At 47.0% G+C, this 138789-nt stretch overlaps 12 protein-coding genes and 2 long non-coding RNA genes across 42 annotated transcripts; 7 read left to right on the forward strand and 7 right to left on the reverse strand.

Annotated features, from left to right (window-relative positions):
- The first annotated feature begins 1695 nt into the window (after nucleotides 1–1695).
- Nucleotides 1696–2556, forward strand: LOC120672128 (mavicyanin-like). Its single transcript, XM_039952430.1, has one exon. The coding sequence runs from the start codon at nucleotides 1873–1875 to the stop codon at nucleotides 2395–2397; it is 525 nt and encodes a 174-aa protein (XP_039808364.1). The 5' UTR covers nucleotides 1696–1872; the 3' UTR covers nucleotides 2398–2556.
- A 217-nt stretch (nucleotides 2557–2773) lies between these two features.
- LOC120672120 (pollen-specific protein C13-like) lies at nucleotides 2774–3617 on the forward strand. Its single transcript, XM_039952420.1, has one exon. The coding sequence runs from the start codon at nucleotides 2891–2893 to the stop codon at nucleotides 3407–3409; it is 519 nt and encodes a 172-aa protein (XP_039808354.1). The 5' UTR covers nucleotides 2774–2890; the 3' UTR covers nucleotides 3410–3617.
- On the reverse strand, nucleotides 3580–8679 carry LOC120672081 (dynamin-related protein 1E-like). Of its 2 annotated transcripts, XM_039952385.1 has the most exons (16): nucleotides 8493–8679; nucleotides 8223–8415; nucleotides 7991–8054; nucleotides 7795–7888; nucleotides 7325–7426; nucleotides 6964–7014; nucleotides 6803–6864; nucleotides 6356–6446; nucleotides 6182–6246; nucleotides 5828–6022; nucleotides 5618–5737; nucleotides 5460–5530; nucleotides 4806–5031; nucleotides 4508–4558; nucleotides 3994–4392; nucleotides 3580–3883 (listed from the first exon to the last, which is right to left on the reverse strand). In XM_039952385.1, the coding sequence occupies exons 4-16, from the start codon at nucleotides 7838–7840 to the stop codon at nucleotides 3749–3751; spliced, it is 1614 nt and encodes a 537-aa protein (XP_039808319.1). In that variant the 5' UTR covers nucleotides 7841–7888; nucleotides 7991–8054; nucleotides 8223–8415; nucleotides 8493–8679; the 3' UTR covers nucleotides 3580–3748. The 2 variants fall into 2 exon arrangements, with proteins under 2 accessions (XP_039808319.1, XP_039808312.1); XM_039952378.1 differs by having other exon boundaries at nucleotides 7781–7888; nucleotides 8223–8679.
- Nucleotides 8680–8831: 152 nt separating this feature from the next.
- On the reverse strand, nucleotides 8832–14916 carry LOC120672098 (NEDD8-conjugating enzyme Ubc12-like). 3 transcript variants are annotated; one of them, XM_039952402.1, is made up of 8 exons: nucleotides 14698–14832; nucleotides 14340–14347; nucleotides 14178–14264; nucleotides 12897–13009; nucleotides 10425–10533; nucleotides 10052–10130; nucleotides 9829–9945; nucleotides 8832–9268 (listed from the first exon to the last, which is right to left on the reverse strand). In XM_039952402.1, exons 4-8 carry the CDS (start codon nucleotides 13003–13005, stop codon nucleotides 9131–9133), a joined length of 552 nt encoding a protein of 183 aa, XP_039808336.1. In that variant the 5' UTR covers nucleotides 13006–13009; nucleotides 14178–14264; nucleotides 14340–14347; nucleotides 14698–14832; the 3' UTR covers nucleotides 8832–9130. The 3 variants fall into 3 exon arrangements, with proteins under 3 accessions (XP_039808336.1, XP_039808343.1, XP_039808329.1); XM_039952409.1 differs by lacking the exon at nucleotides 14340–14347 and having other exon boundaries at nucleotides 14698–14841; XM_039952395.1 differs by lacking the exons at nucleotides 14178–14264; nucleotides 14340–14347 and having other exon boundaries at nucleotides 14698–14916.
- A 10825-nt stretch (nucleotides 14917–25741) lies between these two features.
- Nucleotides 25742–45218, forward strand: LOC120695204 (RNA pseudouridine synthase 4, mitochondrial-like). The gene is made up of 6 exons (XM_039978502.1): nucleotides 25742–25840; nucleotides 26267–26409; nucleotides 37900–38033; nucleotides 43790–43836; nucleotides 43960–44478; nucleotides 44559–45218. The coding sequence occupies exons 1-5, from the start codon at nucleotides 25742–25744 to the stop codon at nucleotides 44320–44322; spliced, it is 786 nt and encodes a 261-aa protein (XP_039834436.1). The 3' UTR covers nucleotides 44323–44478; nucleotides 44559–45218.
- Nucleotides 45219–45362: 144 nt separating this feature from the next.
- On the reverse strand, nucleotides 45363–50705 carry LOC120672138 (pre-mRNA-splicing factor 38-like). Its single transcript, XM_039952438.1, has 6 exons — nucleotides 50243–50705; nucleotides 49976–50097; nucleotides 49780–49870; nucleotides 49499–49628; nucleotides 49334–49419; nucleotides 45363–46010 (listed from the first exon to the last, which is right to left on the reverse strand). Exons 1-6 carry the CDS (start codon nucleotides 50530–50532, stop codon nucleotides 45548–45550), a joined length of 1182 nt encoding a protein of 393 aa, XP_039808372.1. The 5' UTR covers nucleotides 50533–50705; the 3' UTR covers nucleotides 45363–45547.
- Nucleotides 50706–58136: 7431 nt separating this feature from the next.
- On the reverse strand, nucleotides 58137–61333 carry LOC120672148. 2 transcript variants are annotated; one of them, XR_005673973.1, is made up of 3 exons: nucleotides 61197–61333; nucleotides 59180–60106; nucleotides 58137–58412 (listed from the first exon to the last, which is right to left on the reverse strand). It is a non-coding gene; the product is annotated as an uncharacterized LOC120672148 (long non-coding RNA). The 2 variants fall into 2 exon arrangements; XR_005673971.1 differs by having other exon boundaries at nucleotides 58137–60106.
- An 844-nt stretch (nucleotides 61334–62177) lies between these two features.
- On the forward strand, nucleotides 62178–63662 carry LOC120672160 (CAX-interacting protein 4-like). Its single transcript, XM_039952456.1, has one exon. It carries the CDS (start codon nucleotides 62297–62299, stop codon nucleotides 63416–63418), a length of 1122 nt encoding a protein of 373 aa, XP_039808390.1. The 5' UTR covers nucleotides 62178–62296; the 3' UTR covers nucleotides 63419–63662.
- A 6675-nt stretch (nucleotides 63663–70337) lies between these two features.
- Nucleotides 70338–74581, reverse strand: LOC120672168 (DNA repair protein RAD51 homolog 4-like). Of its 2 annotated transcripts, XM_039952462.1 has the most exons (9): nucleotides 74382–74573; nucleotides 73770–73894; nucleotides 73530–73611; nucleotides 73306–73441; nucleotides 73009–73139; nucleotides 72845–72935; nucleotides 72344–72414; nucleotides 70972–71115; nucleotides 70338–70605 (listed from the first exon to the last, which is right to left on the reverse strand). In XM_039952462.1, the coding sequence occupies exons 1-9, from the start codon at nucleotides 74466–74468 to the stop codon at nucleotides 70534–70536; spliced, it is 939 nt and encodes a 312-aa protein (XP_039808396.1). In that variant the 5' UTR covers nucleotides 74469–74573; the 3' UTR covers nucleotides 70338–70533. The 2 variants fall into 2 exon arrangements, with proteins under 2 accessions (XP_039808396.1, XP_039808406.1); XM_039952472.1 differs by lacking the exon at nucleotides 73306–73441 and having other exon boundaries at nucleotides 73009–73125; nucleotides 74382–74581.
- Nucleotides 74582–74654: 73 nt separating this feature from the next.
- On the forward strand, nucleotides 74655–79666 carry LOC120672175 (PRKR-interacting protein 1-like). 2 transcript variants are annotated; one of them, XM_039952475.1, is made up of 3 exons: nucleotides 74655–74851; nucleotides 75597–75885; nucleotides 78952–79666. In XM_039952475.1, exons 2-3 carry the CDS (start codon nucleotides 75631–75633, stop codon nucleotides 79225–79227), a joined length of 531 nt encoding a protein of 176 aa, XP_039808409.1. In that variant the 5' UTR covers nucleotides 74655–74851; nucleotides 75597–75630; the 3' UTR covers nucleotides 79228–79666. The 2 variants fall into 2 exon arrangements, with proteins under 2 accessions (XP_039808409.1, XP_039808419.1); XM_039952485.1 differs by having other exon boundaries at nucleotides 74669–74856.
- A 9536-nt stretch (nucleotides 79667–89202) lies between these two features.
- Nucleotides 89203–92046, reverse strand: LOC120672188. Of its 4 annotated transcripts, XR_005674003.1 has the most exons (4): nucleotides 91794–92046; nucleotides 91474–91705; nucleotides 90244–90314; nucleotides 89203–89964 (listed from the first exon to the last, which is right to left on the reverse strand). XR_005674003.1 is itself a non-coding variant. In XM_039952504.1 (3 exons), exons 1-3 carry the CDS (start codon nucleotides 92025–92027, stop codon nucleotides 89792–89794), a joined length of 795 nt encoding a protein of 264 aa, XP_039808438.1. In that variant the 5' UTR covers nucleotides 92028–92042; the 3' UTR covers nucleotides 89203–89791. The 4 variants fall into 4 exon arrangements, 2 of the variants coding, with proteins under 2 accessions (XP_039808438.1, XP_039808429.1); XR_005674005.1 differs by having other exon boundaries at nucleotides 90244–90317; nucleotides 91474–92046; XM_039952504.1 differs by having other exon boundaries at nucleotides 89203–89961; nucleotides 91474–92042.
- A 19421-nt stretch (nucleotides 92047–111467) lies between these two features.
- LOC120672206 (vegetative cell wall protein gp1-like) lies at nucleotides 111468–115116 on the reverse strand. Of its 19 annotated transcripts, none has more exons than XR_005674036.1 (7): nucleotides 114769–115109; nucleotides 114040–114075; nucleotides 113888–113949; nucleotides 113612–113785; nucleotides 113436–113522; nucleotides 111864–113321; nucleotides 111468–111718 (listed from the first exon to the last, which is right to left on the reverse strand). XR_005674036.1 is itself a non-coding variant. In XM_039952530.1 (4 exons), exons 1-4 carry the CDS (start codon nucleotides 114122–114124, stop codon nucleotides 113253–113255), a joined length of 417 nt encoding a protein of 138 aa, XP_039808464.1. In that variant the 5' UTR covers nucleotides 114125–115116; the 3' UTR covers nucleotides 112702–113252. The 19 variants fall into 19 exon arrangements, 4 of the variants coding, with proteins under 4 accessions (XP_039808464.1, XP_039808480.1, XP_039808457.1 ...); XR_005674026.1 differs by having other exon boundaries at nucleotides 114463–115109; XR_005674040.1 differs by lacking the exon at nucleotides 113888–113949.
- Nucleotides 115117–124689: 9573 nt separating this feature from the next.
- On the forward strand, nucleotides 124690–127447 carry LOC120672275. The gene is made up of 5 exons (XM_039952598.1): nucleotides 124690–125062; nucleotides 125137–125381; nucleotides 125465–126317; nucleotides 127177–127294; nucleotides 127379–127447. Exons 1-5 carry the CDS (start codon nucleotides 124726–124728, stop codon nucleotides 127398–127400), a joined length of 1575 nt encoding a protein of 524 aa, XP_039808532.1. The 5' UTR covers nucleotides 124690–124725; the 3' UTR covers nucleotides 127401–127447.
- Nucleotides 127448–130786: 3339 nt separating this feature from the next.
- Nucleotides 130787–133938, forward strand: LOC120672282. Of its 2 annotated transcripts, XR_005674046.1 has the most exons (3): nucleotides 130792–131045; nucleotides 131177–131322; nucleotides 133521–133938. It is a non-coding gene; the product is annotated as an uncharacterized LOC120672282 (long non-coding RNA). The 2 variants fall into 2 exon arrangements; XR_005674045.1 differs by having other exon boundaries at nucleotides 130787–131045; nucleotides 131177–133938.
- The last annotated feature ends 4851 nt before the right edge of the window (nucleotides 133939–138789 follow it).

Consider the following 138789-nt stretch of genomic DNA (forward strand, 5'->3'; position numbering starts at 1 on the left):
AGAGAGATCATTCATGAAGTTGTTATACTTTTGTAGATTCTCAAGTTCTTCTGGTGAGTAACGAGAATTAGGGCATGAAAACGCCTCATGTTCTCCTGAGACGGGAGTGGGAGACGGGGGAGTCTGAATATTGGGAGAAGGTTGACTGATGTGGCATAGAATCATCTGACTGATGTGAACTCGCAAGGTGTCTATCCAGTTGACTAGGCAGCACTACTACAAAATCTGATTAACCGAGGCGCTTTAAAATGGGCTCGGAGGCGGGCACGCTTTTTAACCGTCTTTCAAACGGTATTAATAGTTGTCTAAGGCACCGGTTAAAATACCCGGTGTTCTAGACGGACCCGAAGGGTCTCGGTTTCAAGGAACCGGTTGGAAAACCAGTTCCTAAGGCCCTTTCCAACCGGTTCTCATAGCCTTTTTTTCTAGTAGTGCATATAACTTTTTCTCTTCTCTGCTCATAATGATTCTGTTAGTAAATTTGCTGATGTGGCATAATATTTAATGTTTATAAAACTTCTAGTAAAACTTCCACTGAGACTAACGTAATTAATCTAACATTACTTGCTCTTAAAAATGTTTTTGGTAGTAGTGGCCGCGCGCCATTAAGGCCTGCGGCTGGCTCCCGATCCAGCTTCGTTTCTGGGAGGTTGGGCGGCGGGTAGAGCAAGATCAGCGATGATGTTTTTATGCAGCGCGAGAACTGGAGTAAGGAGAGAAAATTTAAAACCACTCAAAATAAAAGTAAAAGGGGGAAACAGAGGACAACGGGATGGAAGAAAAAAGTGAGACCACGTTTCTGGAAGAGGTTGACCGAAAAAATATTTGCTGCATTCAGACGTGACATATAGCTGCGTGCAGAAAAGTTTCACTAGTTTTCAGGCTTGAATGCCAATGCAAAAAAATTGTATGCAAGTCAACAGCAATCAGCAGATAGCGCAGGGCCATAGAGGCTTTCAGAGACTTTTCATCCATGCAAAATGTGGCGATGGAAGAAATTGACGACGGCCACAATGCAAAATGTTCCAGGTCCCCGACAGCGACACGCGCGCGCGCCGCCGCCGCAGGCTGGCCAGGTCGCCAGGTCGGTGTACCGAACGCGTGAATTTGATTAGGCTGCATATACGTGCACTCCCCCCGAGCACGAAACGAAGAAGACGTGATCGTTATTACAAGATCAGAGAAGAGAACGAACTTTTGCACTAGCAATAATAAGAGCAAAAGTATCTGATCACTGTAATATATTCAGATCAGTTATTCAGTATGGATAGGAGCTCTTATTATTATCACTGAATAATAAGAGCTCCTATCCATACTGAATAATAACTGATCTGAATATATGACACATTCAACAGGATTAGCTAGCAGAGAGCCGCCGCCGCCAGATTGGAATGCTTCTTCTTCATGTTCACTTGTTGGCTTGTTGCACAACGAACGAACGCAACAACTTCTGTTGACGGGTGTGCATGTAGTGGTACGGTGGTCAGACAATGCGTGGAAAGGTCAGCCAGGCCAACAAACCCAACACGCAGCCGACCGGCCGCAGCAGATACGCCGTTGAAATGACAACGCGGTCGATCACGCGAACTGGTCATAGCTTTTACCAGTACGTAGCAGCGAATCCGATCCAACGGAAAGTAAGCTCTGACGTCGTCTCCAGGTACATCTATCTGCCACCTACCGCGCGCCCTCATCGGTCACATAGACGCTATATATGTATGCCCCAATCTCTCGGATCAATCCATCCATTCATAAAGTTTCTAGCTAGCTTAGCTGCAGCACGCTAGCTTGCTCTTCCAAGAAGCTCGGCGATCTCCTCTGCTTACCACCCCTTCCAGCAGCTAATAGCTACCCTGACTGGCTACTTGTGCCATGGCAACAAGATTTATCGCCGTTGCGGCCGTGATGGCAGCGGCCCTCGTCGGCATGGCGTCGGCGGCGGTCTACAACGTCGGCGAGCCGGCCGGGTCCTGGGACCTGCGGACCAACTACGGCGACTGGACCGCCTCCAAGCGGTTCCACCCGGGCGACCAGATCGTCTTCAGGTACTCCCCGCAGGCGCACGACGTGGTGGAGGTGAGCAAAGCGGACTACGACTCCTGCTCCACCGCCAGGCCCATCGCCACCCACACCTCCGGCAACGACGCCATCGCCCTGACCTCCACCGGCACGCGCTACTTCATCTGCGGCTTCACCGGCCACTGCGACGGGGGCATGAAGCTCCAGGTCGAGGTGGTGCCCGGCGCCACCACCTCCGTCGCCCCGGCTGGCGCTCCGGGTGCCAACGCTCCGGTCTCGCCCCAGACCCCATCCACGCCCGATTCCGCCGCTACCAAGGCCACCGCCACCGGCTTCGCTCTCGCCGGGGTCTTGCTCGCTGCCGGCCTCATGGCCTAATTAAGTAGTTGCTACTTACTGTTGCGTGTTGTATTTGTAAATGCGCATGAATTTGCTTATTAATTATCATTGATTGTTGTATTCTTTTGGAGAGATGTCGTACGATGCATGTATGTACGCGTATAAAGATATGAGACACTACCGGCATATACATAGTTATATACTCTGACTAGTAATTGGAGTTGGGTGTGTTTATCTTTATTGGTACTATTAATTAATATAGGATGCAGATTATATGCATAAGAATGAATGGATGGTCAGTATTGGTCTAAATCACGACATGTAACGAGGGGCGGACGACGGCCTCTGCCATAGCTAGTTGTTGCATGGCCATTCGTATCTACGATTGCTCTCCATCGATCGTTCGCCCGGGCCTTGCGAGTACGACTTGAACCATGCACATATATAGCACTGCTACATACACCTCGCATCGCATCTCGCCGGCGACGACCAGTGTAATAACGGTCTTACTACAGCTAGCAGCCAGCAGCTGATGATGGCGCGGTGGTCGGCGGCGGCGTTGTTCGCCGCAGCGGTGGTGACGGCGGCGGCCAGCAGCTGCGTCCTCGTCGCGGCGGTGCGGGACGACGACTTCTTCGTGGAGGGCTCGGTGTACTGCGACACCTGCCGGGCCGGGTTCGAGACGAACGCGACGACGCCGATCGGCGGCGCCAAGGTGCGGCTGGAGTGCCGGCACTACAAGAGCGCGAGCGGCGCGGTGGAGCGGTCGGCGGAGGGCTCCACGAACGCGACGGGGCAGTACCGCATCGAGCTGGTGGACAACCGCGGCGCCGAGGAGGTGTGCGTGGTGGCGCTGGTGAGCAGCCCCATGCCCGGGTGCGGCGAGAAGGAGGTGGGCCGCGACCGCGCCCCCGTCGCGCTGCTCACCGACGCCGGGCTCGCCACCACCGTGCGCCGCGCCAACCCGCTGGGATTCCTCAAGGAGCAGCCGCTCCCCAACTGCGGCGAGATACTCGCGAGCTACGCGCTCCGATCCGCGCCCAGCTACTGAGTACTGACGGCGCGCGGCATGTTTGTTCCTGGCATGCATCCTGCTGCATGCGCCTCGATCTTGCTTGCATTTCATTCCGATCCCACATGTTTAGATTACGAATAATTAATCTCCATCAGCTAGCACTAGCAGTGTAGGTTGTTACCATCTCTGAATCATATACCATTTCGAAAAAAATCTCTGAATATATATACTTCGTGTAATTAAAGCATGTCCAGTATCTGTTCATTATCTCTGAATCATACAAATAAATATGACATATACACTACGTAGCGCTGCCAAAAGGCCCAAAACTGGTGTGTCCGTCCGCGCGCGCGATCCCAATCCTTCTCATCACTTCTATCTGTTGCTGCTCCATGCCACAGAATCGATCTCATCCCTCGCAGATTTGTACAGCTCCAGCCTCTTCCAGCACTGCTGCCGGCGCTCCATCATCGCCGGGTCCTCGTCCAGCAGATGCGCAAACTCCCCGGCCTGCTCCAGACCATATCAAACCGATAAAAACCGAGTGAATTCCGTTATCAATTTATCATATAATATAGGAGTACTCGAGAAAAAAAACAGTACATATGGCAATCGCCTACCTCTTTCTTCCCGATTTGCACATAGAAATGGTTCAGCAGAGATCTCTTGGCCTCGCGCACTTGGCAGTGGACAGCTGCCTTGGGGATCGTCTTCAAGAGTTCGTCTCCAACCATCCGTATGTACTGGGACACGTTGGAGGCAATGTTCCTGTAGTGCCCGTCACCGTAGCGGTCCAGAGGCACCCGCGAGTCCGCTGAAGGCTTAGCTCCCGCCTTACTACTAGCATCCGCACCAGGTAGATCCTGAGGACGGTTCCTGAAGAATTCCACAGTCGGGTATGTAGCCTCCATTTCCACCAGACGAAGTGCTGTTCTGCGCCCATCCTCCCGAAATCGTTCCAGGGCTTCATTAGCAGCAGTGGCGATCGCTGTTTGAAGAGTGGGGAATCTTCTCAGTTGCTGCAATCCCCAAAGCACGCATATCATGTCAATCTTTTCTTTTATTTCAAGGATTGAATGTTTACCATATAGCTAAGATGCAAAAGCACTGAGAATAATGGAAAAGGGAAGCCACCTCTGTCTCTCCTATGGATTTCCTGACCAATTCTTTTAGAACAACGTGGACCTGGAACATAGATTTTGTCAGATATATCTTACTAAGAATCAGAAGCTAAGGTGTTTTACCAAACAAGGAATGCAAGCATTTGGACCATGTCAATGCACAATACAACTAATAGAGCGGAAAGATTAATGCATATGCCGAGTCACTAATTGAAGGCCCCAAGTCAGTGTACATCATCTGTTGATCATTTAATGGAAGATTAACTCAACAAATAGAAAGACTAGATACAAAAGCCATGGAGAGAATTTACCGCATCAACTGTCGCTTCAGCTGGTCCCCTGAAATATGTAAGGCCAGTTCCAATAAGCCGACGGTATCCTTGTTCAGGGGCGATAAGATGGGGCTGATAGCCATCTGCTTCCGAGACCACCTTCTTCACGTTTTCCACAGATAGATAGCGATCAAAGGGAAGCTTCTTAAAAGCAGCAGGGAGCTTATGATCAAACACACCGTAAATTCTATCGCCGCCTGACCTCCTGCAGTTAGGCATGAAAGAGTTTACAGAACAGAATAAACCTAAGAACATAATGTAATTGCATGAGTCCATAAACCAATACAAATGAACTGTTAACCCAAACTAGAAATATTTCATATCCCACGCATTGTAGCAACACTTAAAAATAAACTGAATTCTTAAGGACCTATTTTTCAAAATGTTCACCATACAAGATAGTGAGTGGAATCCTAAAGCACCATAAGAAAAAAATGGAACAGATATAAGGAGTGAAAAAATTAGTCCATAAACCAAACATGCAGGTGCAATAGTATGAGAAGATAATAGATGGTTTATCATGTCATGTGTTACTGGACATTTGACAAGTGAATAACACGCTTCATTGAGTTAATCATCCATGTTATGTACTAAGAGAAACAAGATAAGATATGAAAGAAAGATGACACCAACCCTCCATCAAGATGTTCCTTGAAGACGCGGTCAAAAGCACGGCACAGGTCCAATATTGTGTAGAGTTGTGCCTGGGATTTATGGAAAAGTTACCATAAGATAAGAGAAAATACAGCCATGATTACATTGATTATAGAAATATGATATAAATGACTGACCCCTGGATCAGTAGCCACAGCTCTCCCAATGGTGTCCAGCTCTGATTCAAGTTCATCTATAGTTTTATTGATTACCCCTGTGATACTAGGAATGCGTGCTTTGATGACAGATTCAAGATGCTGAAATGTTGAGATAAAAAAACTTCGTAAGTTTGTAGGCAGCTTTGTTTGGATATAAGTCCAAGAAATGAGATTTAAAGCTTCAGGTACCTCAGAAAGAAGCTTTGCAAGGTATTCAGAACCCATCCGACTTGCTAAATGTGCATAATCAGGACTGCTTTCAAAATATTCCCTTTCTTTTTCCCTTGCAGCAATCATGTCAACCTTCCTGTTAATATCTGCTTGAGAGCGGTTGACAATTCCAACCCAAGGATTCTGCAGCCGATAGGCCCTTCCCTCGAGAACCTTAAAGGGAAAAAGCAAACACGTTCAAGTTAGGATGAGCAATGAATCGGTAACCTTACAGATGTCAGAAAGGTGTGATATAAACAAGACAAAGAAGCAAGTTGCTCTTTTGAAGTTGACGACATTCAAGTTGGAGATGATAGGCAAAATTAATCTTACATCGAGAGCATTTGTTCCTTTGTCCATCAGGTCCAGCTTTGTCAACACACCAAAAGTCCTTTCACCTAATCATGTACAAAATTTATATTCATTGTATAGAGAAAATAAAATATGAAAGTTTGCAGTACTAGTATAGATGTCAAAATGTTTCCTATGTGCACTAGATATTAGCACCTGTTGGATCAACTTCTTTTGCGAGCTTAATTGCGTCAGAAGTCGCAATATCCTGGTTTGCTGGAGATATAGCCAGAATGATACAGTTGGGCTGCAAAACGTGTATGAATATCTTATTATCACCTACATAATGACCACCAAAGTGAAAAGTAAAAGAATACCCCCCCCCCCCCCCCCCAGCCAGGAATTTTGTTCTATCAACAGCAGATTGGCCATACATATGGAATCAGTGATAGAGATAATGTGTCTAATAGTAACAGTTACTTTACTCGGATCCTTATGTTACTTATTATCAAGTATGATGAAACATGGATGCCCATGTCCGATATGGAAAAGCTACGTGTACTGATCAAATTATTACAAAAACCAGATTAAGTAATACAAGAACAAAGGGCTCGTTGTGAAGACATTATAATTAAAATGGATATTATTTCGTTAATTAGTTACCTTATCAACATATGAGCGAACCATATTCTCTATATCTTGAACAATACTGTCAGGCTGTCCTTCTGTGTATTAGCAAATCAACAAGTTACCAGAGGTGAATGGTAACACTGGAACAAAAAGAAAAGCCTTCTTTTTCACTTTTTGTAGAAGAATAGTATTACCTACAGCAACCTTTGTCAACCCGGGAAGATCAACCAATGTTAAGTTCACAACTGCAGAGAAAAGGCGTAAAACTATTATTAACCTAAAACGTAACGGAAACAGCAGTCAGAAGTTCAGACTTCAACAACTGTACAAACCGATACAATAGGGATGAGTTATGACAAGCTATAGCAGGCTATAAATTCAGACAATGATAATTATTTTTAAGTGATTGATATGTGGTTTGAAGCATTGTAATCTGGAAACATGTTCATACAACCATTCAATTCAACTTACAAGGCTGAAAAGTATTTCCCATGAGAAATACAACATGATACAAATTGAAGATTGAAGAAAGAGGTCAAAAGCAAATAGATTTACCCTTGGGCGAGTAGATGCTGAGGTGAATAGGGACAGGGGATATTTGTTTAGTTTTCCCAGTCAGTCTATCCGTCTCATCAGAAATTTCTTGTCGAACACGGGCTGCACCACAGTACAGAGAGATATTATTGTTAGTGCATTAGGAAATTCCAGTTGGCATCACAAGAAATACATTATGCACAATCAGTGTACGTCAGGAACTTGACCATGTCATATGTGTTAGTTGAATCTCGACTTTCAAAAAAAGAATGAGGAATGCAGGGGCCTCCGGACCTGAACTTTATAAGTTGCACACTAAACTATACGTATGCTGATGATGCTATGTTAATTTTATCAAGTTGCCATGTATCCAAAACTGGGAAGGTTCATAGAGATGTCTGATGTGATTGTTTTGATCATAGTGGGTAGGGGAAACCGGGGGGGGGGGGGGGGTGGAGATTAGGCTGAGAATCCCACCAAAGTCTGTAAACCTTGTCTTTGGCATATGTAAGAACTCTGCGTATTCCTGGGATCCATCGTCTGTCTGGTGCAGCTGCAGTACTAGTGGCCTCCGAGTGACAATTCCTGTTATATATTATACAGAGAAATTTATTCCGCAAGGTACTCAGAACAAATTAATCTATGCATTAAGAATAGTTGGGCTAAATTAAAATAGCTGGAACTGACCCGATCCACGGGGAAGGAAATCGGTGCCAACAATGCTCTCAAGTACAGAGGACTTGCCCGAACTCTGTTGCCCAGATAAAACAATTATTACTGGTGAATCAGCAAGTACTTGGGTAGTACCGAAGTAAACCGAGACATGCAAGGATGATAAGTAAAACGCGAAGAAATTAATACTTTAGCATGCACGCTGTGCTCAAAGGAAATGATCGGGGAAATGGGGGAAGAGCAGCACCTGGCCTCCGACGACGGCGATGGTTGGGAGCGACTCCCAGAGGGTGGGCAGGTCGCCTCCTCCTCCGTGGTCTCCGAGGGCGGTGCAGGCGCGCTGGATGCGGTTCATCAGCCCGATCAGGCCCTCCATGGAAGCCATGATCTTCTTCTTGTTCCTCTTTGATTTGCCTCTTTGTTTTGCTTCTGAAACTCACCTGCTTTCCAATATGGATGGTATTGTTCCGCTGCTTTTTCGTGGGCGAGAGGAGGACAGGAGCCAAGGACGACTCACTGAGAGAAGGCTCGAAGAAGAAGAGTCGCCCTGGAAGAAAGAGAACCTCCCCGCGAAGGAAGCGAAGCCAAGGACGACGCCGACCTCCTCCAAGGATGATGACGCGGTGGCGCTTTGAATTCCACGGGGCATGGTCGCACGGACGGAGGCTGGTGGGCGACTTTTTGTTTGCTGGCCCACATGCTTTCTTTCTTTCTTCTTGCCCACCTTCACACAGCAGCAGCCTCCTAGTCCTTGGGTTCGAGTTCGAGCTCCCCGAGCAGCTTTACTTGAGGAAGGTGGGATTTGCCAACAAATACCACTTTAACTTGTTTTGTTCGTCCAAAAAAGAAAACAAAGTTCTTTATGAATTCACTTCCCATTCCCATTTAGGATTTATCAAGTTACACAGTTGGCATACATATCCTTGTCATCTGTACCACCACCCCATCATCAAACTTAATTTACGGGTTTTAAACACATCACAAAGGACGGGCAAACATGCACATCACACCACGGGCGATTTGAATTTTGCTCCCAGAAACAGTTTCCGCGCACTGAAAACCACACAAATCCAGCAAACTCGGGCGTGCTGGTTGGGATACAGGGGCCCAGTCGCGCAGGGCGGCACTAGAAATCGTTTCGCACCCAGCGCCAAGTCAAGCACATCTTGGGAAATAGTTTTGGCCTACGTAGCCTCCAGCCATCGCCCTTTTAACATTTGCCTCAAACATCTTTGGGTTGTCACGGAGGACAACTGCAGCTTCGTGGTTCAATGGATCCTCGTCGTTTGGTTGCTGCACATAACAATGTAAACATTAGATGACCCGCAAAAAAAAGGAGGTTAAACATTGATAAAGTTGTTTTTTTTTTCTTGAGATGGTTTTCCAATGTAACCATGGTATTTCCAAGATGCCATCCTTGAAAACATGGTTCAGAATCAAAACTTACTATTTTAGCTGTCACGAGTACAAGCTCCATCGTTGACAAAACAAGACTGATCAATGACAATAAAACATGGGATGCACTCTAATGACTAAATAGCAAAATATTTGTTACAATAGCTACAAGCAAATGTCTGTTTACCTCCCCTTTCATGAGAACAGTTAAGGACTAAACTCAGTTGTACTAAAACTGCAGTACATACTGAAGCAAATGTCCATTTTGAAGATAACATCCTTGCGACCACACTAGTTGTACTTCCTTAAAAACAGCAACTCTCACACCACAGTCCATGAAACATAGTAACATAGTGACAACAGTGCATGCACAATTGCGAACACTACTTTTCATCTTCATATTTTTTAAATCTAAAACATATTATTTGAATAAATGATGAATCAAGATAGCTGAATACCGTGAAAAGAAGATTCAGGCCATAAATAACAGTGTTGATGTTAAGAACAGGCTTCCAATCTTCACGCAGAATGTTCAGACATACATTGCCTTCCAAATCAATATTTGGATGGTACACCTGAATGTATGTTATAACAACAAAGAGATTAATCAGTTAATATGGTATGGTGTTCAGTGGATCATGAGAAAGGAACCATATGGATGTCCAGGATACTGTCTTATACCTTGGTCTTGCACTTGACCTTTGGAGGTTCATGAGGATAAGATGGGGACACTTGAAAGGTGAAAATGAAAGTGCCTCCCCTAGAAAAGATAGTGAAAATACAGTTAAAATGGGAAAGGTTCAGAAAATTGACTGCTGGCAGCAAAGATACTACCCAACAACTATAATGTGGAAATGATGTTCATAAAATGATTAAAAAAATGAACTCCTTAACTTAGGGAGCAATCAACATAATAGTGACTTTTAAACTATTTTGGGTAGACTGAATTGACAGACTCTCCTCTAGAGCAATAACATAAATAAAATTCCGATTGGAATAGGTTCTCTTAACTTGGTTATGCAGCAGAGCAGCTACCCTGAAGAGTGTCACTTACATATAATATCCTTCATCAGGTCGGATGATGATCTCAAAATTCATTAGATCATCCTTGCCATTAGGAAAAGAAATTGATGTAGTCTTCGGTAAGTTGAGCTCACTAATATCTGCAACGTTCAGACAGACTAACCACATAAGTAAGTCATCAAGGAACATTCAATTGGGACAATCAGAAAACCCTGAAATTAGTCAGCTACATAAAATAAGTTGATAACTAGCACCTCGTTTAAGAATTCATGCATCACATGCACACACATTTTAAATTAGGATCATGGCTTATGTAATTAGAGTTCAGAAAATAATCAGATAATGAGAGGGATGGTGCACAAAGAATTCTACAAATAGACAGTGACATCAATTCCCATAATGAGTGGAAATAACCACAGTATAACTAATTGCTTCTGGTAAATTCAAAATTCAAGCATACTCTGTTTTGGCACCACTCAATTAATCAAACAATGGTATGCAGAGCATATTATCATATTAACATGAATGGAACCCATTTCACAGAACAGTTTTAGTAAGATTAAATGATATTTATCAGGAGGATGAGAGAGCACAGTACAGTCTCAAATGAAAAAAGAAATACAACACCACCTCTTACAATGCAATTGTATTTCCATAGTCGCAAGTGGAACTGAGATGCAACATACAGCTCTCTCATTTGCATGCGAATCAACCCATGAACAAAATTGCTACCCATGTGACACAATGCACTGGTAACCAAAAATGTACTACTTACCAAATGCAATTCACGGAAAACAGTTCAACCAATGGAAAAGATGCAACACGTTCAAACATGGAAACACAAAATGCAAACAAATGACAAATGCAACGGAAAGCCAATGCATGACACTCAGAATTGTATAAGATTAGAGCTTGGCCCTTAGATTATCTAAGACAAATTTTAAGGCCCTTTACCACCCGACACTTGCACAACAAAACATCTAAAATTAAAAGGCAACGTATCAGGTGCAAACCAACCTCTTCGTGCAAACTTGCAAACTTCTAATCTGGGCCATAGGATCAACATCCAAGGAGGAGCACAGGGGGAGTGGGAGGGAGGATTTGCAAAAGTGTGATTACGGGCGGGTGGTTAAGTGTAAAATTACCCAATCCCCCATGCCCCTTGGATGTTGATCATGTGGCCCATATTAGAAGTTTGCACGGTTGCACAAAGAGGTTGGGAAGCACCTGATACGTTGCCAAATTAAAAAGGAATGTATGAAACAAATAAAACTTGCCCTAGAAAATATCTGAAAATGGAAAAGATGAAACAAACTAAGTCTTCACCATCGGCAATGGCTCCTTAAGCACTCGCTGCTGGGGGTCACTGATGCACCATCTTGGGCTGTGGCTGCTCCAGCTGCCTGAATTGCACCCACACAGATCCAAAGGCAAGGAGCGCAGAGAGCCATCAATCGCTGACTGTTGTTCTTGAGTAGGCACGTTCCGTCGTTAAATTAACAAAAAATCACTAGATTAAGGGTATGCTTGCAGCAGGCAGCAGCTAATCAAGGTGACACTTTACTGGCGAGTATAAGATGTGGAACTTCTGGCAGAAGCATAGTGACATAGGTACAGAGGTGAGTTGGTGGTAGGACGGCACGCCTCAGTGCAGGTCTCGCCAGATTGTTCAGCATCATCTCACAGTTGATGTCGAGGAAAGCACGTGGCAGTGGAGATGAAAAGGCACTAAGGTCTGGGACCAAGTTAAGTATATGGAAGAAGAGAGCATGGGAGGTGGAAGAACTGGAGGAGTCAATAGGAGAGGATCCAAGATAAATTTATAAACGTCTAAAAGGTGTATGCACTATACTCAGTGGCGGAGCAACAAGACATCATATGGTATAACATGGGAGCACAAGTACTCCTAGAAACTGTCTTGCAATTTAGCATGGGACCATATCAAAAAAAGGACTACGCACAAAAATGCATCATTGAATCTTTCATCTTTCAATAATCAATAAAATAAATCAGTGTACTCCTTGGGCAATCTCGGAAAATATAAGGACGCATGTCAGACAGTAGTACTAACAACTAGCAGTAACTGGAGCTAACACAACCTTTGCCATCTAGTGCTAGCTCATCAGTGGAATCTGGAAAGCAAGCATGCAAGTTTGCGTACTAACAATATTGCACGTGCTTGATTAACAAGCATTTTGGGGCCCCTGCCCCCTTGATTTCAACCCATGCTCCACCAATGACTATAGTCAAATCATATTAATGCAAGATGAAAGAATTTGTAATGTCTACCCCTTCTAGTAAGAAATAATTCATTACATGCTATCTTGTTTTATGTGGGGCCTTAAATATTGGAACAAGCAGCGGCAAACAGTTCACAATATTATGAAACAGAGTAACTTTTCAGTTAGTTTGGGTTATATAAAATAAATGATGTGTTTGAGAAAAAAAAAGAGAGAGAGACACGAGATTGATAGAAGAAAGAGTCGCCTATAACTCAACAAACCTTTATGGAGGCGGAGCTCCCCAGCAGACTGCTTCTTAACAGGGGCCTTTCCAGCAGCACTTGCCGCCTCTTCTTTCTTTTGACCCTTTATTTTGAAAAGATTAATCATCTTACTGTACAGAAAAACGAAAGAACCACAGTAAGAGATCAGAGAGCAGTATGTAGAACTTCAAGATTTTCCAGTCAGTGGAGAAAATGTATCCTAGGACAAATCAATTCCACAAGTGTATCTCTATTATTTAGTTTATTTCGTGTTATATCGACTAAATATGTTGCACACCACCTGTGAACTGTGAACCATAATCGAAACATGGGGAACAAAAACAAAGATGACTGTGAACTGTGAACTGCAAGAGGTGTTGTGTAGCAGAAACAATTCACTGCTCAGGTTAACATGATAGCAAGAGAGATCAAAAATTTAGATATAATTATTTACATAATAGTGCCATGTAATTATTCACAGATTAGTGAAGCTCAGCTAGCAACTATTATTACCCAAAGGTATCAAGGTGGCCCGACCGACTGTGGCACCTGCGGAGAACCTGGGCACCTAGGTCTACGCATTTTCCAAGGTGTTTTCCCCCCTTTTGGACACAGCAAGCAATATGGTTCATGGTTGGTTTAGTAGTGAACCGTAACGGGCAAGTAAGGCAGGGGATCAAATGCACAAGAAAGAATAGGAGGAATTACATGGACTGGAACAAAAGCCTCTACTAAGCAAACATAGCAGTTTAACTGTAACGGTATTATGCAGTACACTACACAGTTACATACCAAACAGGAAAGCTAGCATGTTAAGTAAATGCAAGGATGATAAAGTGTTGAGACAAGTTGACAACTGGTTCTTTTGTAAACTTTCTACATTGGTCCAAATTTTATCCAAGATGCCGCTTTCACCAAATTCATGTTCCTATATGCAATCATGTGTAAACGGCTTAAATGTAGCTCGGCAACATTTGTCCATAAGGAGGGTAGGTTAACCATGACATTTTTTTAGCTAAGGTACTGCTTAGGGATCCCTTGAATGTGTAGCAAACTTGCAGAGAAGCAATAAGTTAAATATAGCATAAAAAATACTAAAAAAATAAGCCATCCATATGTATCTAGAACTGTCCTGAAGGTAACTGGAATATAACTACATTAACTGAGAGTCTGACATGTGTAACACATGAAAAAGTTTGATGAATAAATTAGTTGCAGTAGCATAGAACAAACTACCAGTAAATGGACCTTGTTTAGCTGAACTTAGTAGTGCAGATACGACAAAATATGACTGCTCACCTAACAGAACTACATGCCCAAACTCGCAAGCTTGCTAAGAAAAAGAAGCACTGGTCTTGGTTTGCAAATACTTGTTGATCCTGAGGCCTAAAATAAACATGAAACATGAACTCAATATCACCTAAAACCTAAGCATCCGGCCAATTTCGCGTGAACATTCACCTGACCACCTGGGTGAGGTGACGTGAGCATCCAGGCAGGATAGATCAATCCATGGCAATCAGTAGGGGCGGATTCAGTATAAGACATGGGTGTACACAAATTTTGCAAAAACAAAGAACCGAAATTTAGCAGGTAAATGCATGGTCAGATCTGAATAGAAATAGCATACATCACGGTTCTGGGCAGGGGCGGACCCAGCATAGGACATGGGTGTACACATGTACACCCGATTGTTTTTGCAAACGAATCGAAGTTAGTAAGTATTGTAACTGGATTCAGATCCGAATACAAATAGTTTTGTTAGGGTTTGGGGTGCTCCGTCTCGCACATCAGAAGGAAAGAGAAGGGGCGGGCATACCTGGTGGATGCTCGTCGCCGGCAAAGGGTGGGGCGAAGACGTGACAAATGTCGACGCTGCTCGCCCAATCGTCGCCGCCGGGCAAGCAAGAGCAAGAGAGGAGAGAGTCCGAGACCAAGAGAAGGGAAAGGTTAACAGAGGGACGAGAGGAACCTGAGGCCCTCAGCGGGAGGGCTGTCGAGCCGAGCTCGAGCGAGCCTTACAATCTCAAGCTGGAGCATCCCGAGCCGAGGTCTGAGCCTGAGATTCTGAGATGTTCTTAACTTTTTTTTTTTTTGCGACTGAGATGTTCTTAACTTAGGCGTAACTTTTTTAACACCACCGCAGAACGACTCCACTGCAGCATCATTCATAATAGACGATGAGAAGCAGGTAAGGCAGTCTCAGTTGGAGTTTTATGGGCACAATTATCTAGACCAGTCTCATTTGAAATTTTATGAGCACGGTTAACTAGACTGGAAAGTAGGTAACTGTGTCAGATGGGTTTCATAGTGATAAAACTCTCGTCATATTCCATGAAACTTCATCATTCTCGCTCCTTGTCATGTCAGCAAAATTAATGACATTTAATATTATGAAACTCTTCATAAAACTCCCATTGAAACTAGCCTAAAAGACGGATCTAATTCGATGAACGAATTGGAAAGAGAAGCATATCTTGACACGTATGTCTTGACATTTAGCTTTACTATTGTGCCTATTTTAGCTTCGGCAAAAGCTATACTATATTCGAATATTTTGGAGAGCTCTCGCACCCAAATTTTTGTTTCTCCTCCTTTTTGCCTTCTTCTCCATCTCTGATGACCTCTCCGGCGAGATTTAGAGTTGTGGGTTGGGGGTTGGGGTTTTTGTGAGCATCTCCATTGCCGACTTTAGAGGAAGGTTGGGGTGGTAGGCCGGCATGGCGGAGGTGGCGGGCGCGGCGCGGTGAGGCCGGTGGCGACGACGGCCGGGCCGGGGCGGGGGCGATGATAGCCATGGCAACGGTGGCGGCGGCGGGGGGAGGGGTAGGCGGAGGAGCCACGAGCACGGGAGGATCTTGCCGGAGCCCAGCGAGCGGCCACCCCTTGGGGGCGGATCGTCCGCTATTTAAAACTCCAACAACTCGAAGAAGACAATGTCTCTAACTAAACTGGAAATGGTGGGTCGGACCGTCCGCACCCCCTGGGCCGACTGTCCGCCCTTCACTATTTGCGCGTCACCAGAGACTCCAAGTTTCTGAGTAAAACCAAAGTTAGGGGGCGGATTGTCCACTCCACAGGGCCGGACCGTCCGCCCTAGAGATTTCAACGCAAATAGAGAAACGCAAGTTTCTGTCCAAATTTTTTCAAGGAGGGGCAGACCATCTGCCTCCCTAGGGCAGGACTGTCCTCCCCTGGCAGTCAGCTCAAATTTTGAAATAAAACTTTGCCATTTTTCAAACGGTATTAACCCTCATGCATGCAACACTGAAATTTGAGCAAAATGGCATTGGAGAACGGTCAAGCAAAGATATAACGACCCCTCTTGATAGTACTACTATTTATCCTGTTAATCCAGTCATATTTCATCCTCTAATCAGCTCATGATGACCGGCAAAATAAAAAGAGCCCTATCTTTATACCTTTGCCTTGAGCAAATCCAACCATATCATCTTCAATTCTTTTCATGGCATCAACTCATGCACACATTTTTATGGACCACCCTATATTCATTTTTCTCTCAAGAAATCGTTAGTCCATAAATATTGTCATTAATTGCCAAAACTCGAATTATGGGCCGCTTTCAATGATTTTCTTGGACACCCAAATAGGTTGGTTTCACCCCTTACATTGATTGTTGATTAAGTGAGCCACCACCTTGTTATCTTTCTTCTTAAGGAGGTAGGGTGCGCTTTTCTTCTTGTCAACTTTCAAGTAAGGCTTAGTGTTGGAGTTGATTTTTTTTTCTTATTTTCTTCCCCTTTCATTTTGTTCTTGCACTCATAGGACTTGTGACCTTTTTTATGGCATAAGTAGCAAGTCATGGTTGCTGCTTTCTCAAGCTTTTTCACCATCTTAGGACAGTTATCTTGAGAAGGTTGTCTCTTGCACTCAGGACAAATAGATTTTTCTTTTAGCCTTCTCAAGTCCTTTGAAAGTCTTGTTATTTCTTGCTGCTCTTCTTTTTCTTGGGCAATGGGATCATCATAAGTTTCTTCAACAGTATTCTCTACACAAACCCATTGCAAGTGGGTGAGCTTGATTCATCAATTAAATCAATAAAAAAAGTTGCGACATCTTTTTTAGTTTCAAAGATTGATTTTGATGCCTTTTTAGAGATAGTTTTAGTTTGTTCAAGAATCTCAATTTTCTTGATTAGCTCACCATTTTGATCAATGGTCATATCAAACTTTTCGGCTAATTCTATATAATTGGATGATGAGTTAGTTAAGTTTCTTGTTTTTGGAAAGAAGTTTTGTTATAGCTCCCTCTTGAGTGCCAACAAGATCCACAAGTTCATGAAGAGAAGAGTAAGAGTCATCATCATTTACATCACTATCACTCATACCTTTGTCCATAAAGCAAATGTTCGATGAGCTTGATGATGGCAAGAAGGTTTGTGGCTTGTGGTGGATTTCTTCATCGCTTGAGCTTGTCATATCAAATCCACCCTTTGCAATGCTTGTCAAAGACTTCTTGCTTGCCTTTCTTTCCTTCTTCTTTTGTTTGCGTCTTGCTTTCATAAGAGGAAATTATTTAATGCAGTGTCTCTTTTCGCCACAACCAAGATATTCTTTTTTCTTGTTTTTCTTTCTTTGGTTGTAGCTCACCAATTGTTCAATGCTTGTAGGGACACCCTTTGAGTTGAGATTCTTAAGTAGCTTGTCGACTCCTTTGACAAGTTCCTTGATTTCTTCAATATCATATGAGGATCTACAAATCCTCCTCCTCCTCCTCCTCTTCATCATCACTATTTTTTTATCAAGAATTATTCCAGCTTGTAGAGAAAGCAAATCATTCAGTACAGACTCGATGACACGCTGGGGAGACCAGCTTAACCAACACAAACAGAGAGGGCAAAACCTCCAACAGTCCTCAACGAACCCAACAAAAAGAACGACTAGACAACTAAAATAAGAAGACTTCCGACACATTGGTAGCCTATCTTGATTTCAGGAATTCCTTCATTCAGTTCTCCATGATCATACGCAACTTGTCAAGGTGATCCCTATCCTCCGAGCGAAGAAGCACTCCCCATTTCTGTATTTTATAACAGATCAAATACAAGACATCACCAGGATGCTTCGAAAATTCCTTTTCCATTCTCATCTTGTGACGAGAAAGCCAAAGCGACCAGCGGATTATTGTGAAAGAAAACAATTTTGGATCATAGTCAGTACACCCCACCGGCACCCAGTCCCCACAGGCTAGTCGGGGCCGTGTCCCACCCAAGGGCCTCTTTAAAGCAAGACCAAACGAACCTCGCAATGATACATTGGAAAAAGATATGGTCTATAGTTTCAGGTTTATTGCACAAAGGGCACAACTCATTGCCCTTCCATTTCAGTTTTTTTAGGACCATCCCAGTTTGCAGCCTGTTGTGCAGAGCCTACCAAATAAACACTCTCAACCTCATTGGCATCTTGCTCTTCCAAATCTTTTGAGCTCGTTTGTCAATCACACACATTGACCGGGTTGTATACATCCCTTTTTTCCAATTTACACACCACTCGCCCAGGATGGTCAATTAAGCGCACCATGTCCAGTTTATGCAACAGTCTGCTCCACTCCTGAACCTCGGCCACCCCAAAAGTCCACCTGAAAACCACATTCCACTCCTCCTAATCCCAACACTCACTACTTTCATCATCACTTGTGCTTGAAGCTTCACTTGAGTTTGATTCTTGCTTTTGAACTTTCTTGCTTGATTTAAAATGTTCTTGTTTATCTTGTTTTTTCTTCTGCTTTTCTTCTTTGCTTGATGTGTCAACATCTTGACTTGACGGAGAAGGTCCTTTACAAATCTACGTGTTAGCAGCTCAATTTTCACTCTCATTGAGCTGAGAGGATGACACTCAAGTTGGGGAAGTTTTTTGGGTTTTTCTTCATTCACACTCACAATGCCATACCATCCAACGGGAGGGGTGGCCACACATATATACAGCCAGCCAAGGGGCTGCTAACTGCCTAGTCTAAGATGCTCCTATTGTCCTAGAAAAGTAGATGCTAACTGCTGCTGTCCTACTAACTGCAGCTGTCCTAGCAAACTGAAAAACAGTCCAAGATGCTGTCCTCTAGGGGCAGCACAAACCCACTGCATGCTGCAGCAAAAAAGGAGATGCTGCAGCCCACAAAGACCAAGAGTGCAAGACTTATTCTCTTCATTCTCCCCCTAAGCCTTGTGCGTCGTCTTGCGGGAAAGTTGGACCATCCCGGTCCTGGAGCAAAGCTCAAGGAACTTGATCCTCCCAAGGGGCTTGGTGAGCAGATCCGCAAGCTGATCCTTGGTGTTGATGTAGCTCGCCTTGATGCTTCCTTCCTCCAAGCAGCCTCGGATGAAGTGATACCTCACCCGGATGTGCTTGCTCCGTTTGTGGAAAACGGGGTTCTTCGCCAAGGCCAGAGCGGACTTGCTGTCCACCCTGAGCTCCACTGCTCCAGTGTCTCTGCCGAGTAGATCACCAAGCAGTTGAGTGAGCCAGAGCACCTGAGTCGACACGGTAAAGGCCGCTATGTACTCGGCTTCGCAGCTGGACAAGGCCACCACCTGCTGCTGGACCGACTGCCAGCTAACGAGGCACTTGCCGAGGAAGAAGAGGATCCCACTCGTGCTCTCGCTGGTGTCGATGTCGCCGGCGTGGTCGCTGTCACTGTACCCGACGAAGTGTGCCGCTCCAGGGCACCTCGGGTAGTGGAGACCTTGGTCGAGAGTCCCCGCAACATAGCGGATGATCCTCTTCACGGCCTGCTGGTGCTCCGTCGTCGGTCGCTGCATGAACCGACTAACGTAACCGACGGAGAACGCCAAGTCCGGCCGTGTGTGGGTGAGGTAGCGGAGGCTCCTCACAAGGCGCCAGTACTGAGTAGCGTCCACCTCCTCTGCCGTGCTGTCACAGCTCAGCTTCAGCCTCTCCTCCATCGGAGTGAGAGCTGGGTTGCAGTCGGTGAGCCCAGCGAGCTCGACGATGCGCTTGGCGTAGGCGGTCTGTCGAAGTGTGATCCCAGAGTCATCCTGGTGCACCTCGATCCTCAGGTAGAAGGAGAGAGGCCCCAGGTCGCTCATCTGGAAGGTGGCCTTCATCTCCACCTTGAACGCCACCACCTCCGCATCCTTGGTGCCGGTGATCACCAAGTCGTCGACGTAGACACCCACCAGCAGGGCATTTTCGCCATTGCCCCGCCAGTAGATGGCCGCCTCGTGCAGGCTTTGCTAGAAGCCCATCCCCTTGAGCGTGGAGTCCAGCTTGGCATTCCACGCCCTCGGGGCCTGCCGCAAGCCATAGAGGGCCTTGCGCAGGCGTAGCACCTTGCCCTCCTTACCGGGGATCGCAAACCCCGGCGGCTGGTGCACGTAGACCTCCTCCCTCAAGTCGCCGTTGAGAAATGCCGACTTGACGTCCATGTGATGGACGCGCCAGCCCTCCTGGGCAGCCAGCGCAAGGAGAAGTCGTACGGACTCCATCCGTGCCACGGGAGCGAAGGCATCGTCGAAGTCGACCCCCTCCTGCTGCACGAAACCTCGTGCCACCAGGCGAGCCTTGTGCTTGATGACGGTGCCGGCTTCGTCCCTCTTCAGCTTGAACACCCACTTAAGGGTGATCGCGCGGTGACCACGAGGGAGGTCAGCAAGCTCCCAAGTGCGGTTCTTCTCAACCGCGTCCATCTCCGACTGCATCGCGGCACGCCATGCCGCGTGTCCCTCGGCCTCTGCGAAAGACCGAGGCTCGCCGTCGTCGCACGTGAGGTGCAACTGCGCCTCGAGGTCGTGAGGCACCAGTCCCGACACCGGCTGATCACCGAGAAGGTCCTCCATCGTACGGTACCGCAACGGCTCGCCATCGTGGTATGCGTCGACGTGCTCCTTGCCGTGAGAGAGTGGAGTAGCGAACTCCACCGGACTGTGCTCAGCACGAGCAGGTGTCGAAGTAGACGTGCCCGGAGGAGTGGCTATCGGTGCTGGAGGGCGCGGCGTCGCCGGCTGTGGTGGTGCAGCCGAGAAACTCGGCGCAACCGGAGTCGTAGCTGAAGGGCGTGGTGCCGCCGGTGTGGTGGGCGCCGGAGTCGGTTGAGGCTCGGGGACCGGGGTAGGCAAGCTCAGCGAAGAAGAGTTGCCTACTCCCCCAGCTCCCTCGAAGTGGACGTACTCAACGGTGAAGTCGTCGTACGTCGGAGCCGAGCCGTCGTCCACCGCCTTGTCCCACGCCCATCCTCGCCCTTCGTCGAACACAACGTTGCGCGCCGTGCGCACACGCTGTGTCTCCGGATCGAGAATGCGGTAGGCTTTCGAACCCTCCGCGTAGCCGATGAACACTCCCGGAGTGCTCATGTCGTCGAGCTTGCCGATGTGGCCAAGCTCCTTGGCGAACGCAAGGCAGCCGAAGACCCGCAGGTGGGAGACCGCCGGCTTACGCCCATGCCAAGCCTCATACGGTGTCATGCCGTCGAGTGCCTTGGTGGGCGAGCGGTTGAGGATGTAGACGGCCGTCACCACCGCCGCTCCCCAGAAGACAGCCGGCATCCCCCTCTACTTAAGGAGGGCCCAGGCCATCCCCACAACCGTCTTGTTTCGCCGCTCGACGACGCCATTCTGCTGCGGGCTGTACGGCGCTGAGTAGTGGCGCTGGATGCCCTCATCCGCGCAGTACGCCGGGAACTCGGCCGCCGTGAACTCGCCGCCGTTGTCGGTGCGCAGCACGCGCAACTTGCGGCCGCTCTCCGCCTCCGCAGCAGCCTGAGCACGCCTGATGGCGTCCGCAGCCTCTCCCTTGCTGCCGAGGATCATCACCCACATGAAGCGGGAGAGGTCGTCGACGAGCAGCAGGAAGTAGCACCGTCCTCCTGGTGTGACCGGTGTCACCGGGCCACACAAGTCACCGTGTACGAGCTCGAGCCGCTCCTTGGCTCAGAAGCTCGCCTATTGGCGGAAGGAGAGCCGCTTCTACTTCGTCAGCACGCAGACGTCGCAGAGCTGCTCCACGTGGTCGAGGCATGGGAGGCCTGGCACCATCTCCTTGGTGCCGAGCCGCTTCAGGGCCTCAAAGTGGAGGTGCCCAAAGCGCTCGTGCCACTGCCATGCCTCGTCGTCCCTGTGAGCTGCAAGACAAAGAGGCTGGGCCACCCCGACGTGGAGGATGTAGAGGTGGTTCTTCCCTCGAACCACCCTAGCGAGAAGCCGGCCACAGTAGTCCCAGATACGGAGGACCCCGCTGTCGATCACCACGCAGGAGCTGCTCTCATCGAGCTGCCCAAGGCTGATGATGGAGTTCCGCAGCGCCGGGATGTAGTAGACTCCGGTGAGCATCCGGTGCTCTCCGGACTTGGCGGTGAAGATCACGGAGCCCACGTCCTTGATCTCCATGGCGGAGGAGTCCCCGAACCTGACGGAGCCACCTACGTCGACGTCTAGGTCGGAGAAGAACTCCTGCCGCCCGGTCATGTGGTGCGTGGCGCCAGAGTCGAGGTACCAGCCATCGACCCTGTCGTCGTCGGAGCCGTTGCCGAGGAGGACTCGGGCACGCAGCTCGTCGAGGTGGAGTAGAGCAGTGGCAGGCGGTGCCGCCAGATGCGGCTCCATGTCCCCGTGCAGTAGGAACAGAGCCGGCTCGTCATCCGGCTGGGCCTCCGTGACGTGGGCTTGGCCACCACGCCTCCGCTGCGGGCAGTCCCTGGCCCAGTGGCCGAGCCTGCCACAGTTGTGGCAGGCGTCGTCTCGTGCTGCCTTGGGCCTATCGGAGCCGCCGCCCTGAGCATCTCCACGGGTGCCACCCTCGGGGCGCCCTCGTGCACCGGCTTGGGCACCTCCGCGCCCCTTTCACGGCTTGCCGCGCTTGCGGCCACCAGTCGAGGAAGAGGGCTCCCTCCTCCTGTCACCGCGCCAGGCCTCCCACTGCTCCTGAGTAAGATGGAGCTTCCCACCGATTGAGATGCCTCCCGAGGGAGGTTGTGGCTCGTCGCTGTCGACGAACTTGAGGCGACCTATCACCTCCTCGATCATCATGGTGGAGAGGTCCAGCAGAGACTCGATCGAGCGAGCGGTCTGCCTGTACCTCTCGGGGATGCAGCGGAAGAGCTTCTCGACGGCTCTCTCCTCGTCGTAGGTGTCGTCGCCGAACTGCACCACCTTCTGCAACAGAGTGTTGAGACGGAGGGCGAAGTCATCAACATCCTCACCTGGCTTGAAGGCCAGGTTCTCCCACTCCTTGCGAAGTGCCTAGAGAGTGGTCTTGCGGGCGCGGTCACTGCCGATACGTGCCGCAGCGATGGAGTCCCAGGCCTCCTTGGCAGTTCGCTTCTTGGAAAGCGTGAACTGCATCTCGGGCGGGGCTGCTGCGATGAGAGCATCCAGCGCCCGTCGATCCTCATCGTAGTCAACGTCGCCGTACCGAACTGCCTCTCACATATGCCGCACCTGGAGCTTCACCTCCATGACTGCGGCCCACTCGACATAGTTGGTCTTGGTGAGGGTGGGCCACCCACCACCGGGACCAACGTCCCTGACCACCGCCTGGAGGCCGTGGTAGCCGGGGGCGCCGCCGCGCACACCCCAGCTAGGAGCGCCGCCCTCCAGGCCGCCGCCGGGCGCGCGGGCCCCTAGACCATCTCCGGGCGCGCCGCCCTCCAGGCCGCCGCCGCCGGGGTGGGCTGCTGCCCACCGCGCGGTCCGCTCCCACGCTCTCTCACTCTCCAACTCCTCAAGGTCCCCGTCGGCGGTGGTGTCGCCGGCGATGGAGCCGCTGAGGCTGCCGCGCAAGGTCTCAACCTCGACCTCCGCCGCACGCGCTGCATCCTCCGCCGCCTCTGCTTCCACCTCCGCCCTGGCCGACGCCAGCTTCGCTGCAGCCAGCCTGGCCGCCCTCGCCGCTGCTGCAGCGGCTTGTGCCGTCGCTCGCCTGCGCTCCTCTGCCGCGGCGAGCTCGGCATCTCGCTGACGTCGTGCGCTCGAGGCGACCGAGCGCTGAGACGGTGCGTCCAACATGGCGCGCCTCCAAGGGGCTGCTGCGTGGAGAAGACGTAGCCTCTACTGCTCGTCTGCTCGGGTGAGGAAGGTGGAAGAGGGGCTGCTGCAGGTGCTGCTGCGCTACTGCTGCTTGGAGGGAGAAAAAGAGGAGATATCCAGTCTACAGGAAAGTATGGCTCTGATACCAGATGTTAGCAGCTCAATTTTCACTCTCATTGAGCTGAGAGGATGACACTCAAATTGGGGAAGTTTTCTGGGTTTTTCTTCATTCACACTCACAATGCCATGCCATCCAACGGGAGGGGTGGCCACACATATATACAGCCTGCCAAGGGGCTGCTAACTGCCTAGTCTAAGATGCTCCTGCTGTCCTAGAAAAGTAGATGCTAACTGCTGCTGTCCTACTAAGTGCAGCTGTCCTAGCAAACTGAAAAACAGTCCAAGATGCTGTCCTCTAGGGGCAGCACAAACCCACTGCGTGTTGCAGCAAAAAAGGAGATGCTGCAGCCCCACAAAGACCAAGAGTACAAGACTTATTCCCTTCAGGATTTCCCCCCTGAAGCAGCGGTCGCGCCCTGCCTGGAGCTTTACCGGCCTCAACAACTGCAGCAGGACCCACCGCGGAGAGGGGAGCGACCTGACCCAGGAAGCCTTGGAGGTCCTGGTGCGGGCGGTGACGGGGGAAGTCTTCATCTCGGAGCACCTGATCCTTCCCCAGGTCGTCGTCCCCCTCTGCAAGGACTCACGCCTGAGGACGGCGGTGCTGGCTACCCTGCCGACTCTCGACGACGGCGGGCTGGCCGCACGCCAGACTGGAGGCGACCCGAACCGCGGGCTCCGGATCCCTGGTGCGTCCGGGGATCAAGGTATTCCGAGCGCCGTGGAGTCCGGCCCCACTCCGAAGGGTAAGCAGGCCGTGGCTAGCAGCGCTGCCACAAGCGGTTCCAGCCAGGTCCGGAGCACTTCCGGCGCGTCGTCAGAGGACCGCTGGGGGCGCGGGCCAGGGTAGCTCCCGGGCCTCCGGCCCTCGCGGGACCTCCGGGGCAACCGCGCCACCACCATCACCGCCGAGAGATAGCTCCCTCCGGCAGCAGCAGCAGCGGCAGCCACAAGAGCAGCCGCAGGAGCAGCAGCAGTAGCAACAACAGCAGGAACAGTCCCGGGTTGTGCCACCGTCACAGCCACGGGAGCAGCGGCAGCAACAGAAGCAGTCGTCGAGCGTCCGTGGTCGCTGGATACCCGACGCTTCTGGGTTAGTGTTATTATGTTTACTCCCCTTATTCTAGATGCTCCGCTTTTTGGCTGAAGGCTTCTTCTCTTTGTTGCCAGGGCTCCACGCCCAAGCAGTTCTTCCGCCGCCGCTGGTCCGTCAGCGGGGGTCCAGGTGCCAGTGGCCTCGGCGACGACGGTGGGTGCGACAGCGGGTGCGGGGAGTCCGGGTGCGACGGCTTCCGCGAGCCCGGTGGCGTCCGCCACGGCGGCGGCGGGTGCACCAGTGACAGGCGCAGCCGCACCCGAAGCGGTGGTAGCAGATGCGTCAGTGTTGGGCGCAGCCACCCCCGATGTGGTGGCGGCGGATGCGCCAATGCTGGGCGCAGCCGTACCTGACGCAACAGCGGCGGATGCGCCTGTGCTGGGCGCGGCCACACCCGACGCAACAGCGGCGGATGCGCCTGTGCTGGGCGCGGCCGCACCCGACGCAATGGCGGCGGATGCACCAGTGCTGGACGCGGTCGCACCCGACGCAGCGGCGGCAGATACGCCAGTGCTGGGCGCGGCCGCACCCGACGCAGAGGCCCTCGAGACCCCAGCTACGGCGATAGTTGCACCGGCACCGGATTTGGCGGCAGCGAGCGCGACAGCGACCAGTGCTGCAGCGGCGAGCACAACGGCTACCGAGGCCCCGATGCCTGTGCCGGAAGCTCCCACCTCCAGCTCCTGCAGGCAGCTCCTGCAGGGTCCCCCGGAGGAGGAAACAGTTCCCCTTCCCCAGGTGCTGGCCCAGGTCCGGGAGTCGATAATGGAGGCAACCTCTTCCGTCGAGGCAACCTTCCGGCGGGAGTGGGCTGCCCTGGAGAGCGAACGCCAGTGCCTCTCCGACTGGCACACCCGCCTGGAGGCGCACACGAAGGCTGAAGCCTCCCATGCTTTGGAAGCTCGGTCCAAACTCAAGGCCGACCAAGAGGCCTACCGAGCCAACCTTCGGAAGGTGTTTGACCGGGAGTTCGCAGTATCGAGCCGGGAAAAAACCCTGGCGCAGCGGGAGGAGGCTTTTGCCCTGGAGGTTGTCAGCTTCGCGGCTCAGCGGTCCGATCTTGAGACTCGCCTCGCGGCCCAGCAGTCCGAGCTTGAGACTCGTAGCCAGGGTCTCGAGGGCCGGAAGCAGGAGCTCGACAATCTCTCTACGACTCTGCAGTGATGGCGTGAGCAGCCGCAGGATAGGGCCTGCAAGCTGGCTGTTGCCAGGGCGGGGCTGGAGGAGGACCGGAAGTCCCTCGATAAGCGGGAGTCCCACGCCTCCAACATGGAGAAGCAGTTTGGGCGCCAGCGCGACTCCCTCAAGAAGCAGAAGGAGTGGGCGGAGAAGAGGAAGACCGAGCTCGAGGAGAGGTCCCGCGAGGTGGAGGCGTCCAAGGCGGCTCTGGATACCCGGGTGCAGGAGGCGGTCCGGAAGCTCCAAGAGGACTAGCGCGTGGGGGCCCAGCGAATCACTGACTGGGTGACCGAAGCGAGCTTAGCACTGGTGCCACTTGGGATGAGCCCAATCCAAGTGGCGGAGCCGCCAGGTTTGATTGCTGACGCCCTTCCAGTGTTAAACTCTGCTTCGAATAGGCTCCGGCATCTGGAGCCGGTCCTTGCTGGCCAGCTTGAAGCTGAGGGCCGCGAGCTAATCCGGATGGTGGCGGAACACATCCTGACCTGCCTTCGGAGTCACGACCTGGCCATCTCGCTTGCGCCCGTGGTCGATGGTCCCGTGACGCAGACAGAGGCCGCCGCCCGGGAAGCCGTGCGTGACATCGTCGATTTCGTCGCCGCCTACTTCAAGCGGGAGCCTGCAGACCCTTGAGCTGGGCATTGTACCTTTGTTTTTTCTTTTGTGTTATGTAACAAACATTGCGTTATGTACCAGTTGAAATTTTAATAAAGGAAAAAATTTCAACTTAGCTGTTTGTCAGTTGCTGTGGTTGCGGTATGCAGCACCCCGGCGCCCTGGCCCCCTGGCAGATAGGTTTAGTTGTAAGGACCTATCTGCCATTGGAGCCACTGAAGACACTCCGGACCCCCGTGTGAGGTTGGGCAAGCGTTCTTAGGCGTGTAGGTGTAGCATAGGTTGCAAGCTGAGCGAGCGTCTTATTCCCTGTGTAGCAGATAGAACTACAGAGAGGAGAAACAAATTCGCTTATATGGTAGTAATGATACTGCAACTTAGCTGTTTGATGCATGCAGGATCGATCGTTAGTGTCTGGCTCAAAGCAAACGCCTCGGCCCCCTGGGAGATAGACTTAGTTGTTTTGAGTCTGTCTTCCACCAAGACTGGACCTCGATCTGCATGAAACCTTTAAAGCGGATGCCGGGACCCCCTGGTAGGCAAGCTCAATGATTTGAGGCTGGCTACCACCAGTCAGGGCTTAACCTGTGTACCACTTCAAAGTTACAGCTTAGTAGCAGACCCGCGAGACCTATTTTGGACTGGTCCCCAGGCTAGTACGAGGTCCGGAGCTCTAGATGCACAGGTCCAGGTAATTCAGTGCTTGTTACAGAGTGGTGGAGTGTATAGGCTTAGGGTGCGGGACCAGGCTAAGGCGCTACACAGGGCTCCGGACCACTCCAGGAAACAACAGGACTTTTCCGGACCTAGCTCCAAAGCTCCAGACCCTTCCTAGCAGTGGGTGAGGTCATTCTGTCGCACTCGATCCTTTGAGATATGGAGCTGGACCTGCCGTGTAGGACTTAGGAAGCCAACTCTTGAGCTTTGGGTACTAGAGCCCCCTAATTACCCGACCCTAGGTACTAGAGCACTTGTTACAGGGCGGTGGAGTGTGTAGGCTTTGGGTACGGAACCGGCTAAGCGGCTACACAGCGCTCCGGACCACCCCAGAAAACAAGCACCCCCTCTCCAGAGCAGGTCTCTAGGGGTCCGGACCCCTCTCCAGCAGCAAGAGGGTCCGGATCTGTACGGCAGTCCAGCAACTCAATACAGATCTTAGTTGTGGCGACAAGAGTGGAAGTCCGCGCGGGGGTTAGAAAAGTAAAATCTCGAAAATCAGAATGCGAAATTAAATTTTGACACAAAGACAGAACTTGGAGAAAATCTTTCCTTTGCAACTTGATATACATGGCTTGCGCGATGGATGCCAGAGGCCGGGTTTACGAGGGCGGACCTCTACCGCTCTGGGCCGCGCGTTAATGCTAGCCGTCGGTGCGATGGATGCCAGAGGTCGGGTTTGCGGGGGCGGACCCCCAACCGCTCTGGGCCACACGCTAATTCTATCTTATTACAAAGAAAAAATCCATTTCCCTGCTCTGCCTAAGTGTAAAACTTACGCAGATGCTCTATATTCCATGGGTTGGGCAGCGGCACCCCATCTTCTGTGGCAAGGCGAACGCACCCGGGCCGGCACACCTCTGTAACCTTGAAGGACCCCTCCCAGCTGGGGGAGAGCTTGTGGAGTCCTGCTCGATTCAGGATCCGCCTCAAGACGAGGTCGCCAGTCCGGAGCACCCTACTGTGCACGAACCGTTGATGATAGCGCCTGAGCGCCTGGTTGTAGCGTGCATTTTGGATTGCTGCTCGCCACCTTCGTTCATCGACGAAGTCCACATCGTCACGCCGTTGCTGCTCCTGCATGGATTCGTCAAAAGCCTGGACCCACGGTGAGCCCAGGTGAATTTCTAGGGAAAGGCATGCTTCAGCCCCGTAGACCAGGAAGAATGGAGTCTCCCCGGTGGCTCGGCTGGGTGTGGCCCGGTTGCCCCATAGTACGCACGGAAGCTCATCAACCCATTTGGCACCATGCTTCTTCAAGAAGTTGTAGGTGCGGGTCTTGAGTCCCCTGAGGATCTCTGCATTCGCTCTCTCAACCTGTCCATTGCTGCGGGGATGTGCCACGGACGCAAAGCACAGCTGGATGCCGATGTCCTCGCAGTACTCTTGGAAGAGTCTGCTCTTGAATTGGGTCCCGTTGTCCGCAATGATGCGGTTTGGGACACCAAATCTGCACACAATGGACTTGAGGAATGCGACTGCTGACCTTTTGGTGATGTTCACCATAGGGGTAACCTCCAGCCACTTTGTGAACTTATTGATGGCGACGTAGAGGAACCGGTACCCGCGCGACGGCCCGGGGGAATGGCCCTAGTATATCCACGCCCCACATGGCGAATGACAATGAGGGCGAAATCATTTGTAGATCTTGAGCCAGAGTGTGTATTTGCTTTGCATGGAACTGGCATGCTTTGCAGGATTTTACCAGCTCAGCCGCATCCTGGAGTGCTGTCGGCCAGTAGAAGCCATGCCGAATGGCCTTACCAACAAGCATGCGAGATGAGGAATGACTTCCGCACTCGCCTCCATGGATCTCCGCGAGCAATTCGCGGCCGTCTTCCTGGGAAATGCACCGCATGAGGATACCATTGGCGCCACGGCGGTAGAGATCCCCTTCTACCACCGCGTAGCGTTTAGCCAATCGTACTATGCGCTCTGCGGACACATCGTCATCAGGAAGGATATTATCTTTCAGGTAGTCTCGGATCTCGGAGATCCATGCATCGGGAGCTCCCTGAGCAAGTGGGAGTGGCTCTATGAGGTCTCCAGGATCCTCGACAGAGCTCACAACCCAGGGCGGGCACCACAGGTGGAATGCCACCGGGACCGCTAGCTTCAAGGTGCTAGCTTGATCCCCTTCACCCAGCTCGGCAGGCTGGGCGGTAGGTCTCAGCAATCGTCTTTCGAAGACGCCCTCGGGCACGGATGCCCAGGTAGATGCTCTCGTGGAGAGATCATCTGCTGCTGAGTTGAGTTCGCGGGGAACATGATGTAGCTCCAAGGCATCGAAGTCCTTCTCGAGCTTCCTCACATGGATGAGGTATGCCGCGAGTTGGGGATTGTTGCAGCTGCAATCCCCTCAGACCTGCTTGATGATTAGCTGAGAGTCCCCCTTCACCAGAAGCTGCCGGATCCCCAGAGTTAGGGCTTGTGTCAGGCCAAAAATCAGAGCTTCGTATTCCGCCATGTTGTTGGTGGCCTCGAACTCAAGGTGCACCATGTACTTCAGCTGATCTCCGTTTGGGTCGATGAGGACCACACCAGCTCCAGCCCACTTCTTGCGGACGGACCCGTCGAAGAAGAGTGTCCAGTGGGGCTCGGTGAAGACTGGTGTCCTGATCTCCGGCTCCGGGGGTCCGGCGTTGAAGTCCGGACCCCCAGAATTGCTTGGGGAAGGAGTCCATTCCGCTATGAAGTCAGTCAGGATTTGGCTCTTGACTGCATGGCGAGGCTGGAAGTCCAGCTGGAACTCAGCCAGCTCTGCAGCCCACTTGGCGATGTTGCCCGTGGTGTTGGAGTTGTGCAGGATCGCTCTTAGCGGGTAAGAGGTCACTACGACAACTCGGTGTGCCTGAAAGTAGTGGCGCAGCTTCTTGGACGCAATAAGTATCGCATAGATAAGCTTATGCGTCTCAAGATACCTGGCCATCGCCTCGTGGAGGACTTCGCTGATGTAGTAGACTGGCTTTTGGATGGTCCGAACCCTTGTGACCGGGTCTGGCTCGCCTTTATCCAGTCAGGTCCTTGGGCCCCCAGCGATTCTGGGTTCCCACTGGGACGAGGCTCCTCCGGACCCCTTTGTCCGGGGTTCGGACCTTCAGACAGAGGTGAGGCTGATGGGCGCCCGTGTCTGGGGTCCGGCTCACCATCCTTTCGGCGACCAGCACCATGCTGACCGCTTCTGCAGACGCAGCAAGATACAGAAACAACATCTCACCAGGCTCTGGAGCCACCAATACTAGCAGTGAGGTGAGATGCTGCTTCAGCTCCTGGAAGGCTTGCTCAGCCTCTTCGGTCCAAGAGAATGGACCGGACCTCCTCAATAGCTTGAAGAAGGGGAGGGCCCTCTCAGCCAGCCTCGATATGAAGCGTCTAAGAGCGGCGAGAGATCCAGTAAGCTTCTGGACATCCTTGATGTGGCTAGGAGGCCTCATCGCCTCGATCGCCTTGATCTTGGCTGGGTTTACCTCGATGCCTCGATGTGAGACCAGGAAACCCAGCAGCTTCCCTGCCGAGACGCCGAAGATGCACTTCTCGGGATTCAGCTTCATGCGCGTGGCGCGCAACCGGTCGAAGACGAGGGGCAGGTCCTCAACTAGTGTTGACCCTACCTTAGTCTTGATGACAATGTCATCAACATACACCTCAACAATATCTCTAATTAGATTACAGAAGGTTTTGTTCATAGCTCGTACAAACATGGGTAAGGCATTCCGTAGACTATATGGCATAACAATATAGCAATAAAGACCATCTACTGTTACAAAAGCAGTATGCTTCCTATCCTCTCTAGACATCTGAATCTGGTGGAAACCAGAGTATGCATCTAGGAAAGACAAAAGGTCGCACCCAGAGGTGGAGTCCACGATCTGATCGATACGTGGAAGAGGATAGGGGTCTCTAGGACATGCCTTGTTGAGGCTGGTGTAGTCGATGCACATCCGAAGCTTCCCGTTGGCCTTTGGGACAACGACCGGGTTGGCCAACCACTCAGGATGGTGGACCTCCTCGATGAAGCCAGCGTGTAGGAGCTTGCGGACCTCTTCACGGATGAAGTTCTGCCGCTCCACGGACTGCTTCCGAGGCTTCTGGCGCACCGGCGTGGCGTCGGGGTAGATCCTCAGATTGTGCTCGATCACTTCCCTGGGGATCCCGGGCATCTGTGACGGTTCCCAGGCGAACACGTCCACATTTGCCCGGAGGAAAGTGATGAGCGCGTCTTCCTATTTCTCCCCCAGGTTTCCCGCGATGCGGGTGGTCCTGGTGGAGTCCACTCCGATCTGCACCGTCTTCACGGGAACATCGTCCGGATCAGACGGCTGAACCCTAGGTGCCTTTGCAAACGCCCTGGGTTGCGAGGTGGATGGGTCCTCCTCGGTATGTGCAGCCTCTGCCGCCAGAGCATGCAGTCTCTCAACTGCAGCGACGGCAGCGGTGCGGTCACCCCGTACGGTGAGGACACCGGCAGGGGAAGGCATCTTCAGGACCAAGTACCCGTAATGGGCAATGGCCATGAAGCGGTAGAGAGCCGGCCGGCCAATGATGGCGTTGAACGGGAGGTTCACTGCCGCAACATCGAACTGAACGCTCTCTGTGCGGAAGTTCTCCTCGGTCCCAAACGTGACCGGCAGTGTGATGCTCCCCAGAGGGAACACCGGATGTGGGCCCACTCCGGAGAATGGGCGAGAGGGAGTCAGCTTGGACTCCGGGATCTGCAGCTACTTGAATGCTGCATAGCTGATGACATTGAGGCTGGCCCCTCCGTCGATCAGCACGTGATAGAGCCTGACGTTGGATATGACAGGGGCGGTGACTAAAGGTAGTACACCGGCCCCAGCTATATTCTCCGGGCAGTCGGATGGCCCGAAAGAGATGGTGGTGTTCATCCACCTCTGGTGCGGCGCCGCCTTCGGGACCCCCGGCTTCGCCGAAAGGACTTCTCGGCGAAGGGTCTTCACATCTCGCCGGGAGACAAGCTCCCAGCTCCCGCTGTACATTACGTACAGCTTCTTGCGGCGGTCATCATTGTCGGAGTCGGAGTTGTCGTCGTGGTACACGCCCTTTAGCTCTCGAGCGGGGGATTGGTACCCCAGCTCCTTCTCCCCAGCAGCAGCCCCGCTGTCGGAGGCCTTCTCCTTGCTAGGCCGCTGGCGAGGAGGGGGTGAGCCATCCTTGGAGGACTGTTCACGCCGCCCACTGACCCGCTTCGCGAGCTTATGGATCTGGCGACAGTCAGCGGCGCTGTGGCGAGCGGTGGGATGCACTGGGCACGATCCTCCACTTCCACCTTGCGGGCGAGGGCGTTTGCCATGCTCATTCTGGCTCCCAGCCGCTGCAGCAGCAGCTGGCGCCGCTACTGGCACCGCTGCTGCAACGACTGGTCCGCCAGGATGTGGCTCCCCGCGGCTCCGGTTCTTGTTCTTCTTCTTGCCACCGCCCTGAGGGGTAGCACCGGAGCCACCAGCTTTGGCGTCTCCGTCTTGGGGGGCTGAGTGCCATGCGCGGCCCTCAGCAGCCCTGGCACACTTGTCTGCCAGGGAAAAAAGCATGGTAACGCTTTCCACCTCGTGCGTCGCCAGCTTCTCGAGCATCTTCTCATCACATACCCCCTGTTGGAAAGCAGTGATAATAACTGCATCGGAGATATGAGGAATGGTACCCCGTACCTTGGTGAAGCGCGAGATGAATGCCCGGAGCGTCTCTCCGTGTTTCTGCCTCACAGCGTGGAGGTGGGCCTCCACACCATGCTGCTGGTATACACTGGCGAAGTTCGCAGTGAACCTCGCACAGAGCTCCTCCCAGGACTGGATCACCCTAGGAGTAAGGTTTATGAACCAAGTCTGGGCTGGCCCGGTCAAGGCTACATGAAAGTAGCTCGCCATAACGGCGTCGTTACCACCAACTGATGTGATGGCAGTAACATACACCTGCAGGAATTCCGACGGGTTAGTGGTACCATCGTACTTCTCTGGCAGGTGCGGGCGGAACTTGGACGGCCAGGCCACCGCGTGGAGGTGCTCTGCCAACACAGCACAATCCACCCCAGCCACCGAGGTGCCCGACTGTATCCGGGCGTTCACCGGAGGCTTGGGTGCCACCACGTCCAAGTCAGCATTGAGGTTGCGGCCCTCAATGTTGAGACGGCGCTCTTGCGCCCTCTCCACAGAGATGCGGGCATCCTCACCCGCGCGCCTGCGGTTGAGCTCCTCCCGCAGGTCTTCTGTTCGTTCACCCCTCACTGTGGGGGAGCGCACGGATGCCGACGCACCGCCTTGGCGCCGGTGGTAGGGCACCACCGCATTGCCAGGCGGGAGTCGTTGCCCAGTTTTTGCAGAACTGGGGGAGGCCTGAGCCAGATGTAGGAGACTGTCAACGTCGTCCCACCACTGCCTCAGGGCGTCTGGCGAGGCTGCAGCAGCCAGGGGTTGCGGAGCAACTCCCTAGCTGCCGCCAGCACTCCGCTGCTCGCAGCTTGTGAGGGGGGCCCTTGACGGGCGCCATGACTCTTGCCGACGAGCAGCGCGCGCCGCCGCCGACGGTGGCTGCTCCGCAGGCACGGTCGCCGCCGGAGCAGGAACGCGAGAGGCGTGTGGCGTGGAGGACACCACACCCTCCGTCATCTCCACGTCGTCCACCCGAACCATGGAGACGAGCAAGAGATGAACTGAGCCCCAGCTAGCCCCTACCTGGCGCGCCAAATGTCGTGGTGTGGCAAACCACAGCCGGGTGGCGGAATGCACCCGCCTAAGCCAGAGGGTGAGTACTCAGGGTTTAGCTAGCGACTACTTCGATCTTCCTCAAGAACACGATGAATACAGCAGGTTTAGATTGGTTCGGGCCGCCGGAGCGTAATACCCTACGTCCACTGTGTGTTGTATTGCTTAAGACTGAAGTGTTGGAGCTGAGTCCAGCGTGCGTCCGTGTGTGTTCTCTGGAGAGCTTGTGGTGTACAGTGAGCGCTTCCCCTTTATATCTCAAGGGATGTTGTATAAAATAACATACTGTTCATATATTATGGCATCGCAGGCGAAGGAGATCTCTCTCCTGAATTTTCTTGCCTGCTCCTGGAATCCCCCGTTCAGCATGTCCAGGCGCTGTCCTGTCGGAACGGCGTCAGACGTAGCTAGCGGCGTCGCCTGCCATGTAGCTGAACGGGGCGTGTAGCTTGCGGCGTAGGCGGCATGATGGAAAAGTGTCGTGCCGTCGTATCCAATTAATGTGGCAGACGGGCTCTGCGCGGGTGCGGCGCAAGCGGCTGCACTGTGTTCCTTGGTAATACGCGGTCCACAGTGAGGCCTGACAAAGGCTGCCCCGCGTGCCGCGGTGGCAGAGCACGCCTCAACCATCCGCATTGAATGCGGTGGGTGGGCGAGTCTTCCAGTGGAAGACTCACGCCCGCGCCCTCGGAACACGTGGTGCCTCCGGACCCCCCCCCGGGTGGTATGTTAGCTCTACACGCGTGGGAGGTCTGGACGGTCGTGAGAAGGTCCCGGGCCCCTATGGGGGTTCCGGGATCTCGGTGGCTGGCACGGAGCTTCCCTTCCTTGGGGACACGTGGCGTCTCCGGACCCGTCTCTGAGCGGGGAGCGGGTCCGGGGCCGTTGGCCCGGTGAGGTAAGTGCCTGTCCTGTGGGCCCCGGTTGCTCCGCCCTTTACCGCGTAGTTACGGATGACTACGCGGGTCCTGCCTTGCTGCAGTAAAAGTGGGTATCCCTGCTACAGGGTACCGACAAAGTGGATCTGGACACATAAGCGTCAGGCTGACGGCACACTGGAGCGCTACAAGGCTCGCTGGGTTCTCCGGGGGTTCACCCAGAGGCCTGGTGTGGACTATGATGAGACCTTCAGTCCAGTGGTTTAGTCTGCTACTGTGCGCACGGTCCTCTCACTTGCGCTCTCTCGCTCTTGGCCTGTGCACCAGCTGGATGTGAAGAATGCCTTTCTTCACGGCACTCTGTCAGAGACAGTCTACTACTCTCAGCCAGTGGAATTTCTGGACTCCAGTCGTCCGGACATGGTTTGCCGGCTCAACAAGTCTCTCTATGGTCTGAAGCAGGCTCCGCGGGCTTGGTATTCTCGTTCGCCATGTTCTTGCTGACATTGGGGTTCACCGAGGCCAAGTCTGACACGTCTCTCTTCATCTACCACCGTGGGGATGAGACTGCCTATCTGCTGCTCTATGTCGATGACATCGTGCTTACAGCCTCCAGTCAGCAGTTGTTTTAGAGTGTCATCTCCTCTCTGCAGTAGGAGTTTGCTATGAAGGATCTTGGTCAGCTCCACCACTTCTTGGGCGTCACTGTTGAACCTCGCCCGTCTGGTCTTCTCCTTCACCAGCGGCAGTACGCACTTGATATTGTGGAGTGGGCTGGGATGACTGATTGCAAGCCCTGCTCCACTCCTGTCGACACTCAGGCGAAGCTGTCTGCTAATCTGGGTGATCCGTTGGCTGATCATACTGCCTACCGAAGTCTGGCCGGCGCTTTGCATATCTCACCTTCACCAGGCCGGACCTCACCTACGCTGTTCAGCAGGTCTGTCTCCATATGCATGATCCTCGGGAGTCACACCTTGCTGCGTTGAAGCGTCTCCTCCGCTACGTCCGTGGCACTGTGGACCTCGGTCTGGTTCTTCACCGCTCGGCCTCTGCTGAGCTGGTTGTCTACACCGACGCTGATTGGGCTGGCTGTCCGGACACTCGCCGCTCCACTTCCAGCTACGCCGTCTTCCTGGGCGGCAACCTGGTCTCCTGGTCATCCAAACAGCAGCCGGTTGTCTCCCACTCCAGTGCCGAGGCGGAGTACCGTGCTATCGCTAACGGCGTGGCGGAGGCGTCCTGGCTACGTCAGCTCTTGGTGGAGCTCCACAGCCCACTCGCCAAGAGCACGCTCGTCTACTGCGACAATGTCAGCGCCGTGTATCTCTCCACCAACCCCGTCCAGCATCAACAGACGAAGCATGTGGAGATCGACCTACACTTCGTGCGCGACAGTGTCGCCATCGGCGATGTTCGGGTACTCCATGTCCCGACTACCTCCCAGTTTGCCGACATCTTCACCAAGGGACTACCCTCCTCGATCTTCTCGGAGTTTCTCTCTAGCCTCAACGTAGCCGGTGGCTAGTTGTGGCTGCGGGGGGGGGGGGGCGTATTTGCCCTTTGTACTCTCTTCTTGTCCAGTCTTGAATACCGATGCGCCGATAGTTCAGACTGCGGGGGGTGTTGGTGTATATGTGAGCCTATGTATAGAGGCTCATCTAGAGGCCCATGTATAGGATCTATATATCCCACCCTTCTAGAATTTGGAGGAATACATCTATTATTTTCCCTCCTACACTACACACACAAACCAAGGTTAAAAACTTACATTCGTCCGGGTGACTAGAAAAGAAAGAACCTCAAAACAACCTACTACTCAGAGGGCCTAGGGCTGTCAAGACAAAAGCCCTTTAGCCCGAGCCATCACCCATAACATTGCCTCCTCTTTGGCAATCAGTAAGGTCCCAGCCATGCTAGTGCAACTCCATCGAAGACACAACGGTTCCTATGATTCCATAGGGTCCAAGAGCCAAGGATGACAAGGGAGATACTTTTGCCTCTGGCCACCTACCCGACCACTAGGCCTACTCCACCAATCGTCAAAATTCCAAGGTGACAGCGTTTGGATATGTAAACACTAGAGGAGATTGAACCAAAACTCTCACGAGCACACAATTGCTGAGAAGGTGATCAGTTGTCTCCTCTTCTGAGCACAATGAGGACTTTCTTCCTGCCAGTGAATATTGCAGTATTCTTCCTCTACTTTGCACAAATGGCGATATCCACTTGTACTTTATCTCTGGCAGTCAGCCAGCCACTGGCTTGTTTCTTTTAGATAATGGAAAAGGAGTTCCAGCCTTTTGCATCGTCCGATGCATACGGCGCCAATTCAATATCACAATATTCATTTTATATGTAAAGAGAGATAACAAAAGTGAGGAGAAATATCATTTCAATTTTTTGTGGATACATATATAAAACACATTTGTTCTATGTACAGGTTAGTGAACTACGCTAAGTTAAGCATGCATGTGGGTAACTGCATTAATGATTTGTATTAGGTGGGATATCAGTGAGTTTTGATCACTTTGTTGGTCGCTATTCTATTTTGTTCAGTCTCAAAAACTTCTCTTTCTTTTCCTACACCTTTCGGACCTCTGATCCATCTCAGAATTCTTCTTCCTTTTCCATATGGTTTGTTCACCAATTATATTGCTTGCCACTTCCTGTTGGCTGGTGTTCCCACTGGTAGTATTTAATGGTGGTGCTTTGCACTTTCACAGGTTGTATTAGAAGATGGTAAGTCGGAGCGTCTGACTGTTTGTGCTGGTTCAAATACTATCTCTGTTCAAGATGCTTTAACAGAGTACCGAGTGATTGAATCTTGCCCGCAAGGTATGCAAGAATCTAAAAATTGCCTGTTGGAGAGCAAATGATGTTCTTCTTTACTGGGGAAATAAATAGCTGCTGGCCTGGAATAAGTAGCATGAGATACTTGGCCACTAATGCTGCTGATAAGATAGTAAATATCTGTCAAATGATATGTGAACAAAAACGAATTCAGTTAGAGAAATATCCGAGCATAGGCAGCAAGGTAAAACTGTAATGTAATTAAGACGTATTTGTCTGATCTGGTACTATTGATTTATCATTGATGTTCCAACTTCATATTTCTTAGTGCTTTAACCTTAGATTGTCCTGGATGATGATAGTCACTGCAAGCTTAGCAAACAAATCAGATATTCAGCAATATGTTGCTATGGAAACATGATGCATTATTTTACTGAAAATTGTTGTCCTTTTTGTGACGAGTTTGTGAAATTATCAGTAAGGAGCAAAATGTGATGCAGTGAGACTGCTTTAGAGTTTTGTGGCCTTCACTTACAGATAACTATTATTGTGATTCAATAATATTGAAAGTGTAGGAGAGAATAATGGCTTGTATTCCTCCAAACCCTAGAATGGTGGGATATATAGATCATATACATGGGCCTCTATACATGGGCTCACATATACACTAACACCCCCCCTGCAGTCTGAACTACCGGCGCAGTGGTGTTCAAGACTAGACAACAAGAAAGCCAACACCCCCCGCAGTCTGAACTACCGGCGCAGCGGTGTTCAAGACTGGACAAGAAGAGAGTACAAATAGAGTACAAAGGGCAAATACCCCCCCCCCCCCCCCCGCAGCCACAACTAGCCACCTGCTACGTTGAGGCTGGAGCGAAACTCCGAGAAGGTGGAGGAGGGCAGTCCCTTGGTGAAGATGTCAGCAAACTGGGAGGTAGTCGGGACATGGAGTACCCGAACATCGCCGATGGCGACTCTGCCGCGCACGAAGTGTTGGTCGATCTCCACATGCTTCGTCCGCTGATGCTGGACGGGGTTGGTGGAGAGATACACGGCGTTGACGTTGTCACAGTAGAAGAGCGTGCTTTTGGCGAGCGGGCTGTGGAGCTCCGCCAAGAGCTGTCATAGCCAGGACGCCTTCGCCACGCCGTTAGCGACAGTCTGGTACTCCGCCTCAGCACTGGAGCGGGAGAGAACCGGCTGCCGCTTGGACGACCAGCAGACCAGGTTGCCGCCTAGGAAGACGGCGTAGCCGGAAGTGGAGCGACGAGTGTCCGGGCAGCCAGTCCAGTCAGCGTCGGTGTAGACCACCAGCTCAGCAGAGGACGAGCGGTGAAGCACCAGGCTGAGGTCCACAGTGCCACGGATGTAGCGGAGGAGACACTTCAGCATAGCAAGGTGTGACTCCCGGGGATCATGCATATGGAGACAGACCTGCTGAACAGCGTAGGTGAGGTCCGGCCTGGTGAAGGTGAGGTACTGCAAAGCGACAACCAGACTCCGGTAGGCAGTAGGATCAGCCACTGGATCACCCAGATCAGCAGACAGTTTCGCCTGAGTGTCGACAGGAGTGGAGCAGGGCTTGCAATCAGTCATCCCAGCCCGCTCCAGAATATTGAGTGCGTACTGCCACTGGTGAAGGAGAAGACCAAATGAGCGAGGCTCAACAGTGACGCCCAAGAAGTGGTGGAGCTGACCCAGATCCATCATAGCAAACTCCTGCTGCAAAGAGGAGATGACACTCTGAAGCAACTGCTGACTGGAGGCTGTGAGCACAATATCATCAACATAGAGCAGCAGATATGCAGTCTCAGCCCCACGGCGGTAGATGAAGAGAGACGTGTTAGACTTTGCCTCGGTGAACCCCAATGTCAGCAAGAACGTGGCGAACCGAGAGTACCAAGCCGAGGAGCCTGCTTCAGACCATAGAGGGACTTGTTGAGCCGGCAAACCATATCCGGACGACTCGAGTCCACAAATCCAGCAGGCTGAGAGTAGTAGACAGTCTCTGACAGAGTGCCGTGAAGAAAGGCATTCTTCACGTCCAGCTGGTGCACAGGCCAGGAGCGAGAGTGCGCAAGCGAGAGGACCGTGCGCACCGGAGCGGGCTTCACCACTAGATTGAAGGTCTCATCATAGTCCACACCAGGCCGCTGAGTGAAACCCCGAAGAACCCAACGAGCCTTGTAGCGCTCCAGTGTGCCGTTAGCCCGACGCTTATGCGTCCAGATCCACTTGCCGGTGACCACATTGCAACCAGATGGACGCGGTACGAGGTCCCACGTCTGGTTGGCAAGGAGAACCGCGTACTCCTCTTCCATCGCGCGACGCCAGTGAGGATCCGCCAGGGCGTCGCGGACATAGGAGGGTACCGGAGAGACTCGCGGCTCGCCCTCGGTGGCGGAGAGTGTCGCGGCCTGAGACGCCATCCGCCGAGTCACCATGGGATGGATATGTCGAGGATCCCGATGGATGACTGGCGGGTGGTACACCTCCGGCTCGACTCGAGAGCGATTCGGCGGAGGTGGCGGCGGCGACGGCTCTGGTGTAGACGTCGGAGGAGCCTCCGGAGCCAGAGTCGGTGCCGGTGCCGGTGCTGGCGCCGAATGACGCCAGTACACCTGCACCAGCTCAGCGTACCACGGCGGCGTCGGTGTTGGCGCCGAACGACGCCGGTACACCTGCACCGGCTGAGCGTACCGCGCAGGTCCAGGAGAAGGTACCGGGGCCGCGCGTGGCGCAGCAGGAGACACCGGGGCTGCGCGTGGCGCAGTAGGAGACACCGGGTCCGCGCGCGGCACGATCGAAGGTCCTGGGGCCGCGCGTGGCGCGACTGCGGGCACTGGGGCCCTGCTCGGCGCAGCAGGGATCACCGGAAATAGTGCCGGTGTTCCGGGAAAACCTGCAGGGAAAGGACAGACATGAAAGTTGGCTAAACCACCGGGTTAGTCGGAAACAGAGACTCCAGCTCGGGGTCAGGAGAATGTGTGGAGGAGCTGGAGTAGGAGAAATCTGACTCATCAAAGACGACGTGTCGGGAGATCAGGACGCGGCGAGAGGTGAGGTCAAAGCATCGGTACCCCTTGTGGTCAGGGGAGTAACCAAGGAACACACAACGAGTCGAGCGGGGCGCCAGCTTGTGAGGAGCAGTGGCGGAGGTATTAGGGTAACACGCACACCGGAAGACCCGAAGGTGGTCGTAGCGAGGAGGGGTACCGAAAAGAGCGTGGTGTGGAGTGGGAGCAGGAGAATCAGTGGACGGAAGACGGTTGAGAAAGTAGGTGGCGGTGTGGAGGCTCTCAGCCCAGAAGCGCGTGGGCAGAGAGGCCTGGATCAGAAGGGTGCGCACGACGTCCTTCGTCGTGCGCATCATCCGCTCAGCCTTGCCGTTCTGAGGAGAGGTATACGGACAAGACATACGCAGCTGAACACCCCGAGAGAAGAAGAAGGAACGGGAGGTGGAGTTGTTGAACTCCCGCCCATTGACACACTGGACGGCCTTAACGGTGAGGCCGAACTGAGTGGACACCCAGGCAAAGAAGTGGAGGAGGGTGGGGAAGGTCTCAGACTTGGCGCGCAAAGGAAACGTCCAAGAGTAGTGCGAGAAATCATCGACCACCACCAGATAGTACTTATAGCCAGAAAGGCTAAGTACAGGAGAGGTCCACAGGTCACAGTGAACAAGATCAAATGCATGCGTCGCGTGCGAAGAAGAAGAAAAAGGGAGCCGAACATGACGACCGAGCTGGCACGCATGGCAGAGGGGCTCAGCAGGAGCCCTAGTACTAGAAACATCGGCACTACGACTAAGCTAAGCCAGAACGTCGCGGCCAGGGTGACCAAGACGGCGATTCTAGGTGGTGGAAGACGGCGTCGCGGCAAAAGCGGCAGACAAAGAAGAAGGCGAAAGTGGTGCAGCTGAAGAAGGAAGGCGAAGGGTGTAAAGGGGCCTCGTGCTGTCACACCGGAGTAACGGACGACGGGAGGCCGAATCCTTCACAGTGAGGCCAGAAGAATCAAACTCGATGAAACAAGAATTGTCAGCTGTAAACTGACGAATGGAAAGAAGGTTATGAACCATCTGAGGAACAACAAAGACATTGGGAAGAAGAAAAGAACCAGGAGCAGAAACCACGGCAGTGACAGGAAGGCAAGACCCGTCACCAACCATGATCAACAAGGACAAAACCCGTCGGACAGAAGAGAGGATACCGGCATCTGGGGTGGTGTGGAAGGAGGCACCCGAGTCGGCGATCCACTCGGTGCTGACCGGCGGCGTCTGCCCCATGGCGTTGAAGGACTGCGCCATTGCAGCCTGGTCCCACCTCCCAGGCCAGGTCGGCTGCTGGCTGGGTGGAGCGGGCGGGGTCCAGGACGGCGCGAACAGGGGAGCAGCGGCGGCGAGCATGGCCGCCGGCTGGGGCTGAGGACGAGGGGCCCCCCTGACCCTGAAACGGCCACATTGGGAGTGAGCCAGGAGCAGGAGTGGGGAGCCGGAGTGCCCCGAGCATCACCACCACGTCCCCTCCGCCGACGACGCCCTCGGCCTCCCCCACCCCCGGTCTGGCCGGTGAGAGGAGCACCAAAGAGGGGGTCGGATCCGGCGGCCAGGGCGGCGGCGGCGCCCTGGGGCAGCCACGCGCCGGAGGCGGTGGTGAGGGAGGCAGCGGCCCGCGTGGGATCCCTGGGCGCGATGGCCTGCGCGGCGTGCGCCCGCACGAGCTTGGCCTCGAGATCCCGCAGAGCGGCCGCGAGGTGGGCGGCGGCGGATCAGGCGGCGCCCGCGCCCCCTACAGCAGCAGTGGCCGGCAGCGTGCGGGAGGAGGAGGGGGAGCAGGGGCGCCAACCAGGACGGCTGCAGGGGCGATAGCCAGCGCATGCAGCAGCTCCGAGGTTGAGCCGCGCAACTGCTGCTGGAGTGCGCCCGCGACGTGGGCGCCCGGGGCCAGCGCCCGCGGTAGGGGCGGCGGCAGCAGGCGGATCGGGCATACCCGGAATAGGGGCTGCGGCGACGGCGCCCAGGGCCAGCACGTCCGGCGCCTGCAGTGGCACGTGCGGGTGCTGCCACACCGGCAGCGCCGCGGCCAGGGGCAGCACGGACGGCGGGGAGGGGAGGGCGGCGGCGCCTAGGCTCTACCTGCGCGCAGTAGCAGCACAGGCGGCCATGGGCTGGCTCCATGCGCGCGGCCATGCACAGGCGGCAGCAGTAGGAGCAGAGGAGGCGTCCGCGCAGGGCAGGGGGCCAGCTCGGGCCCGCCCGCCGCGCTCCTAGCAGTCGCGCCAGCCGCGCCCGCGAGAGCCGCGGTGTAGGGGGGCCAAGGAGGGCCGGCGGCGCCCTGGACGCCCTGGATCCAAGCGCCTGGAGCAGAGGAAAGGAGGGGGAAGAAGGAGCCGCTCGGAGCAGGTGCCGTGGGAGGAGCGGCGGCGGCCGGCAGGGCCAGCGCGCCCAACGCGGCGGCGAGCAGGCGAGGACGGCCGCGGGGTGGGGCCGCGCGCACGGTACCGCAGTAGTGCCACCGGGCTGGAGTAGAGGAGGCAGCGCAGAAGAAGAGGAGGGAAGGGAAGGCAGCGCTGGCGGCCGGCCGGCCATGATGCCGACGGCGGCGGCGCTGGCTGGTGGTGGGAGGGGAGGAGAGGAGAGAGAACCCTAGGCAACTGATACCATGTAGGAGAGAATAATGACTTGTATTCCTCCAAACCCTAGAAAGATGGGATATATTGATCCTATACATGGGCCTCTAGATGGGCCTCTAGACATGGGCTCACATATACACCAACAGAAAGTGTGCTAATAATTGTAGGCTACACTTGGTTAGAACTATTTCCTTGTACAGGAAGGAAGCATCAGGTAATCATAATACTTCTATGCCAGTTATCTGTGAACAAACTAGTTTCATCTCTACTTGCAAGGTATCATGATCACGCTAAGTGATCTAAAAAACTTATTCCTGTTTTCTTCTTGAACCGCCAGCTCCGAGTCCATTGTGCGGAGGTTCTTGGAACACCAATTGTTGGGGATTACAAGTACGGACGACAAGTGCACCAGAACTGGTCGCCTCTTCCCATGCCACAAGCAATCGATGAGGAAATGCTCAAGAAAAGGAAGCTTCCCTTTGGGCTTGCTTTGGGTGGTGGAAGCGTAGCTGAGGAACAGCCTCAGCTGCATCTACATTGCAAGCAGATGATCCTTCCTGACATCTCAGAGGCTATGCTGCGCCTGCAGTCTTCAGATGCTGATTATGATTTTTCTGATCTTGAGAAGCTCAGCTTTGTTGCTCCATTGCCGTTGCATATGCGGTTGAGCTGGGAGATTTTGAAGTCATTAGGCAAGTAATACTGTACTTTTATCTGTTGGTCATGTCTGGTTGCTGTGCTGTAACTGTGGATTTTGCTTTGAGATAATGCAAAAGCTTCGCTTGGACCATGGTTTTTACGGGGCGAGGCGTGACGACCCACCCCCTTCCAGACTCCTAGGCGGGTATGGCGTATGGTGAGGCGACGCCATACGCACACCTTAACCTTCCATAGGACAACACAAACATACACTAATGCATACCTTTTTCTGCGAAGTTCATCTCTTATGCAGCAAGGTTCCGACAAACAAGCACATATTCACACCAATTAGGCAACCACATGGGCATATACTAGCAGAATGGAGCACAGCTATGACCTATCTATTCCTGATAGCGCTACAAATAGCAGAGAGGAGCAGAGCAAAGTACGAGTACTAAAAAACAGAGTAGAGGAAGAGGGGAGGAAAAGCAGAACCACAGAGCAAAGTACGATTACGAAACAGAGCAGAGGAAGAGGGGAGGAAAAGCAGAACCGCAGAGAAAGGAGGAAAGAGTCGGCACCTGCCTTGGCCTTGGGTCGCCTTGCGTCGACACGACGCCTTCCCACGCGAGGCGACCCCATATGCGGGAACAGCACGGCGGGCGGGACGCCTCCGTTGGGTGGTTGCCTGGAGTTACGCCATAAAAACCATGGCTTGGACAACCTTAATGCCAATGTTAGTGATGACCAGGTTGTGGTCCTCTAGTGGTTCAAAGATGCTATAAACAGAGAAACAATGCCTTGTGTAGTTTACATTGTTCTTTTTTTTTGTTCCTATTCAGAGAAAACCTGCTTTATATCATCACATGTAATGACCAATGATAGTTACTCCTCTTTTAACATGGAACTAAAGGATTCTTTACATTATTACACGTAATGTCTGGGACACGATCAACCTACACGACTACTGGATACTGGATCATCTTGCTCCCTATAAACACCGCATGCAGCAATAATATGCAGCAGATTAGTGGAGCCTTGTTCAAAGCATAGCATAACGTACAAGATAGCTGCTTTCCTGCCTCAGGCAGCCACAACTGAAACAGGCATCGCAATGGACAACTAACCAATCAGATGAGATGGCATCATTACATCAACGTGACAATACAAGGTAATTACATGAAGGTGAGAAAGCCAGCAAAAAATGTTGGATGCATATCCAGCTCAACATTTCCGGTTCAAACTACCGGAGCTAACAAGCTTCAAAATACACTACAACAAGAAATCTACTTAAGCGGTTTCAACCCTAGAGAGGCCCGGAGCTTGTTCATTTCTATGATCTCAGGATCAGTCGGATCCGGAGCATTCCCTTCACCCTTCTTCTCTTTCTTTTCCTTCCTCCTCTTCGGTTCCTCTCTTGTGACGCCATCCTCGCCACGCCCTCGAGGACTAGCACTGCCACGACCACGCCTCCTGCGGTACTCTCCATCTTCACGGTCTCTGTCTCGTCGATCCCTGCTCCTTGAGCGGCTCCTGTGCCTACCACGGTCTCTGTCTCGGCGTTCCCTTTCCCTACCATCCCTCTCACGGTCTCGGTCCCTGTCTCGGCCGTAATCATCATCTCGCAGGCGGTGACGATCACGATCCCTATCCCTGTTTCTGTCCCTTTCACGATCTCTATCTCGGTCTCTTTCCCGTCCTCTCCCATAGTCTCTATCATAGTCCCGGTCTCTATCATAATCTCGGTCCCTGTAAAAACAGAGATAAAAGTGCCACAGTTAGGTGGTTAATTCAAAAAACATCAATATTCACTGCAACCACAAGCAAGCAAAAATTCTGAAATCAAATGTACTAAAGACATAAAGATCCACATGGCAAGAAAGAGAAATAGTCATCATCACCTATTGAGGTGCAGACAGAGTAACACAATTGACTTGCATGGGAATCAAATGGAATAAGTGTCAGTAGCAACTAGCAAGATAACACAGTACCAGTATGACCAAAGTGTTTCAATTGAATATTTCATTTAAGTTCTAACAACCTTTTTAACTTCCATTCATTATTATCCACACCTGATGAAATATTTTGACTAGCTCTATGTTTAGTTAAATATTTAACTCTCTGCCTACTAACTACAATATAAGATGATTTGTATGACTTGATAAAAAATCCACCATTCTCCAAATTTTAAGCTCAGTGTGTTTGCAAATGCTGACACAAACTCATACAGCCTTGCTTCACTGAAACCAAACAATATTAGATATAATAATCATTTGCCCCATCATTAAAAACATATGATAATCAATTAAAAAATAGGACAAAAGTCCATCGCACCCTATACATTTCTTATACAGAAATATAAGTATTTAAGTATTTCACAGAAACCCAACATTGCTCATTATAAACTTTCATGAAGGCAAGCTATTGTCAAAACCAGAAATGCCAACGCAGCTAGAAAATATGCAAATGGAGAAGAAAAGAAATGTCATTGCCAACGGACTTCAATGTGAACTAAACAAAGAAGTAACATTCGATAAACAACATGTTTAATTCCAAAATGTTTTTGTATCTGTTTGACCCATCATACTTCTCACTGCACACTATCAGTGCAGAGAAACCTGGCAGAGCCACGATTCACTCTAGGAAGCGGTTTCCCTACCAATGGCTCTTGATATTAACATGCCATGGCAGTAAGACTGATATTAAACGCTGCAATGATACAGCAACAGCTTCCAGTATATGATATCAAGAACAAGAATCAAAAGCATCTAGATTTGAAATCAGAAATTAAGAATGATGTTTTTATCACCAGAACATTCTTTGAAATTAAGCAGCTTCTAAGACCAAAACAAGCAGACCCTATGGTTCACATATTCAACACTATCTGCCATATACGGTTAGCACAGTAAGGAATGAAATTTTGCTCTATAGGTTAGCCTGAACTCAGATAATATGTGCTTACAGTTCAAAAGATCTTCCCCCTAGTTAATATGACTAAGCATGATGGGGCTATTGAATGTCAACAGAACATTAAGAAGTAAGAACAGAATTATGTAAAACGACACTGCTGTTTGTTCTATAATGACAGTTAGATATGGCTTTTTATTTGGATCTACCAAAACAAAGATATCACATGCATGTGGTTCAGTTTATACTTTACAAATCAGTATAACTTGCATAGTGGCTCTAATGATTAGTAAAGGGAGTGGATTTCAGGGTCCTCAATCAATCAAAAAGCATTTTACAACATCCAGAGATCATACAAATGAAAATAGTACTAACAGCTTGAGTCAAACGAACTCTGTACTTTTTGACTCTGATACCTAATTTTCACACACAAATAATATTGATGCTAGACAATAATTAGCAGTCAAAGATGTTAGCAGCTCAATTTTCACTCTCATTGAGCTGAGAGGATGACACTCAAGTTGGGGAAGTTTTCTGGGTTTTCTTCATTCACACTCACAATGCCATGCCATCCAACGGGAGGGGAGGCAACACATTTATACACAGCTACAGGGCAGCCAACACTGAGGCATATTCTACTCCTAGTCTAAGATGCCAAATGAAAGGACTACTCCTAGTCTAAGATGCCAAATGAAAGGACTAACTGCTGTCCTATCTAGATGCTAAAGCAGTCCAAGATGCTGTCCTCTAGGGCAGCAATGGTGCTAGTGCATGCTGCAGAAAAATGAGATGCTGCAGCCCGTCGATCCTCATCGTAGTCGACGTCGCCGTACCGGACTGCCTCCCACATATGCCGCACCTGGAGCTTCACCTCCATGACTGCGGCCCACTCGACGTAGTTGGTCTTGGTGAGGGTGGGCCACCCACCACCGGGACCGACGTCCCTGACCACCGCCTGGAGGCCGTGGTAGCCGGGGGCGCCGCCGCGCGCACCCCAGCCAGGAGTTCCGCCACCGCCCTGCGCGCCGCCGCCAAGGGCGCGGCCGCCGCCAGGGGCGCCGCCTCCGCCGCCGGGCGCGCGGCCCCCTGGGCCGCCGCCGGGCGCGCCGCCGTCCAGGCCGCCGCCGCCGGGGTGGACTGCTGCCCACCGCGCGGTCCGCTCCCGCGCTCTCTCCCTCTCCAACTCCTCAAGGTCCTCGTCGGCGGTGGCGTCGCCGGCGATGGAGCCGCTGAGGCTGCCGCGCAAGGTCTCAACCTCGACCTCCGCCGCACGCGCTGCATCCTCCGCCGCCTCTGCTTCCACCTCCGCCCTGGCCGCCGCCAGCTCCGCTGCAGCCAGCCTGGCCGCCCTCGCCGCTGCTGCAGCGGCTTGTGCCGTCGCTCGCCTACGCTCCTCTGCCGCGGCGAGCTCGGCATCTCGCTGACGCCGTGCGCTCGAGGCGACCGAGCGCTGAGACGGTGCGTCGGACATGGCGCGCCTCCAGGGGGCTGCTGCGTGGAGAAGACGCAGCCTCAGACGAGCTGCCGCTCGTCTGCTCGGGTGAGGAAGGTGGAGTAGAGGGTGCAGCAGGTGCTGCTGCGCTAGCCGCTGCTGCTGCGCTAACTACCGCTGCTGCTGCGCTAGCTGCTGCTGTGCTAGCTGCTACTTGGGAGGGAGAAGTGCAGGAAATGTCTAACCTACAGGAAAGTACGGCTCTGATACCAGATGTTAGCAGCTCAATTTTCATTCTCATTGATCTGAGAGGATGACACTCAAGTTGGGGAAGTTTTCTGGGTTTTCTTCATTCACACTCACAATGCCATGCCATCCAACGGGAGGGGAGGCAACACATTTATACACAGCTGCAGGGCAGCCAACACTGAGGCATATTCTACTCCTAGTCTAAGATGCCAAATGAAAGGACTACTCCTAGTCTAAGATGCCAAATGAAAGGACTAACTGTTGTCCTATCTAGATGCTAAAGCAATCCAAGATGCTGTCCTCTAGGGCAGCAATGGTGCTAGTGCATGCTGCAGAAAAATGAGATGCTGCAGCCCCACATGCTGCAGCCCCACACAGCCCCACAAAGACCATAAGTACAGAGACTTATTCCCTTCAAAAGAAACAGTCAGAATAATTCAATAAAAAACCAAGATAGTAGTGCAGCTCATAAAGAGCAGCATACCTGTGGTGCCTTTCATGTTTCCTGTCCCGGTCTCGGTCCCGATCCCTATCCCGTTCCCTTGCAGGGCTCCTTCCACGATGATTATCCTGAAAGATGGCAACAAATGGATTCAGCATAACATGTTAATGGTACAATGATTGCAGATTGAATTGAAAAGTTGTTTACCTTTTCACGGCCATTAGGCTCATCGATTTCCATAGGTTGTTCTTCCTCCTTGTCTTCCTCTTCTTCCTCAAAATCATCCTCAAGTGCACTTCTTCTTGGTTCTAGAGTTCCAGATGCTTCAAGAACCCATCTGTTCGAAGAATCCACAAAAGCCCACACATGAGATGAAATTGAGTTTCAAGAGGTTTTTGTAATATATGAGCATGCCAATACAAAATGCCACAAGCAAAATGATTTTAATGCATCCGTAGGCTCACTGAATGTTTGGAGTAAAAACAAACCTTTTCTGGATACGGGGCAGGGCTGTATCACAGGAGTAGTCCTTGGTCAGCAACTCATCGATGAACTCATCAACATGGGTAAGTGTGAACTCTGACATGAAAAATGAATACCCTTGTAAGTCAAATATTCACCTCTACAATTACTAGTGTGAAAAAAATGAGCTGGGTGGTGGTGGGGTGGGGGATTGGTGCATACGTCCATCGCTGAGCTTGTGCCTGATCTTGCGGTAGTCATTGTAGAGCGGCTCCAGATACTGGTAGACATCGGCGACGGTGCCGGTGAGGCGCAGGTAGAAGGCCCCAAGAACGCGAACATATCTACTCACGGAGAAGAGCAATATCAATGACATGTTAATTGAACAGCCAAGGCCTGCCAAGTCGTCGAGGGAAAACAAAATACAAATACAAACACAGGAAAAGAAGGGAACCAATTAGAAATTGGTAGAGAGAAAGTAAGGCGCACTTATAGTCCTCGTTCTTGATGAACTCGACGACGATGTCCTTGTCGGGCTGGATCTGCAGCATCTTGAGCGCGAGGCAGAGGAACGGGGTGGGCTTGCGGTTCCCGCCGTAGGTCCCGCCGGTGTGGTCGAGCTCCATGGCCTTGTCGACCAGCGTCTCGGCGGTGAGGCCGAAGCACTGCTCCTTCCAGTAGGTGCTCTGATAGATCTTGGAGCGCACAATCTTCTCCACCAGGTTCTGCGGGTTCGTCCCGTGGATGCTCTTCGCGAGGGGGTCCGTGCGGTTCGCCATCCCTTCGGCACCCGCGCCCGGCGGCGCGCTTCGCCGGCGGCGGCGGCGGTGGGGTGGACCGGATCGGGGTTTGCAAGCAAAACCCTAGACAACCGGCCGTGCCTGAGGCAGGCGAAGGTTAGAGAACCGGCCTTGTCCCAGTCCCGAGTACGAGGTCGGTTGGGATCGACCGTTCCCCGAGAATCCGACGGCTCAATGCCGTTTTTGTAAATTGTATAAATTGTGTTTACAGATTTATAGAGAAAATAAAATTATACTTTCAAATGAAAGCATATAAGTTACATAAAAAACCATAAGTAAACCAGGCGGGATTCTAAAGTGGAATTTGAAGTTTTCAAGTTGCCAGTTTTGGAACAAGATTTTGGATTGGCTTCAAAATCAATTTCTATGACATATGTTTAGAGTGAGTCATATATTGTTAAATTGACCTTAAATATCAATAAGCAGAAAAGGAATTATTGTATCTTAGAGTTTTTGACCACATTATTTGTCTTGTAAAAGAGGAATTTGTAAAAGAGGAATATCTATATGGTACTATAAAACTATGATAGGTCTGTGGAAAAAAAATGTTTCGGACATCGATGTTTGGAAGTTCTTAAAGTTGTGTGAAATACTAAAGTAAATATGGATTTCAGGTCAAACCTACTAGGTGTGGTGCTCAAGTATCTAGCCAGATTATCAGTCTACATATTACAACAAAATAAGATGGAGGAAGCGAGAGATAGCTCTGATGTACTATATTGAGGACTTGTTTGGGAGGGCTCGCAAGCTATTTTGCGGCTCTCACATGCGCCTTCAAAGCATTTGGTAGGGCTCCAGCTGAAGCTGCCGCAGCTAGAGCTCTACCAAACATGCCCTGAGTTAGCCTGGTGGGAATGCACTAAGCTATGCAAAAATTTACCAATAATTAGACTCATATTCACCATGTATCGCAATAATTTTGTATATGTTTATTTAGCAGTGCACTATGGTAACTTTAGAGTCAGCTTCATCCCTATCCTTGCTAGATGGACATCACATATCAGATTTCGTATTGATGATATATATGTATAGTTTGCATTGTCTTGAGATCCATGCAGGTTCAAAAATTACTAGATAAAATAAAAATTTATGTTGATCGAAAATAAGAATAGAATAAACTCAACAAGATATCCTAATCTCCCAAATAGCTTCACCGCTAATATTTTTTGGACCCATGGATGATAAATCTAAAAAATTTCATGTCCACGCTTTGCCTTAATGCAAGATATTTAGTCCGATTAAACGCTCAAATTTGTATTCTAATATTTGTGGAACTCCATTTTTAATAACGGTTGGTATTTTATAACATCACGAAATAAATCTGCAAACGCACAGATACCGCTGTAGTTTTCACCCAGAGATATTCCAGAGTATCATGAGGATACGTGAGTATACTATCTACGGGTTCAGTCTCATCCAAGGACACACACTTGTGTAGGAGGGATAAGACAGAGAGGACTTCCTAAGATCTAAAATCTATGTTCAGAAGAAGAGATAATTTCGCCTTGTACTTCGAGCTACTGCTGTCCCTTGGCTTAAACAAGCCAGTTGTTCCAGTAATAATGCTCTATCCTATAACCGAACGTGGAGGGTTACTAGAGCTCGAACAGGGCTGTCACCACCTGCCGGCTATCTCTAAAAACCGTGGGAATATAGATTAACTGAGTGGTAAAGTCTAGCCTAGACATCATGTCTACGTTATTCCGTACTAATCCTAACCCTGGCCAAGATTATTCTCCTCTATCCGGAGTTTTAAGATAGGATCAAATGCTACTCTAAGTATACACTCAATTCAATAGAAGGCGGAAGAAATAACTTGCAACTAAACTCTAATTCTAAATAAGAAAGTCTCGAACACTTACAACCGAATAAGCATCTGTCGAGGTACAAGCGGAGAAGAGTGCCGACAAACCTGTCACTTATCCCGACTCCTCCTCACTCTCTTGTAGAGATACAATTTGGAGAAGAGTGACGTTATCGGCGCCCCTCCTGAGGACCTCTACACTCTCTCCTACACTAAAGACAAGCCAGAGAAGCTCTTCACTTGGTGGTGAGTGATGTGTGGTGTGTGTCATTTTGGAGCCACTCCCCTCATATATGTAGATGAGAACCATCAGCCATTTGCCCGAGAATCGACCCAAACCGCCATGGAGGACCAACCACAAGACGGCACGTGTGCACTGAGAGGTGGTGGGGCCCGTGGGCCGCCGCCACATGCTCAGCTGGCCATGGGCTGTGTCCCATCGGCCCAAATCTTGGTCTGGACGCTGCTAGGTGGGCCCTCATGTTATGTATGTGGGTCATGGCTTGTCTTGAGGTGGTTTGGACGCTCTGGTGGGCCTATAGATCATCCTGAACGCGCCTGATTTGTCGGAACATCGTATCTTGGATCATACCACACCGTTATGCTGCAAAATTAGTTCAAAATCACCTACACACATTCTCAAACACCATCTGTGGAATTTGTTAATAAATAAACCTATTCTAGTATTTATTCCACATTATGGTTGAATTTGATTTAGGAGTTGACGGTCAGAATGAGTCGTTAGTGACCGTCAAGAGTAAGGAGTCAAATTTTTATTCCTGTAGTTTTGGACTCGAACTGTACTAAGGAGAAAGTAAACACTGCTTTTACGTACTCTAGAAACAATCAAATATTAAAGTCCACATTTTGAAAATCTTGAAAGATTTGGAATAACAATCTTCTTGAACAACTTGATGGATGTATAGCTGCCTTGAGACTGCTATTTTAGCCTTTAAAATTTATCAGAGAAAGAATGTTTGTTGAGCACGTAGTAAAAAAAAAACTTCTAATTGAAGCGATGCTACTCCTTTCATCCAGTTTTGATAGATATATTATCAAAATTGAGAAATTCAAATTTGACTGATGTATTTAGTCTCCACTTTGGAGTTTCTCCAACGCAATAACTCGTTCCACTTCCTCTTTACAATTTGATTGGTCTGTCTATTTTCAATGTGGACTGCAATGTCTGAAACGAGAAGTCTCATTAAATAATTGATAAGCATACTTATCTTGACCCTTCCTTTGTCAGAAGAAGCACATGCCGAATTACAAAGTTTTGCAGAATGAACTTCTATCAGTACCTTTTGATGATGATCAGAAGGATGTTTGGACATTAATGTGGGGTGCTCAACAATATTCATCTTGCAAATTCTATACTCTAGTCTATCGGAACATGCCCACACAGAGGTCCTTTTCTTGGCTCTGGAAATCAAAATGCACGCCACTTTGGCTGGTTATTACTAGTTGACAGACTTAACACAAGAAATATGCTTAGAAGATGGCATTTTCATATTGATGATGGATATCTTTGTGTAATGTGTAACACTAGGATAGAGGAAGACATCCACCATCTGCTTTTTTATTGTCCTTTTGCAGTAACTTGTTGGCAAGCGATTCAGTTTGATTGGCCGGATATCAATGATATACATACAAAACTATCATACGGCAGAGCCAATAATGCACAGGGTTTCTTTATGGAGATATTCTTAGTTGCTGCTTGGGAACTTTGGAATCTGCAAAATGACAAAATTTTCAACAATGCAGTAGTCAGTCGAAGACAATGGATCTCCATTCTCCAAGTTTAAGAAACAAGTCCACCTTCAGCTCTTAAGAGTGAAGGAGAATCTTCGCCCTCAAATTGTACAATGGTTGGAAACTATTGTTTAGAGTCTTTGATTTTCTTTTATCTCCCCCCATGTCTTGTAGGTGTACTTTTCTGTACAGTTTATTTTGCTTTTATAAAACAGAAATTTGAAGCATTGTAGGGAACTCCCCAACAATTTTTTTCTTCAAAAAAGCATATTTATCTTAGTCACTGTGCCATATTATATATCAATCAAAACTGGACGGAGAAAACATATACCGAAACATAATTGTATGGAAAAGTACATAGAGCCAATGATCTACTTTTTGTAGTTACAATGCATATACATTTATTCAGAATTTAGAAAATTGAATAAACAACACATTTTAAATTATATTTGCTATAGAGGTAAAAAATAGAATGAGTAATGTCCCTTGTTTCAAAAGAACGCGGAGGGAGTAACGTGTTTGGAAGGGTGGCTGTGGCCAGCCCGGCCCAGCGACCAGGCCATTGCCAGCCAGATCCTGGTGGCAACGGGCCACCCATTCTTGTTTGGCGCAGTGGCCCAACCCGGCCTGGGCGTCCCCAGGTGTTGTTTGGGTAGCACCTGGGAGCCGAGCTGGCAGCCCAACCACCACCAACTGGGGTGGTGTTTGGCGTCGAGCCAGGCTAGGCAATCACACCAGTTCTCACACAACAACACATTGCCATTGCCATGAACAAATATAATCAAACAATAGCACAATATTTATATATGGAATCAATGATGACAAGTGCAATACCACAAGTACTTGTGAACATATTTCCACAATGTTTATATATAGAATCAATGATGACAAGTACAATAGCACAATGTTTATATATGGAATAAAATATCATTTGCAACATATTTGCATCATTCATTAGTAAGAGCATCCAAGGTTTTCATAGTCACAATACCAAGGTTCACGGTCACAATACCAAAGTTCACAGTCACAATACCATGATTCACAGTCACAATAATTTTCACACAGTCACAATACCAAGGTTCACAATCACAATAACATGGTTCACAGTCACAATAATTTTCACACAGTCATAATTCACAGTCACAATACCAAAGTTCACAATCACAATAGGTGCAACAAAGCACCGACAGCAATCAAACATGACCAAAATGACAGAAATGAAGCATGATTGCAATCAACATGGAAATGACAACAATCAAAGAACATCTAAATTTAGATAGCCCTGGCTAGCATCAGCATCGAAATGTAAACTTTAAACAAAATATTGTGCACGGCTGCTTGATTGAACAAGCCTCCCAGTGTAGCATGGACAACATCATCGACCACATCAAATCCATAAACCAGTGAAACTAAAAACATCGGGTTAATCACAATAACTAAACCCCAACAGCATGCCAACAAAGAAAGGAGGAGGATTGGGGGGTCGATTTCACCTTGAGGTGCTCGGAGGAGGCAAAGGAACCCGAAGAACAGGAAGAAGAGGAAGCAAATCCGGTCCGCACCAAACCCTAGGTGACCACCGGCACCGAGGAAGAAGCGCGTCGCCCGGAGTCCCAACGAGGAAGGAGGTGCGTCGCCGAGTACAAGCACGACCGCGGCGGGGGAACGGAGAGGAAGCCGCCGGGGACGAAGCCGTGCTCGCCGCACACCACCGCCAAACCCTAGCTGGTGTCTCACGGTACTTGGAGAGGGGACGGGGGAAATCGGCGAGAGGGAGGAAGCTTCCCTTTATAGGTCATGGATTTCGCGGAGGAGGGATGGCGCGAGAAGTTTCACCGTTCCCGCCCGAGCCCACGCGAGCCACCCGCTGCCGGCCGAAATCGCCCGCCTTGTGCCGCGCGGAGCCGAGCTCCCCAGCTATGCCGATTTCTCGTGTACACGGCAGCCAGGCGGAGGGGCGGTTTTGGCCCCCGCAGGCCGGACTAGGGGAGATAAAAATAGGAACTGTCTACCTGTCACCCGGGCATTACGGTGGCCACCATCACCCGAGTAAATTAATTGCCTAAAACACTTGATTTGGAAGAGGAGAGGGAATCGAGTGCTGCAGGTCCATCTGCCACTCGAATTTGGAACCACCTGATTTCAATCAAATGGTGCAAAATAATAACTACACAAAAAAGGCAATAATAATGAATATGGAAAATTCAGTGCCCTGATTTATATTCAAATAATTAGAGGCATCCATATATTAGCATTGGTCATTAAAGAACTAGACAGAAACAAGTTTGATGAAAACAAATTTTAAACAATGCATAGGAAAAGTCTTTGCTGTTGTCGAATGAAAAAATGATTGCTGCTTCAAAGATATTTCAAGGAACAATTTTTTTTGAATAATACAAATCCAAAAAGGCAACATTCCAACATATCAACCACCATTAATATTACAATATTGTAAGTTATTCACATATATTCAGCATTCCAGACATATGGATGCAGCATTTGCTGATTGCATATTACACAAAATAAAAGAAAGCTGGAAGCTACATCTAGATAACTGTAGCGAAAATGGCCTCTCATGCCATATTTCAATATAATGTTTTGGTGATTGATATAGACAACACAACACTTGGACTAATATAAGTGTTAAGATGACCATTTTCAGGCTTTTAGGTTCAAGTGATGACAAAGAGAAGATAGGCGTAGTTAGGCCCGAAGGACCGCCCCTACGGGGGTTCCGCTATCCGGTTAGCGGACGTGGGTCGAGGGGGAGCCGCCCCTCGCGGGTCTCAGGGGCAGTGCCCTGAAAGCTCTTCGGTCCAAGGAACAAGGATTGAGGCATTTTGCTATCATCGGTTAAATCGACGTAGGGCAAAATGAACTCACCGGTGCAATCACAGAGAAGGTCTGCGGGCTAGGGATTTACACCGGATTAACCGACGCTAATGAATTTGCATACGTCGGTGCATTGACAGATGAAGACAGAGGAAATTCTATACACCGGTTAAACCGACGATTAGATATTGGTGAACGTCGGTGCAGATGTCCAGAGAGCTAGTTTTTCAGCAACTACACTCACCGGTTAAATCGACGCTGCATCGGTTGATTACGTCGGTCGATTGAGGTAGCCGTTGAAGTATAACAGATAGTTGGAAAATGCACTCACCGGTTAAACCGATGTGTCATCACTGGTTTAACCGGTGATAGCACTTTTTGTCAGCCTTTTTCCAACGGCTAGTTTGGGGTGTGTGGGCTATATATATGCCACCCCACGGCTCATTTGAGAGTGCTGGAGACCATACAAGCATACAAGAGTAAAAGATCATCTCCAACCATCCTAGAGCTTCTTTATACATCATATAGGCTTAAGCACACTTGTGAGAGTGCTTAGTGCTTGTAATAGGGATTAGTTCTTGCGAGAGCTCCCTTGAGAGAAGCCTTGCTGCGGCAAGCAACTTGTGATCCGTCGTGTGACCCTCCGTCTTGGTGTGGAGTGGCAACGACACTTTGTTCGGGGGAAGAGGAGGCCCCCTCCTTGGTGGAGAAGCTCCGTAGTGGATTTCGGCCGGGTGACCGAGAGAGATGGTGGCGGTGCACGAGACTTAGTGTCTTGTGGGCACTTGCCTTTGCTTGCCGGCATCGCCTTGGTGGCGTAGTGCAAGACGTGATCGGAAGAGCCTCGGTGTCCCGTGGACGTATGCGTTTGTGCCGAACCACGTTACATGACCGTGTCTACTCGGGAGTTTGCATCCCTCTTGCACTTACCTCTTTACTTACCGCATTATGTTTCCGCATTTACTCTATCTTGCGTACCTTTACTTTCCTAATTAGTTTGATTAGGATTGGCTAGGTTGCAAGTCTTTTAGGGGTAAGTAGAGAGCAGCATAGATAAACCTTAGTCATAATCAGCATGTATAGGACGTGTTAGGTTTATCTTTTGAAAGTAGTTTGAGCCCTAGGTTAAAAAGCGTTTAGCGACCCTATTTACCCCCTCCCCCTCTAGGGTCGGACACCCCGGTTATCCTTACAATAACTCCATACTAATATGGTTCAGAGTTCATCATATATCTGTAGTCTGTTATCTGGACAAAGGATGAATTCAAACCCGCATCCTAGGTCAACAGCAATCCTGAAAAATGGCATACTATTGTGGCCACAACCACAATACCCCTCCAAAGCACGAGTTGTGGTCATTCACCTCCTGTTGTTTTCTTCAGTAGCAGACTAGGGTAGAACCAGACAATCTTGAGGGCCATCTTTGATACCCAGATAGCAAATACTGTCACAATTGATCATAACATCTCTCCTAGCAAAAGCGTTTTCACCAAAAGCACAGTTTTGCAAAGGAAATGTGAAAAATAATTAGAATCATGATTATGACATGTATGTAGCAAATTCAAAACAAAATAAATCCAATGTAAAAAAATTAAGCAACCACAAATGAAATACATAGATAAACATATTATATTAATAAGGATAACCAAATGGAACAATTGCACATATATTTTTCTATCATTAGCCAAAGAACAAATATGTTTGGGATAGTGGAAACCCCTCAGATGAAAAAACAGCCTTCAAATATACCAAGATTCAAAATTACAAAACATACAAATAGAATTTACAGTAACTCCAACACTGTAACTTAGTGACTAATTAAATGTAAATGACTAAGCATACCAATTCAGTAGGAATTATAGAAAAATAGGTCACTAAACAATTTAATTATCATACAGTGACTAATACCTCTGATCAACAATAGTGTGAAATTTGGAAGAAAATAGAGAAATAGATAGCAAGCTTAATTATGCATAACATTTGTGCAATAGCATGATTAGATAAATGTGAAACCTAGAAAAAAATAACTTAAAAGACCTTTTATATACTCAGTCAAATAACAAACTAGTTTTGCGAGACAGTAAGCCCTTATATACAACTATAGTTAACTAAACCTTTCCTACATACGAAACTGAACTGATTTTATTGGATAAAACGATTGCACTAGACAAGCAGAGTGCAAATCCAAATGAGAACAATGTGATCTGAATCATCAAATGGAGGGTCAAATCACCTCACCTAAGCTTCAAAACTGTGTGCGTCGCCCTCCAAGAAGAAGTGAAACAAAGGGAAAAGCTTGACTCCATGCTTCAGACAGATGAGTGGACCTTGGATTTGTCTATACAAAACTCGAGTAATTCTGGAGACCTCAACACTCGGGTGATGCTAGCATACAGAACACACAATTCAACAGAAAAGGAAAAATCGAGTGCTGGGAGTTCCAACCGTTAGATTTGGATAAAATAGAATCAGATTAAAAGCGGAAAATAGAGATAACAAATGGTTTAGAAAAAAATGACGAGACAAAACCATAACAAAATAAAAGAAAAATGCAGAGATCAGATAATAATTATGCAAAAAAAGATTAAAATGAAAAACTAACAAACCACAAATCCTTTCTATGGTCAGTAAAATACAAATAATTTTTGGTGCTAAACCCCACAAATGCAAAAAAAAGTTCAAAATTCAAGTACACAGATTCATGCTATAGTTAGTAAAATGACAGATTTTTTACTGCCTCTGCAGATGCAAAGAATATATGGGAAAATTTTATAGATCCAACATAGTTACACCTTAATTGTATAAAAATGACAGTACAATTGCTAATGTAATTATAGTGATCAAGTAATGTAATTTGCACATAAGTTAATTAAGAACATAATTGGCTCATCAGTTGTAATTTTAAATCAAGACTAATTGCAAATAAGAAGGAATGAACACAACAGAGTGGGCTAGAACGTGCATACAAAAGTTAAGGCTCATAATAGTGCTTAGATTCTAGTTCGAGATCGGAGAGATTGGCTGTTGAAGCTCACCACTCAAGTAATCGGGGTGCCTCCCGATGAGAGCCGCCGTCGCGGCTGCGCCCTTGCCGTGACCTCCTACTGATCACTCTACCTACCTACCTTCCCAGTAAAATAATAAATTTTTTTACTGCATGAAATCCTGCAGATGCACAAAAAAATATGGGAAAATTTTTGAAATCCAATGTGGTTACACCTTAATTATATAAAAATGACAGTACAATCAGTAATGTAATTATGAGGATCAAGTAATGTAATTTGTACATAAGTTAACCAGAAACATAATTGCCTCATCAATTTTTTAAAATCGAGCCCAATTGCAAATAATAAGGAATGAACAAAACATGTTGCGCTAGAACATGCATATACAAAAGTTAAGGCCTATAAACAAGTAATCCTAGAGATTATAGAACAAATGAACAAGAAGTTAAAATGACCATGTTTGCCCTTATTTATTGCTCATATTTGGCACTAATTAATTTTTGCATGCACATACACTTTTCAAATAGGGTAAGAGGACTTATTTTTTGGGTAAATTTTAAATCCTAAAATGAATTGTGTTTTGGGATGGAGGAAGTATAAAATAGACTAGAACCAACGCTGAATTGGCCACTACAAGTAACACAAAATAGATATGCATACATGTGTTTTTAACTGTTTGATGGAAAAAAGCATGAAATGGATAAAAAAAATTTAAATAGAGAATACAATCGCACAGCAGAGACACAACAGATGATTGGGTAAAACCTATAATACTAAATCCAATCCCATCAATTAGTTGGGTAAAATTTACACTGCTAAACTGAAAGCACAAAAGCGGAGACACAACAAATGATCAGGTAAAACCTAGAATAATGAATCCAATCACATCAACGATTAGGAAGAAATCTAGACTACTAAACCCTGTCGCAAAGCAGAGACAAAAAATGAGCGGGTACAACCTAAATTCTGAATCCAACCAAACAGCATATCAAACTAGACTAATCTCATGAATTGATCGGTTAAAAGCTACACGACTAAAGCGAATCGCACAACAGAGACAGACAGACCAATCAAATCAACAGAAAAAAACCTAGATTAATACCATGAGAACGGAATGGAACTGGAAGAGGAACACCTACAGGACCATATCACAGGGGCAATCGATCGAAATCAACCAAATAAAAGTGCAAAAACATGAAATCCACAAGAGAGTAAGAACAATAACAGAGGAAATCTTCGAATCGCCATACCTGCGCATCTATCTGAGAGCTGCGGCACCTCTGGCGGAGACCACGCTCCTAATGGAGAACGAGAGAAAAGGGAAAGTGAATGGTCTGACAGGGAGATTAGAAGGCGCGGCTCAAAACAACTTGAAACTGTAGACACAAACATATGGGGCTCACCATGTGTACAGACCAGACCAGACAAACCACCACCGAACAGATCCCACTAATAGAAACCAGCCAACACAAATATCGGACGCTGCAGAAATCGAGTGATGGCAGCCGGAGAATCACTCGAATATTCTTTAGCTTTCTCTTAAAAATAAAGCCAAACACTGGACTGGGCTCCCGAGAGTGCAGCCGAGCCTACCGGCCACCCTATCAAACACGCCCTAACTGTCCACATACGCCGACTTCCAGAGAGCTCTGCCTAGGGCTGGAAACGAGCCGAGCCGAGCCAGGCTCGGCTCGGCTCGCCGCGGCTCGGTCATCCAGCGAGCCGAGCCTGGCTCGGCTCGGTAATTTCACGAGCCGTTGAAAGAGGCTCGGCTCGTTATCGGCTCGCGAGCCGGCTCGAGAGCCACAGCTAGTTAATGCATATTTGCATCACAGTTCACAGATTCACAGATCACATACAAGAGTGCAACCACATCAAGATTTTAACAGTACCACATAAAGATTTTAACAGTACCATATCAAGATTTTAATAGTACCATAGCCACAACAAGATAAAATAAAGAGAAAACATTTTAAATTACATGACAATTGATAAGTGATCCATAGGTGGCTCAGCTCGCGAGCCGGAGCGAGATGGCTCGGCTCGGCTCGGTATTTTAGCGAGCCGAGAAAAGAGGCTCGGCTCGGCTCGTTCCAGGCTCGCGAGCCGCTCCGAGCCGAGCCAAGCCGCTCCGAGCCCGAGCCGGCTCGCGAGCCGCGAGCTTTTTCCCCAGCCCTCTGCCTCTGCTCTGCTGTATTCGGCCTCCGGGGTCCCCCTTTTTTAACCCCCATCCGACTGGTCGGTCCGATCGCTGACGCGTTCCCCAGTCGAGCCGAAATCAATCCCCAATCCATATCCTCCCCTCCCACCAAACCCTAGCCCCGGCGAGCGATACCGGCGGCGATCCAAGATGCCTGCGACGGCAGGGCGCGTGCGCATGCCCGCGAACAACCGCGTGCACAGCAGCGCGGCGCTGCAGACGCACGGCATCTGGCAGAGCGCCATCGGGTACGACCCCTACGCGCCCGAGAACAACAAGCAGCAGCCGGGCCGCCCCTCGTCCTCCGTCTCCGCCAACGCCGCCGCCGCCGCCGCCAACGATGCCAACGCCGCCGCAGCAGCCGCCGCCTCCGGATCCGGGTCCGGCGACGGCAACGCCTACAGCAGCTTCCAGGGCCTCCTCGCGCTCGCGCGCATCACCGGCTCCAACTCCGACGAGACACGCGGCGCCTGCAAAAAGTGCGGCCGCGTCGGCCACCTCACCTTCCAGTGCCGCAATTTCCTCTCCGTCAAGGACCTCGACCTGGACGACGCTGATGCCCAGGCTGCCGCGCAGGCGGCTGCGCAGGCCAAGTTCGATGAGATCAAGAAGAAGGCTGCAGCCGGCGGGAATGCAGATGAGGTTTCCGATGAGGAGGACGAGGACGAGGACAGCGATTCCTCTGATTCCGACATCGATCCTGAGCTGGAGAAGATAATTGCTGAGCGCGAACGTGCCAGGAATGGGGGACGGAGGTCCAGGGACGAAGAGAAAAAGTCAAGCCACCACCACAGGAGCAGCAGCAGCAAGAGAAGATCAAGGCACAACAGGAGCAGGAAAAGCGATGATAGTGACGATGAAGAGGAGGAAGGCAGAAGAGGCAGGGACAGGAAGAGGGCTAGCAGATCGAAGAAGCATGAAAGATTAGATGAGGATAGCAGTGATGACAGTGAATCTGATAGGAAAAGGCACAGGAAGAGCAGGAAGGACAGGAAGAGGCGCAGGAGCCACCACAGAAGTGACTCATCGGATGACGAGGATATATCTGGAGGTGAAGAAAGGAGGCGCCGGCACCACCAGAAGCGGCGCCATCACCGGCGGGAAGCATCTGACAGTGACAGTGGTGTTAGTGAGTCTGCAGCTGAAAAGAGATCCAGCAGGCGGAGGAGGCATCGCAGGTCAGAAAGCAGTGGGTCGGATGAGGATAAGCGACATGATCAACGGGGAGCAAAGCGTTCTGGGGAGAAGAGCAGGGACCGCAAGAGGAGCTAAAGAGGAGCATTGAATTGGTAATTTGCCCTCAATGATGTTATTGAGTCCCTCTATTTTATCAGCTGGTCCTTCGGTATCTTATTTTATCTGTCTTGTCATAAATGTGATACAATTAACGTGTGATGCTTGTTATGTATAACGCATTGGTGTATCAGTATATGTCTGTATGAAAAATGAAACTACCATTCAAGCATAATTCGGTAATTCTGAAAAATGAAACTACCATGCGAGCGTAATTCGATAATTGACAAGCATTTTTTAAATATTATTATGGGGTTCCCTTCTCCCTCAATGGTACCGGAACAGAGAATTAGCATCAGACCATATTTCATAGAGTGATGGATCCAGGAAGCTGCGAATTTTATCATGTTCAACCTTGTACATATGGGAGTAGGCTTTTTAAGAACCGATGTTATTAAGAGAACATGTTTATTTTTGATGTGGTGGCTTATATTGGTCATAGCATAATGTGCTGTTGATGTTTCATTCTGGGTAGTTTGATTCTGAGAAAATTTATGATGGGACATGCTTCTGAGATATTTATAAGATTTTGTTGAAATTGTCAACATTGGAACTGTTATTTTGTCCTTTAATGAAATTGTTTTGAGGTGAAAATGTGTTTTTAAGCTATGCTCTCAATGAATTTTGGAGTTAATTGTACAACTAGGCTTTTGAGAACTTTGATAATCCATCTAGCATGAGGGCTTGTCGAGTAAATTCCTTACCTGTATGACCTGCTATGCGTTGCTCTAAACGTGTTGGATAATAATGGTATAACAGTAGTAAGAGCTTTGTTGAGATTTTTCCGTTTACAGGACCCCATGCTTTCAAAAGTCAAATGGTGATTGCTATATGGTTGCTATATGTTTGTTGAGTGCTGACTGATAGTAATGTCATTTGTCCGCCTGGGAACTTGAACCATATTAGAACACTTAATACTGCATTCAGCCTTGACGGTAGTGGCGCATGGTGGGATGCCCCAAGATTTTTGCACCAGAGGTAAGAGGTATGCATGGGTCAGCCACCCAGAAAAAAATCCAACTCTGATGGCCTTAGGCTTGAAAGAATTACACCAGTATGGCTGGTTCATATGTTGCAGTGGGAGGACCCACCTGTGCTGCTGCAGTGTGCCTAGCTGCAAGCCTCCTGTACACCTGCTACTACACTTAAACCATAGTATTTGATGTTCTGCTGTTAAATTCCTTTCCTTTGGAGTGGTTTGCTCTTGATCATTCACATAGTATGATTTCATTTCTGTTGATTGTTTTGTCCTATGTGCTAGCATGTTTAAAATATTGTTTCTTGATGTGTGTTTAGTTGCTTGCATGGGGTTTCCTAGACCTGTATTGTATACCCTGGATAAGGGAAGTGAGCTGAGTGATCGTGAAAAGCATGGTGTTTGGTTGGTCTATGCTATGGAAATGTTTACGAGTAGGCACGAAGGAGATGCAATGCATTCACCAGGCTCGCATGGGCAGAGGCGGTTGATACGGGCGGGTGTATCCACCGGGCTAGGATGGGGGCATATCTTTGCATCTGTTGTTGCAGGCAACCAAACGCCCTTCTCTGAGTTTATACGCATCCCGGTTGCATGATGGACTTTATGCCTTATGCAAGGAACCGAACACACCTTTGGCTAACATGCAGTAGTTATTAAATTTTGTGAAGATATTTTTTTGTGTTTGCTCTATGTGCGGTCATTATGCAAACGCACTGTCAAGGCTGCTTTATAATGCCACGAAAAAGCTATAGGTTGCATGGTTCAGGAAATTTGATCTTGCTGACCAGAAATAATTATTTTGCAGTGCAACACATTGTTTGGCAGTGGTTTCTCCCTTTGTTTTTGAGTGAAAGTGTTTTCTCTTTTAAATTACAAGATAAAAATTGTATTTTAGGTCTGAACTATTTTGCGCTGCCTAGGAAAAATGTGCAGCTTGGGTTGCTGGATGCCTGGATTAAATCATCAACATTAGTTATGTTCTGAAGTCACACTTCTTTTAGCTTAAATGATGTGAAGAGGTGAAAAGCTGATTGAATATCAACTTATCTGTAGCTTGGAGGTTACTAGGTGGGCTCTGAAGATTTAGGTGTTATTAAATTGTTTGGTAGCTAGGTTGGATTACATGGCCCATTTGCTTACATGTGATGCCCTTGTTACTCGGTTTATTTTTGTTTGCTGTTGATGCAACATGTTTTCATGTCACTAACTCTGGAATGTACCACACATTCAGGCTCCCAATAGATACTAGTATGTTTTTGTGAAATCTTCTCATCCTCGTCTCTGTCTAGTTAACATGTTTTGTTCCTTAGTCAGAAATTGCTTCATAATCTGCAAGTCTAGCCTCCTGTGAAAACCTTCCTGCTGCCGGCATTGGAGATTTTGCAATATTCATTATCCTTTGGAAAGTCCTGACTTATTGGATTCTTTCTGGTTACTCAAGTATGCAGGTTACTGCCCTAACTATCAGAGTAGTTCATGTGATGGTGCTGGTTTATATAGACTGATAGCTCTCGAAGTTTATTGGGTTCTTTCTGGTTACTCAAGTATGCATGTTACTTCTATAACTATCAGAATAGTTGGTTGTGCTGGTTTATATAGACTGATAGCTCATGAATCTCTCAAGCTTCGTTTGGGAATTGGAATGCTAAACATGAATAACCATGTTGTTGACTGTCGATTCCTCAATCTCATCAACTCATCTAGAGGTGCGGTGGTTCTAGGCGGGAGGGTTGCCCCTGTTTTCCTAAACAGTGAGTGCTGATAACTACATTGGAATTAGCATACTCCCTATCTTGACATGGATGAGCCGCTGTTCATTTGCTTTTATCTGGTATCTGCTCAAGCTATAAATCGCATTGCTGAAGTTACTGTTGAGCAATATGATTTTGAGGCTGATGTGCTTTTTTCGTTTCTTGTCCAAGTACCTCAGGAATAGCCACAAATTGCTTTTGTCCTAGTAACACTTTTTTTTGTTATTACACTGTATTAGGTTGTTTGGGCCGGTTATTAGGGATTTTGCAAACCGTTTCTATCTAGAAACAAGATAATTTCTACCGAATAAAAACTGAATCCAGAAAATCAAATATCAGGAAAAAATCTGCTTCTCATAAGAATAAGGCCACTCACATTGATAGTAGTTTTATAGGGTTTCATGCATATTAAATATGGTGATACATTTCTATACATTTTTACCTCTACTACCGACCGGACCATCCTAATTAATTTGTTTGTATTTTAAGTTACTCCCTCCTTCCCCGTTTATAAGGCATACACGTATATCAAGATTCAAACCTTCTCATCTTTGACCAATAATTTGACTATTAAATTTTTATTTTTATAATGCAAATTTCATATGATTGGATTCATAATCAAATATAGTTTACAATAATTATAAGTTTATAATCAAAAGTGATATAATATATGATAAATAAATGGTCAAAGTGTTGTTTAGAAGACCGTGTCATGTTCCACCATGCCTTATAAATGGGGAAGGAGGGAGTAGTTATTACTCCTGTTTTTATTTAAATGTCGTATTAAGTTTATTCTAAATTAAATTTGGACAAATTTGATCAAATTAATAACATTTACACTACCAAATTGAGATATTGTTGACATATTCTAATCCACACAACATGAGTATCCAACTGCCTCAAGATGATACACTAGAAATTGTACAGAAAGGACCCAGATGCTTGTTTGGTTATGTTGATCGATTACGATTATCCAGCACTAATATGCAATACAGGGAATCCGTGGTGCAAGAATGCATACTAGAACAAAAAAATTGAAAAGTAGGCTTGCTTAGTATGTTTAGAAGCGAACATTATTTCAGGTCATTATATGTTCTATTGAACAATGTGCATATGTAATTCCTTCAAAAACAAAAGAAAAACACAAGTGTAAACAGACTTCTACATCATTTCTGACGTGCTAAAATGGATAGGTTGAACTTCATTCATTTGGACATACATACTCCTCGTTGAAAACAATTTACTTGTGATCTAATTCCCAAAGGGTGGAGCAGTTACATGTCCTAAGGGACATGTCCTTTCACTCACACCCCTTCCACATGTATATGTGCACAATTTACGTTCAAAAAAATGTATATGTGTACAATCTCTTGATATAAATATAAGGATTCATTCATCTCCCATTTTGTATCTCTCATTTACATTTGAGTGCTACTACTCTAAACACGTTATCAACACTTTCTCTCTCCACCGAGTGTGAAGATGATGACAAGAACAGAGGCAATTTTCTGCCAAATCCAACACGTGCACAAAGTGATGATTCTTGGTTCTTAGGGCTAGTCCTGAGATTTTGGGGGCCCGGGGCGAAATAAAAACCGAGGCCCTCTTAGTTATAATAATAATAATGACATAGTTCAGCTAGGCGCTAGGCGGATTCTAGGCGCCGACCCACTGCCTAGCGCCTAGGCGGGATTAATCGCGCCTAGGCGGCGTTAGGCGTTTTTCTAGGCGTTTTAATTTTTATACACCTATATATGTATTACCTTAATAAAAGAAAAAAAAAGAGAACTGTGGACCCAAAGTTAAAGAAAGGCCCATCAGGAAAGCCCAGCAGCCCACTTATCCACCCATCCCACCTTATCCATCCGGCCATCCTCACCACACGATGACTTCTCCCTCTCCCCTGTTTCTTCGACGCCGCCCGTCTGCGCTCCCGCAGATGCAACCGCCGCCTCCTTCTCCTCCGCCGCGCGCCTGCCACCTCCACCTCGTCCTCCTCCGCCGCCGCCGCCGCCCGATGTCAAGCCCGTCTGAAGTTCCTCCCCCACCAGCAACCTCCTCCAGGCGCCGCGGAACCCCTCCACCTCCCCCACCGGCACCGCCGACAAGACGCCGCCGCCGACAAGACGCCGCCGCCTAGGAGCCCGCCTAGCCCCAAATCGACGCGGTGCCCCTCCGATTAGCGCCTAATCGCGCCTAATCGCCGCCTAGGCGCCGCCTAGCTGAACTATGAATAATGACAAAGCTAAATATTACTAACAAATGGTTGCATATAAAAATACCCACACCGAACAATTTATGTATAATTATCTAAAAATAATTCCCACTAATATTTTAGGTGTGAGGTCAACTCATATAGATTTTTTTTGAAGTGCTCGTATTACTCTAGAGAATATATCAATGACTAATTATGTGATTGAATTTATCTTGTTTCATCAACTTACTTTTCATACCGCGAAATGCATATTTTTTTTAGATGACACTGCGGTGCTAAATTCTTTTGAAAGCAATTAGTCATGAGTGTCAGTGTGGGCATTTGGGCAAAATTCCAACAGTCGAGCTATAACAATTACAGAAATAGAATTATCTATTTCAGTGCTTGCTAGTTCCTATGATTGGCTGGAATGGGAAGAATTCACTGCTTGCTCGATCCGCGTACAGGCGACAGATGACATCAGCAATGGATTGTTGCTCCGTCTGCTGTTCGCCTGTTGGCAACCGGAGCCGCGAACTTGCACGTGATGCCTCGCAAAAGCCAACGGCTATGGTCTGGCGCGTGTTAGCCTCCTGCGAGTCCTGCTTAGGGGTGGCAATGAATTATAGCTCTAGCAGTCTCTCAACGATTCAAATTTGGCCCTTGTTAATTTTAGTTTAAAATTGAATAAGATTAGAGTTCGGTTATTTTAGAGTCTGGTTCTTAGATTATTTAATATTTATGTAAAATTTTAAGGCTCTTTACCTACTCCTCCTGTTTGGATGACTCTACTGGAAAAGAGATGAAACCAATATCCTTCATGAGGCCGCATACTTGTAGATGGAAGTGAAAAATTCGCATAAAGAGACTGACGGACGTTTCGCCTTCTATTTGGTTGCTAGAATAAATATACACATTCTTTTAAGAGGAAATGATAGGTAACACCCTGTTGGCGATCAAAATTGGCAGATACCGGTTTGACCGGTGTGTTCAGACGGTCTGACCGGTCGAGGCGTCTGTAGCCGGTCTGGCACGATCAACCGGTCTGACTGGTGGGTCTGACCAGTCTGACCAGTCAAGGCAGAGTCCTAGTACAACTTGTAATTTTCATAGATTAGATTTTGTAATAGGATTTCTTGCGGGACAAGTATACTCCATCCTATAAATATAAAGGGTCACGGCCGATTGAGGATAATACAACCCAATCGAATCTATCAAACACATCTACTTTTTATCGTCTTTACCTTTTATATTTACCCTAGCTTTTCAAATCTCGACATGTTCTTCCTCCGTCTCCATGACGTTTGAAGACGCTCTAGCTGGCCTGCCGAGCCTAGGGTAACCCTACGCGCGCTTGCCCCGACGGGGTCCCTCTCGGGTGAGCGTTCGTCGGATCGTCGTCGTTCTGCACGGCGACCGGTCTGACCGGTCCCCTTGACCGGTCTGACCGCTCCACACAGGAGGCGCTGCAAAAAGCTCCTCCTCGCACCGCGCGATCTAGCGTGTTCGTGTGTTGACTAGAAAAAGGCCTCAACACACCCCAACTTCCAATTACATTAAACTTTGTATCAAGAACATTATTTAAGCATTTAAACATGTTTTCTTGTTGTCTAACTTGGTCTGTTGGTTGGGCCGTGGTCCTAATGATTATACCGGCAGATTCTAACTTTACCAGCAGTCAGACCGGCAACACGGTGATAACATACTTTTCCACCTCCTTAACCCACACTTCCCCCATATGTCAGCCCAAAAGAAAGACGGACATTTTTCCCTAAGGCAGGTGGATCTCCATCGTTCATCATAGATTAAGTTATATACCAATTTCTTATATACGTAGTTTCCTACTCCCAGACCTACGAACAAAACATGGTATAAGTACTCCGCATTACAAAAACGCCAAATGAGGGAGCAAGGCTAAAAATTAATGTACCTTATGTCCATCAGACTCGGCACAGGGTGACAACACAAGTTATATAAAACACGGTACACTGAACTGACGGAAGAAAGCACATATACATAAGGAAGTATCGATACATTTACAATTTGTTGCAAAAAAAGGAAAAGGAAATACAAGGTCTACTCTAATAACCAAGTACATATATATACACACAAGCTGCTCAACTTGACAGGACATACGAACACCATGTAAAGCCAAAAAGGGAGGCGTTCACTACGGGCGACGGGGGCTGGAACCACCAAACATCTGGCTAGGTGCCACAAATTTTGCAGTACGGCCAGAAGCCTGCAATGAACTAACGAGGTCAGGAAAAACAAGCAACATGAAAGGATGCTGAGTGAGCAGAGACAATTCCTTTGGATTACAGCAAGAATTCTCCCATGCACATTGAGCACAGACATAATATACTTTTTTTTTTGGAAAAACACAAACACAATATACTCCCATAGGGTAAATGTATGTAATCCTATAATGGGGTGTTTATAGGATACTGCTAAAAACCAGATCATGAAAATTCATCTGTTTACAAAAATGGTACTGCTTCTTTGTTTATTTATTTATTATTATCCATGCAATTTCTAATGGGACAAGCAATACTGCTATGGCAGTAAAAGCTAAAATAAGTACAATCAAATTTTCAGAGAAAAATACCAGTAGTGTGTGCTTTAGCACAGTTGCTGTGCAGATATTATTCTCACGAGATATCATCAGGCGGACATGTGGAACAGTTTTCCAGCTCTCTCCAAGAGCAGGCTTGACAGCTCCATTGCCAGCAGAAACCATATGATTGGTTACCTGGACATGATGCAAGAGTAAAGCAACGAAAGAATATAACACCTTTATGTTCCATTTTGCAGTGTTTGCCCAAAGTAAATCTTTTATAAAGGCCTGATAAATTGCAATTTCTAAAATCAATTGTTTAAGAAATTTAAATAATTTATGAATGCCTACAGGATGCCAAGCAATAATAAGGTAGTGTTCGGTATTCATTTAGTCACCTAACATGTAAGTGATGATACATCCTAAACAGGTTAAATATTCTCTGCACATGTTGTTGACCTTTTTATTAAAAGAAAATCGATTTATAATGATTCATGAAGACAGAATGACACAAATTTTTACATTGGTCCATCCTTGGAGGAATTGGAGGCTTGGAGCCCTACTAAAATACTACTCCCTCTGTTCCAAATTATAGGTCGTTTTGGCTTTTCTTAGTATTTACTATGTATCTAGGCAAAGCGCACATCCTGATGCATAGCAAATACTATCTATCCAGAAAAGCCCAAATGACCTATAATCTGGAACGGAAGGAGTAGGAGCTTAAAACTAGTTTAGATCAGGGAAAGGAGAGTAGAGAAACAAGAGCATTACTGTTACATCACATAATATTTCGTGCATTGTAAAACGATATAAATGAGATCATATTATTTTTGGACGCATCAAATCTGGGTATTAGCCTATAAGGTAATGTCGAACTGTTTAAGCAATGGCTGGTAGCTACGTACTTTTCAAAACAGACCAAGGCCATCTATTTTTTGTGGTTTCATGCATATCCAGAATGAGAACTCAAGGAAATAAGGTAAACTATTTTCTTGTTAGATCTATGAAATGTTGAGCATTTGATGAAATTTCATGTCAAATCATTTGTTGAAACAAATTCACAGAAGCAGAGAACCTCGTAATAGATTACAGTGGTTGCTCAAAATCAAAAGGGCGAGATGTTCTACCATTCTCTATTTGTGTATTACTTATAAAAACTTAGGTGGTCCTGAAGCCAATGAGCAAAGTCTTTCTTCTCCGATAAAATAGGACTAAATAATCTTTAACATGCAAATTCAGGGCTCGGCTATTCAGCATCATTTTCAAGATATCACGGCAATATTACAGTTTCTGATTTTCTCCAAGCATGCAAGTGGTACTACAGAACAAAAAAATGCATAGTTTGCAGAACCAACTGGATTACAGAGCATACAATTAGCAGTCCATGAACATTTACAAAAAACTAGAGTTGAAAAAAGATTACCAGAACAGACAGGTTATAATCATCTGCCAACTTCTTTAGAATCACTGCCACTGATATCATCATCGACCGCCCTGATAGTTTATGAATACAGGTTCAGAGGAAAGGATTGAAAGCTACATGTCAAGAATTAATAAGGCCTTCCTTTTTTTTCCTCAATCCGGCAGGAGAACTGCCTGTATTATATTAAGAAATAACACCAACCTTATAGGAGGAAATGAAATAAAAGGATCTTAACCAGGGGAAATTCAATTTATGACTAGTTCCATAAAGAAAAGCTGAATGATAAACATTTGTTATTAAGTTTATAACAAGATTTATAGGCCATCTTGTATAAACTGCTGAGTACACCAATTTGATTCAGTTCCTACCTCTAATTTGTCTCAAACCTCTCCGCATTCAAGATTATAGTCCCTACTGTATAGCTGGAGTGCTAAGTGAAGCTTATGCTATACCAAAAAAAGAAAACAAACAAACAAATTATAGACAAAGCTGTGGAAGTACCTTGTGGATACTTGCCTCCAATGATGGGAGCAAGTAAGGATGATATTGAGTCAATGATAAGCAAACAAACTTTGCTACCACCATTGTTCACCTATTAAGCATGTGCCATGTGAGAGGAACTGACATGAAATCTGAAGTCATTTCGAAGACTTTGTTCAACTTGCCTTGTCATTAAGCAGAGAGACTTCAAGTTGATGTAGTACTTCAAACAAAGCAAATATATCAAACACAGATTCACAGATGATGCTTTTCATGACACTCTTGAGCCTTGCATCCTTTGGCTGCAATTCAAAACCTAATAACTATAGATCATAAGCTATATATACAACACATGGTAAAGCTTTTGCTAACTAACTGCAGGAACAACTTTCTACCTATACATCATAAGAATGGAAATAATTATGAAAACCCACTGGGTGACAAAAGGAAAGAGCAGGGAAGAAATATGGTTGGTTAGCTACCTCTTTGACCAATTAGGTCAGCGATTCCATAAATTATAGTAGCAACGCGACTAGGAGAGAAGGAGTTACTAGTATCCAAGTACATAATCAACCCCATCTGCTTGGCTGCAATATTTGATGCAGAATGTAGACAGACCTGCAATTTAACATGGAATGGACAATCTAAGGGGTAACCATAACTCCATAGGTATCTTGAGTGTAGAAATGACAACTTACTTCCTCACCTGTGTTTTACCAGAAGATGACGGTCCAGTAATCTCTGTTAGCTGACCTTGGCGCAGACCACCACCAAGAAGTGTGTCAATGCTAGCAGGGAAGGGCCATATAAATCATTATAGAGCGCAACCACCAAATAAAGCAATGCAACTTTGTTGTTCATCCGATCAATAAATCATCGAGACAGGGATCTAAAATGGTAAGTAAGTGATGAATAGAGGGCATGATTATGTTTAAAATAGGAGTACTCTTCAAGTCCAGTAGGGAGGAAATGCTTTTTTTCAGTGACGTCCTTGAGCAATTCCATCCCATTCCAAAATCGCCCACACCAATCTTCGGTGGAAGGCTGATCTTGATTCATCACCTCACTATCCTGTATACCATCATATCATCCTCTGAGATGTCTATCCAGGACAAATGCCATGAATATAATAGGATCAAATAGAGGCACATCAGGACATGGTGATTCTGTGGTACGAAGGTCCCTCACTACCCTAATCTTTTTGCAAAACTCTCACTACCCTAATGACTTATGTGCCCTCGCCTCTGTCGGTTGGCAGTTGCTGCCTTTCATTCTTACTTACGACCTGGCTATGCGATTCGAGATGAATGGTCCGTTACTGTGTCTGCTAATATTCAGGAGAACAGCATCATCAACATGTAAATGCAACCATCGATTCTTCTCCCCCAAACCTTAAGGTGAATCAGTACCCCCCAACGTAAAAGGAATTGGCCGACCCAATCCTCTGCTGAATAACTTCTACGAAATATAGCCACAGGTGCGCGCAATGTCATGTCTAGCGTGCGACGTCATGCGCAGCGCGTAGAATCAGCCGGACCCGGAGTAGAAGAATGCGGACCTCGTGATCTTGTGGTGCGTTGCGGCGCTTGAGGCCGCAGCCGGATGTGGTGGCTCCTCCTCCGCTTCTGCCACGAGTCGCCGACATCGCCGCCGCCCGCCGGGCAGTTGCTGCCTTGCCGCTCGCCGGTGTCGACCGCAGCGGATCGGTCGCAGTTAGGTTTGTGCTAGCGTGGGCCACGCTTTCATTATTCGATATGGGCCTCTTTTGGTCGTCCAGCCCAGTCCAAAGTTAAGACTCGACTTGCTCGACGGCCTGCAAGCTCCACAGACCCGGAGGGGGGAAAACCCGGAGGCCATCGAGCGCAGCCGGAGAAGAGGAGGATTCCTGCCACGGGCGGCGGCGGCGACGACGTAGGGAGCGTCGGAGCGAGGAGCCCCTTGGGCGGGGGCCACTGGGGCGTCTGGAAGAGGAGTTAAGGAGGATCCAGCTGGGGCACCGCGTGCCCGGTCTCTGGGCTCCAGCTCGAGGTGAGGAACGTCACCATCTTCCCCGTGCTCGTTTAGAGCTCTGTACCACCATACCCTTGCCCACTGCGTAGAAGCTAGCTAGGGTTAGGGTTGTGTGTATGCCGAGAAAGTTAATTCACTGCCTGGAACCTCAAGTCTGACTCCAGTAGGTCAATAAGATTACTTCAATGCCTGCATTTTGGGGGCCAAGTCTTCTTCTTGTGGGCCTATGTTTTATTGTTTTGTTGGATTTACGACTTGCTGTAGTTTCTTCAAAGAGCACAGCTGGGAAAAAATGTCCTGATTTTTTTATGCCGCTTGCTGTTCACTTTTTGGAACAATGGAAGAAATTATATGCACGTTTTCTTTACTAGAATCAAATTCATTTCCTAGGATCCAAACAGGGCATATTCGATAATGATCACCCAGTTGTTCATTCTCTGCAATTGCTAAGCTCATTCAATTCTTACATGATTCAAACTTTGCTAACTTCAATGTATTTTCATTTGTTTCTAACAGGGGATGTTGAACTGCTTGTGAGAAATATATTGTTAGTGCTTTTACATGCAATTCTGAACTTCAAGGTGTCCTTCATTCAGTGCATGACTTCACATGCCCATAGAAATACGTTATTGTGCGCTCCATCTGGAATTTGTTTAAGCCTAAAAGGAACTAGGAATTTCAATCTGCATAGTATGAAATGTGATGTTTGAATGTGATGATACTTGATGGAAACACAACATTCATATCCATTGTTTATGTGCAGGCAGCTTGAAAGGCAACTTGAGTTGTATCCTGCAATGGCAACTCCCAACAGAGATAGCAACATGCAGCAGCTAGTCCCTATAGCACCACCAGGAAAGGCTTCTGGCAGTGACACTGGGAAGGAGCTGGTTGTGGTTGATCCTGCAGGAAAGGGCTCAGGAGGAGTAAAACTGCGAGAGGATGAGGAGGACTTGGAGGTGAAGCTTAGGCGCATCATGGAGAATGTCCCTGTTCGTGTCAGTAACACATCAGGGTCATCTGCTGGATCTGGCTCTGGTGATTTCCACCAGGTACTCTCCCTTCCTTCCTTCCTTCCTTTGTTTGTGCATGAGTCAGTGTGGACATCTTGTTAAAATTTATGTTTGATTGATGTAAATTTTGCTTGGTTCTTGTGAACTTTTGGGTTACAGTAATCACCTCATGCTCTATTGTAACCTCAATAAGATTTATTTGTCAATTACCATGTGAAAAGATTGATTATATTGTTCAAAAAAATTCTGGTATTTTATTTTTTTTCCTGAAAATTACCTTATTAAACTAATTAATCTTTTTGTCGTGGAATTCAGCTGTGTTAAATTTTGGCAAACACTTTAGCATTAAAGACTTACAGTAGCTAGCTTATACTGCTGGGAAGCTATAAAGTACTGATGTTTTACATGGCTATACTCAATATAACAAGACTTATTTTGGTTTCCCTGATACTAAATAATGTAGATGGTCTAGTTATATGGGTTATATCTGTAAATCTTATTATGAAAAAAAAGAGAGAATGACTTCTGTTGACCCTTTGTAACTCATATAGTCATACTATGTTTAACTGCAATTTTGAGTGAAAATAATCTATCGGAATGGAAACCTTGTTGTTGACACAACTAGGTGTTGGTGTTAAAGTAGCACAAATTATATGTTTGATATGTACCTTCAAAAAGAAATGATGTCATAATTCTTGAATCACAGTTGATGTTTTTTTGCTTACATTACCAAAATCTACTTAAGAAACAATATCTAAGCTAATATCATAAGCTAAATGATCCATGTATGTGTTGATTCTCTGTTCACATGATTGGCATAGATGGCTGGACTACTAAAGCATATCCATTGAATACAAACCTGCTATGCATGCGTTTCTGATCGAGCATGTTTTGGCAGCTTCATTCAACATGAAACCTTAGCATGTTCCCATATGAATAAACTCATTGATTGGTAGCTACAAGTATTTTGGATAGGTATTTGGGACTGGATGAATAGTCTGGCGGCATCATTTGATGTTCTACCTTGTAATAAAATTCTTACTTTGATTCGGAATAACAAGTGTTGCTTCGTTATCAAATACGTACATATATAGATCTTTTTACCATTAAAGGACAGTTTTATGAAACAAAGTTTTTTTTACTCTTTCATTCAAATCAATTCCAACGATTATAGTACACCTTTGTAATACTTTCTCTTATCTAAAGTTTAAGTCGTTTAAGGCATGAACACTTCTACAAGGTGACACTTGGACTAGCAATTCCTAAAAAATATGCTTTATCAAACAAAAAGAATCCATATGATAAATACTTTCAAGATTGATATGGTAACATCAATCTTATGTTACCAATCTATGTGAGGTTTTATATATTAATGGTCAAAGATGAAAGGGCTTGACCAGTAAGAATCTAAAAAATGACTTGCATTTCTATCCGAGGGAGTATGTGCAAAGAATAGTATTTTAGCAGAGATATCTTGTAAATAGTAAGTTCGGAAAATGGGATGAGTCATTCTTTTCCTGTTTAGATCTATTCACTCTGGCATTTTCTGCTTTAGAACTGAATTGCTGTTTGAACTCTCATCCTGGAGTACACTTTTATTTGAGGTTTAACTTCAGTCGGGACTTTCCTATTAGATGTTGAATGATGTATGATATATGCATGTTGTGTGCTTGGAATCATAGTGGCTGATCATGGGAATATGAGGACAAGGCCAAAGGCACCTACACTTGGTGGTGGAATGGTAGATGATGGAATTTGTGTTTCTTGATGCTAATGACTAATGAGTGATGACTGCGTAGCGTAGGCAAGTAACTAAAATCAAATGGAATGAGCTGATGAAATAAGATTATGAAGCCAGTAACTATATCTTAATTGACTTGGGGTATGTCCAGTTGTGTTCTATATCTTAATTGACTTGGGGTATGTCCAGAAGTGTTATCAACTTATCTTGAAGGTTTCCTAGACTCCACATAAACTTACGAACTACTTAAGAGTTAAGAACTAATCCCTCCCATAGGCTGTATCTTAACCTTTTCTTTATTTAGTTCAACAAGATCTTTTAGCTGTCACTTCAGTCATCCGTAGCTGACACCAGAAATTGCCAAGATACAGTCTCTTGGTTTAGAGACAACCCATATTCTCTCTTGTTGACCTCTCTCTGATTATGCTGATATGGCAAAGCTAAGAGATGGCTTGTGCATGCTCTTCCCTTAAGTGAGACGAGTTATATTGTCGCAACCTGCACTCTGCAAACAGGCAGCACGCTGCTTCCGCACATGAAAGCATAGGAGTTAGCTGCTCATTAACTGATATATGCAATTCTTAGTACGGTGAAAATTGTGGTTGCTGCTCTACTAAAATGGCTGTATTTTTGTTTTTTTGTAATCAACATTAGTATATGGAATGGCGTGTAGTATATCTTATTGATAATCTTCTTCAGCTGGTGATCATGGTTAATTTTAATTTTGTTTGAAGTGTCACCTGTGTCAATTAGTTTTAAGGATTCAAAGTGACATACTGTGTGCTCTAAAAGAAATGGTGCCACGGCAACACCCTTGTTAATTTAGCAGTCATAAATAAGAATGTTTTGGCTTAAAATCTGTGTCATAGCTTGCGACCTTCACCTTGAAATAGTTTATAGTGCTGGATTTTGTGAGACAGTGTATTACAGAGTAACTCACAACAATTGAAGGCATTTTTTGTTGGATGTCAGCATCTCGTTTCTTCTTTCACTTAACAATTTTCTGAAAATCATTAGTTATTTAGTTCTTTATCTGGTTCACTTGATCCCAGGATTCCCGGAAAGGGGTAAGTCTCTCTCGCTTCAGGGGATATTGGGGGTGTTTCCCATCCCTAAGGCTTATGTTATCTATCAGGACATGTCAGATGGACATGGGATTGGCAAATCTTGAAACTTGTGGTCGTATCATGCCCTTACGATTCCTTTGATTTCATGTATTCTCAGCCACCTTGTTTATCGAATTTCGTAGTATGATTTTTGATTCATATTCCTGTTTAGAAATCATGCAATCAGTGATTTGAGGCTTGAGAATTAGTATGTAAATGATCTGATCTTTTAACTGTAAATCATGCTTCCTTTTACAGTATCGGCAAATGAGAAGGAGAGAGCAGGATCGGCTTGCACGAATGGATGCTGACTACCAAAAGAGGAAAGAGTTAGCTGAGTTTGAACTGCGGAGGGAGGAGAGGCTTAAGGCAGCCGAGGAGCGGACGGCCAACAAGCGCCTGAAACGCCAAAAGAAGAAGCAGCGGAAGAAAGAGAAGCGAACTAAAACCGGTAATGGTGGTGAAGAACCTAACAGAGTGGAATCATCTGATGACGATGAAGGTTCAGATGATGATGGCGAGTCCAAGCAATGACACGGCAGTTGCATTTGAAGATGCTTTTTAGACTGTCATCATAAATTTGATGGAGGGCTACTTGCTTCTTGAAGAAGGAAGCCTGTGTGTTCCTCCCTGGTTAATCGTGGGCAATGAACTAACATCTGGTTTGCCTGCTGTAATAGGCTGAGTCAAGAGGATCTTTATAACATTCAGACTGAGATGGAGAGCACTGCCTGTTAGTATTCCTCATTCGGGGAACTGCCTTGCATTAGTACCTTTTGATCAGCTATTATTAGTCGGAGATGGAAAGCACTAGATAGTTTCTTGCCTGTTGTAATAGGTTGAGTCAAGAGAGCTGAGATGAAGAGCACTGCTGTTAGTATTCCTCATTCGGGGAACTGCCTTGCATCAGTACCTTTTGATCACCTATTGACATTTTAATCAGAGATGGAAAGCACTAGATAGTTTCCAGTTAGTGTTCCTCGTCCACAGTTGCCTTGCATCAGTTCCTTTCATCATCCCCATGTATGCTTGTGGCATGTTATTTGTATCACTGTCAGTTCTTCGTGTATTTCTCAAAATCTTGTAAAATGTGTGTTCTTTTTTCCTGGAATGTAGTTCGATCTGCTGAAGTGTTGTTCCTGTTGGATGTCAAGTTTGTGTCGTTTTTTTTTTGTGCTGTTGAAATCGTTCTAGCTGAGACGCTGTCTTATTCCGACTGATTGGAAAACATCAGGCGGTGGAAGTCTAGCCAGCAGATGCACTTTCTGCTGCATGAGTCAGATTTTCTGGACTGTTGTATGACTCACTTCCGAATAGCCATTACTAACGATCGGGGCAAAGGAACCTGCCAGCTGTGATACTTCGGTTGAATACTTCCTCAAAAGGTATAGGATACTCTAAAGTCACCAAGGGCCTTCCAGATGAAGTTGTGGTCACTCAGATCTACAAAGATGAGGAAGTAAGAAGGCATGTTGTTTACCTGAATGAATAGAATTGTACTTTTAGGGAATGGCAGGTTACAGAACAAACTGAACAAACTTTGCATCCACTAAATTATCTACATATTGCCTTTTCCACCTATACTACCGGCACCTCCGTGACACCTATTCAAGCAACCACAAGTCAGCCGAGCATTCAAACCCTAGCACCAAATGAATCCAAATACCTAGGTAAAAACACAAATCAAAGTAAAAATACACTCATCCATGGATTATCCCTTGGGCTGATGAACACCTGCCCATAGCTCTCATTCTCCTTTGAACGATGCTCCATCACCCTAGCCATCTTGCACAGTGGGCACTGGATCAAGGGTAAGCCGTCTCCATTCCGACAGCAACAGACATCCACCTTGGTCGTCTACTTCTGCAGGATGAAGAGGACTCTCCCTCTTGCGACATTCCTGGGCAGTGGCCGGCTGGCGTTGAGCAAAGGGATGATGAGTGCGTCTATTCATAGCACGTGTGACTAGACGCTGTACTATCATACAAGTCCGTCAAAAATAAAAAATATTCTAAAGATATAAATTGTTACAGAACAAAATAAAATATTCCAAAATAAGATAAAAATATTCCAGAGATAGAATTTGTTTTGGAATAAATAAAAATATTTTAGAAAAAAATATAATCTAAATATAATCAAGTGTGGTCTAATTTTGAAGATCTCGTCATCATACAGACAACGATGCAGTCAAATTTTAATTTGAACAATTAGTTTTTGAGATAGAGCAATTTTTATTTGCATGTATAATTGCACGCAAATTAAGACATGCGGGCTGAGGTGGACAAGCGGTAATCTCCTCTGCTTGCGACACGTCCGCACTAGCTCACGCGCGTGATGAATATAAAGGTGGAGATGATAGAACTCAGGGGCGTCGGCCGTCGATGGGCAGTAAAAGGGTAAGGCAGGGGCACATAAGTCTTTTCGTGTGCCCTCTTAATGTTGGCAGAGTGACTTGGCGTGCCACATTCTAAAAGGGACCAGACTAATGTACGGCCGGCCGTAAGTTAAGCCTGCTGTACGGCCGCTCTTTTTATGGAAAATCACTGATTACAATTTCCTATTTTTGCAATCTTTTCACTTCGAAAAAATATCGTAGTTTCAATACCGAGTGTCCAAATCAAAATCCGATTACACAGTTGCGCTCATTTCAACAAGAGCTTCGAAACAAGATCCCACACCACTATGTTTCGAAAATATATTTTTCATCTGAGAAAATGCTTTTTAATGTATTCTACTTTGCTTATGAATTTTGGAAAAGTTGCCCGTCGTTTTACAAAATATTGCTTGACTCGTCTCCGTCTAGTTAAGTGGATATTGATGTTGATGTTTAGAAGATAATTGGATGGTGTGATTAGAGGATGATGGCAAACAATTGTGTTGGGGTAGGTGGATGTGTTATTGCATGATTAGTGATAGGTAACTTTAGCAAGTCAATTGAGCAATTTTACTAATTTGTTTTGGCATTTTTCTAATCTATATAAGCAATTTATGTGTATTTAAAAAATATTGTTGAAATATATGCAAGTAACGTCTTGTTTTGAAGGTCTTTTTAAAGGAAATACAGCTGCGCAATTAAAATTTGAATTTGACGGATGTTTTGAAAACTACAGCTTTTTTAAGAGAGAGCAATAGAAACAAAAATACTTCTCCGTGAACCGCTCCCTATAAATGCATGCGGCCGTGCAATCAAGTTAAAATACAGCCGGCCGGTAAGAAGTCTTTACCTTCTAAAAGTTGGCAAATAATTGTTGAGACAACGCAAATCTGACCAATTAATTCGGTCAAGCTCAAGGACGAGCACAAAATTAGTCTATGCCTCCATTCCTATAGTTTTCAAGCTGAACGATACATTCACAAGCATAACCACAGAATTGCCACACTCAAGGTCATGGCCGATCGATTTGGTTAGGCACAGGAATTCGGCAATCCTCTCCATTCCTACCCTTTGCATAGAAGACCGACTGGTCTAACTTCAACCACACTCACTGAATGGATCGAATAATGTTGGTCAATATAGAGAGTGCAAACTTGACCAATCCAAACACTTTATGATGGAGGTGTACCTAGGTACTTCCCCGAAGAGTAGAGTCCCTGTCTTCGGGTGATGGATGGGTCCTCTGCGGATCAGGATGAAGACTGAAACTGGGCACCCCGATTGTTAGGGATCTTAACTGACCTGTTTTCTTGCAAACAACCCGAGGAGATCTAAGTCCTTACTTGTAACTCACGGCTCCTGGGTTATATAAAGGGGTCATGAGGGTACCCATCGGATTCACACCTTTTTCTCCACCAGAATCTCTAATACAATACCATACACATGAGTACGTGACGTAGGGTATTACGCTCCCGAGCGGCTCGAACCTGTCAAACCCTTGTGTCACCACGTAACCATCAAGCTCTTATCTCTGGAATCCTCCACCTAAAATCTACCGCTGGGTATATCCCTGGTGGATTTGCCGGATTAGCAATCTGACACTTTAAGTTTCTACCCTTCTCAAAATTTCCTCTAGGCTTCAACTGAGCTAGCTATCTAGTGCTATAATTTCACAAGTGTCACCATACCTATACTCAAGGCCAGTCTACGAGCTACTACTCTTCGCCCCCCATTAATAACACAGTCAATGAAAAATAAAGATTGAAGTAGTACTTCAAGTGTCTCTTAGAGCCAAATGACACTTGGAACTTGTTAGTCCTTGGTAACAAATACAATGAGAATATAAAAATGGGGACCAAGAATACCATCAAACTCCATCATTGCATTAACTTTAAATTGACCCTTTCCTCCTCAAATCGAGCATGAAGATTAATATTGGGTTGCTTGGTATGATTTCATCGGAGAGGATAGTAACACAAACTTCCTAGAGCTACACTATATAAGTTGGGAGCTCAACCGGCACGTCTAACCAGTGGCGGAGCTTGTCAAGTTTCATGCCTAGGGCCAACATTTAAAGCATGAACCATCCCTACCAAGCCATCTAACAATATCTAGCAAAAGTAAAATCTAGCATGCATGCATAATTTTGTATGATATTTCAATTTCATGCATAATTCAACAGCAAACTTGATAAAAATATAAAAGTGATAAAAATAACTAACAAATGACGATTTGTTTCTTCCTCACCTCTCATATATATTCATCGACTACAGTATGAGAACCTGAACCTGAACATACAAGTTGGACATTTCAAAATATTTAGAAATGCAGTCTACAAAATATAATTGATTAAGGAACAAAATAATAGGAATGCAACATACCTCTTGCATTAATTCGATCTAGATAATTTGAGGTAATTTTTTACAATCAATTTCCAATGGTTGGGGGTAAAATGGATGGCTCACATCGCTCGATCGGACGGCTGATAAGTGAGGAGGTACCTAGAGGTACCCAAAAGAGAGGTACCTAGTATGCACCTGGTGCATACTAAATGGTGGGCCAGTATGCACCAGGTACCTCCTTTTCTTGTGGGGCCCGCTGTAGGGTCGAGATGGCGGACTAGAGGGGGGTGAATAGTCCTTTTTAAAACTAATTGCGCCGGCTAACCGAAATTTATGCGGAATTGAAACTATTCGCTTAGCCAAGACTTCATCCCTCTAACTATGACTCTAAGGCACCTCCAAAAAGATTCTACACAAAGCAAATGGAGTGCCAAGCTAGCAAGAGCTCTCCTAACAATTCTAATGCCGAGCCACACAAACCTAAGCACTAGTACTTCACAAACAAGGGGAGCTCCTACACAATTCTAATGAGCAAAAGCACAAAGCCAAACCTAAGCTCACTAGATGCTCAAGAACAAGGATACACAATCCAAACCCAAGAGCTCAACTTGCTTAGCTACACAATCTAAGCAAAAGCAACTAATTAAACTACACAAGCTAACTAGTTACACTAGGATCTCTACTTCTAGCTACACAAGCAAGAAGATGATTAGCAAGCTACACAAGCTAACTAATCACTAGAGAGTAACTACACAAGCACAAGATATATATGAATGTAAATACAAGGCTTGTGATTTGGAGAATGCAAACCACCGAGAAGAGTAGACAAAATTGACATGGTGATTCTTATCTCGAGGTTCACTTGGTTGCCACCAAACTAATCCCCGTTGAGACAAGCTCCAAGGTTGCCGCCGATCCTCTTGCTAGTGGTGACTCTCAAGTCACACTCTCCCACGTGGAGTGCTCACACCGAGCTCTAGCACATGATCCAGCCGAACCACTTGTTGCTCTTCACGTCTCGCTCAACTAGAGTTGCTCTTCGCGGCTCCCGCGGGGGTGAGCACAATACCCCCCACAATCTCTTCTCCGGAGCACCGCACAATCTTCTTGCGGGTTTCAACGGAGCCTCTTGCCACCAAGCCGTCTAGGAGGTGGCAACCTCCAAGAGTAACAAGCACACCGGCTTGCAACACGATCACATAGTGCCACTCGATGCAATCTCTCAAAGCAATCGCACTAGAATCGCTCTCTCACTTGATCGGATGATTACTATCAAGTTAGAGTGAGTAGAGGGCTCTCAAGCACTCTCATACATGGACACCAAGTCCCCAAGGTGCTCAGCAACCTCAAATGGCCGGCCACACTCTCTATTTATAGAGGGAGGTCCCAAACTAGCCGTTACACTCAAATCCCGTGAAAAAGAGTTTTCGCGGACTGTCCGCCTCACAGAGACCGAACCGTCCGCCATTCAAAACCAACGGCTAGAACTGCAATGATTATGTGTCAGAGTCGACCGTTAGAGCCCTGGGCGTACTGTCCGCGCCCCTAGGGCGGACAGTCCGCGGTTCAAAACTTCGAACCAACCGATTTGCAAACGTCTCTGACTAAATCTGGAAGTGACCGGCGGTCTGTCCGCTCCCCAGGGGCGGACCGTCCGCAGTTCAAAAACTTAGCACACACAGAAACCGCAGTGTTTCTGTTCCAGAATTTTCAGTAGAAGGCGGACCATCCGCCCCCAAGGGCCGGACCGTCCGCCCCCAAGGGCCGGACCGTCCGCAGTACAATTTGGACACCCAAGACAGAACTACCAAGTTTATGCACCCGTTTCAGCTTTTAAAGGCGGACTGTCCGCCCCCATGGACCGGACGGTCCGCAGTTCATTTTGGACCACCAACAGAGCCAAAAACGGTTCTGTTCGAGCACATCCGAGATAACGGCGGACCGTCCGCAGGTCTATTTCCAGCAGAAATGTAGCTCGGTAAAACGGCCATAACTCTTAACTCCAATGTCCAAACTTGGTGATCTTGGACTCTATGGAAAGCTTATTCAGAGGGCTACACAACCCAACTGAATATTTGATCCAACACATAATGGATCAAAGCAGTATTTCACTCCAAGAGCCAACCTAATCTCCGAAGAACACCGAAAAGCCTTTCTTGCTTCCCCAAGTTGATAAACATCAACTCCGACTCTGTCTCCTTTGCAAATGTGCCAACAACACCACGTGAACAACACCATGTGCATGTGTGTTAGCATTTCACAATCATTTTCAAAGAACTTTCACTTGATCTCACCACGCCACTCGATCCTAGCAACATCGCAATGTTAGATCGCTCAAGTGGCACTAGATGACCTATATGCAAACAAGTTTGCCCCTCTTGATAGTACGGCCATCTATCCTAAATCCGGTCATGCACTTCTGTACACAACCTTTGACCGGTGAAATGAAATGCCCTACAAGTCATACCTTGCCTTGCGCATTCCATTTCATCTTCCCAAATGTTGATGCCACACAAGCACCAAACTCCATCAAGCCTTTTGATCATCATCATGAGTCAACACTTGGCTTGATCTTCTTTGAATGATATGATCCACTCCATATCATCACATGACCTCTTTGGTCCATCGATCTTGACCTTGCTCGCTCTTCACCGTTGCCTCGGTCCATCGGCGCCAAATCTTGCCCAAGCTTCACCGCCTCGCGATCCCTCGCTTCAAAGCCTTGACTTGTCCTTCTCCATTGCAACCGGTCCATCAAGCCAAGCCTTGTCTTGATCTTCTCCACTTTGGTCACATAACTCTATGTCATGTCTCATATGCAATGAGTTCCTCCATCACACTATATGAGCATAGCATCAACCCTTAGCCATTTCTCCTCCATGGCACATGTCGCTTATACTAGTGTCTTTGTGTGGACTAATATCCTGTGTATCTCGACATAAACACTTATTAGTCCACCTAAGTTGTCACTCAATTACCAAAACCAAACAAGGGCCTTTCACCCGCGTGAAAAATAATAAGAGGGGTAATTGCCATTCCGGGATTAATTTTTTGTATCGGTAAAGTAGTCAATCTATATTGACTGGGATAATGTTTTGGTAGTATAGTTTCGATTGAATGTTTGATCTAATATAGTTCGAGCCCACTAAGGTTGATCCCTAGGCCGGCCCTAGGGTTCTGGCTGTTGATCCATAGGTCGGCCCTAGGGTTCGTGGTGGACCTAGGGTTCCTGCCATCGAAGGGGGCGCCTTCCGGTGAGGGAGGTTGCGGCCATGGCATCGTCAAGCTCGTGCTCGTCACGATGGTCCACGTCATCGTCCAGAGGAAGAGGAGGCGGGGGCACGGAGAGGTTCATGGCGCCGGTGCCATACCGTGTAGGTCTGTATGACTACTCCCCGGCGGTGAAGTACCCCTGCAATAGGAAGGCACCGTGCTAGACATCATGGAGCGACGACAACCCCGACCGGAGGTACTACATATGTCCTTCAGGATTGGTAAGCCTTTCCTTTTGTTTTCCCCTTGGTTTTGATCTGCTATGTGATTGATTTTCTGATTTGCTGTGCAATTTGAGCGTAGAAGCCCGGGGATTGCGGCTATTATGTGTGGATTGATCGTCAGGCCACCCAGAATGAGCAGTTTTTGTTGTGTGATCTTTGTGATGCTGTTTGGCGGTTGAGGAAGGAGAAAGCAGAGGAGGAGGAGCAGGTTCAGAGGGTTCAGGAGGAAAATGGAGAGCTTAGGCAGATGATAGTGCAACTAAAAAAGGAGAAGGATGAATTGAAGAACAAGATGGAAGTAAAGGAGCAACTGGAGATCAAGGAGAACAACTACTTTAGTTGGTTTAGTAGGTGCATTGTAGTTTTTGCTTTGTTAGGACCATTGTTTGTTATGATATATTCGACAATGTGACTTGTTCTGTTAGAGCATGGGGTTTTGTGGCTCTTTTGTGTTAGTGCCAGATCTTTTGGTGTAACTGTTGGCTCAACTTGCAGCTATTTCAAAGCAAAAAGAACTAGTTTGCAAATTGCAGTGGAAAACATCAGTTCATAGCATCAAATATGTACAGTAAAAGGTAGATGTCCTCATCATGCATGCAGACTTCTTTCTAGAATTCATGGTGCCATGCTAGATCATGACACATTGCACAGGTGACACTGGTGAGACCAACAGATAGACCCATAGGTCCTTGTTGCTGTGCTTGTTGCTGCATTCCCAGAATTCATGGTTACCTGTGGTAGTGCATCATGATAGCTCTCACCGGTGAGACCGTTTGAGATCACCGGACAAATAATGAGTAATCATCTGTTGAACATGCCCGGTCATCACCGAACGGATTTGTGCATGGTAATAACAGTTGCAACCGCATATCCGCCAAGTCCATGAAATTGTCTGTCCCATATTGGATGGTTTCATCCAATTGCAAGATGGTGGTAGAACTAGAATTGTAACATAACTTAGTTCTGAAGACTAAGTTTCTGATTTTCTAAACTTGGTATGTAATAATAAGCAAACTGCTTCGGTGGCTAGATGGTTTGTAATGTTGGGGGAAATGTCTTGAACGACAAAACTCACTGTAGCCGTAGTATGAAAATACTTTCATCTCTAGTGATTCAGGGAAATGATCTAATGCAACTCTTACTTTGCATCGCTTGCTGTGCTTGTTGTTGCATTCCTAGAATTCATAGTGCCATCACAGTGGATCATGATAGACTACACCGGAGAGACCGTTGCTATCAACGGCAAACGACTCAGGTATGTCCGGTGACGAACTGTCCGGTGAGAACGTCCGGTGTTCACGGGTCAAAACTGTGCGTGGTAAAAACAGTTGGAACCGCATATTGGCCAAGTCCATAAAATTGTCTGGCCCTTATTGAATGGTGTGTTGGAACAACTCGACTTATAACATAACATAGTTCTGTAGACCAAGCTGCCTGTTTTTCTAAACTTATTTGTGTGGAACAAAAAGCAAACTCCTTCGGTGGCTAGGTGGCTTGTGATGTTTGGGACATGTCATGAGCAACAAAATTCACTTATAGCCATAGTATGCGAATACTTTAACCAACCGTGCTTTATGAAAACGCTCTAATGCCAGTGTTACTTTGCATAGGCTGCTGTGCTTGTTTGGTGGAAAAGCACTCTTGGCCCCCATTATCCACCTTTCCAAAACACAGCAGTCTAGTAGCTTGCGTTCTCCCGGATGGCCCAATACAAAGAAGATGTGTGAGCAGGGGGTTCCAACGGATTGCAACTTACGACAAGAGCAAGAAACCCCCTTCAGATTGCCCTTTACAGTAAATTCACATTTCACATAGATCATCACTACTAGATTTTAGGGATGTCGGTGCAGAAATCATTGCAATAGGCCTAATATTGTTGCAACAGGTTAAAATGACAACAATTGAACTTTCGTTGCAACCCGTTGCAATTACTTTTGAGGCAATAGGTGCATTGCAACAATTTTTGTTGTCATGTTGCAATACTTGTAATTGCCACGGAACAAAGCGTTGCATTAGAGTTTTGTTGCTACTGCCGATGTCGTGGCAACACAATGTATTTCCACACAAGTAGGCATTGCTATAGTTGTGAGTTGCAACAGACTGCCACGGTGGCAACACATTATATGGCCACGACCAACATCGTTGGGATATATTATATTGCCACACATATATTATATTGCAATTGATCCTATGGCTTCAAAAATTAGTTTATTGTAATAGATTATATTGTCACGAAAACATATATGGGAGCAACAATTATTTTTGCAACCAAAAGATAGTTCACAGCAAAAAAAGATGTCGCAACAACATATTGTTTGATGTTATTAACTACTATAGTATCAGTCATTTTTTGTAGCAATAAGATGTATTAATACAAAATAGAATTGTGGCAATAACTAATACAAACTACCTTTTGCACCTTCTCCAAAGTATCCTCTGTTAATAATTTAAAGAATGTCTTGGCACTTTCATTCGGCTCTTCTTTTTCAGTACCTATGATATCTCCATTTATGGTACCATGGATTAGTGACTTAACCAAATCCTTCATAGAATCACTGTCACCTGTTGCGCCTGCCAACCCCTTCACCGATGCCCTCATATGATTCTTTTTCTTCTCCTTCCCCTTGGATAAAACTTTCAGAAAACCCTTTATAGATCCTCATCTCATCAGAGTTGCACATCGATAGACCAAACACACACATGCCAATTGACAGGTAATTTTTCGAGCAGCAAGATAATTTTGTCTTGTTCAGGAGTAAAATACAAGTTAATGGCAGCAGCATTCGTCAAGTTTGAATAGAAAACTTGCAAAAATTGAATAGAAATCAGAATTGCATTTCATACCCGTTGGCTTCTAGTCCGTATAAGTTTAACAACAGCATTCATCAAGTTATGTGGAGCAATAAATTTCTCGTTGGTTTGAGAGAGGCTTCGCTTGGCCTTAGAGGATGGTGTTTTGCTTGCAACTGTCTCCACTCTTGGAATATTGGCAGGAAATATTGCACTTCCTTGTGTTGATGATTTCCAAGTGACAATCCATTCAAGATGAAGGTTCCTGCTGCATAAACAAATTCATCCGCATTAGGAAATTTCATTATAAATTAACAACCAAATAAAATTCTGTTCAGTCATTAGAATAAAGCATTAGCTGCTCTCACATGATCATATTAGTTATGTACATCACATGAGAGCAATAGTGCTAAGCTCATGGCAAGTTGGATATAAAAAAGCATAATGTGAAGTCTGTATGCCAACTAGGACCTGACCATACAGGACAATGGTTCTGTTCAATCCATACAAAACTGAAACCTCTATGCACTTAATGTTTCATCCTTACCTGATAGCAAAGTTTGAAAGCCAAAATCACAGTTCATCCTGCTTAACCAAGAAAAGATGCCACATGCCTTCCTGCTAGTCGCAACAGCATAGAATCAGTAGCTTAAAATGTGTAAAAAGAAGTCATGTGCTTCACGGTAAAGCTGTGATTTTGTGCACTTAAACAATTGTTAATTGTTCTTAGTGGTGTCAAAAGAAGTCATGTTCTTCACGCTAAATCTGTGATTTTGTGCACTTAAACAATTATTTTCTAATATTTTGTGACATATTGGTACAGGTAGCTGCGATTCAGTTAGTATACGGCAAGTGATGTCTTAAAAGACAGCCAGTTCAAAGAAATAGATCATACATTATTCATTCGTGTACCAATTGTAAGGTGATATTATTACACATTCACTTCAGGGTCAAGTATATTGGAAGATGAGATATCCAATTATCTTGTTTAGATAATTTCCAATAACGTTCAGGTAAAACCAAGGTTAAATTAGTGGTACTAAAATTAATTTATGCCAAACTAGCTAGCGAGTCCAATGAAATGTAGGCAAGCTTTAATTTGTTTTTTTTTTTGCAAATATGACAACAACCTAGCTAGCATGTCCAATGAAATGTAATCGCTAGGCATCTAGCTAGATACAGGTATACATATACATTACTAATTCAACTTTCAGAGATAACAGGGTTCAGACTTTGAGGGGGCTAACAAAACGAACAAACCTCCTAGCAGACTAGTAAACGTAGTAGTATGGAATTTCAGCTACAAGGAGCATACGAGCAGCAACAATCCATGACACCCAGTAGAAGCAGCAAGAAAAAAAGAAAGCGTACGAATTTCTCAACAATCCATGACTTTCTTGTCAGTGTCTAAGCGCACGACATGAACTAACTAAAGAACATGATTAAGGATTGGATTGCCCAAAGAATTTCTATGTTCTGCATCATTTATATAACTTTCAGTGTCTGAATGAAGATAGAGATAGTTGGAAACAATAGCTTGTCATAGAAAAAAAATTCCTAACAAAAAAGGCGTACCCAGTGCCGTAGGCTTCCTGCACTGTGCGGGGTCTGGACAAGGGACAAAATTACGAATGTATTCTAGCTGCCAAATTTAATTGAATGTGATAGCAACTGCAAGATCCACCTAAACACTTGTAGATATTCAGAGCATGAAAACGCACTGGCTCTCTTACAAAGAACCACTATCCAAGGATTCAGATTACACCGAGAAGCATACCATGCAGCATGGCAAGGCTGGAGTGCATGTGTGACGAGCAGCTCGAGCTCCAGTTCCACGCAGCTCACGGAGAGCGGGCGCACTGCCACCAAGCTGCGAAGAGGGGCTGCAGCGCCGTGTGCCAGGCCGCGCGACATCCCAATCAGTGAGGCCGCCGCCACATGTTGCACAAGCCGGGGATCCAAGCTCGCCCCGCCGCAAGGGAGCCGAGAGCTTGCACCGTTGCCGTGGCCTGCGAGAGAAGAGTGGTGGGCTAGGGTTTTGGGGGGGGGGGGGGGGGGGACTTGCTCGGGAGCCGCCACACCCCATGCCGCACCTACCTCGGCCGCGTTCTTCACGCCCCCATCACCGCTGCAGCCAAATCTGGGTCCATGGCGGCCGAATCTGGCGCCTGGCAGCCTCCCATGGGCCATAGTCGGGCGCTCGCTGCCGCCATGGCTGGGAGCCGGAGGGGAGGGAATGGGGCAAAGGGCAGCCAGGGAACGGGAAGGCGTAGGAGTAGTGCATGGGTGCGGAGGGCAGCCAGGGAACGGGAAGGCGTAGGAGTAGTGCATGGGTGCGGAGGAGGCGGCACAGGAAGCCGGGAGTATTTTTTGTTATAAAACATACCTGTCTTAAGAGTTAAGGAAACCGTACAAAGATCTAAAATAGTACAGAACCATTCTGGAAGGATGTAAAGGACAGCTGTCCCACCCTATTTGCATAAAGGCCTCTAAGAAACAAAAAAATTACATTGAAGGCCCTGAAACCCCTGCACAACGAGTTCTCCAGAGTCCGCCGCCGACCGCCGCTGCCGGAAACCGTCGCCGACTCCATTCTCCGATCACCATAGGTCAGAAGGAACTCAATCGCCAACAGGTTTTGAAGAGCCGCAGAAGACACTCGCTCGCGAGAGCAAGATGAAGCCGTCGCTGTAGTCCATCGGCCGGGGCCGCACCCCGAGCTCCAACGACCATGGATCTAGGTTCGCCGCCGCCGACGGATGTCGCTACGGGAAGTTCGAACCCGGTCCATCCTCCAGTCCACCACAACACCCACAACGTCCTCCACATCCTGGAACCAAAAGCCTCGTACCTCCACCACCTGCCGGAAGTGAAGAAGACCCGAGGCCAAACTGACCGCCGCCATCACTGGCCGGCGGAAAACTCCTGTACAAGAGCCAGCTCGAACTGAAGCTCCATCTAGGTCTTTAGATCCGCCGCCCACCGACCCCACAGGCCCGCCGCCGCCACCGGAGCAAGAGACGACGAGGTGGAAAAGAGCCTGGAGGACCTTATTCCACTGTAGCCGCGCCGCCTCCACCTTGCAAGCGCCGCCGGGACACCAAATCCTACACCTAGAGGGACCTAATCTACACAGACAGGTAGAGAACCACCCATTCCCCTCGCATCCGAGGCCAACCAGGCCACCGGAGACGAGGAAGAACAGAGGTCTCGCCGGCTGGAGCACAAGTTCCTCTCGCCGCCTTCGTAGTTGCCGAGAGAAAGAAAGAGGATTCGAGAGGGTCCTCAGTGCTGGGAAAGAAGCCGGGAGTTTGAGGAGCGGGACGAGTGGGAGAGGAGGTAGGGTTTTAGCTCATGTTATACCATGGGAGTGCGATGCTAGCCGTCGGATCAAAGATGGATGGTCATGAATAATTGGGCCGGGTAGGCTGAGGCAAAACGGCCCATATTTGTATCAGCTTAATGTTTTTCATTTTCCTTTTCTATTTAAAAAAAACACTCATGTGAAGTACTCTCTCTATCCCATAAAAGTGCAATCCTGAGTTTGAAAAATATTCTGCAAAAGAGTGCAATTCTAGAGATTGAATCTCAATTACTGCCTACTTAAGTGGTAAGATTTGAATTGTGTGCCAAAACTAACCATATGTGGCAAACAATTGAGGGCATGAGAGTCTTTTCACGCCACCACTAATCTGTCTGAAAAAAATCTAAAATTGCACTCTTCATCGGACGGAGGGAGTAACTTAAAAAAAGATATCTTAAATAGTCAATATATTTTTGAAATGTACATTATGGACTAGACAACATCAAAGTTGTAATGAAGGAGTTTCAAATATATTTGAATATTTTTGGTATTTTCAAGTTGAACTATGTCTACCCCTAATAAGGTTAAAATAATTTTTAAAAAATATATTCAGGCTTATATGTTTCATTGTAGCATAAGTCTTGGAGATAATTGAAATATTCAAAAGTTTATTAGGGATAATTCGAACTTATTTCTTAAAATTAGCATATAATAATTATAATAATATCTTAATTTGGTCAAAAGATTCTAAAAGTTGATATGTAAACATATTTTAGGTCCATAAGCTTGCTATAAACAATCAAAACATTTTAATAAAGTTGAACGGTACATTGTTCAAAAAGGTACATGTCTCTCACTTAGTTTCTAATAATTCAAGTCAAATTTGGAGATTTGAATACCTCGTATTATTTTTGAACTTGTATGCATCTTATATTTGGGCATAACCTTATATTTATCATAATATTAGGAAATATGAAGTTCCATTACCAATTGTTATAAAAAAATGTTTTTCTATTAACTACTCAAATGTAAGAAAAATAAGCCATATAAAAAAAGGGTTAATTGGATCTGTTCCATTATAACTATACTGTATTTGAAGCACGCCATTACTTCTCGAGAAACTATGCCAGTGCCATTATAATTTCACACTTCTTCGAAATATGCCATTACGTACCCTTTCATTTTGTTTATGAAAAATTTTGGACCAAAATACCCTCATCTTCAACATCCCAACTATCTCAATTTTCCCCCATGCTCGCCTGCCGGAGTGGCCGCCGCTCCGCCCGCGCCTCGACTCTCCCGTGGCCTCCGCGCCGCCAGCCTAGCCGTGTGCGCGACCTGGGCGCACGTGGCCTCCACGCCGCCGGCGTGGGCGCACTCCCCTTAGCCACTTGCAGGAGCCCGGCCTGGGCGCGTGGCGACGGCGATGGCGACGGCGACAGCGGTTGTGGTAGAACCACTTTGAATTATACTAGCTCGAGTGTGCTAAACATCTTAGCGCACCTCAACCGGCATAATCATTAGTCTGTCGGGTAACATCTCGATGTAACCACTGAATATCTGATCGTAACACAAGTATACATCCCGCACAAAGACGAGTCAGAGATACAACATTCCACAATATTTTACATCACATAGATAAGGGGTGTAAATTACATCAGAGTTTTGAAGCTAGTAAACTGAAGTTCTAGCTTTTACAAACTTATTATTTAAAAACTTCTAAAAGAGTTAAAAGTAAGCTACGCTTACTTTAGAAGTTCTGCAGCGGAAATTAAAACACGACTATACACAAACGTAGTAGGGTAGATGCCATGGTAAGCCCGAGCATGACATCATTCAACCAAGTCATTGCTGGTCGGGGACGGTTCCCATTCCATAGACCAGCCAGGAGGTAAAACACTAGGCCAAGTCAAACTAGTGTTTGGGTCTTCCAAAGTCATTCCTGAAATCAAAGTCACCAACAAGACTGAGTATACTAATACTCAGCAAGACTGATCCGACTAAAGGTATATAGAAGCCCTTTAACTAGACATGCCAGGCTTGTGAAGGCTCTAGGGTTTCTTTTGCTGAAAAGCAACAAAGAGTAGATCCTTAATTTCAAGTTTTAGCTTTTAGATTCTAGTTTCATTAACCATTCTAGATAAGCACCTATCTATACAAATATGGTAGAGAAATTATTTGCATCCAATAGGATTTAGTATCACCATTGTTTCACTTCTTACTCTATGTGGCAAAGGGATCGAGCGGTCTCAATTTCCGCGAGAAATGGACGATTCTGAATCGAATTTCCAACCTTACAAGGGTAAACCTAACTCACACGCTTGGAGTACTGTCGAGTCACTCCCAAGCAACCATTGGCCTTTCATTCCGGTTCGTGGATCAGTTCCACTCTCCCCGACTACAGAGAACCACCACAACTCTGCACCCGTGGTGTTGCAACATAAGTTAACTTCCTATCTCTAAGAGAGAGTGGAAGGTATGTCCACTTGCTGGGCCGATCAATTACTAGGCTTACCGCGTGCCATATTTACGGTATGTGGCTAGTACTTTCAAACGTTTAAGCGCCGCTACCACACACTGCGGCCTTATCAGTTTGTCAACACAGACGGATTTCAACCATGAAGCTTGTAACCAAATCCGTCCATGGTCCTTATAGTGATTACAAGAATGTAAACAGTCAACTCCTATGAAGCTCGCGAGTGACAGACAATCACTCGACTTTTACCGGTCCTATTAGCATAGCATCTATTCAGACTCAGTTTCTAGTATTCAATCAATAGGTACCTAGAATTATGCATCTAAGATTTTCATTCAACTCCAAAAACTTAATTGCACAAATAAATAGTAATAATAAGTTGCATAATTTAAAATAATATGATTATGCACCGGGGCTTGCCTTCGGTGGTGTCTATAGAGTCAGTAGGCTCTGGCTCTTCTCAATCAGAGTTCGGGACTTCAGTTAATTCAACAATGTTGGCCTGGGCTTCAGAAATATCCTCGTCTGGTTCCTGGATGAGTTCGTATGTTCCGTCTGCTAACGATGTTGTCTCTATATGAGATGCAATATTTGGAAAATAGTGAGGTGCTTGAGTATAACTTTCCTTCATTATAAAGTTGTAATCCAACAAAGCAAAATTTAAAACTAATCCTAGTAGTTTTATTACACTGGGCAATCATTTATCGAATAAAAGTGAACATGATGAACTTCATAAAATAACATGGTAAAGGGGTTTTTATTCCAACAAAACAAAAAGGATTAAAAAAAAATCCTTAAGAACATAAGCAATACACAAAAGAAATTTTAAAAGCAAAAGCTAGAGTGTGGTAATGGGTCTACAAAAATTATAAAAAGCTAGTCATACTTTATACTACATATGGCCCAAAACTCACTCATAGCATAGGTCTAGAACAAGAGATACAATTAAAAAGGACTAAACTTAATCCTATTTTTTAGAGCTAGTTACACAAGAATTCAACTCAACCTCACAACATCAAACTTGTAGAGCTAATCAAAAGGAACACAACAAAAATGGTTTGGCATTTTTCTGTTTTTTCTACAATTTCCTAGGAATTTTCAAAGTTCACTGAAAAAGATTGAAAGGGGGTTGAACTTTTTTTGCAGAAAGGACCCTGGAAAGAGTGTAATCCCTTGCAATCGGGTCCTTGGTCAAGGATTAGTGGTGGTGGTGGGGGGGTTGACCAGTCGATTCCGGCGAGGGGGTTCGCTGGCGGCGAGGGCCGAGGGGCCAGAGAGAAAGAGTGGGCCATGGCGCACCTGATGGTGTGCTTGAAGGGGTGGATCAAGGGCTGGAGGAGGCTCGCCAGCGATGGGATAGTGCGCGGCGGCGTGGGTGCTCGTCGGCAGGTTACTCCGGTGAGGGAATGGCGAGGATGAGGGGCTGGTTAGCTTCACATCGTTGTGTGGCAGAACCGCCTAAATTAATCCAGTTTAAGTGCGCTAACCATCACTATTACTACTAAAATGGTTAACACTCACTTTAAATGGAGAAATTTGACAGTCTGTCGGGTAAAATCCCGATTAAACCACTGTATTTCGGATCGAAACAACATACCTCACTCGAAAGTGAGCCCAGAGATTACAATAACCAAAATTTTACTACACTAACTTCAATAATAAATGTTATTACAAACTAAGTTTGAGAACAGAGTACCTCAGAAATTTGAAAGTGGATAAGTTCTTTAGAGTTTATAAACAGCGGAAAAGAAAACGACAACTAGCGACCATCTATGACATCATGATGAAGCCCGTACATGATGTCAATCTCACCAAGCATTCTAAAGTTACCCGAAAACAAGGTTAAAAGCAAGACTGAGTATACTAATACTCAGCAAGACTGACCCGACTAAGAGTATAAAACATCCCTTTAACTAGACATGCAAGGCTTATGAAGGTTCTGTGTTTCTTTTGCTGAAAAGCAATAAAGAGTAGATTATTAATTTCAAAATTTTAGCTTTCAAGTTCTAGTTTCATTAACCATTCTAGGTTTGCACCTATCTATACAAGCATGGTAGAGAAAATTATTTGCATCCAACAAGATTGAGTATCATCTTTGTTTCACTTCCTACTCTATGTGGCAAAGAGATTAAGCAGTCTCAATATCCGTGAGAGGCGGAACAGTTCGAACCGAATTTCAATCCTTGCAAGGTAAAACCTAACACACAAGCTTGGAGCACTGTTGAGTCACTCCCAAGCAACCGTTTTCTTCTCATTCCGGTTCATGGATCAGTGCCACTCTCCCAGACTACAGAGAACCGCTCTTCTCTGCACCCGTGGGTTGTTGTGCAACATAAAATAAACTTTAGTTATAATTTAACTTTCTATCTCTACGAGAGAGTGGGGGGTATGTCCATTTGCCGGGCCGATTAGTTACTAGGCTTGCCGCGTATCATATTTACGGCATGTGGCTAGTACTTTCAAACGCTTAACCAACACTACCACACACTGCGGCCTTAGGAAATTTTATCAACACAGACGGATTTTCACCATGAAACTTGTATCCCAATCCGTCCATGGTCCTTATAGTGATTGCAGAAAGTAAACAATCAACTCCTATGAAGCTCGTGAGTGACAGGCAATCACTCGACTTTTACCGGTCCTATTAGCATAGCAGTTATGCGAACTCTGTTTCTAGTGTTCAAACAATAGGTACCTAGAATTATGCATCTAAGGTTTTGATTCAACTCCAATAACTTAAATGCACAAGTAAATAAATAATTGCATAATTTAAAATAATAGGATTTATGCATCGGGGCTGGCCTTTATTGGTATCTATAGAGTTAGTAGGCTTTGACTCTTCTGAATCGAAGTTCGGGACTTCCGTTAATTCCATGATGTTGGTTGGACTTCATGCAGTTCAGTCTCGGATTCCGGATTCACATTCAGGTCTTCATTATCTTCCGAAATGTTGACTTGGACTTCAAAAGTATCTTCGTCTGGTTCCTGGATGAGTTTGTATGTTCCGTCGACTAGCGATATCGTTTCTATGTGCAATGCAGTACTCAAAATTAGTGAAGTGCTTAAGTATAGCTTTCCTTCACTAAAAGTTGTTATCCAATAAAGTAAACATTTAAAACCAAGCTTAAAAGTGTTACTTTACTGATTAATCATTATAGAGTAAAAAGGAACACAAGGAACTCCATAAAATAACATAGCAGGCTACTTCAAGCAACATAGAGAGGTTTCATTTAAAACGAAAGTTGGAAGTCAAAAGAAGTCAAACGACTTAGATCTTAAGGTAAACATGACATGACCTTGCATTTAATTATTTTAACTTAAACTTGACAAACAATGGTGGAGTAGCATTTCACAAAAGTTAATTAACTAGAGCAACATGATTACATTCACATGGCAACCAAGATAGGGTTTATGTTTATTTAAAACATCAATTAACAAACCTTAATTTAGGAACATGGGGTGGGTTGAATTCAAATTTAAAATTTGAATTCAAAAGAAAATTCAACAATTAAGGTTTTAAATTAAACATAAACTCAAAATTAAAAAGGAAAGACTATGCATGTGAATCAAGTCTAAATATGGAGTTTATTTTAGTAAAAACCACACTAGCATGAATTAATCTTAAAACTCAAACATAAAATTAAAACTCAAACTAAATAGTGCAAAAAATTATTCCAAAAATCACCATAAACTATTTATGATTATTAGAGCCTATGGTAAAAAGATGATCCCAAGAAATTAATAAAAACATGCTTTAATAAATAAAATTGGTGTATATGCTAGAAATAAACAAGCACATGGAATAATGAGCAAAATTCAAGTATTTGAGCCACAAATTTTATGCAAGACTATACATGGCAAAAGTATGAAGGTTCCAAAAATCAAGTATAACAAGGCTATGGTTAAAAAGATATAAATAAATTACTCATTTGCTAACAATTAAACTAGAGCACACAATATAAAGTTTCATGCAAACTTTAGTAAGCAAAGTTGTAGATCTAGTTGAGAGGAACACAACAAAATTAATTTGACATTTTTCTGATTTTTCTAGGATTTTTCAAATTTCAGCACATAAAAAAGAAAAAGACACTGGTTATTTTGCAGCAAGACCCTTAGAAAGAAATCAATCTTTGCAATCGGGTCCCTATGGCCATAGCCGGTCGTGGAGGCTCTGTTCCGGTCAAATTCCGGCGAGCTTAGACTATGAGAGCAAGGGGAGGCTTCGGGGAAACGGTGAGGGGAGTCGTGCGCACCTTTTGGTGGCTTGGGTGGGGTGCGAGGTGGCCTGTAGCGGCGGCGCGACGGCGAGCAGCGGGCCGGCGGCAATGTGAGCCGTGATGGTGGTACTATGGCGAAATATGGAGGGGGCAGCCGGGTTGAGAAGCTCCACTGTGATAAGGTGATGCTAGCGGGCTGCTTGATTTGGGCAGTATAAGGAAGGAAAGGTGGCTCTACGTGCGCCGGCGAGCGGCGCCGCCCATGGTGGCCAGCGGCTTTGTTTGGCGTCGTGTGAGTAGAAAGGGGTCAGCCGGGGCTATTTATAGCCTAGAGGAGGGGGAGGATGAGTACTCGTGGAGGGGATTAGCTTCTCCAGGTTGTGGGCGAGCTCCCAACGGCGGAGTGGGTCTTCCAGGGGGCGGGCGGCGGTTGTGGCGGGTGCGGCGGCGTGGCGTACGCTCGGGAAGCCAGCAGGGGGGACAAGGAAGCGGTAGAGGGAGTACTGGCGACGCGTGGAGGTGGCCAAGATGGTGCCCCGAGGCGGCGCGGAGACTGGTGGGCGGGAACCCACGACGGAGGGGCGGCGACGCCTCTGATTTGGGCAGAGGAGGAAGAAGGGAGGTAGGTGGTTTTCGCAATTTTCCAAAATTCCAGGGGTCAAAATATAAAGTAAAATTTCCCATTGATCTATGGCTCAAAAGAAAAAGTGCCCAAAATGAAAGTTGTTCAGTTTTTCAAGACCTACAACTTTCATGTTGTGCAAAAATTCACTAGATCAAAGCATTTGAAGTTATTTTGAAATCTGTCAAATCTTTTAAAATGTAAAAGAACACACCTAAGTTTTGAAATTGCAAGGGTAGTCCTAAGCATAATTATATCTTTTTACGAGGGTAAAAGTGAAAAAAATGCATTTTAACCCCTCATAAATTTTGAAATTTTGCCTTTTGCAAAACTATTTTGTAAAAAGGACTTTGTATTTTTCCAAAATAACAAAAATACCCTTGCTCTGAAAATCATGGTTTAAATTTTTAAATCAACACGATAATTATATTTTTAACCCCAAAAACCTGGATTGTCACATGTCATCCCTGGAAACCGAGCCGATCCGCCACCCCTGGAAATCGAGCCGATCCGCCGCCGATTTCCGCCTCAGCCCGACGAGCTTATCCCCCTCGAGTTCACCCGTTCCTACGCTCACTCATCCCCCGCTCGAGCTATATATAACCCCAGCTGTGCCTCATCCCCGGCATATCACTGCCGACTTCCCCTCTGCTTCGACGAGCTCGACCTTGCCGTCGAACCCCTCCTCCGGCCTCTCTCCACCCAACCTGAGGCTCTGAATCGAAACCCCACCTCCCCCTAAAGCTGACACACCACTCAGACCCGCCGGATTTTAGCCAGAACCTTGTCGTCGACGAGCACCTCTGCGCACTGCCCCCTGTTCCTCGCCGCCGACCCTTTTCCGATCATTTCCCTTGGCCCCGAGCCCACCTAGAGGTAGCGCTCGAACCCCTCTTGCTCCTTAGCCACTTCCCCCTCGCCACCGGTGAGCTATCTCGCCGGAATCGACCGGCCCATGTCTCCCCTACCGCCGGCCATCCTTAAAGACCCGATTGCATTGATTTCATTCTTTCTAGGGTCCTTTATGCAAAACTGTCTAAGCCCCTCTCGCTTTTCCTTTTATGAACTTAGAAAAATGTAGAAAAATAGAAAAATGTCAAACCAATTTTGTTGTGTTCCTTGTGATTAGCTCTACAGTTTGATACTATGAGTTTGAGTTATTTTCCTGTGTAACTAATTCTAAAAATAAGGTTAGCTTATAGCTCTTTTTATTTATATCTTTATTTCCAGAGCTAAATTTCGAGTGAGATTTTGACCATATGCTCTTTAGAGTATGTCAAGCTCTGTATAATTTTTCTAGACCCATTAATGAACTCTAGTTGTACATTTAAAATTTCTTTTTGGTGTATTGTTTATGTTCTTTAGGTTTTCTTTTAAAAAATCCTTTTATTGTTTGTTGTGTTGAAATAAAAACCCTTTTCTCCATGTTATTTTATGAAGTTTATCGTGTTCACTTTTACTTTATAAACAATTGCCCAATAAAGTAAAACTTTAAGTTTAGTCTTAAATATTTACTTTATTAGTTTACAACTTTATATGAAGGAAAGCTATACTCAAGCACCTCTCTAATTTTCAACTGCTGCATTGCATATTGAAACAACATCATTAGCAGACGGAACGTACGAGCTCATTTAGGAGCCAGACGGGGATTTCTCAGAAGCTCAAGCTAATACTGTTGAAATAACTGAAGTCTCGAACTCTGATTCGGAAGAGCCAAAACCTACTGACTCTATAGACACCACTAAAGGCAAGCCCCGGTGCATAATTCTATTTTTTAAAAAATTATGCAACTTGTTATTACTTACTTGTGCATTTAAGTTATTGGAGTTGAATGAAAACCTTAGATGCATAATTCTAGGTACATATTGCTTGAACACTAGAATCTGAGTCCGAATAGATGCTATGCTAAATAGGACCGGTAAAAGTCGAGTGATTGCCTGTCACTCGCGAGCTTTATAGGAGTTGATTGTTTACTTTATTGCAATCACTATAAGGATCATGGACGGATTTATTGAAGTCCGTTTGTGTTGATGAACTTGATAAGGTCGCAATGTGTGGTAGCGGTGGTTAAGCGTTTGAAAGTACTAGCCACTTGCTGTAAATATGGTACGCGGTAAGCCTAGTAACTGATCGGCCCAGCAAGTGGACATACCTCCCACTCTCTCTTAGAGAGATAGGAAGTTAAATTTATGTTGCAATACCACGGGTACAGAGATGTGGTGGTTCTCTGTAGTCGGGGAGAGTGACACTGCTCCACGAACCGGAATGAGAAGCAAACGGTTGCTTGGAAGTGACTCGTCAGTGCTCCTAGCGTGTGTATTAGGTTACCCTTGCAAGGTTGGAAATTCGATTCAGAATCGTCCGTTTCTCGCGGATATTGAGACTGCTTGATCCCTTTGCCACATAGAGTATGAAGTGAAACATTTATGATACTCAATCTTGTTGGATGCAAATATATCTTCTACCATGTTTGTATAGATAGGTGCATACCTAGAATGGTTAATGAAACTAGAATCTGAAAGCTAAAACTTGAAAGTAAGGATCTACTCTTTGTTGGTTTTCAGCAAAAGAAACCCCAGAACCTTCACAAACCTTACATGTCTAGTTAAAGGGCTATTATATACCCTTAGTCGGGTTAGTCTTGCCGAGTATTAGTATACTCAGTCTTGCTTGTGACTTTGCTTTCAAGAATGACTTGTGAGGACCCAAACACTAGTTTGACTTTGCCTAGTGTTTTACATGCTGGTTTGTCTATGGAATGGGAACCATCTTCGACCAGCAATGACTCGGCTGAATGATGTCATTTTCGGGCTTACCATGACATCTACCCTACGACGGTTATATATAGTTGTGTTTTCTTTCCGCTGCAGAACTTCTCTTACACCTTGTTTCTTTTAAACTTCTTTAAGTTCCTTTGGAAATAAAGTGTATAAAAAGCTAGAACTACGATTTACTAGCTTTAAACTTTGATGTAAATTACACCCCTTATTTATGTGATGTGAAATATTGTGGAATGTTGTATCTCTGACTCGCCTTCGTGCGGGATGTATACTTATGTTACGATCGGATATTCAGTGGTTACATCGGGATGTTACCCAACAGACCAATGATTATACCGGTTGAGGTGCATTTAGATGTTTAGCGCACTCGAACTGGTGTAATTCAAACTGGTTCTGCCACATAAGTCTCAGGTTCTTTCTTCCCAAACGGACATGTCACCGGCTTCTTGTTGTTTTGGATCCATTCAGCCGATGCGACCGTTTCCTGCTCTTCTTTAGAATCATCATTAGTAGAATACTCTACATAATTTATCTTCTTCTGATAAGGCTTCTTGGACTCATAGGATCGAGTCTCTCCTGACATCTTGGCTGCAATCTCGCTAATGCTCTCAAATTCTTGTGATGCATATTTGTCTTTAATGTGTGGCAAGAGCCCATTAAATGCTACTTTCGCCAACTATTGATCGGACAAAACCAGACTGTAGTATCGGTTCTTGACATCTCTGAATCTTTGAATAAAAGCCGCAACTGATTCATTGTTCCTCTGCCTTAAGCCAGTCAAGTCGGTCAACTTCAATTCAGTAATCCCAGAGTAGAAGAATTGATGAATCTGTCTCTCTAGATCGGCCCAATATAATATGGAATTTGCTGGCAAAGTGGTGAACCAAGCAAAGGCCGATCCAGACAAAGACAAGAAGAATAACCGGACTCTGAGTGCATCATGGTTGCCTGCTTCTCCCAACTATAGAAGGAACATGTTAACATGTTCCATTGTAGAAACTTCTCCCTGCCCTGAGAACTTTGTGAAGTCAGGCATCTTGTACTTGTGTGGGAGAGGAACCTGATTGTAAGCCGGAGGGTAGGGAGTCTTGTACATAACAGACTGTTGCTTTGGCCTTAAGACAAACTGCTCCCTCATCACTTCAGCTATCTTTGCATTCCAATCAACTTTCTGATCAACTGCTGGCATCTGCTGAGGAGAAGCCATGCTTGTTGTATTCATTATCATTGCAAGCTGCTGAGACATATGGTTCATCGGCTGTTCAGCCGATTGCATCTGATGTGCCTATTGAGCTACCCGATTGGGTGTCTGCTGAGTCATTGTCGGCTGTGGAGCTGATGGACTAGTCGATTGTTGACCAGTATTATCCTTGTATGGCATGTTGACATATCGCAACTGTCCAGTTGCCTGATCATGGAAAACCCAGTTGACTCCTTTTTGGTGAGGGGATTGTGAAAGCAGAATTTCTGTAGGAGACTGGGGTTGAAGCATAATTGCGAGATGCTGCTGCGGGGTCATTGGTGGTAGCTCCGATGCATTGGATTGTGCAGCCATCTGCGGACTCCCTGTGCCTTGTGCATTCGGCTGTGTTGCCAACGCATTCTGCTGGGATCCCATCGGCTAGGTGGCCGATGGATCATTCCGAGGAGTCATCGGCTGAGTAGCCGATGCCTTAAACTGCATCTTGGGTGGCGTAGAAAAGAAATCTGGATGCATGCCATACCCAGTAGCAGGATTCAATCCTTTTGGAAACATGGACGCAGATCCATCTTGCACAGATGTAGTAACGGGTGGAGTAGTCGAGTAAATAGGATCTACCGTAACCGTCGACGCTGCAGTAGTAACCTGTGGTGATGTTTGACTGTTACTTGCCCCTGCCTGGCTATCTTGAGCCGACAAAGCTGTTGCCATAGACACTTCCAATGGCGTATATTGCATCTGATTTGGTTGTATATAACAAGGACCCATGCAACCTGGAAACATGCCTTCAGCAAAAGTCTTGACTACCGCGTTGTGTACTGTGTTGCCCATGACTGTTGCACTCTTGATAAATGCTTGCGCCATGGCTTGACCAACCGCATCCATCATCTTGTTCTCATGTTGAGCCTCTGTCAACGGTTGGAAGGATGGAAGATTGAACTTCTTGATGACATCGCCAGATCTGGTGATGTTGTATGACTTGAGGCATTCACGTTTAAACTGCTCCACACGCTCTTTATATTCCTTCTTTTGATCTTCATTGAGCTTGCCTTCAGGAACAGAAACGTAGTTCTCTTCATTGAGTTCAGATTTATCAGTAATATCCACCATGTTGAAACTTCCGTTCCCACCGGGCGTGCCAAAAGATGTGTTGACGCAAAAATCAACACACTGGAATCCGAGGGCAAGTGTTCACTAAGCTCCAGAAAGTCAACCAAGTGTGCCAGTCAATTTGACCTGTAATTGACAAGGGATTAAACAAAGTCAAATTCGAGAGCGTATCGGCTGGAATTCCGAATATCTCTCACACAGGCATATCGGCAGGCTCTGCCAATACTGATAACGACAAAAGAGTATTAAATGCGTGCGTGTAATAAACAAGCGCGTCGGCAGGATCGGTCGATGCGGAAAACGACAGAATCAGCTTGAGATAGCCGATTGCACGTATATAACAAGATCTAGGCTACGAACGTGTAACTCAGATAATGTTATGCTCGAAACAAATCTAAACTGGCTTTTAAGATAAAAAGATGTTAATCTAAAACCTAAAGCCGATCTAATATGCGTCTAGCGAATAGATGTGATAATGGACAAAAGCATAGGAAAACCTACAAATCTAGCCGATATCAATAAATTGTGAACAAATCTAGACGAGAAAACAGCGATGCGCCCGTGATCAAAGCCTAGATAAACTCGATAACTTTTGAATAGATCTGAACGAAGCCACAACGATGCGCCCGGTAGCTAAAGCTCAAATATACTCGGTAAAATGAAAACTCACCAGCAAACCAAGTCGCTCGAATGTGAGACGTCCTTGATCAACTTGAAAGAACTCGTCGAAAAGATAAAAGAAAAGGCGGAGTTGCCGAAAAAGTGCAAAGGAAATTATAAATTGTTGTTGTATTGGATGTGTATCAAGTTTTCCGGTCCCTTAAAACTAATATATATAGCCTAGTGCTACCGAGTCCTAGCCGATTACAGCAAATATTACTTAACTATAAAGAAAAGACTTCCTAATTTAAACTATACTAAAATATTACAACCGACTCATCAAGATTTTCGTAGAGTCCGGGTCCTCTTCTTCTTCCCTGACTTCATCGGCAACCCTTCATCGGCCGAGCACCAAAGCGAGCGAATCAACATCTTCAAAGCATATTACTCTGGTCCATCGGACAGGCTCTATCGCTGATTCCAACCCTGTTCATCTTTTGATTTCTTTCAAATCCGCCACCTTCCCTTTGTTAAAATCACCTTCCTTGACACGTATCAAAAAATGGTGTCAACACATGGCTAGCCACTGTATAGTGTTTACACGGCATGTACACGAGCTAAACGGCCATGTACGCGAACAGTGAAGACGACTGAAGTCTGTCAGGCAGATGAGAAACTCTAGAGTAATAAGTGTGACTTATATTCAAACAGACAAAAACCTGGCAGATCCCTTTACAAAAAGGCTATCGCGGAATGTGATAGGAAATGCATCAAGGGAGTTGGGTTTGAGACCCATATAGTTTTCATAGCAGCAACCCAACCTATGTGATTAGAGATCCCATGAATTAGGACCTGAGAAGAACAAGCTATCAGTTAACTGAGGAGAGTAATTTCTTTATAAACCCTTTCTAGGTCAAGATGCAATACTCTCAGATGTTGTATGGTAGGTTGGCTATGTGCCTTAATGTGTTTCTATTGGCATGGTTAAGCAAAGATTCTGTCCTACAGAGCATTCGTGAAAGAATCACACCTATATGAGCCTGACTATTGTATGTCGCAGTCCATGAGACTTGGGTAATCTCAAGCAAACTCATGAAGAGATTAGGGAGTATTATGTATATTGTTGACGCTCACTAACAATCATTTCTAGGCGTCAACTTGATCAGAAAAACATAAGAGTTTGCATTTCTTACACGTATCCTGATTCAATAAAGTCCCTAAACCACACTTTATATTTTAGAAAATGCAAGTTGTATTTTGGAGCTAATATGCAGGTTGCAAGCACACTTTGGCCCGACATAAAATCACAGAAAATATCAGAGCGACGATTCAGGCTCAAATGGACCAAATGTGGCCCAAGAACCAATCCAAATGAAGTCAAGACAGGCCAACCCCAATGTGGACCAGACAAGGAGGCCCAGGACAGCCTGCCAGAAGAAGTTGGGGGGCGGTTGGTGGCCCGGGCAGGCCGACCGACCTACCTGGTCGGCCGACCTGGCCCGTGGGCCCCACCGCCTCAACCAGGGCATTTGGTGTCTCCCCATTGGAATCTTACGTCGGTTGCATAGGTCCTCACCCGTGGCTCCCTGCTATAAATATAGGGGGGTAGAGAATGAGGACACACACATACACACCACCACACTTCCTCTCCTCTCTTGCTCATCTTGCATAGTCTTTAGGCTTAGTGGAGTTTAGGAGAAGTCTAGGAGTCGTCGAGTCGCCGGAGTTGCTCGAGAGTTCTGGTATGGGTTCATCTCTAGCTCTCTTTTGTAATATTTGGTTGTTTGTAATAGAAATAGACTACGGTTACCGATATCTGCTTGAAGTATATTCTGAGTTATCGGATATATGCTTCTTGATATGGTTGTGTTACTATTCAATGCTTGCATTGCATGATTGCCCTGTGCTGGAGATGGTTAGTCTTTTATTCTTAGAACTCTATTAACTGCTCCAGTATTCGTATGATTGCTCTAGTGTGATGACTGTTCATCCGGAGTGTGGGGGCTCCGTGCTGGACACTAGAGTATCCCTTACTAGTGTAGACATGGTGTCTAGATTAGCTAAGAGTTGTTGGATGTCAACTATACCCAAGGTTTGTAGAGGTAGCCGGCAGGTGGTGACAGCCCTGTCCGAGCCCGAGTAATCCTCCACGTTCGGTATGGGGGGTAGGAGGTACAAAAAGTCGCCGGGGTATACGGGCTCCTCCCGTTGCTTCGATAGCGATCTCCCTATTGTGTAGTTTAATCTCTGACGACCTAACCAATGAGAAAGTATAGATATAGCTAGCCTAGCACAGTTGACTCGAGCTCTAACTTCTGCCTTGCTCCCGGCCTAGAGCATCTTTTATCTTTCTTTTATTTATTTATCCAAGAGGGTAGTTTGTGTGTGTGTCACACTACCTCCTACCATGCTATTATCTTACCTCTGTTTATGCATGAGAATATCCAATGTAGATAAAGTTCATCAACTAGTGTATATCTCTTCACTCACCGCCTTCCCTGCGGAAATATAAATGACACCCCGGTGTACTCCCGGGTAAAATGCTATAGCGGTATTCCGTGGGCTTGCAGATTTATTCGTGGTTCATGAAATACCTGCCACCCCAATTGGCATCTGCGGGCGTCATCGCTGCTTCCCGATGGTGACGTTGGTAGGCGCCAACAAGCATTTTTGGCGCCGTTGCCGGGGAAGGCACAGATTGAAGTATATAGACAAAATTATGAACAAAATCGAAATTGGTATTCGCGTGCTAAACAGGTTAACTTGGCTTTGTTTTCTTGTCTTTGTTGATATGAAAACAGGGTAGTAGTGTATGACCGGTTTCGACTTGTCGCAAAACTTTCATTCTGATCCAGAGTCACTTTTGAGGAGGACGCGAGCTCGTCTCATATCACCTCGGAGATCACTCTCGGCAGCCGAACCAGTCATCGCATCATCGTCAGCTTCTCAAGCTATGGCCTAGAAGACACTCCGTGATTACTCTGCTCCGTCTGCTAACCAGGTCCCTACCGGGCCCGAGGTTAACACCGGAGGGGAAAATTTCCAGATCAAGACGGGTCTCATTACGATGGTGCAGGCCAGCCCTTTCTGTGGCAAGGCCAATGAGGATGCAAGCGCTCATCTCCAGCAGTTCCTGGAGCTCTGCAGTACTTTTGTTATGAAGGGTGTATTGCAAGATGCCATCCTGCTCCATCTGTTTCCATTCTCTCTCTTGGGGAGAGCGAAGCAGTGATTTTATGCTAATAAAGCTACTGTGGACACTTGGGACAAATATGCCAAGGCATTCCTCTCAAAGTTCTTCCCGACGGGCAAAACCAATACTCTTCGTGGTCGGATTTCGAACTTCCAGCAGGCATCAAATGAGTCAATTCCTGAATCTTGGGAGAGACTTCAGGAGTACATTCTAGCGTATCCGCACCATGGAATGGACAATTGGCTTATTCTACAGAATTTCTACAACGGGTTGACACAGTCATCCCGTGATCATGTGGATGCCGCTGCGGGTGGAGCTTTCTTCTCGCTGACCATTGAAAAAGCTACATCATTGATCGAGAAGATGGTTTCCAACTAAGGTTGGAGCGATGATCGCCTCCAACGGCGCTAGCGAGGTATGCACTCCGTCAAGGAGGCCGACATGCTCGCTATGAAGATTGATCTCCTCCTCAAGAAATTTGAGGATTATTCCCAAGATAAGGCTCAATTGCAAACTCTTCAATCCTTGGAAACTCGCATGACGTGCGAGGTCTGCGGGAATGTTGGACATTCAGGCGATAATTGCCCAGAAACCAAAGAGGAAGCTCTATTCCTCAATGGCAACAATAGATTTCGTCGACAAGGAGGTCAGGGGTGGAATCAACCACGCCCATACTACCAAGGAGGTAATGGAAATTCAAATTCTTTCAATCCAAACCAGCCTACCTTGAGAGATCTTGACTACGGCCAAGCGAAGATCAATGAGTCCCTTCAGAAAAGTTGGCCGCTACAGACAAATCTATGGAGACCATCCATGCCAAGATGGACGGATTCTCCACGACTATGAAGAACCACCTGAGTTTCAATAAGGCGCTAGAAACTCAATTGGCTCAACTAGCTGCTGCTACACCTGCTGCTGAACTAGGGAAGTTTTCGGGGCAACCCGAATCAACTCTAGAGAGCGTAAATGTCATCAATGCTATGTGGAAAGAGCCACTTAGCAGGACACCCCTCAGCTATGCAGAGAAGCTCACATGCCCAATAAGAGGTGCATGGGGCGAGTTAGCAGCTACAATAAGAGAAGATCCCGAAACCCCAGTGATCAGCTGCTCAATCTTTGATTATGAATTTGATCATGCCCTTTGTGACCTTGGAGCCAGCGTGAACATCATGCCCAAGGTAACATTTGAAAAGCTAGGCTATCCATTAATTTCCTCTACCACTATGTATGTTCAGCTGGCAGACTCCACGATAAAATATACAGAAGGAGTTGTGGAAAGGTTAATGGTAAAAGTCAAGAACACCTACATATTAGTGGACTTCGTAGTCCTTGATATGGAAGGAGATCTTGGAATCCCGCTCATACTGGGGCGACCATTCCTCAAGGATACAAACGCCAGAATTGATGTAGGGACAGAAAGAATCAGCCTCCGCATCATGGGAAAGACCATGAAATTCAAGTTTCAAAACAAGAAGGATGTATTCCTGATTCATGAGGATAGTGAGAAACAGAGGTTATGAGCAGAACCCGGTTGAGATGATCAAGACTATCACTCCCCTTCCAAGCCAGCTTGGGAGGATTGGGAGATTCATACTCCACCAACCGAGCCAGTGGAAGACGACCAGAAGATCCCTGACTTCATAACCAATATAGTATGGGAAGATCTGGAAATCGTTTATCTAACATACGAGGATCCTATTCCTGCGCCGACTACGCCATCAAAGAAGACCAAGAAGATATGGCGCAAGAAGAACAAGACGTCATCGACCGCTACTACTTCTCCAAGTACGGACGAAACGACCTCAACCTGATCAGGTATGGAGAAAGGTCCGGCTTTTCGGATCCTAAACCAAGAGCTAGATTGGGGGAGGTTCCCTCCCCTGAGTCAACTGTATCTCTTTATTTGCTATCAATAAAATTTGATAAAAACTTTTAATAATAAAATAAAAATTTACTGTTTTATTTTCCTTTTCCATCATGCGCGTTAAGAATGTTTTAACTCCTTATGATAAGTTAAAAGGATGAGTTTTGCTTCGCTCTATCATGTCTGTTGTGCCTAGTTTGAAAATAAAAGTTCTCTTGAGTTTAAATCTGTTGGTTATGCAAATATCTTGCCAATAAACCTGAAAGTTCTGTGAGTTGCATATGCTTGATCCAAGCCTAAATTATTGTGAGTTCAGATATGGTAAATAAGGTTGTGCAAGTTTATTCTAGTGATGCTTGAAGTATGGAGTTGTTTTCAAAAATTTAAAAAGTCAAGTTCACCAGTGATATGCAATGTCCTACCAGAGCCATATGTCATATTCCATGCAAAACCTTACACATATACTGCTTGATGTTCTATTGAGTTTTGTCAAATTGTGTGACCCTAGTGAGATGCTTTTCATGCTTTCTCGATCACAAGCACGTACATGTCCCGTCCATTTGCTACATTTCTACACTGAGAATTAGCACCACCATCCATCCATTCACTATTAATAAATGCTCCATGTTTTGGTGATATCTCTCGTAGAACATCCCTGAAATATAAAAAAAATCAAATTATGGTTGCTCCAAAAAGAGAAAAAATGGCATGCCAAAGAAGCTTGACCCAAAAAAGAGAGAGAAAAAGGGTAACCATGTCTCAAAAAAAAGACAGATGATTCAAGAGAAAAGAGCCATTACCTCAAGGAGTAAACCATATCTATCCATCCATCCATCTATCCATCCACTCATACACTTGCATCTTTTGATCGAGATTGCATGACTTGTTTCTTCGTAGATCATCTCTTTAACTTTACAACATATAGAATACAAGTGTGCCCGTTCTTATCCTATCTTGAGCTCCACAAAGACTTGTAGTAGTAGGAAAGATTAAAGGCAGATACCGCCTTGATAAGGAAATACAAGTTGAGTGCCTCGAGAGAATTATCCTGGGAACTTTGCCACATTTTCAAAAATCTTTCAAAAAATATCTCTAAATAGATTGCGGATCTATGAAAAAGTAAATGTTACTCTGTGCACCATTCTAACTCTCAACAACCCAAGACAAGGAAACGGCCAAAAAAACCCCATAGAGTAAGGTAATTGTGCAAATGTATGAAAACCAACTTATTTAATCTTACTAGATTCGTACCCGTGCGTTGCTACGGACAGCAAAAAAGAAAGCAAAAAAGAAATTATAGTGCAAGACATAATAGTTGTTTAAAAAGATCATAATTTATAGACCTCAAAGATGTCGCCAACCAGGATGTATCTGAAGTCATTGATATAATTGATATAGATGATAAAGAAGAAGATATACCAATAGAAAAGCATGATCATCCAATCAACAAGACGACTCAGTTTGTTGCATGGCAATTCAATGAGGATCCCCATGTGGTTCCATCCAACATTTCTATCAAAGGATATAATATTAGGGCCAACTGAGAACTATATATCAGATATTACCCTATCAAACAAATAAATAAATACCCATATATCAGCAGGGATAATCTGGAGTTAATCCCAAAAAAGTTGTGAGTTGCGTACAAATTAAACTCAGCACCCTTGAACTTGAATTTATATTCATGTAGACCAAGGTTGGAGCAAGTGAATACGGAAAAGATATCAGCTGCCTGAATTACAAGCAATATAGCATATCTAGCTGCAAAATATGTGTCCCATCTGAGAACTCCATATCAGATATCACCATATCAAAAAAAAAATCTAGTATGATTGCCTTCTTACATAGAAAAATCAAACCTGAACGACCCTATTGATCATAATACTTCATCATGTCTTAAAACTTAAAAGAACTTCATATATATGAGAAACGACTTCTACAAAAGTAGTGCAACATCTTCATATATCTTTTCTTTTCTTTTCTCTGTACCTAGCAAATAGTTTTAAGACAAAACAGCTAAACCACTATCAGGTCCTGCATATATATGTTTATGAGCCCCCTTCTGGGGGTTGACCCTCTCGCCTAGGCCTGTACATCACAATCCAAATTCCTGAGATCTTAAATTGAGGCCCTGCAACAGTAGAGCAAATATATCAACCATAGCAATAAAATAGGCGATCAGAGATTGATCAATGGGTAGGGAGTTGTCGCTTGCTTGAGCCTTCACTCTTGATGAGCAAACAAAATTGGATTGTGACCTGGATAAGACAAGCAGTTGATTAGAATCTCCTTTTGAACATGTAATGTGAGAAAACCAAGCATACAAAAGCATTTCAAGCACGGGTGCTCGACCATGTGATGCAAGAAGTTACCGGACTTCGGGGCATTTTGTGGCTCAGTAGGAGCAGCAGGACTAACAACTGACTTCTCTGGGGAAGGTGCTGATGGAGTAGATGGTGCTAAAACAAAGCAATGTAAGGGTCTACAATAAGATGCTGATTATGGTCTGAGAACATAATGCCATGCTGTGTTGGAAGTTCAGAACTACCTGTTGGAACAGTTACTGGACCAAGAGCAAATGCAGGTTCAGGAGGGCTAGAAGCTTGTCCTTGGCTTGCAGGAGAATCAGTGACGCAGGAGAAGGCGCCAGAGTAGTACCTAGAGCAAAAGAATTGGCTTGCAGGAGAATCGGTGACAACAGGAGAAGGGGTCGGAGTAGTACCTACAGCAAAGAATACAAGTTCATCGCACATACTACAATTATGTACACTCTCTGCAATTACAAGAAGTTGCAATCATTAGGTTACTGGCTCAGGAAAATTACCAGTGCTGTGTCACACCCTACCGTGTTGCATAACGAAGAGCAATGATGATGCAAGTACAGGCCTACAGGGCATGGAAATGCCCTTCATATTTATGTTAAAAGAATCAATATGCAATCATCTCAGGCATTTCAGTGAGAAAGCTACAACTTACAGCAAGCCCGGACGAGAGTTAGAGCTACCAAGCCACCTACATTGCAGCATCCATCGTAATCAAAATTCAGAAACAGAAATTTCATTTAATTCTAGCAACCTCAGAGCATTTACCCCACCATTCGCTCAAATTCTGAAGTAAAGGTTCAGAACCACAATTCATCAACCATGGATCAGTTGAACAACACATGCATTGTTGAGAAAATAGTCGATCCAGAACACGAAAATACTGTCAAATCACACAATGTTCTTCTAAAATTGCTCAACCCAGGTCTGGAAGAAAACATATGGAGAAACAGCCCCGCCTCAACATTGCTAATCCTCAAGCCAGCTGAGCGCCATACACTGCCCTCCCCGAGAAACCAGAGCAAAGGGGAAGCTGAAATTGAAAAGACTTTTGCAATGTGTGAAGCTGTGCTCACACCTGGATCCAAGAGCCGAAGCAAGAAGAAGCGCCACAAGAGTAAGAGTCCGCATCTCGTCCCTCACCCGTGCCGCCGCAGTGTGAAACAGCAAGCCCAGCAGCAGCCGTCAGTGCGGCCACAAATCACAACCGCGCTGGCTCCGCTATGGCAAAGCTCCTCCCCGCGCAACCGCAAGTGGACCCCGAAGCACAACAAGACGACGGAGCCTGACCGACATTTTGGCAGCACGCAATGGACGACACCAAACCCATGAAGAGGAGGAGAGAAGGATAAGGCCAGGCAGTGGGACCGGAGGGGGTGCTCACCGAGTGTGGCGGAGAAGCTCCGGCGGTAGGAAAAATAGCTGATTCAGGCTGCGGGAAGATCGGGCGAGGGGTGGGAGGCGTTCCAATGGTGGATTCGAATGGAGTTAGCCGGAGTTGGCCGGATTAGGGGAGATCTAGATACACGCAGGCCCGACGCTCGGAGGACGGATGGCGGGCGGGCGGGCTGGCGGAGGAAGGAGGACGGCGCGCACGGCGACGGGTTGTTGAACGACGCGCGAGGCGGCGACGGAGGACAACGCGCGCAGCGGGGGCGGGTGGAGGAGCGAGCGGCCGCGGGCGGAGGACGGCGCGCAGCGGGGGCGGGTGGAGGAGCGAGCGGCCGCGGGCGGAGGACGGCGACGGACGGAGGACGGCGGGAGTGCGAGATCGCAAAGAGGAGGCGACGGAAGGGATGAGATCCCGTTTTTTAGATCAGTTTTTTTTAAGTAAATTTCACCAGCGGTCCCTGAACTTGTCCCGAGTTCTCATCCCGGTCCCGGTACTCTCAAAATGCACGTCTAGGTCCCTGAACTCGTCCCGAGTTCTCATCCCGGTCCCGGTACTCTCAAAATGCACGTCTAGGTCCCTGAACTTGTCCCGAGTTCTCATCCCGGTCTCGGTACTCTCAAAATGCACGTCTAGGTCCCTGAACTTGTCCCGAGTTCTCATCCCGGTCCCGGTACTCCCAAAATGCACGTCTAGGTCCCTGAACTTGTCCCGAGTTCTCATCCCGGTCCATGAACTTGCTAATCTATTTCATATAGGTCAAAACCTCCATAACATGTGCTCCAAACAGTACGATTAAGAGAACTGATAGGTGGGGCCCATATGGCAGTCACACCTCTCCCTTCTCCCTCCTCTCTTGCTCCCAACGTCGCCGCCCATGGCCATGACCATCTTCAACCTTGAGAATGGGGAAGGGGGCAGGCTCAGGCGAGGGGGTCACCGGCTCGCCGGCCAGGGCGGCGCTGTGCGGGCTCGCGGGCGCTGGACCGGGACCAGGACCGGAGCGGGGCTCGCCCGCCAGGGCGCGCCGGCGGTGGTGGCCATGGACGGCGCCGCCCTCGGGGTGGCACGACATCCACAGGGAGCGGGGTAGCCGAGGGTCGCGTGGGACGACGGCCTTGACGGCAGCGCGGCTGGGTAGGGAGGGCGTGGGGCCGGTGGAGGGGCGGCGGGGATGCGGGGTCCGCCGTCGGCGTGTCCAAGCGGCGGTTGGGGCATGAACGAGGACCAGGGCGGCGCGGAGCTGAGGTCCATCGTGGCAGCACAGGCGCACGGGTGGCGACGGACGCTAGGGGTGGGGTCCGGCGGCGCCCATACAAAGGGAGGAGGGAGAAGGGAGATGTGTGACTGCCATATGGGCCCCAGCTAATCAGTTCACTTAATCGTACTGTTTGGAGCGCATGTTATGGAGATTTGGACCTATATGAAACAGATTAGCAAGTTCATGGACCGGGATGAGAACTCGGGACAAGTTCAGGGACCTATACGTGCATTTTGAGAGTACCGGGACCGGGATGAGAACTCGGGACAAGTTCAGGGACCTAGACGTGCATTTTGAGAGTACCGGGACTGGGATGAGAACTCGAGACAAGTTCAGGGACCGCTGGTGAAATTTACTCTTTTTTTTAACGGAGGCTGCGGGAGTGGTGGGCGGGCTGGGGCGGACGGGACCAAAACCAAACGACGAAAGACGAAAGACCAAGGGCAGACTGATCGCTGAATTTTTTTTTGTCACCTTTAGCCTCTTTTTAGTAGTAGAAATAGAGATAGATGAATCTTTTTCTTCAGACTATGACGTGACAGGTAAACTGCGAGTCAAAGTGATTTTCTAATTAAAAATCTGATTTTTCCTATTTTACTTGGGACGAGCAAAGGACAGTTTGGGGATCTAGTTGACGCTCGCTAACGATCATTTTTAGGAGTTAACTTGATCAGAAAATTATGAGAGTTTGCATTTCTTACACGTATCCTTATTCAATAAAGTCATTAAACTACACTTTATCTTTTAGAAAATGCAAATTGTATTTTGAAGCTAATATGCAAGTTGAAAGCACACTTTGGCCCAACATAAAATCACAGAAAATATCAGAGCGACGATTCAGGCTCAAAAGGACCAAATGTAGCCCAAGAACCAATCCAAATGAAGTCAAGACAGGCCAACCCCAACGTGAACCAGACAAGGAGGCATAGGACAGCCTGCCAGAAAAAGTTGGGGGTGGTTGGTGGCCCGGGCAGGCCGACCGACCTACCTGGTCGGCCGATCTAGCCCGTGGGCCCCACCGCCTCAACCAGGGCACACCCATTGGTCCCTTATGTCGGTTGCAGAAGTTCTCACCCGTGGCTCCCTGCTATAAATACAAGGGGGTAGAGAATGAGAACACACACCACCACACTTCCTCTCCTCTCTTTCTCATCTTGCATAGTTTTTAGGCTTAGTGGAGTTTAGGAGAAGTCTAGGGGTCGTCGAGTCGCCGGAGTTGCTCGAGAGTTCTGGTATGGGTTCATCTCTAGCTCTCTCTTGTAATATTCGGTTGTTTATAATAGAAATAGACTATGGTTACCGATATTTGCTTGAAGTATGTTCTGAGTTATCGAATATATGCTTCTTGATATGGTTGTGTTATTATTCAATGCTTGCATTGCATGATTGCCCAGTGCTGGAGATGGTTAGTCTTTTGTTCTTAGAACTCTATCAACTGCTCCAGTATTCGTATGGTTGCTCTAGTGTGATGTATGTCCATCCGGAGGGTGGGGGCTCCGCGCGGGACACTAGAGTATCCCTTACTAGTGTAGACACGGTGTCTAGATTAGCTAAGAGTTGCTGGATGTTAACTATACCCACGGTTTGTAGAGGTAGCCGGCAGGTGGTGACAGCCCTGTCCGAGCCCGCGTAATCCTCCACATTCGGTATGGGGGGTAGGAGGTATATAAAGTCGCCGGGGTATACGGGCTCCTCTCGTTGCTTGGATAGCGATCTCTCTATTGTGTAGTTTAATCTCTGACGAGCTAACCAATGAGAAAGTATAGATATAACTAGCCTAGCATAGTTGACTCGAGTTCTAACTTCTGTCTTGCTCCCAGTCTAGAGTATCTTTTATCTTTCTTTTATTTATTTATCCAAGAGAGTAGTTTGTGTGTGTGTCACACTACCTCCTACCATGTTATTATCTTACCCCTATTTATATATGAGAATATCCAATCTAGATAAAGTTCATCAAGTAGTCTATATCTCTTCACTCACCGCCTTCCTTGCGGAAATATAAATGACACCCCGGTATACTCCCGGGTAAAATGATACAGCGGTATTTCGTGCGCTTGTGGATTTATTCGTCGTTCATGAAATACCTGCCACCCGAATTGGCGTCTGCGGGCGTCATCGCTGCTTCCCAGTGGTGATGTTGGTAGGCGCCAACATATATGCTCCACCCTCGGAGAAGTCTACTGGCAGCCATGTACTGGTTATGACTTCAAGTGAAACTTGTTCGCACCAAACATGCAATTCAAGGCATAGTCCATTGTTCAAGTTGTGGATAAGTGTAGCTTGTAGCTCCAGGTGAGAGTTCAACTTAACAGTACTCACTGAAACACTGGTATATCAAACAGTAGTGAGAAACAGACAAATCTCTAAACATGCATTTGTGATCTGCTGGGGGATTGATGGAATTTTGAGCTTGGGCTTGGTCTATTACGAATTTCAGAAATTTCAAATAAATCTCAAAGGGCCATATGTGTGTGCATGAGGGATCTAATGGTGCAAGCCTTTAATTCCACCTTACTTGTGGAAGGTTTAAATGGCTAACTTAAATAGTAAAGTTATTTCTGACTCTTCAAGCTATGTGGGTGGGAGAAAAAGGAAGCTCCACACGCATGCGCTAGCTTGCCTCGCCGGGCCGCGCACGGGCTGGGGCGATAGGTGCGCGACATGCGCGTGAATGGTCCACCAAAATCCGGCTCCTCGCCTTGCAGGAGCGTGGCTTCCTTTTGCAGTTTTATTTTTTGGTTTCTTGGCCATTAATTTATGAGATATGGAAGGTTAATCGGTTTCCTAATCCGATTATTAGATATGGAAGGTTAATCGGTTTCCTAATCGGCCTCCTAGCTGTTGATCTGCCAATCAACGACCCACATCCCACGGGCAGTTCTCCCCCCGCACGTTCTTCGAGGAGCGATGCCGGTGCCTTCTCATGGAAGCCTGTCAACTATTTATTTAAGGGTTGGTCATCCCTTTTCCACCAGCGTGCTCGAGAGTTCCACTATCACAATGTTTTCCCTTTGCAGGCTGCAACCTCGCCGTCTCGGACGACATGCAGCGATCGGTCTCCCTGTCGTCCCCCGCATCCGCCAGCCGGTTGCGGCATCTCTCCCCCTCAACCATGGCGTCCGGTTCCGCATCGCGCCAGGATCGACCCTCCGGCGCCACTCCTGCACCCTCCCGCGTCGATGCCGGCGACCTCGAGTGGCCATCGCGCTCCGATGCCAGCGAGCTCGGCCCGCCGCTTGCGGATTTGGCCCCCAAAGGCACTGGGGGATCTCCAGCACCTTCCCAGCCTCCTCCGGCGGTGGCGGCGCCTTCGTCGTCGTACCCCGTGCCATCGTCATCGCCCCCCGGAGGTTGACCTTCACGGTCAGCCTACCTCCCGGTGCATTCGACTACGACGACGCCGCTGCGTTTGACTCCGACGACTCCTCCGACACCCAGATGGAGATGGACCCGGATGACGACATCCGCTAGAACTACAAGGTTCAAGTCCCCCGCGGCCCCGCTCTGTGCATCTCCCACCGGGAAGACGGCACCTTCCTATGCCCTGTATGCCCCGCCCTAGCGCACCGGTAGACGAGGCTGACCGAGGTAAGGGACCACGTCGTGGGGCAGGCAAACTCCAGCGCCCTTAGGGGCATGAACAAAAAGAAGTACAACCGCCACCATGTCCTGGCTCGGAACGAGGGGTGGATGTAGGGAGCGACCCACGCTGTGCCCAACCGTGCCTCGCCGTCGTCGTCGGTGCAACTACCGCTCCACATGTGCTTAGTTCACTCAAGAGCTAGCTACTTTCAGTTTCAAGTTGTAGTAGTGTGTGTCGTCGTTGTCGTCGCCGTCGCAGTGGGATGCCACTGCTAGCAATAAGTTTGTAAATTAATTTGTGTTTAATTAGAAACTACTGTGATGTGTGTATGTTTAAATTAACATACTTGTCGCAATTTGGGTTCGATTGTTTGTTTTCCGGTGTCAAATTTGGGGATTATTCCCATCCGAAATTGAACTAGAATCCAGGATAGATACAACTATATCTTCATTTATCATAATTATATTTACATTGCATCCGATCCTCATGATGAGATACAATAATCGTATTGAAGCAAAAGCAACACGCTAAAGGAAGACCTAGTTCATACTAATTCACAAACAACCTACTTTAACATCACGGCGATCGAGCAAGATCAACACAAGCAACAACTAGAATCCAAAACGCTCGAAGAGTAGATTGACTTCATGTTGAATCCTATAGTCCTCGCTGCAGAACCGCCTCAATCCATCAGGGTCCTACTCATCGACAGTACGGCTACACGGGAAGCCTGCGCAGGGAAGGTCGCCACATGGCACCGGCGCCACCGGCTGCTGCACATGTACCCATCGACGCCAGTGTGTTCCCATGATGCGGGCAAACGCAAGCTCGCGGTAGTGCAGACAGCCCTCGTTGCTGAACATTGATCCGCCGGTACCGCCCGCCGCCCCCGCCGCCGCTTCTTCCTCACCCTCGACTTGGCGCATGTACCGCCTCGCAGCTTGGTCGTCTCGGTGCCGGTATTGGCCCTGAAGAGGAGGATGGCGTCCACATAGGTAGCCACATTGTGCCCGCGTTTGGTGGCGCGGGGGAGCTCGATGATGCTTGGCCGGGCCTCCGGCGTGCCCTTGGAGAAGGCGTTGTTCATCCCGGTGATGTAGCAGGCCTCCGGGTTGCCGATGTCAGTCAGGTGAGCAAGGAGGGCAGCGTAGGCAGCATGGTCGTTCCATAACATGGCGGTGGCGAACCAACGTACATCGATGCGCTAGCCGACAGCGCGATCGCTGGTGACGCCGCGCAGGAAGCGGCACGTCGCCCGTAGACTGTGGAGGTCATCCATGGGAGAGACCGACGTCACCGCGAGGTGGCCCGCGATCTTATGGCCACCTCTGTCGGGAGGTCCTGCATCGACGGCATGTGCCTCCGCGTCGCCATGTGATTGCCGGCGTCGATGTAGGGCTAGCGCGACGGCGTGGACGTCTCGCCGTGCGGAAAGGACCCGCTTGTGGATTGTCTCGTCGCTTCAAGTTCAGGCGGCACATTGTCTTGGGAAGGAACCATCTTTTCTCCGGAGAAATTTGGGGAACGAGACCCTGTAACTTACTCCTAGGTCACTGACGTGTGGGTCCGGCTCCACGAGTCAGTGACTGATGAATCCTATGGGGCAGTATAGTTGTTTGGGACCACCACCATGGTGACCTATGTGCGGCACCCTTTTGTCCATATGCCGAAGCCCTGCAGGCTCTGCAGCGGTGCAGCCACACTGTGCGGTGCAGTCAAAGTGGAAGAGGATGAGTTACTACTCTACACTGCAGCCACACTCCTGCTGGAAGATCTTTCCATAAGATCTTGATTCCTTGAAATACATTGAAATTTCTATCTTTTTTAGGCTTTGGTTGTAAATATCAATGCTAGCGATAAATTACATATATACCCCTATAAAATGTAATCACTGCACCTTGGGAGAGGATAACTATAGGTACTCTAATTTCTTCTATTGATTTATGGTCATTTTTTTATGCGATAAATTTTGAACTATAAAATAAGTCTAGGGATCTTTTTATATGGAAGACCAACTGTCGGGCCACTTGTACCTTTTTCACCGGTTGCGCGTCTTCTCTGTCGTTTGTGGGCCCTGTCTTGTCGGCCCCATATCTCAGTGCCTTTGGGCGAAATAAATGGACCTGCATCTCACGTTGAAACCCAATCGACGCACTGGTTCAATGAGCCGGCGGTTCCGTGATTATTACAGGTGTCCTGCAGCATAGACGATTGTGCTTCTTCGCGCCTCCTTGTAACAAACGAAATCAAGTGTAAGAGGGCTGAGACGGAAGTAAACCATGGACTCGTCGTCATGAAGAAGAAGCAAACCATGGATCATGCTGCGGCCAGAGGATCTGATCATCCTGATCCTCCTTCTCGACATTGACCATCCACGCCGGATTGGGGCACTACGTGGAGTCTGCGTCATGTTTTGGTGGATATTGGACTCCCCCGAGGTGCTCCGCTGCCTGCCGCTCCGGGAGCTTCGTCAGCGCCTGAGCAGGCCCGGGGTCGGGTGGTTGGGCTTCGAGGAGCGCTTGCGCCTCGCCAGTAATCGCGATGCCGTATGCTACGCTGGGATGGAGATGTTGATGACACGGAGGGATCGCGCCGCCGGGCTGGCACTCGTCAACCAAGCCGCTGTCGCTGGGGACTCTGGCGCGGCGTACTTCTTGGCGATGCGGTGGTACCGTTCGAACCCCGCGAACCACGAAGGGCTGGCACTGCTCCATGGAATCAGCGGCGGCCCGTCGCTCCGTGACGGCCGGTGGGAGAACCACGGCCTGTCGCTGCAGCGATACTTGGTCCTGCGGGACCTCCACACCATTGCCTACCGGCTCTGGTTTCCGGACAGCGACGTCGACTCATCGGGGCTGCTCATCGAGGATCCCCACATCTTCACATGGGCAAAATGCCGGCGCTGGGGGGATGCGAGGAGCTGCATCATCCGGTACTGCAGCGTGGAGTGATGCATCCATCATGAGTTCGACCTCTAGACGCGGCACTTCAACGGCCCGGTGAGTTACGCCTTCAGCAGGATGTGAGACGCGCCGCAGCATTGCTGGAGCGTAGAAACAAGCAAGTGATGATGCTTGGTGGAAGTTGTATATATGTTGTGTGTCTGTATTTGTTTAATTATATATGATGTTGTGGTGATGTGTCGTATATCTAGCTAGCTATCTGGAATGTTTGAATTTGTATTATATTACATACATTGGAAAGTATATATATCTAGCTATCTGGCATGATCAAACATACATGGTTCACCGTGCATGCAGTGTCCTGTACCTCATATCATGTGTGAGACCTGCATGTCAAGTGATGATGCCTCCTCGTCAGCGCGACAGGTCGTCACTCCATCATGTGGTGCGGCTAGCTGGCTGGTGCTGATTTCGTGTGAGAGAACAACACTGCTGATTTGATGTGAGTGATGCAACTTGAAGTAGTGACATATAGCGTGCTCTCTCTGCCTACCACGCCTACTGGCATAGCGACATATACTCCAGTGACGAGAAATGGGGATTCTTGAAAATAACCCCAATTTTTTTTGAATGGTAAAGGATGTTCAGGAGGCGCCACGTGTCGGGTGATGGCATCGGTCTTGGAGAAAGTTCATGAAGCAAAATGAACTAAATAATTCATGAATCAAACTAATTGAAAAGCAATATACACACAAAGTACATTAAAACGAGTCATGAAGTAGAAGCAATAATAATATATATATAGCTCTATTTAGTACCCTGGATATGGAATAGTTTATTCCATACCCGAGCCGGCCCGCGCACCTGATCCGCCTGTCACCAGGGTTAACATTTTCGGTGGAATTTTGCCGAAATTTCGGTATTTTTTTCGTTTTCGCAATACACCGGGAAAAGAAATTTCGGTATTTTTTGTTTCAAAATTTAAAATTTTAAAAAAAAATTGTAAAAAATATGATAAAAAACTAGGTGTTTTTTTGAGCGAGTAGCACTTGAAATAATTAAAAAATAAGTTGATTTGGTTGGTTAAAATCACTAAATGGGTTCGGACCCGTTAATGATTAATAGACCCGTTAACCGTTTTAACCTACCCAACGCACCTGGCTCCGCCCCGACGCAGCTCGGCATTTCTCCAGTCCCCTCGTCGCTCGCCTCTCTGTTCCCCTTCCATCCCTCCGCCCGTCCGCCACTGCCAGCAGCTCCTTCCGCTGCCCGGAACCGAAATTTCGGCGGCAAATCACCGGATCCCGATCGGGAGGGAGCGGATCTCGCTGGCGGGAAGGCGCGGCGGCTTCCCACAGACATCCCGACCGGATTTCGCTGCAGTACCGGCGGAAAACCGCTTCTATGGGCCGGATTTCGACGCGGGCTCCTGGAAAGAAAGGTATGAGAGGTTATTTTGTGATGGTGATGCTTGTTGATGTTGATCTAAGTTAGTTAGTGGTGATATGTGATGAACTTCATGCTATTTTTGCAATGGGGAAGCTAGGGTTAGAGGAAATGTTAGGATTTGTTTGTTGATTTGAGAGTCTAGTGACAATGTGACATGGAATGTATAGAAAAAATCATTCCAACGTTTTGGATATGAGTTGTATTCAATATTAGTGATGAACTTAAGAGCCGATTGATTCATGTCACCTAGGTACTATGTTATATAGAATAGTATGTAACCCTAAAAGTATTTGTATATATTGACTTGCATTATGCTAGTTTGTATGATGAAAAAGAGCACGAATTGTAGGTACTATGTGATATTCATGAACTTACACCGTGCTATTTTTCTGTAATTGTAGGACAATGCCAGACGTAGTGTGGGAGCATGGCCAAAAGGTCGGGGGTGGTTTCAAATGCAAGTATTGCAGGGAGGAGAAGGGTGGGGGAAGAGAAACACGGTTCAAAGAGCATTTGGCACATAGGGGGAAATATGTGAAGGACTGCCCTTCGGTTCCGACCGAAGTTAAGGAATTCTTTAGTGAGCAGTTGGACAGGAACAAGGTTAGAGCAAAAGCAAGGGCACGAGAAAGAGTGCTGAGGGACCAAGCAGCAAGGGGCGGCACATTGACCTAGAGAAGGAGGGTGGCCAGGGGCACGACGAGGATGCAGACCTACAGGCTGCCTTACACCAGTCCCGCCAAGAGTATGACTTTATGCAGCAAGCTGGTCCACGATACGAGAGGGGTGGCGGATCTGGATCTGCTTCTGGATCTAGAAGTGGTGGTGTTGGAGCCAGTGGTGGACTACAGCCTTCGATGTTCAGAAGGAGCCAGTCACAAGTCCCTGAGAGGGTTAGGGACTACCACCTAGGTTTGAACAGTGCTCCACGGCAGCAAAGGATTGATACCGGCCCATGGACTGTCAAGGGGAGGACATCAAGAGAGCTTCTAGGGAGGGCATGGGCGAAGGCGTGCCATGCTGTCGGTATTCCCGGCCGGAAAGTTGATGACCCATACTTAAAAGCTGCGATCGTGGAGACCCAGAAACAAGGTAACAACGTATATTTTGAGCTACATTACATATCCTTCATTGTGATCTCAATGCTTTCTCTTCTATGACCGCAGGTGTTGGAATCAAAATACCATCAGGGAGGGAGATAGATGGAAAATATTTGGATGAGAATGTGAAGGAGATAGAGAAGTGGAAGAAAGAGTGGGATGAATGTGGAGTCACCATCATGTGTGATTCATGGACGGGGCCTATGCGTAACTCGGTCATTAATTTCTTGGTGTATAGCGGTGGCACCATGTATTTCTTGAAGTCCATCAATGCGTCTGACAAAATACAGGACCATCAATACTTGTTGAAGGTAAGTCGATGAATCGATGTATTGTTCTCACCTTGGCAGAAAATATAGAACCATACACATATCACATTGGCATTGTTGTGCAGGAGATCAGAGTAGTGGTCATGAAAGTGGAGCCTCACAATGTGGTTCAGCTTGTCACGGACAATGGTTCGAACTACAAAAAAACCTGCAAAATTCTCTGTCACGAGTTCCCTAACATTGCATGGCAGCCTTGCCTTGCCCATACCATCAACCTTATGCTGAAGGACATAGGGAAGTGCCCGGAGCATGATGCTTGTATTCGAAGCGCGCAACGAATTTGCAGCTGGCTCTACAACTCCAACAGTCTACACAACATGATGAGGGAAGCCATTGGTGGGGAGTTGGTAAAGTGGAATGTAACAAGATTTGGGACCAACTACACGTTCCTTGAAAGCATGTACAAGAAGAAGGACCAGTTCATGACATGGTTAGTGTCACCTGAGTTCCGACGGTCTCGCCACTTCAGTAGTGCAACTGGAAGGTACGCTTACGAATGCATGACAAGTATTGAATGGTGGGCGAATATGGAGTTGGTGATCAATGATGTTGAGCCTCTGTACATGTTTCTGAGATTTGCTGACTCCGACAAAACACCTAATTTGAGTGAGGTGACAATGGAGTATCAAAGCATGAGGCAGACATATGCCAGCAAGTTCAGCAGTGACTGCCCCCAGTTTAAAAGGATCATGGTTGTGATAGATGCAAGGATGAGCACAGTGATGTCAGGCACCTATATGCCCACTGCTTGTGCTCTTAACCCTTACATGCAGTATAGTTTGGGGACATCACAGACAGTCATGGCAGTAATGCGCAATGGTCTGGAGAAAATGTTGAATACCAATTCTGCAGCAATTGCATTGCATGAATTTGAAACATTCAGGACGAAGCAAGGTGAGTTCTCTAGTGACATTGCTAGACGAATGGCCATTGACCGTAGAACTTCACCAGCTGCTTGGTGGGCTACATTTGGGGGAGATACACCAGTGTTGCAAAGGGTCACCCGACGCTTGTTGTCGCAGTGTGCAGCCTCTAGTGGATGTGAAAGGAACTGGAGCACCTTTGCATACATCCACACCAAACTGCGCAACAAGTTGAGCCACCAAAAATTGGACAAATTGGTCTTTGTGAACTACAACCTCCGCTTGCGTCTGCAACATACTACTAGGGTGGTCGATCCATATGACTATGATCCAGTTAGCAGTTTCATGGATCTTTCTTTGTACCGGCAGTCATCAGCAATTCAAGATTGGATGCAGCAATCAAGGTCCAATGGAGACCCAGCATTTGATGAAGACTCAGACTTCACTGACACTCCATTGCCGAGCAAGATGTTCACTGACATAGGCTCTGCTCATGCTCACGATGAAGATGTGGGGGCATGGGCCGAAAAAACAATTGGGGACACCCATCTGGGAAAAAGGAAGACTAAGATTGGTCCCGAAATGAGAAAAGAGAAGAAAATACGCACTGAGGAGGAGTTTGGTAGTGACGAAACCACACCTGAGCCTAGTGGTGGTGAGGAGATTGGTCATGATGATGATGATGATGATTCCAGTAGCAGTGAAGGTGATGGCAATGATGGCAGTGACGGTGATGCCAATGATGGCGATGATGGCAATGACGGTGATGCCAACTCTGCTTCCAGTGTTCAGTACTACAACCCGTACAGTACTTCTCCCCCTGGAGGGGGCTTTCTGTGGCCACCACCAGGGGTGGTGAACCCGCCACTTCCGCAGGCAGTTGCAGCATTGCCTTATTTGGATTATCACGGCTACCTACCATATGGAGCTCCACAGTTGCAATATCATCCACCTACGTACGTGTATTTGCCACCAACAGACGAGCCGTATGAGGGACCACCGGGAGAGAGATATGAGGACTGAAGAATGCAGGTACGTATCCTATCAACAAAATTTATCTATATGTTTTGCTTCCTCTCATTATTCAATTCATTTCACATAAATATTTAAATGCAGAGAATATGCTACATGGACTTAGTATGGACTATGTCTTTGCCTCTGTTGTATCTTTGGATTGTAATAATTGTAATAGACTTTGGATGTATTGCGTTGTATGTGTGGACTTCGGACATGAGTTATGTGTTAAATGGTGTATTTATTATTGTTTTATGGAGTTATATATATGTTATGCATTATAAACTGTCAATATACATATAATCAGGGGAAACTCTGCCAAAATTTTCAAACCATTGCTTAAATGAAAAAGTTCCTAAAACAAAAGTTGTAGATCTCGAAAAACTGAACAAAGTTGGTATTCAAAAGTTTTTCATTTGACCTCGGGAACAGTAGTAAAATCACAAATGACATCATTTTCCGGTCGAAAATCACCGAATTTCGGTCGAAATCACCGAAATTTCGGTCGGACTTCATCGGAATTTTGTTTTTTGAATTAGAATTCTCTTTCGTTCGGAATTAGCGAATTTCGACGAAATTTCGGCTGAAATTTTGTTTCCGGCAGTTGGCAGGATTCGAAAAAAAACAAAAAGGTAAACCCTGCCTGTTGCTGATCGCCGCTTCCGGTTTTCTGCGTCCGGTTCGCCCCGGTCTGCGTCGACATCCGGACATCCCCCACCACCTCCACCCCCGTCCCCACACCCAACCGCCCAGCTCCCGTTCCCCGGCGGCGGCGCCCCCCCGAGCGCCGCTCGCCTCCACCGCCCAGCTCCCGTCCCATCCCAGCACCCAATCCCCTCCTAGCGCCGCACCCCCTCCGCGCCGTCACTCTCCTCCCGGCGCCACTCACCGCCCAGCTCCCGTCCCGGCGCCGCACCCTCCCCGTGCCGTAGCGCTCCTCCCGTGTCGCTCGCCTCCTCCGACGGTGCCCACCTCCCCCCACGCCACATTTTTTCAGCCAGCCCCAAGTCCCTCCCGCCGCCGCACCAACCTCCTGCGCCGTCGCTCTCCTCCCGGCGCCGCTCGCCTCCTCCGATGGGAGTCTCCGATTTGATCGCCAGTAGTGTGCCACTCTCCTGCGGTGATTCTTGCCCCCCTTCTATGCATCGGCGGCGACGGCAACACAAGCGTTGGATGGATCCTAGGGATCCAATCTTCTCCACGGCAGTTTGCTATTTCTCCCGTGGAGATGCTCTAGCGAGTTAGGTGCCCCGTGGAGCTCCTCGCTCTGCGCAAGTTGCCCCTTGATCTACCTCACACTGAATCCCCAAGGTGCGCAGATCGACCAAGGGTGCCCTGCGAGGCTGCGAGCATGTTTCCCATTCTAATTTCCTCATTGCGTGCAGATCAAAGATTCTTCGAGAGGATCTTAATTACCTCTAGTTTAATTGGAGCACGGCGGATGTGTGGATGGATATTGGTTGTTTTTTTTTTCAATCGACTGCTGTTTTACTCCCTATTGTGGTGAGATGGTGCCATTGCTGCCTGCTGGGATGACGGGATCTAACCCTGGTGCCAACGACCATTCGACAATATGCTGAATGGCAGGACCTCCTTGCGAAACTGTCAGGTAGTGCTTGCCAGTGCTGGTTTAGTCTCGTTTCCCATTATCATTAGTTTGTACTTCAGCTACTGAACATTTTGATCTGGCTCTTGCATGAGATGGGTCCAGCAAGCTGCAACTTCTCTGCATTTATATTTTTTGTTAATAGTTCAAGTTATGCAGTAAAGGTTAGATCAGGGCGTCAATTACATGGTTTCCTGCCGTCGCCGCTCCCTCCCCGAGATTCGCCCCCAACCCCGGCGCCGCACATCCCTCCCGGCCCCGCACCGCCTTCCTGTGCCGCACGACGCGACGTCACTCTCCTCCTCCCGGCGCGCCCGCCGCCGCACCATCCTCCCAATGGGGCTACTGACACCGGTGCGGCATCCTCCTCTCTCCCTTCCGCTGCGATATTTATTTCTCAATTCTGGTTCTGATCTATATTGTCCTTGTCTGCCTCATGTGACCTGAATCATGATCTAGTTTTTTCCTCTCGCTGGATTTGCTGGTTTAATTTACAGCTTTAACCAGAAACTTTTTCTGATGTGAATCATTCAAAGTTAATGATCAATATTTGGCAGTGCGGGCTGAAAAATCAAACTGAATCATTGAATAAATAATTGATGCAGCTTTTATTCTCTATTTAGCACTCAGGGTGTTGAATAAGTTATTCAGCACGCTCCTCCAACCCCGAAACCGGAAAAATGTGATCCCAAAACCAGAAAATTCTTCTTTAAACTGGAAAAAGATAAGCATCCATTCCGTAATCGGAAAATTAGGAGGTTCAAACCGGAAATTATTCTGTGTGACCAGAAAATTTAGCTCATCCATTCCGCAACCGGAAAATTAGGAGGTTCAAACCGAAAATTGTTCTGTGTGACCGGAAAATTTAGCTGAGTCATGGCCATCCATTCTGCAACCGAAAAATGAAACTCCTAAAGTCGACGGCCAAGTCCAAACAAACCTATGAGAAATCAATGGAGGTATTAGAAGACCTCAATAGGAACCTTGAAAAATAATCATTTATTTTCGCCTTATTTTATTTTTCTATTGCAAAAAAGTCAACATTCTTCTACCCATGTGGTCAATTTAAATAACTTATCTAGCCTCATTGTGATCCCACACCCAACGTGCTTGATATATTCATAATTTTCTTGTTAGAAATTTTGATTTTCCGACCACGTCCAATACAGTTTCCAAGGCAAATGTATTTCTTATGTAGTCCAACATGCTTGATATATTCATAATTTTCTTGTTACAAAATTTGATTTTTCGGTTGCAATAACACATTTCCGGTTATTGAATTTTTGTTTTCCTATTAAAGCCTATTTCGGGTAATTTTTTTGAGTAAAACACAATTTTTCGGTCTGAGAAATACATTTTCTGGTTCCAGATCCCTGAATAGAGGTGTGTCATATTCTTTTCCGGTTAAGATTACAAGTTTTCGATTTCATGAATACCTTTTTTTGGTTTCGGATTATTATTTTTGGGCTAAGATAACAATTTTTCGGTTACAGAAATATTTTTTCCGGTTTTAAATTCCTGTTCATGGGTTTTTTCGGTTGAACAAAGAATTTTTCGGTTTAGAGATTCCATTTTACGGTTTTAAATCCCTGTTCATGTCTTTTTCCGGTTGAACAAAGAATTTTTCGGTTTCGGGATTCTATTTTCCAATTTCAAATCTCTGTTTATGAGTTTTTCCGGTTGAACAAATTTTTTTTCCGGTTTCGGGATTCCATTTTCCGGTTTCGGGTGGGGGCTACCGTGGGGGTGGAGGGAAGGGGGTGAGCGCTCTAAATAGCAAATGGAAGCCCCGGCCAACATACTTCCTAGCCAACATCGAGTCCAACCAGCCCACCCACCATCCTGGAGCCGACCCAATCAAACCACCCGGCCCACTCGCGAGTCCAATTACCCCACCCCCTCCCCACACCCCCACCCATCGCCCCCAAACCAGTCCTGCGCCTGCGCCGGCGCCGGTGGCGAGATCCAGCGCACCCCTTCCGCGCAGAGCGCACCCGGGCGCGGCTTGGATCCCAGGCGGTACGCCCTCCCGCGCACTCGAGCGGCGGCGGGATCCCAGGCGGCGCGCCCTCCCACACCCTCGAGCATGGACGGCGACGATGCCCGTGGTTTGCACCAGCCGCTGTTCTCCATTGAGTTCCCGTTCTTCGCCGCCACCAGGTGGTAAGCGCACGCCCCCCCTCCACGTGCTTTCCCTATGTATCCCTGTAGATTTGGCTTGGATTGGGATTGTGATCCATCGTGCTGGTTCCCAATGATCCCTTTGCCTGATACGTGGGTTTACTTTTTTGCAGGGGATGGAGACGCCGCTCACGAGATGGACGCCGACGGTGGGGAGCTCCGCCTCGCTCCCTTCGGCGACAGCTGCGCGCTCGTCTCCGTCCTCTTCAGCAGCCTCGGCATGGCCTTCAGGTTCGCCAAGATCGAGTACGTCACCAAGGTGAGCGCAGACACCGCTGTGGACTAGCTCTTTGTACTCCAAAAAATTGATTCTTATTGTGCCCCTCTCAGTTTGGATCTCACCGTGGGGAAAACAGTCGCATTTTTTTCTATGTTCTGCATCTTTGTGTGGTGGTGGTGTTTTTATGCATTTTCTGTTCAGCTACTCAGTGTACTTCCATGCCAACACATCATACTTCCTATGAACTGAACATGCATGCTATTTTTTCGCCCTTTTTGTATGGTTCTATGCTTAAACCCACAGCTTTCATGACTTCTGATATGAGGCAGCGTAGATAGTTATTTCAAATTTCAAACTTTAGGGATAAAAGAAAATAGCTTAAACACTTTTTGTGATTGTGTTAGTGGTTTTCTATGACTGTCCTAACGGGATTCTATGTCTCTTGGCTAGTGGAGCAGAGCCTCGTCAATCTCGGCAACTGGCGCTCACATAGATTTCTATTACATTTCTTGAAACCCATCTGGGGAGTGTAGAATTTCTTTTTATGTTCATGTATAGAAACCCCATCTGGAAAGCATAGAATTTGCTGGTATGTTCATCTATAGAAACACCATCACTTTGGCCTATTTTTTTAAAATCATATATACGTTTGTGTTTGTGCATAGATACTATTAGTTGACTATGTGCCCATGCTTGCAATAATATACATGCTAGTGTCTGAACATAGATACTATCTGCTTCTATGCATAAATCATAGTATCATACACATGCTACCCATGTTTTTATGATTGCCCTCACCGGCTTTTACGCCTTTTGTTATCGAGGTGGATCCAATTGATGACAGCTCCCACAATGCGTCATATATTTGTCTAGTACTTTCCTCTCTTGTTTATATGATCGTCCTCACTGGTTTATATATCTGCCAATACTCCCAACACTATTTATATGTATGGTAGTTTTCCATCATATACAAGTAGCTGCATATATATGTATGACTGCAATCATATATTTGTTAAGGTGATTTTCCTTTCTGATTATATTCATCTACTCATGAGATTTCTATGTTAACATAGCACCCTTTCTACACAGGCTGTAGGGAATGGGAATGTATTTTCAGGCCTAGCTCTGCTATTCGGTCGCAGTAGATTTGGACAGGTTTATTTATGAACAGAAATAGGATGGTTCTTTATGATCACATTCCATTTTTGGTACTCCGTTAGAGCATCCATTCCTATCGAATGCATGCTTCTATGCTTGGCCTTACCGGTTTCTATGCATTCCTATCTTATGTTTCTATGATTGCCCTCACTGGTTTTTATACCTTTTGTTGCTTCATGTAGTTGCTTAGAGCATCTCCAAGAGACTCTGTAAAAGATTCTAGGTAGGTAAATTTTTTAGAAAATCTCCTAAAATTGTCATCCAATAGACTCTTCATCTCCATCCGCTCGGTATCTAGCCCGGCAAAGTCCACCCTCCGCTCGGAATCTTCGCTGAGCCAGCCCCGTTCGGTATCTCGCGCTCAAGCCCGCTTCCGGCTCCCGCGGGGCCAAATCGTTGAGTCCGTCGTCATTGAGGCCACCGTCGAGTCCGCCGTCGTCGAGGCCACAGTCCAGCCCGCCGTCGTTGAGGTGGCACGAGATCCCGGGGGGCTCCATCTCCCGGCGCAGTGCGGCGCGGGCTCCCGGCGAAGGCCGTGCGCCGGCTCCATGGCGGAGGCCGCCTTGGTCTCCCGGTGGAGGACGGCGCGGGCTCCGCGGCAGGGGGCGAATCGGCGGTGGCCGCTACGCTGGAGGCGGTAGCGGGTCAAATCGGCGGGGGGGGGGGGGGGCAATCGGTTGCGGCGGGGTCCAATCGACGCCGGCGGCGGCGCTAGAGGCATCGGCGGCGGCGAGGGTGGCGCTGGAGGCGGAGACGAGAGGCTGTGGTGTGCTTCCGTGCTTCTGCCATGGATGGGGGAGCAGAAGGAGGGGTGCGGTCGGCAGATGGTGTTGTGAGGCCCGCATGACAATGACTCGGAGGGAGGAGAGTTTGATATGAAGTGGAAAATTTTACTAGTCTGTTGGTTCCTTCACTCCTTGAATAGCTAAATGGTAAGCGAAATGACTAGCAAAAAGAAATTTAGCTAGCGTAATTTAACTAGTTTTTTGGAGATGCTCTTAGATGTATGTGATTGCAATCATATATTTGTTTCTATGACTGCACTCACTGAATTTTATGCCTTTTTTTTTTATTGTGAGGTGTGTTGCTGACGAGGATCTGCCGACGACTCCCTCAGCTGCAAGCTAGCATCATAGTCCTCACCAACGAAATGCAAGCATCTTTGATTTTGTATAGCTGGCATGTTACTGTGATTTCTATGAGCCAATTATGTTCAAAATTCAAATTTTCCCAGCCCTACCTGTTATATGCAATTCTATGGGTGTATCCCTCTATGACCTGTATTGTTGCCTTCTATGACATGTATCTCTGTCTTCTATGACACTGTATTGAGTACAAAATGATGTGCATCGCTGCTTTCTATGACCTGTATGGCGGTCTCATATGACTCCACATAGCTTCAACGTATGTATTTCTGCGCCAGTTTGATTCAAATTCGAATGTATAAGAACCTTAAAAGCTATTATATGTAAAGTCTATGATATCTACTGGAATTTCTATGGATGCCTTCTATGATTATTATGACAGTGATATTTCTATGTGTCAAAAAGATTTCTTTGACAGTGTAGTTTCTAGGGATAAGTCTATTTTACAACCTCGAACTAATCAAGAAGTCCGTTTTTCAACCTCCAACTACGAAACCAGGTAACCTATGCCCTCGAACTGGCAAAACTGTCTGAATCACCCCCTCGAGCACTGTATCAAGCTGTTTTGAGGGCGGTTTTGCTACAGTAGCATTTTCGAATTTCTGGAATTTCACACCTCTCTCAATTAAATAAGAAAGAAAGCATAGTTAATATTGTCTAAAAATCATGATATTTTTTTGGGAGATAGATAAAAAGACAAGGAATTTATTTTGGCTACATGTGATACATTAAACATAATGAAATTTGAATTATAAAATTTTAAAAATGGGTAGAATTCAAAATTTCTTGAAGTTTTGGGTTAGCTAAACCTTTGATAAAAATGAAATAAAAATATGATAATTCATAATTTTTTATTTAGTTTAATAAGTTATTTTTTATTGGCCCAAGTTTTTATGAAAGTTTTTGAATTACTTCGCAATGCTCAAATTTGATTCCTCAAATTTTAATTTATGAATTTTCTATAGAACTTGGGCCAATAAAAAGTACCTAACTAAACTAAATAAAAAATTATGAATTATCATATTTTTAATACATTTTTATCATAGGTTTAGCTGACCTAAAAATTCAAGGAATTTTGAATTCTACCTATTTTTAAAATTTTATAATTCAAATTCCTTTATGTCTATTGTAGCACATCTAGCCAAAATAGATTCCTTGTCTTTTGATCTACCTCCCAAAAAAATATCATGATTTTTAGACAATATTAACTATGCTTTCTTTATTATTTAATTGAGAGAGGTGTGAAATTCCAGAAATTCGGAAATTTTACTGTAGCAAAACCGCCTTTGGCTGAGCCAGGGTTGTTTTTCAAACGGTTTCGTTAGTTGGAGGTGTAGGATGTCCGGTTTCGTAGTTCAAGGGCCAAAATCGGACTAGTGTGATAGTTCAGGGTTGAAAAACAGACTTTTCCCTAGTTTCTATGCTTGAATATTTCTACACTCACCCTTTTCTTTCCATCACGCCCGTATGTTTCTATGCTCAGAATATTTTTATGCTCACTAATACGGACCGCTCAGCATTTTCTATGCTCATGAGTGTAGGTTTCTATGCTTTGAAATATTTGTATGATCGTATCCCTATATTTTTATACACGCGTCCTTATGTTTCTATGCTCGAGCATCTTTCTATACTTGTGTCTCTTTGTTTCTATGCTCATGTAAAATGATGAATTAAAAAATTCAATAAAATATTTGCAAAATGGATCTCAAATTGTGCATAAAAATGTCACGAATCTTGTGGTGGAAACCGTTAGTGAATTGGATCTTCGAGTGAAGAATTATAGCGAAAAAAAAAGAAATGGTGGGTGCATGCATGCATGCGTCAGGTGGCAGGTGCATGCTTGTGTCCGGTGGCAGGTGCATGGGTGGCATGTGTCAGCTCTGGTGTCTTTTTCATAGGAGGTTTCTATGACCCGGATAACAGGTTTCTATGACCCGAAAATGTCTCTACGACCCGAACAACTAGTTTTTACGACCAACAGCGCGTGGACCAGTGCCTGGCCGCCGGGGGGTGGTTGGTTGGCTGGGGCTTCCAATATTTTTACTATTTTTATTGGAAGCCTTGGGCTCCCAATAGTCGGACCATACACACACTATTTTTACTAGCTACTACTATTTCACTACTGATAATATTCCCTTTGGTCAAAAAACCCACAGAACATCTCGAATCCACCACGAAAGCCGTCAGTCTTTGCTGCAAAATTGCTTTGTCATCCATGGAACTCGACCAAGGTGGATGCAGGTGCAGTAATTCTCACTTGCGCACGGATGATCGTCGGCTCGCGTCGGCAGCATAATCTTCTTCGGGCGCGGCCAGTCCCAGTTAACCAAACCCCAGATCATCCCCTGGGCGCCATGGCGACACAAAAGACGATTGTTGACGGTCACTAACGACCCATTTTGACCGTCAACTATCATGCAAAAGTCAAGCATCAGAAGGAATAAATGTTAGCATATGATGATTATTTGACGAATTCCATAGATGCTGGTTTGAGAATGTGTGCAGGTGATTTTGGGCTAAAAAGACAGAAAATTAGCAAGAATGATCCAAGGTACAAATGCCCAATCACTCATGGGAGAGCCCAAGGGCCAAAAGAGCCCACTTGGCAGCTGCACATGAGAGGGAGACACAGCCCATGAGCAGTGACACGTCAGCGATCCGAGGCAATCTCTTCTCGACCAATCAGACGCAAGCGCGAGGATCCGTGGACCCACATGCAGCAGCCAACCGACTTAGCAGAACCAATACCACGTGCTAAAGACCAAGGACTCCACGTGTCAACCCCTGGACGAAAGTTGGGGGCGGTTGGCAGCTGAGCCAGGTCGGCCGACCGTCGGCCGATGGCCCAGTGGGCCCCACCACCTCAAGCTTCAACGTGGCGCTTCCTCATTGGTGGAGAACGTCAGTTCAGGGAGTATTAGCTACAGCACGGCGACGCAATACCCTTGGCTCCCTCCTATATATATGAGGGGAGGGGGTAAGGAATGGAACTCAAACACACACACCCCACACCCAACTCAACTCACCTTCTCTCTTGAAGCTTGAGGCCTTCATTCTAGATGCTTAGGTAGACTAGGAGGTGTAGAAGAAGAGGAGGAGAGTGAGGAGGTGTCGGGGAAGTGCCGGGTCTGTCGGCACTCTTCTCCGCTTGTACCTCGACGAATACTTATTCGGTTGTAAGTGTTCGAGACTTTCTTTGTTTGTTTATTTAGAATTAGAGTTTAGATCACAAGTTATCATCTCTGCCTTATATTAGTTGATGTGTATGCTAGCGAGTAGCATTTGATCGTAGCTTAAGACCCAGGATAGAAAAGGGTAGTCTTGGCCAGGGCTAAGGTTAGTAGGGAAAGACGTAGACGTGGTGTCTAGGATGGACTATACCACTCAGTTGTCCAATAGTCCCACGGTTTGTAGAGGTAGCTGGCAGGTGGTGACAGCCCTGTTCGAGCTCTAGTAATCCTCCACGTTCGGATATTGGATAGAGCACTATTACTGGAGCTATCGGCTTGTATAAGCCGGTCGAAACCGGTAGCTCGAAGTATAACGGCGACGTGATCTCTTCTTATAGGCATAGATTCTAGATATAGAAAGTCCTCTCTTCTATCTTCTCCACACCGGCGTGTGTGTCCTTGGATAAGCCTGAACCCATAGATAGTGTACTCATGTTTTTCAGTGGATACGATACTCTGGAATACTCTTGGGTGAAAGCTACAGCGATATCCGTGCGCTTGCGGATTTTATTCGTGATATTGCAAAATACCAACAACAATTTAACCACATTGTGACTTCTCCCCCTTTCGGCGCCGCTGCTGAATCTTCCTCGCCCATGGCCGCTTGTGTCATGTACTGCCTAGCAGTTGCGTCGATGCCAGCGCCGCCATTGGCCATGTACATGAGGACGGTGACCACATAGGCCGCGGTTTTGTGGCCGCCCGCAGCGGCGCGCAAGAGATTCTCGTCGAGGATTGGGCCTAGTGCTGTGAACACAGGTCCAGGGAAGATGGCACGCATCTCAGTTTTGAAGCATGCTTGCGGATTGCCAATGTTGGTCAGGCTCTGAACTAGGGCCTTGTATGCAATAGTGTTCCTCCACCTATTGTGGCTGGACACCCGCCCTAAGTTGATGCGGCTGCCGACTTCGGGGTTTCTGCACAAGCAGCGCATGAAGCGGCATGTCCCCCTAAGTGCGCGGAGGTCCTCCATTGGAAACCACGAGGTCGCAGCGATGTTGCCCGCGATTTGAACGAGCGCATCGAAAGAAAGATCCCCCAGCCACGACTGACGGCGCCTCTTTGCCTCCATGTGTGATTGCCAGCTCGACGACGAGTCGGAACCAAAAGCGGCGCGAGACGAGGCGTGGATGGAGCTGCGGCGGGAGTGTGGACGGCGGGGAGCCAGAGCAATGCAAAAAACCCTTGTTTGGAGCTCTTGAATGCGTCGCCAGGAGGTGCTGCAGCGGGGATGTTGTGCAGCCGCGTGGACGTCGGCGAGCCAGAGCCGGTGATTGGAGAGGACGCAGTGGATTTTGGTGGGGGCTGAACTACTCCTGCTCTCTCTTGCAACTAACACGCCGTCGCGGTGGAGAGTTGGGGATTTTTTTGGGAGGGGAGGGGAGGGGAAGTTGAGTTTGTGCCGCGTCTCGGAGGATGCCAACGGTCTTGGCAAACATGGTTGGGAGGAGTAACTGGCCCCTCTTCGCCGGTCGCTGACAGGTGGGACCCGCATGTCAATCTCAGGCATGGCTAGCCGCACCTCCTATCTCATATCACGATCGTGGAAGAAACTCTTGTTTGGAGCTCTTGAATGCGACGTCAGGAGGTTCAAGCGGCGCCGTGTCTCGGTGGGATAGCAACCGCGTGCGGAACAGTAACCGGTGCAGCCTTTGGTACGGAAAAGGTCACACAGTACAATTCTTCTCGCCCGTGTTCTATCCTTTGGAGTAGAATAACAATTTAGAAAATTGAAATATACAGTAACCGGCCCCTCTTCGCAAGTCGCCGATAGGTGGGACCCGTGTGTCAATCTCACAGAACTAAACGGACGCGACGAAGGTGCCTGGTCAGCGTGTCGCATCCTCGTCTCTTGTTTGTTGCCCCTGGTTTCTGCGCCCCATATGTCAGTGGTTGTCGGGTGGAAACAACTCGGGACACCAATAGCGTGGACGCAGTGTCCCCAAAATTCATGAAGCAGAAGCAATAATACA

Source organism: Panicum virgatum, chromosome 2K (genome assembly GCF_016808335.1).
Source record: "Panicum virgatum strain AP13 chromosome 2K, P.virgatum_v5, whole genome shotgun sequence".
NCBI classification, from domain to species: domain Eukaryota; kingdom Viridiplantae; phylum Streptophyta; class Magnoliopsida; order Poales; family Poaceae; genus Panicum; species Panicum virgatum.

Excerpts from the sequence above, each read along its gene's own strand:
- LOC120672120 (XM_039952420.1), top strand. The coding sequence starts at position 2,891 with ATGATGGCGCGGTGGTCGGCGGCGGCGTTGTTCGCCGCAGCGGTGGTG.
- LOC120672188 (XM_039952495.1), bottom strand. The coding sequence starts at position 92,027 with ATGCACTACTCCTACGCCTTCCCGTTCCCTGGCTGCCCTCCGCACCCA. Across the intron at positions 90,315-91,473 it reads CAGCCTTGCCATGCTGCATG|GAAGGCATGTGGCATCTTTT; the intron begins GTATGCTTCTCG and ends TGCGACTAGCAG. Across the intron at positions 89,965-90,243 it reads CTTTCAAACTTTGCTATCAG|CAGGAACCTTCATCTTGAAT; the intron begins GTAAGGATGAAA and ends TTGTTTATGCAG.
- LOC120695204 (XM_039978502.1), top strand. The coding sequence starts at position 25,742 with ATGCCTGTGCCGGAAGCTCCCACCTCCAGCTCCTGCAGGCAGCTCCTG. Across the intron at positions 25,841-26,266 it reads TTCCCCAGGTGCTGGCCCAG|CCGCAGGATAGGGCCTGCAA; the intron begins GTCCGGGAGTCG and ends TGGCGTGAGCAG. Across the intron at positions 38,034-43,789 it reads GATTGAATCTTGCCCGCAAG|GCTACACTTGGTTAGAACTA; the intron begins GTATGCAAGAAT and ends TAATAATTGTAG.
- LOC120672206 (XM_039952523.1), bottom strand. The coding sequence starts at position 114,124 with ATGAAATTTCTGTTTCTGAATTTTGATTACGATGGATGCTGCAATGTA. Across the intron at positions 113,786-114,039 it reads AACTCTCGTCCGGGCTTGCT|GTACTACTCCGACCCCTTCT; the intron begins GTAAGTTGTAGC and ends TCTTTGCTGTAG. Across the intron at positions 113,523-113,611 it reads TCCAGTAACTGTTCCAACAG|CACCATCTACTCCATCAGCA; the intron begins GTAGTTCTGAAC and ends GCTTTGTTTTAG.
- LOC120672160 (XM_039952456.1), top strand. The coding sequence starts at position 62,297 with ATGCCTGCGACGGCAGGGCGCGTGCGCATGCCCGCGAACAACCGCGTG.
- LOC120672128 (XM_039952430.1), top strand. The coding sequence starts at position 1,873 with ATGGCAACAAGATTTATCGCCGTTGCGGCCGTGATGGCAGCGGCCCTC.
- LOC120672275 (XM_039952598.1), top strand. The coding sequence starts at position 124,726 with ATGCAGCAAGCTGGTCCACGATACGAGAGGGGTGGCGGATCTGGATCT. Across the intron at positions 125,063-125,136 it reads CGTGGAGACCCAGAAACAAG|GTGTTGGAATCAAAATACCA; the intron begins GTAACAACGTAT and ends CTATGACCGCAG. Across the intron at positions 126,318-127,176 it reads GTTCTCTAGTGACATTGCTA|CCTACCATATGGAGCTCCAC; the intron begins GACGAATGGCCA and ends TTATCACGGCTA.
- LOC120672138 (XM_039952438.1), bottom strand. The coding sequence starts at position 50,532 with ATGGCGAACCGCACGGACCCCCTCGCGAAGAGCATCCACGGGACGAAC. Across the intron at positions 49,871-49,975 it reads GCACAAGCTCAGCGATGGAC|AGTTCACACTTACCCATGTT; the intron begins GTATGCACCAAT and ends TTTTCATGTCAG. Across the intron at positions 49,629-49,779 it reads CTGCCCCGTATCCAGAAAAG|ATGGGTTCTTGAAGCATCTG; the intron begins GTTTGTTTTTAC and ends TTCTTCGAACAG.
- LOC120672168 (XM_039952462.1), bottom strand. The coding sequence starts at position 74,468 with ATGTCGGCGACTCGTGGCAGAAGCGGAGGAGGAGCCACCACATCCGGC. Across the intron at positions 73,895-74,381 it reads ACGCACCACAAGATCACGAG|GATAGTGAGGTGATGAATCA; the intron begins GTCCGCATTCTT and ends GATGGTATACAG. Across the intron at positions 73,140-73,305 it reads TGACCTAATTGGTCAAAGAG|GTTTTGAATTGCAGCCAAAG; the intron begins GTAGCTAACCAA and ends TATAGTTATTAG.
- LOC120672081 (XM_039952378.1), bottom strand. The coding sequence starts at position 8,360 with ATGGCTTCCATGGAGGGCCTGATCGGGCTGATGAACCGCATCCAGCGC. Across the intron at positions 6,865-6,963 it reads GTTGACAAAGGTTGCTGTAG|AAGGACAGCCTGACAGTATT; the intron begins GTAATACTATTC and ends GCTAATACACAG. Across the intron at positions 4,559-4,805 it reads CTGAAGCGACAGTTGATGCG|GTCCACGTTGTTCTAAAAGA; the intron begins GTAAATTCTCTC and ends TCTATGTTCCAG.
- LOC120672175 (XM_039952475.1), top strand. The coding sequence starts at position 75,631 with ATGGCAACTCCCAACAGAGATAGCAACATGCAGCAGCTAGTCCCTATA. Across the intron at positions 75,886-78,951 it reads GCTCTGGTGATTTCCACCAG|TATCGGCAAATGAGAAGGAG; the intron begins GTACTCTCCCTT and ends TTCCTTTTACAG.
- LOC120672098 (XM_039952395.1), bottom strand. The coding sequence starts at position 13,005 with ATGATTAATCTTTTCAAAATAAAGGGTCAAAAGAAAGAAGAGGCGGCA. Across the intron at positions 10,131-10,424 it reads CCTGATGAAGGATATTATAT|GGGAGGCACTTTCATTTTCA; the intron begins GTAAGTGACACT and ends TATCTTTTCTAG. Across the intron at positions 9,269-9,828 it reads GCCTGAATCTTCTTTTCACG|CAACCAAACGACGAGGATCC; the intron begins GTATTCAGCTAT and ends TGTTATGTGCAG.